Source organism: Apodemus sylvaticus, chromosome 11 (assembly GCF_947179515.1).
Source record: "Apodemus sylvaticus chromosome 11, mApoSyl1.1, whole genome shotgun sequence".
NCBI lineage: Eukaryota > Metazoa > Chordata > Mammalia > Rodentia > Muridae > Apodemus > Apodemus sylvaticus.
This window is the reverse complement of record NC_067482.1, coordinates 1302369-1424264: the sequence shown is the minus strand read 5'-3', so window position 1 is coordinate 1424264 and position 121896 is coordinate 1302369. Positions and strand designations below refer to the sequence as shown.

At 44.6% G+C, this 121896-nt stretch overlaps 4 protein-coding genes across 12 annotated transcripts; 2 read left to right on the top strand and 2 right to left on the bottom strand.

Moving 5' to 3' along the window:
* The first annotated feature begins 387 nt into the window (after window positions 1-387).
* On the top strand, window positions 388-45715 carry Pde6b (phosphodiesterase 6B). Its single transcript, XM_052198708.1, has 22 exons — window positions 388-855; window positions 15944-16096; window positions 16594-16683; window positions 33709-33849; window positions 33937-34011; window positions 34535-34599; window positions 35438-35504; window positions 35709-35756; window positions 37211-37360; window positions 37636-37779; window positions 38473-38538; window positions 39411-39557; window positions 40653-40760; window positions 40997-41106; window positions 41306-41393; window positions 41806-41906; window positions 42008-42115; window positions 42439-42502; window positions 42715-42789; window positions 43339-43422; window positions 44721-44877; window positions 45654-45715. The coding sequence occupies exons 1-22, from the start codon at window positions 388-390 to the stop codon at window positions 45713-45715; spliced, it is 2571 nt and encodes an 856-aa protein (XP_052054668.1).
* A 1692-nt stretch (window positions 45716-47407) lies between these two features.
* On the bottom strand, window positions 47408-48611 carry Atp5me (ATP synthase membrane subunit e). The gene is made up of 4 exons (XM_052198713.1): window positions 48494-48611; window positions 48208-48262; window positions 47905-48003; window positions 47408-47500 (listed from the first exon to the last, which is right to left on the bottom strand). Exons 1-4 carry the CDS (start codon window positions 48527-48529, stop codon window positions 47475-47477), a joined length of 216 nt encoding a protein of 71 aa, XP_052054673.1. The 5' UTR covers window positions 48530-48611; the 3' UTR covers window positions 47408-47474.
* Window positions 48612-54776: 6165 nt separating this feature from the next.
* On the bottom strand, window positions 54777-62310 carry Slc49a3 (solute carrier family 49 member 3). 3 transcript variants are annotated; one of them, XM_052198710.1, is made up of 10 exons: window positions 62084-62307; window positions 59378-59536; window positions 58941-59154; window positions 58687-58763; window positions 58118-58255; window positions 57916-58032; window positions 57370-57522; window positions 56928-57085; window positions 56513-56622; window positions 54777-55773 (listed from the first exon to the last, which is right to left on the bottom strand). In XM_052198710.1, exons 1-10 carry the CDS (start codon window positions 62228-62230, stop codon window positions 55496-55498), a joined length of 1551 nt encoding a protein of 516 aa, XP_052054670.1. In that variant the 5' UTR covers window positions 62231-62307; the 3' UTR covers window positions 54777-55495. The 3 variants fall into 3 exon arrangements, with proteins under 3 accessions (XP_052054670.1, XP_052054672.1, XP_052054671.1); XM_052198712.1 differs by having other exon boundaries at window positions 59378-59415; window positions 62084-62168; XM_052198711.1 differs by having other exon boundaries at window positions 55675-55773; window positions 56513-56644; window positions 62084-62310.
* Window positions 62311-79326: 17016 nt separating this feature from the next.
* Window positions 79327-120696, top strand: Pcgf3 (polycomb group ring finger 3). Of its 7 annotated transcripts, none has more exons than XM_052198307.1 (11): window positions 79485-79541; window positions 90634-90673; window positions 90930-91070; window positions 92371-92488; window positions 93686-93782; window positions 96858-96913; window positions 103630-103737; window positions 105018-105106; window positions 113104-113265; window positions 116484-116564; window positions 117204-120696. In XM_052198307.1, exons 4-11 carry the CDS (start codon window positions 92380-92382, stop codon window positions 117249-117251), a joined length of 750 nt encoding a protein of 249 aa, XP_052054267.1. In that variant the 5' UTR covers window positions 79485-79541; window positions 90634-90673; window positions 90930-91070; window positions 92371-92379; the 3' UTR covers window positions 117252-120696. The 7 variants fall into 7 exon arrangements, with proteins under 7 accessions (XP_052054271.1, XP_052054272.1, XP_052054267.1 ...); XM_052198305.1 differs by lacking the exon at window positions 79485-79541 and adding an exon at window positions 88160-88330; XM_052198309.1 differs by lacking the exon at window positions 79485-79541 and adding an exon at window positions 88164-88330 and having other exon boundaries at window positions 113104-113241.
* The last annotated feature ends 1200 nt before the right edge of the window (window positions 120697-121896 follow it).

Sequence of the window (121896 nt, the reverse complement as noted above, 5' to 3'; positions counted from 1 at the left end):
GGGACTTTTTATTGGACCAATCCAAATCCTTCGGCAGCTCTCCAAGCAAAGAGGGTCATAGTATGTGCTTGTGGAATTACCTAGTCTCAGGGCCTGTTTCACTAGAAATGACATTCTGTCCCTTAATTGTCCATAACTCCTGTAACAGGCAGGAAGCCCACCTAGCTTTACCTCCACACTCCAATTCTAAACACGCAATTTTTCCAGAGGAGCAGGGTCTGCCGGGTCTCTGAGAAGACAGAGGTTGGGCCACTCGTGCGGTATGAGTCAGCGGCCTCCCCTGGGCTCCCTAATCATCACTAAGAAAGACTTTGCTGACAACAGAGTTTGCAGAATCAATGTGTACCTGGGGGTGGAGAAAGCCCTGGGCACAGCAGCAGGAACACCATGAGCCTCAGTGAGGAACAGGTACGCAGCTTCCTGGATGGGAACCCCACCTTTGCCCACCAATACTTTGGGAAGAAGTTGAGCCCCGAAAATGTGGCAGGGGCCTGTGAAGATGGTCGGCTGGCGGACTGTGGCAGCCTACGAGAGCTGTGCCAGGTGGAAGAGAGTGCAGCACTGTTTGAACTGGTGCAGGACATGCAGGAGAGTGTCAATATGGAACGTGTGGTCTTCAAGGTCCTGCGGCGTCTCTGCACCATTCTGCACGCCGACCGCTGCAGCCTCTTTATGTACCGCCAGCGCAACGGCATAGCTGAACTTGCTACGCGGCTCTTCAGCGTGCAGCCTGACAGCGTCCTGGAGGATTGCCTGGTGCCCCCTGACTCTGAGATTGTCTTCCCACTGGACATTGGGATTGTGGGCCATGTGGCTCAGACCAAGAAGATGATAAACGTGCAGGATGTGTCAGAGGTGGGTGTCCTACGGTGCAGAGGTGTGTTCTGCCTCAGCATCCAGAGATTTCACAAGGACTTTTGGTCCAGGGCCAAGGTCTTTGCAGCTTACCTTTCCCTGTTCCATCTCCTTACAGTTCTTAGCCTCCTGTCTTTCCCTTCCAGGACTAGACTTTCACATTTCTAGTTTAAAAGGGGGAGCGTGTTCCAAGGGAGCTTGAAAGGGTCCCTCCTTTTCTCCCCCATGCTGCCTAATTGCCACAGAAACACTCTTTAAGATACATTCTTGTGGAGGCTTTTCAGATTCAGCCCGAGGCCTTGCCAAAGTCAGGCCTCCTTTAAGCATGATAAGCCCCGTGAGGACCCAAGGCAGCTTCCGCCATCATCAGGCATGACGAGTGTTCCATGGATGACTATGGTTATCTGCGTAGAGGTCTGAAGTGATCAGGCCAGGGCTGGGATAGGGAGGCCAGATGCTCCAAACACCCAGCCCTGGCAGAAGCAGCTTTACCCACAATGGGAGCCACACTGGCCCTGGAAGCAGAGAACCTGGGGTCTAGGAGAGGGTGGGAATGGGGTCACAAGCGATTCGGGGTCCAGGATGGGAATGGACTTATTGACACAAACTTCATGGAAGCTGCTGGTTTGTGGCAGGTTTAAGCAGGACGCAGTTCCTATGGGTGGGAAGCGGTATGGGGTACAGGGAGTGAGGTACACCTAGATATGGGTGTGATGACAGCCAGGGAGGCTCAGAAAGGGGTGGAAAATGTATCCCAATGGACGAGGGAGTGCCACAGAGCAGCTGGAGGACAGGCTTCCTCCTCCCCACCCCCTGCCTATTCTGCTCCTCTTCCTCTTTCTTCGCCAAGCTACCCAGGTAGCCTCAGCACCTGCTACACAGGTCAAGCACATGCAGTAGGGGACTCCCAGCACGGGAGAGCGTCCTCTCCTGGACAGCTTCCCTAGAGGCAGTCTGCTAGCTTCACTCCTGGCCAAGTGGGAGGGTTGGGCATGAGGGTGCTGCAATCCTCTTACACTTATCTGTTATAAACAGGCACCTGCACAGCGACCTGAATAGAATAATCTGCAGGATTATCTTGGCCTTCACTTTGCTTCCTTTTTAAGAAATGGGTCATCCATGAGCCAAATGGAGCATAAATTACCAACAAAGCCAGAAATTTGGTTTATAGGAGAGGCTGTGACAGGGCATTAATATTCTAAGGCTCATAGTCTACCCACCCTTCCTCACTTTCTCATGATTCCTCCTGCCTTCTTTCATTCTTTCCCACCCTACCCTTTTCTTCCTCCCTCCCACACACCCTCAGGGAATCCTCAAAGCAGTGCCTGCACATAGACCTGAGCCTGGGGCAGGTTCTTTCCTTCCTATTGCCCTGATCCACACCAAAGTAATGGTGTTGCTCTGAGGTAAGATCAAGTTGTAGAGTTGCCTTTAATCCTATTCCCAGGACTACCCATGTCCTACAGCCCCTCTCCAAGGATTCTGGTCACTCTGTAGCCTAAAAGATACATCCTTGGTGGCAGCGATACCATGTCTACTATTATGAGGTTTCTGTAAACTGCAGGTTGTGTTTGTTTGTATTGATCCCAGACTGAGGGTAAAGAAGTGACTGTCAAAGTCAGCAACATTCAAATTTCCACCAGCCGGCATCAGGACACTCTGCATTCCCAAGGATAGGACTCTGGGTTCACATGCAAGTTTTCAGCAAAGAAACTGAGACAGTTAACACTCAATCTCCCAACGGGCTTGGTGCCCTCCTTGCATATGGCGAGCCACATGGTGGGCCTGTGTGGATTGCAGTGTTGTTTCACAGTGTGGTAGCTACAACAACAAAGGACTGATACAAAGTTCTAGTTCACACAGATACTCACTGCACCTGGACATGCTGGTATTCAATTTTTGCTGGGGAAACAATGTCTGCCTCACCATGTAGCTGCAGTAGTTACACCAGACTGCTACTAAGTATAAAGAAACCCTAAGCAAAAGTAGATACTGAACACATTTAAACCATGAATGTGGTATATAGGTATACCATGAGAACAGGAAGACCTTGAGGTCATGAGCACAGGCAGAATATTGGCACCAGTAGGACATGCACACAGGTAGGATGTGATCATAAAACAGAATACAGATAAACTCTGCCTAAAGCAAACGTTAGCAAGTATGGGAGACTGGCTCCCCCGAGCCCTGAGTGTCTATGTTCTTGGCATATCAGACTGCTAACATTTCTGAAGTGATGTCTATTTCTGATATGCTCCCTCCTAAGCAGAAGCATGCCCCAGGATGTGGCTTTGTGTAGGGAAAGTCTGCTTGAGGCTATGCTCACATATCCAGCCTGTAGGGAATGTGGTAGTATTGGAAAATACCTCTAAGCAGAGGACCTGAAACCATGGCCTGAGACTATCTGTCTCAGGACCCTATAACTTCATATATGAGTACCACAGCTTTGCTCTAAGAACAGAAACTAAAACCTGAATGATAGATATCTCACTAGGTCTCAAGGTTATTGCAATCTCTCTGGCAACCAGTTCAGAACAGAATAAGCTCTCATATTTCAAAAACCATACATCCAAAAGCCCAGAAAACCTGGGAGATAGAATCTGGGCTCTCTGTCTTGCTCTCAGTATGTCATAATTCAACAAAACAGCATAACCACCTGCCCTGCCTGTCTTCTGGAGAGGTCTGTTAGCATTAAGGAGGACTGCACACATGATGTCAATCCAAAATACACGTGGAGATTCACCAAAGAATAATGATATTTATTTGACAACAGCAACAAGAATCCTTATGTTCTGACAAACTATTAACATATTTAAGGAAGTTAGGGCAAGGGGTAGATTTCAAAGTCAAAAGAGAAAAAAAAAATTATAAGTTGCTTCCATAAAAGTTCATTGGTTTCTAGGGATCAAAGGCGGGAACTAGCAGCAACTCATGGGTAGAGACACCCATGCTGGATAGGGATTCTCTTCAGAGTGTGTTAAATGAATTGTTTTCATCTTAGGGACCATTAGAAATAAACTTTGGGTAGGTGTGGTGGTGCATGTCTTTACTCCTATAACTGTAGGTATGGTGGTACACACCTTTAATCCCAGAACTTTGGTTCCAGGCTAACAAAGGTTATATGGTAATAGCTTGGCTCAAAAAAAAGAGAGAGATAGATTTTGCTATTGAAATTTTTGCATATGTTGGAAAGCATGGCAGAAGAAATATCTCTGGGCACTTTGGAAAGTCCTTAAGAAAATATTTATCAGTTGGATGGTGGTGGCGCACATCTTTAATCACAGCATGCAGGAGGCAAAGGCAGGTGGATCTCTATGAGTTTGAGGTCAGCCTAGCCTAGTGAGCAAGTTTCAGGACAGCCATGGCAGTTATACAGAGAATAAAATATTTTTCAAAACAATTTATTTCAGAGAAGCAAATGTAAGTGTGCCCCCCACCTCCACACCCTTTCATTCCATCTTAGATCCGATTATGTCATGGATCTAACAAGAATCGTTTCATCCTTTAATCATTAATCTTAAAATTTTTTCCTCTAATCAAGAACATTCTTCAAAGCATTGATCAAGTAACATTGTATAACATGCTGAGAGGGACCTGTTCTGATTGGCCAGCTGACATTTTGTTAGAAGCTGGACTTCTATCCACTCTTGACAGACAGCAGGTACAATTTTAAAATAAGCAATACAAAATTTTGGGCTTTTATCTTTTTTAGTGTTTTAGATTTATTTATTTGTTTGTTTGTTTGTTTATTTATATGAGTACACTGTCACTGTCTTCAGACACACACCAGGAGAGGGTATCAGATCCTGTTTCAGATGGTTGTGAGCCACCATGTGCTTGCTGAGAATTGAACTCAGGACCTCTGGGAGAGCAGTTAGTGCTCTTAACTGCTGAGCCATTGTTTCTGCAAAGTATCATTAACAATAATATGACAACTTCTGTTTCTGGGTTTGTTTGCTTGTTTGTTTTGTTTTTGCTTTTTCTTTTTTTGTTTTTTTGTTTTTGTTGTTTTTGAGACAGGGTTTCTCTGTGTAGCCCTGGCTGTCCTGGAATTCACTCTGTAGACCAGGCTGACCTTGAATTCAGAAATCTGCCTGCCTCTTTGCCTTCCCAATGCTGGGATTAAAGGCGTGTGCTACCGCTGCCTGGCCTCATGTTTTTTTAATGGAGAAAAGTTTGGTATTTTACTTTTAATAAAATACAGTAAAACAAATATGAATAGGACAAAACAACCAAAGAAAAAGAGCCAAAGAAAAAACATAGGAAATGCATGTAGATACAGAGACACACACGTTTGCACACACAGGAATTCCATAAAACACAAAATTGTAAGTTATAATATATAAGCAAATGACATGCAAGGTTAAAAAAAATATATCCTGACTTAACATTATGAAATGAAGACCCTCCAAAGAGCTGTGGAGGTCATTTTCTGTTGGCATCTACTGCTGGGCATGGGGCTTACCCTCAAGAATGGTTTGTTTCCTCAGTGAGACTCCCTTGGAGAAAACTAAAAATAATTCTTCATTTCCAAGTGGCTATCGATTGGAGATAGCTTCTGGGTTAGGAATAAAGGCCTGGGCCCTCTTCTCCTTTTAGGTCTAGGACCCCCCTCAAGAACAGACCCACACAGGCCCTGAGCATGCTGACACAGTCTCGTTGGGTTCATATGTGTGCCACCCTGTTATGTCTAGAAGGCCTTAATTGCTTGGTGCCCACCATCCTTTCTGGGTCTTTCCTCCTCTTCTGAAGAGTTTTCTGAGCCCTGGGGGGAGGGATTTGAGTGAGTGTTCCAATCTCCCTTTCTCCCTCTCTCCCTTTCTCCCTCTCTCCCTGCATACTGTCTGTGAGTCTCTATTTATTTCCATCTGCTGTAGGGTGAGGCTTCTCTTATAACCACTGAGCAAAGTACAGGTCTATGAATAAAGCAGAATGTTATTTGGCATCTATTATGCAAACCTAAGCTTGAAAGGTAACCAATGGCACAAGTCAGGTGGTCACAGAAGAGTTTGTGGGACTTACTGCAGCAACTGAGCCTTTCCCTTCTTTCATGTAGCTGGATTTTAACTCTCCTGAGGAGAAACCTGGAAACAGCACAGTCTTGTCAACAACACAGACTTTTCCTCATCTGACCAATAGCTGATCTAGAGCAAATTTACCATTTAGCATCCTATAATTAAGGAGGTCTCATTTAAAAGGGTCACTTGTGTAATTTTGAGCAAAAACTTGTCTTGGTGATGTTGCCAAAGTAACTCACTGGATAAGCAAAAAGTTTTCTTAGGTCAAATCTGTCAAATTATCCAAACCGGCTCTTGGCTATATGCATATTTTAACAATATCATTGTCCTTCTCACAAACAAAGAAAACTAAGGGTTGGAGTCTCATGATGTAGTCTTGTTCTGACTAGCTTTCATCCTCTTTGCCGTTTCTGCCTTTGCCTGTGTCATCAGACCAGTTTAAAGAGTCCATATTTAAAGTTTGTATCAAGTTGTTCTGCTCTAGCTCCATAGAGCTTTAGAAAAGAGTAACTATTAAAGTCAGTAATTGAAAGCTGTATTGAGACATTAGAGGAAAAAAAGAATTTAGAATCTAGTCTAATCTACAGGTAGACAAAAAAATAGAAGGCAGTGAGCAGTTATAGTATAATAACATATTTTGTTTTTCTTTAGATATAATTCTTTTAGTTACACTGCTACTTTTTTTTAAAAGACTTGTTAGCTGAGTTTCATTTTTATCAAATTTGAATTACACAAATACAATTAGAGAAGTGATTTCTCATATAAATAACCTCAGACACAGGAACCTTGAAGCAATAAAACCAAACAGAGACAGAAACTAGACATAGCTGTGTTCCCCAGTGCCCTAGTCCCCAGACCTATTGTAATTTGTTAATTGTAAAGGCAGGGCACTCACAGCCAGAATTCTGTGTGCAATTTAAAACTCGTCATTCGGTTTAAAGACGACTTCTATGAGAACACATTTTACTGACCTCATGCAAAACAATCACAGGATCAGAAGAAAATGGAAACACCTACAAAATTCTTAAATTTTTGAGGTTCCAAATAAGGAAAAAGGAAATGCTTCCACCATTACTTATAAAAATGTATTCTATTAAATTTCTATAAGCTTAAGAAGGGTTTCTTAAATCTAGGAAAATATCTAAGAGCCAGCAATGTTTCAAATAAGACATAAAATCCACTGGAAATGTTGGCACACACCTTTAGTTCCAGCATTTGGGAGGCAGAGGGAGGCAGATCTCTGAGTTCAAGGCCAGTCTGGTCTACGAAGTGAGTTCCAGGACAGATAGCTCTAAGTAGATCGAGAGAGACCCTGTCTCAAAACAACAACAAATCTTGTTAAAAGCTATTTTCCTATGTAATAGAAAACTAAAATGATAAACACACACACACACACACACACACACACACACACACGCACACGCACACGCACACACACAGACTGACAAATTGTCTTCACAAAATATAAAACTTCTGTTTCCTAGAGAAGTTATGAAAAGAGAGAAAGATCCTACAAAGTTGGTTATGTCTTGAAGGGAAGCAATTGAGAACAGCATGGAAGATGCCTGGTAGAATGGTATGAGAACTAACAGATACTGGCAGAGTACATACAAACTACATTTGTGCAGCATGTGTGCACATCATGCTACCAAGGATGCAAAGCAAGATCAGCTACCTTGAACAGAGAACTGGTGGAACTGTCTGGTTATACAGGGTTCAAACATATTAGGGAAAGCCCAAAGAAAACCTTTCATTCTGGATCTCTAAACAATTTTAGCACCCTCTACAATAGCAGTCAGAATTAAGGCAGTGGTGGGGACTATCAGAGCTGATGGGAAAAGGGAGTCAGTCGCCATGTTAGTTAGAAACTTAAACAGAAGTTTCAGGGCAGGGAAAGCTGCAGGTAGAAAATGGCTGAAAATTTAAGAAACAATTCAGAGCCAAAAATAGTAACCTCTTGAAAATCTGTACCAATCAAATCAATTGTTCTTGAAATTTGTTTGTTTTAACACTGTGGGTTAGTGTACTGGCTGGTTTTGTGTGTCAACTTGATATTGGCTGGAGTTATAGAGAAAGGAGCTTCAGGTGAGGAAATGCCTCCATGAGATCCAGCTGTGGGGCATTTTCTTAATTAGTGATCAAGGGGGCAGGACTCATTGTGGGCAGTGTCATCCCTGGGCTGTAGTCTTGGGTTTTATAAGAAAGCAAGCTGAGCAAGCCACAAGCCAGTAAGTAACATCCCTCCATGGCCTCTGCATCAGCTCCTGCTTCCTGACCTGCTTGAGTTCCAGTCCTGACCTTCTTTAGCGATGAATAGCAATGTGGACATGTAAGCTGAATAAATCCTTTCCTCCCCAACTTGCTTCTTGGTCATGATGTTTGTGCAGGAACAGAAACCCTGACTAAGACAGTTAGACTCTGGCTTTATGTTTTCATAACAATCATATATTTTAGGGAAATCTATCGATGTTTTAATGACAGCCCACCTGTTGACACAAAGTTCATTTGTAAGATTAGTCTATCAGAAACCTATGGCCTACTTTAATCCTTAGTCCTCCTACAAAATTCTTTCTCATACAAAAAGCTCTTTCTTTTGGTATCCTTTGTGGATAGAGCTACATATAGCCAAAATATCTTACTCTTACTTTAATTTCTACTGAACTAAAGAGCTAACCTATGAAGTAAAATATTTTAGCTGTCTACCGTATACTCATACTTTGTGAGACTTTTAAAAACATTTATTGTGTGTGTGCATCTGCATGCAAGCAGGAGCACATGTTCACACACACACACACATGTGATGCAGGGGTGCATATTCATAAATGGTGAAAATCAGATAACAACTTGTGGGTGTTAGTGACTCCTCCACCATGTGGGTTCCAAGGGTCAAACTCTGATGGTCAGGCTTGAGAGCAAGCACCTGTACCCACTGAACCATCTCACCAGCCAAGGAAGTATTTTAGAGTATCCAGAAATATGTTTCCTCACAGAGCATTTGATGTATGTGGATTTTAAGTTACCCAGAATTGGACATCACATAAGTTTTAATTAATTCTCTATAGCATAATGTAATTTTGTAATTACATTGAAAGTTCAAAATTAATTATTTACTTTTATCTAATTTATTTATTTTTAGATCTTAGATCTAACTTGCTTGCGACAACTGAGATATCGGTCTAGTGTAAGGCTCATCTTTTGTTGTTGTTTTGTTGATTTTCAATACATCCCAACTGCAGTTTCCCCTCCCTCCCCATCTTCCAGTCCTCTCCCTCCTCCTCTCTCCCCCAAATCTACTCCTCCTCTGTTTTTGAGGGACATCTTATCTTTCTGTTAAAGAAATGCCCTGTGAATGTGCTATGCTTTGATACTCAAGAGTAGTGGATATATTTGCATATTATGTGCACATATTCTTGGGACACAATTCCACAACTTGAGATCTTAATCATCTAACAGAGGAAAAGTCAGATCTGTATTCTACTTAATGCTGACAAAAAAGATATGTTAGCTTTACTTAGGCCAATTGTATTATGTTAGCTTCACTTATCAAAGACCTACCTTTATAGTTTAAGGCTTCCTTCTCTATCAAACCTGCATAAAGTAGTAAACCCAGATGAAAACATGCTGACCACTCTGAAGAATTCAATTATGGCTTATCAACAAGTTTTAAATCAGCTTATTTATCAAAGATTTATTTAAATCATGTGAATGAAAAAGCTTCTGGATTAACATATTTTTAGCAAGCTTAGGTGTACTCAATTTATGAGGATTCATTTATCTCTAAGCCAATTAAAAATTCAGCTCTTTTAAATCCAAGGTAGATTTAAGTCTGGTGGTTCCTCAGAAAACTGGGCATGTCACTTCCTGAGGACCCTGTTATACCACTACTGGGCATATATCCAGAGGATTCTTCAGCATGCAATAAGGACACATGCTCCACTATGTTCATAGCAGCCCTATTTGTAGTAGCCAGAAGCTGGAAAGAACCTAGGTGTCCTTCAATGGAGGAATGGATACAAAAAATGTGGTATATTTACACAATGGAGTACTATTCAGCCATTAGAAACAATGAATTCATGAAATTCTTAGACAAATGGATGGAGCTGAAGAACATCATACTAAGTGAGGTAACCCAGTCTCAAAAGATCAATCATGGTATGCACTCACTGATAAGTGGATATTAGCCTAGAAACTTTGAATACCCAGGACATAATCCACAAATTAAATGATGTCCAAAAAGAATGGAGGAGTGGCCCCTGGTTCTGGAAAGACTCAGTGTAAGAGTATAGGGGAATTCCAGAACAGGGAAGTGGGAAGGGGTGGATGGAAGAACAGGGGGACAGAAGAGGGCTTATGGGACTTGCGGGGAGTGGGGACCCAGAAAAGGGAAAATCATTTGAAATGTAAATAAAAAATATATCAATAAAAGAAAAAAGAAAAAAAAGAAAAATCCCAGGTTCACACACACATAGTCACACAGACACACAGACACACACAGGGGGGAGGGGGCAGAGAGAGAGAGAGAGAGAGAGAGAGAGAAAGAGAGAGAGAGAGAGAGAGAGAGAGAGAGAGAGAGAGAGACTACATAACCACACATCACAGAGAGAAAGTCTCCCTTTAATTGAGAGCTGGGCTGATGCCCAATGAGATAAGATAAACATGGTACCCTTCAATCACATTTTTTAATCTGTAATCTTGGTGCTAGAGGATTATCTACAGTTTGGGTCCTGATTAGATGAAGTTAAAGTTTAAGCTGCGAAAGATCAAAAGAGAAATAGAGCACAGGTTCAGTGAGGGGTCATCACTCAGAAATGACAACCTCAACAGTAGGACCGGTGAACTGGAACTGATTAAAAAAAAATGGCTGTTTGATGCTGGGTGTGGTGGCACACAACTTTAATCCCAGCACTTAGGAGGCAGAGGCATACAGATTTCTGTAAATACACATCTGTTCTGCACCGGCTGTTTCGGTCAGTTTTTCCCCCCTAGCACCCATGGCCTCCACAGCAAACAACTAGATGCATATTTGGGAGGCTGGGTGAGTCAGTGACTGTAGGTAAATGGGTGAGGGGTGAACGCATGGGTGAGTGGGTAGAGGATGAGTGGATGGATGGGTAGGTGGAGGAGTGCTACTGAACAGCACTGGTACCTGTCTGGACAGGGAGAAGCAACAACATAACTTTATAGCCAGAACAACAGGGTACAAGGCTCTGCCAGGCTCAAGGAAGGATGAGACTAGGCCACAGCACAGCAAAAAGCTCAGAACAGAAATCAGACCAAAGCCTAGGATCTCCAGAAATGTCTGCCCTATCCTTACCAAAACATGAGAGCCTCTGGTTCTGCGCACATGGTCTCACCCACTCTCCTACTTCTCATCTCTTAAATGTCACAGAAGGCTTGACCCAGGACACTATCTATTTCTGGTCCCTCCCCTGCAGTAGCTTTACACTGGGAGTGGGGGGAGGCTCCATTCAGCCAGGGAGCCAGACCAGGACTCAATCCTGAGCACAAAACATGATGAAGTTAAAATGTAGCTGGACATGATGGGTGGATGTCCAAAAATAGAAGAGTAAAGGAAGGGGCTGGCATCAGTGATAAAGCACTTGTCTGACATGCAAAAGGTCTTGGAGTTCTGTCCCCAGCATAGCAAGAGTGCAGAGGGGCTTACTGTTCACGACAGACAAGGAGGGCAAGGGGATTACTGCTAAAACAGTGTCTCTAAAATGAGCTTTGTGGTTGATGTCACGTATATTTCTACTGAAAAGATTATATTGCCTGAAGATCTAGCATATCCATGTAGCTCAAGATCATGCCTCCTCATACACTGGATATTCAGGAAGGGTGGATGGGAATAGATTTGGGGTGGAGCATTATTAGGGAGTAATGAACATCATTCACTTTAGGTTATCCAGAAAGGGCTGGAAGGTTTGATTGTTTTAACCTTGTTCTGTGTGTCCTTCTCTAGAGGACTTCATCTGAAACCGTCTAGAGGAATACAGAAGGCATTTAAAGGGACAGCAATAAACAAAGCTGATTCACCCTATAAATTTCTCCCAGCTACCAAAGGAATTCTAGGCTGTCTGGGCCATGGCTTCAGGAGACCTAGAGATGTTTGAGGTAAAGGAGGGATGCAGATGCTTAGCAGTCAGTAGAATAGAAAGGATCTTGGCTTACACAATGGAAATGGATAAGTGGATCTTGGAGAAGTCTTCTAGGCAATAAGTGTCCCAGACGCTCACTATATTTGTGATACATATGCATTTATAACTTGGCAGTGAAGAGTTCAATTCAGAGTCTCCAGGGCCTGAGTCTCCTGCCACCTTTGCCCACTTTTAAGACTGTCAGATATTCTAAGCAGGAGACTATGGGAGCAAAGAATTCCTGGGAAGACAGTGCAATGGACAAGAAAGGCAGGAAGAAGCTTCCAGAAACTTCTGAAGCCACAGGATCACAAGGAGGGAGTCTGGTACATGTCATCTTCAATGTGGAATGCAAATTTATATCGCATACATAGAAAGGATTAGCCTCTAGAGGTCTAAAGGTGAAGCCAATGGGCTGAAGGGACACTATCTACATGGGGGGACTTCTAGGGCCAGGCTGAAGCTGAAGAGCTACTGGGGATAATTGAAAGCCCAACCAAAGACTTGGCATCCTTGACTTACTGAAACACATGCATGAATGGCAGGATGATGGAAAGTAAGGAAAGGTAGAAACTTGACTATGAGGAAGTGATATGATTAAGGCTGGTAGATTTGTCTAGGGGAACTCTATATCCTTGTTTCACTGGTTGATTCACAGAAGGAAGTTTGAAAGGGAAAATGCTAGCCAGACTTGGCATAGATATCCCCAGAACAATCTCACTCAAAACCAGATCTCTTCTCAGTGGGACACAGGTAGAGCCAGACCTGCCATGGTGACCAAGTCCAGGTTCTATCTGACCTCTGGCCCTGGATTCTAACACTCTTTACCCTTTTCCTAAGAGTCTTGCCTTGTGAGGATCATGAGGTATTCATAATGATACCAAGATCCTGTGGGCATTGTCTATAGGGTGAGGATACCAGAGCATCTGAGTGAGGAAAGTATTTGATATCCCAGGGATAAGCCAGGCTGCAGTATGTTACCTCAATATAAAGATAGTGACTGCACAGCTAGGATCAACAGTAGGCACCTGATAGGGAGACTGAGGACCTCACCAAGAAGGCAGGAAACCCAGGAAGTGAAGTCAGATGAAAGGGTGTGAGAACATTTTAAAACCGTAGCTTTGATCATAGTTAATTCCCAGCAGGGGAAGGAAATTTGGAAAGAGAGCAACAAATAGGTGAGTTTCCTGAGTGGAGAGCAGGCCAAGAGAGATAGATAGGGAGGTCCCAGGCTATTGTACAGTTTTATTTACAAAATGAGGCTTAGACAATGTATAGATAAAAATTGGCGATAAAATAAGGTGTCAAATGTGGGTTGAAATGTGGTTGAAATCAAGGCAATAAGAAAAGCAAAATGAGACAACTACCAAGCACAACTTGTGTGCCTTGCACATTCTCTGAAAGTCACATCTGTAGATTTGTGAGCCTCATTTGAGGATCAAGTGTACTTCATCTAAGAGCAGTGGTTCTCAACCTTCCAAATGTTGCAACCCTTTAATACAGTTCCTCACGTTGTGGTGACTCCACCCATAAGATTATGTTTGTGTCTCCTTCATAACTGCAACTTTGCTACTGTTATAAATTGTAATGTAGTGCTCGCTTCAGCAGCACATATAAATTGTAATGTGAATTCTAGTCTAAGAGGAGAAAGGCAAAAATTCTACTCTCTTTTTCATCTCTTTGTCCCCAGTACTTGTACATCCTTCAGAATAAATGATGACATGTTACAAAGTTCATCACAATTTCACACAAAAAATCAAATCATAAATTGAAATAGAAGTTTACAGCAGAGAATGTTTACATGCATATCCATTAGGAGTAAGTATCTGGCTAAACATCCATCACCTGTCACATCTCCACAGGTTCACTGAAGGTTTTAAACCATAACTAAGTTATTAGTGAAGTTTTGTATAGAAAAACCCAGTCAATATTTTATCTTCTGTCCTATGCCTAGATAAATTATTAATTACCTTTTTATGACCTTTGGTTAATCATTTTACAACCTCTTGGAATGTGCTCTGAGTAGGAGAAGTCTGGTTACTATCTAAGAGCAAATTACCGGTGACACTTGGGCAACTGGCAGAGTTCTCATTGCAGTTTTGACTGTCAGAAAAGGACCTAATAGCAGTCCCATTATAAAAGAGCTTAATAATCACAGATATAATTTTAGGAATTCTTATAGGATTATCATTAAGACTTAAATCATCTATTTGTCTATATAGCATCACTACAAGACAGTACATCATAGTGGATCTGCAGAGATCTGCTCCAAAAGGGTGTGCTGCTACATAGTGATTGTTATATATGTTTAATAATAACAAGAAAAGCATATTAATAGCAGGAATCTTTCCTCAAATGAATCCCCTACAGCCTTGCTTAATAAGGGTGCACCTGTCACAGATCATATAATCCGAAGCAGGCCATTTCAGGATGATCACCTGATAGTTATTAGCTTGTCCCATTACAGTTCCTAATAGGGAGCTCCCCAGAATGTACCCAGAGAAAATGATATCCAGGCAAATCCCTTCCTTGGGAGGCTTTATCACATGACCAAAGCCTCGTACCTGTGATTTAGCCAGAAAAAGTTTATGATCTTCCGTGACAAGATATTAATATTTATCCCAGTAATGTCCCCTCTGTCAGGCTTTGCTGCTCTCCTTCCTTCTCTGCTGTCATTCGTATGTTGATTTACCGCCAACTTAATGCCACATGGCAGTCAGGGGGTGGCTGCTTCTCCAAGATGTAGAAAGGGGAGGGGAAGAATCGACTTTAGCCACCTCCATCCCATTGGGAGGATAGCCCGATCTTTAGACTCCTAGTAGGCTCCTATAGCTAAAGCTGTGGCCTTACTGACCTGCTACCAAGGAGACAGAATGATGGCAGGGAAATTTTCAAGCTGCTCATAGGGCTGAGCTATGGAGAATTGTGACAAATCACAGGGCTGCAAGATACATGGTCCTCAGTACATATAAGAAAATCTCTTCTAACAGTGGGATGTGTCAAAGGTATTAATAGTTGTCCTCCATCCACTCAACAGGAGTGGGAAGGACATAAGGCTGTTCCAACTTTCTGAGACAGACACTGAAGAGAAGCTTTCACCCCAGTCATTATGCCAGGGTATAGTAGTCTTGTGTAATTAAAAGAATAGCCAGAGAATAAAGAGTAAGGCAAGGTCATGTCTGTTAGGAGCTATCTGGCTCTAACTTAGTATCCTGAGCCTAGCTCAAATAACCTGTTCCTTTCAGGGGTGGAACTAACTTCAGAATCAGGATTCCTTTCATATCTTGAGGTAGTAGATGTGGGAGTCCTTTTTGAGCCCTCCTTGAATCCTCCCTGAGACCAGAGATCGGCAAACTTACCATGTCACAAAGTTTCATGGTGGACAGTGGTCTGTGCAGCAGAGCTCAAGTATAGGGTTGGCAGATAAATCCCAAGAAACAGGAAATTCTCAACTCCAGTTCCCCAGCCAATTTGTCTTAGTGATAGTGTCCTATAACAAACCACCAATCACAACTGAGTCCATCCTTCATGCAGTCATAATTATCCAGGAAGAGCATATAGTAGGCTCAGAGGGGGCTGGAGGAAGGAGACAGTCACCTGGGCTAGAAGTTCTGAGAGTAGGAGCAGTCGGACAGACTGAACATACAGGAGGCCATCTTTGCCCAAAAGTAGACATAGCCTTGCTTGATAGCCATGTAGGGGCTATTTGGAAAACTTGGGAGACTTCTTAGGAATCAGAGTTAGGTGAGTTTAGTAGAACCCCAGGAACAGGGTGAACTCTCTCTGCTCAGAGATTGTGTCATGAATTTAGAGGTAGGGCTACTTGACATCACAGCTCTAGTCTAAATGGTGGCCACCTAAGCACAGCCCTTCTGTAAAACCCTGGGAGCACCAGACTGCCAACCACAACAAACTTCTCTCTTCCCACTGCAGTGTCCCCACTTCAGCTCATTCGCTGACGAGCTCACCGACTACGTGACAAAGAACATTCTGTCCACACCAATCATGAATGGCAAAGATGTCGTGGCTGTGATCATGGCAGTGAATAAACTGGATGGCCCATGCTTCACAAGTGAGGATGAGGATGTGAGTGTCCAGGAGTTCTTAAACACTCAGCTCTTCCCCTGGGATTGCCCCCTGTGTCTGTGTATGTACTACCCACAGCATGCCTTTGCCCATCTGCATGCCATTATCTCTCTCTAGTCATGTGGTTACGTGAGTCATGCCCCTTGACAAGTCTAAGTCTGAGCTGTATCCCTCTGCTAATCTGAGTGTGTGAGCTGTGCTTATCCAGAGGCATAAGCCATGTTCTTCAAACCTCTGTGTGTCTCTGCTTATCTGCGTGTGTGAGCTATGCCCCAGCAGTTCATCTTTGTCTATGTAAGTCATGTCCCTTTGTGTGTGATCCATGTTCCTGTCCCACAAGACTGAACTTTTGTGTGCATGAGCTCTGAGTATTGCTTACCAGTATGGTTGCCTGTGTATGGCATTTCCTCCAGGACCTTTGGAGTATGCCTTTCTTCTGTACATGGGTCCTCAAATATCTGGATTTCTGACTCATGCTGTTATAATTGCTGTTTCAGGTTTTCACAAAGTACCTGAATTTTGCTACATTAAACCTGAAGATCTATCACCTCAGCTACCTCCACAACTGTGAGACACGCAGAGGCCAGGTACCTGTATTCCCTGATATGCTTCCCCAGCCTTCCACCCTGATATGCTGTTTTGTCTTCATGAATGGCCAAGACACTGTGATGCCCAATCAAAGCATGACTCTGGCCTAAGAGGACCTGATGTTCCCATCCATGTGATCAGTATAAAACTGAGTACAGGCAGGGGTTCTGTGCTCACCTAGGCAGGCATGTTGTGAGGAAGAAACTGGAAAGACCCTCTGCTCATTAATACAACCTGACCTAGTAGGCACAGCTTCCTGCAGAGCCACACACTGACTCCAATCTCCTCAGATACTACCTCAAAACTTTGCAGGAATCAGAGTGAATTGTCAATTAACTAAGCACAGAATCTTGTGGGATTGGGTCTGTCAGAGAATCTAGAATCTGTTTACTTTGAATAAGATAGAAACTTGAGTGTCCAATTGGGTCAGTGTGCTATAGGTTTAGAACACAAGTGACTATAAAAATTTGAAAATGTCAGAGAAGAGAGACAGGGCCACTAAGACTGTCTTGACCATAAGCTATATCACAAGAGCTCAGAAGAGGATTCAAGGCAAAGTGGTTCTCTTATCTGAGTCTCAGCCTGTGGGAGACTTTGAGAAACTCCAAACAAGCTGGGTATGGCAGCGTATGTCGGTATCCCAGCTCTCAGGAGACAGAGAGGGAAAGGTGTCTTAGTCAGTGTTCTATCGCTGTGAAGAGACACCATGACCATGGTAACTCTTATATAGGAAAGTGTTACAATGGAGCTGGCTTAAAGTTTCAGAGGTTTAGTACATTGTTGTTAAGACAGGAAGCATGGTGGAATGCAGGTAGGCATGGTCCTGGAGAAACTGAGAGTTCTACATATGGATCCAAAGGCAGCAGGAAGAAAGTCATACTGGACCTGTCTTGGGCTTCGGAAAACTAAAAGCCCACCTTCAGTGACATACTTCTTCCAACAAGGCCACACCTCCTAATAGTTCCACTTCCTGGTGACCAGGCATTCAAATATATGAGTCTATGGGGGCCATTCTTTATAACAACAACAACAACAACAATAATAATAATAATTATTATTATTATTTTGGTTTTTTGGATTTGGTTTTTTCGAGACAGGGTTTCTCTGTATAGCCCTGGCTGTCCTGGAACTCACTCTGTAAACCAGGCTGGCCTCGAACTCAGAAATCCACCTGCCTCTGCCTCCCAGAGTACTGGGATTACAGGTGTGTGCCACCACCACCTGGCTATTATTATTATTAATTATTACTATTCCTATTGTTGTTGTTAACCTTATATCCTGATCACAGCACCCCTCCCTCCCTTCCTCCCTGTCCCATCCTTACAAATCTTTTCCCCCATTCTTATTCATACTACCACACAGGGCAATTACAAGTTTGAGGCTAACCTGGAATACACATCGAGGAGACAAGCAAATCTTGTCTCAAAGAAAGGGAACCAGAGAGGAAAAGAAGAATGGAGAGAGAGGAGAGAAAGAGAGAGAGAGAGAGAGAGAGAGAGAGAGAGAGAGAGAGAGAGAGAGAGAGAGAGAGAGAGAGAAGAAGAAGAAGAAGGAGGAGGAGGAGGAGGAGGAGGAGGAGGAAGAGAATGAGAGGAGAGGAGGAAGGAAAGGGGTAAAATGGAGGAAGGGAACTATCTTAAATGGGTGATAAGACATACTGTGCCTAAAGCTAGGAAATTCAGCCATACACAAGCTGGCTTTGGGAAAATGTTAGATGGCAAGTTACTCTGAGCTTTCCAAACTTCTTGTTCTGCCCGTGAGTGCTGCCATGCTTTGGCTTCCCACTGCAAAAAATATGAAAATGTCAGAGAGGAGAGGCAGGGCCAGGGTTGGTGGCCACCGAGCACATCTTGATAGCTTATATCCATGTGGTAATGGTCATTTGTCAAGAGATATCTAGTACAGATACTTCAAGTCCAAGGCAGAGCCTGCCTCCATTGATCAACCAAACTTATGGTCGACCATGGGAGTACATGACAAATACCAAATTCAGTTACAACTTGGACCTTGCATAAAGTGCATGACACTGAGGGGAAGGAGGAAGAGTGAGGCTGAGACAGATGAGTGAGGTAGGGAAGCAAGTCCTGAGAGAGAAGAACCACAAACAGGAGCTTCAGCTGGCAGGAGCAGCAGAATGGAGAGTCAGAACTAGTTAGGGCTGTGGGGATGGTGAGACCAGTAAGGTAGGCTGACTAGAGGAGTCAGGACTGCAGGCAAGAAGCTCAGACCATTCTGAGATGGGGGCACATGGGCTAGAGTAGTTCAGAGAGGGGAAATGATGATGGGCTGATTGGAGAGGAGAGGGAGGGAGCATGGGCTTGTTGGAGGGGGTCACAGAGGTAAGTGGTCATTTGTAGTTCTCAATCTTCATTATACTGTCAAAAGAAAAAGTAGAGAAAGGAGCGTCAGGAAACTCCAGTCCTCCACTAAACCCACTACATGCCCCTTAACCCATGACACACACACACACACACATACACACACACACACACCATAGCCCATGATAGACATACACACGCATGTGTGCATACATGCACACACATGCACATGCATTTACATACCCCATAGCCCATGACAGACATACACATGCACACACACAGACTCATGCACACATACATATACATACCCCAGACATAAGCCACCCACAATTTGCCACAACACACAGCACAGAACCATACCCCATGCACTATACTTATCGTCTGTTCCACACCATCAAAAACACTACACATAACCTCACCATTTGCATCTCAGATGCAAATCACACATATAAATCATACATATTTATCCCTGCATGGTTCTAACAGCTGCAGAGGCCTGCTCTCTCTCGTTCTCCAGCCTCAGAGGAGGTCTTTCTGTCTTCCCATCTCCCATCCCAGTGCCTTAGTCAGTTCTATTACTGTGAAGAGACACTATGACCACAGCAACTCGTAGAAAAGAAAGCACTGAATTGGGGCTTTCTTACCATTTCAGAGGTTCAGTCCAATACTACCATGGCAGGGAACATGGTGGCACACAGGCAGACATGGGGCTGGAAAAGTAGCTGAGAGTTTCACCTCTGGATTCTCAGGTATCAGGAGAAGACAGCCATACCGGGCCTGGCTTGGGCTTTTGAAAACTCAAAATCCAACCCCAGTGATACACTTCCTTTAAGAAGAACACACTTCCTAATCCTTCTCAAGTAGTGCCACTTCCTGATGATTAAGTACTCAAACACGTGAGCCTATGTGGGCCAACTCTTATTCAAACCACCACACCAGGTTGTTCCCAGGTGTCCTGCACTGCCCTTCGTGCCTGCACTCACAGTTATTCTTTTGATAGAAGTGGACACTGTCCCTATCTGCTGCCCAGCCTTCCTCTCCTATATACATAGGTCTATCTTCAGTTAAAGAAAGCCATTGTTCTCCCTGTCCTTCCTCCACCATCCTGATAGACTAAGTCAAAGCTCAGTGGCTTCTGGAGCCTCAGAATTAACCCATTGCCCTCACGATGTGGTTATTTGTGTCTATTTGAAATTGTGTGACCCTAATTCACAGCAGCAGTTGTTCCCACAGAACCTACCATGTTGCAGTCACCCTTCACCCATCACCCTTCACCCATCACCCTTCACCCTTCACCCCCTCACCCTTCACCCTTCACCCTTACCATCCACAGCCCCAGATAATACTGACAAATTTCTGTCACTATACTTTTGCTTGTTCTGGACATTTCACCCAATTTTTGCATGTTACTGTTTCCTGTTGTTGTTTTATGTTTGTGATTGGTGGGGTGGGCACATGCCATGGTGTGAGTACAGAGATCAAAGGACTACTTGCCAGAGTTGTCTTTCTCTTCCCACCATGTGACATCTGCAGATCAAACTCTGGCCATCAAACTCAGATCACTCCTACCCACTGAGTCATCTCACTAGCCCCATTCTATTAAATTATAGTCTCTTATCTGACTGGTTTAGATTGAGTTGAGCCAAACCCTTGCCAGCAAGAAGTTTCTCCATTTTGACATCTTTCACTGGTGTTATGATGCTACCACAACTGACTAGTGAACCAGCACTGACTAACAACATTGTTAAAGACTACACTGAATTGAAATTTCCTTAGTTTTTACTTTTTCCTTCTGTCCTAGAATACCACCCCAAATCCCACAGAATGTTCTGTTGTCACATCTCCTCAGACCCCTCCTGTCTGAGAAAGTTTGTCACATCGACTAGTTTGAGAAAGAAACCTGGCTAGCAATGTTCAGGGTTTTGGAATTGTTCTGATGTCATCCTTGTGATCAGACTTGGGTCACTGGGCTTTACAGACTAAAAGCCTTTCTATTGCATCACAGCGGGGTGCTGCCATAGAACACCAGGAGACAGTTTCCATCTCTACTGTAAAGTCACCTGACCTGTCCTTTGCTTTCTAAAGGAAGTCATTGCTCATACCAAATGGGAGGCACACCCGCCTTCAGAGTGGAGCATCTATAAAATTTGTACCCACTTATTAATTTACTTAATAATTGATTCATGTCTAGATTCATGGGTATTTACTTTCTGCCTTAGGTTAGAATCCAGTATCATTGTATTTATTTCATTGTACAAACTGTTATAGCCCTGGCCCTTCAGTTGACTCCTGTGTCTTTTTGCACATTGCAACACTGTCGGAGTCCCAGGCTTCTCCAGGATGCTTCCTGCCCTGGTCCTAAAACCCATCATTTCTCTAAGAAGTCCTGATCCATATATTAGAAAGCTCTATTGGAAGCTAAGATCTGAGTATTGTTATAGTCTTTGTCATTCCAATCTCCTCTCACCCAGCAAAGGAAGATCACATGTGCTAACATGTATGCATACACAGTAGGAATATCACATATAACACCAGACTGGTATAAAATTAAGCATAATTTCTGATCGATGTTCCTAGCCCTGATCTATTGCCATAAAGATCCTTTTTGTTATGTATTCTCAACAGAGATTCCTGGCTCCTCTCATCTACCACCCACTTGCTAAATGTGAGATTTTTTTATCAGGGATGCTAATCTCTACTATGAAAAAATAAGAGCACAGAGATTATGCCGCCCCCTTTGCCAGCTGTCCTAAAAATAAATAAGCACTTTTCCCATGCCCCTAAGGTGCAGAGTACAATTATGCTCTTGGTCGACATTCTTTCTTATTTAGTTTTAAGGATAGATATAGACAAGAATACACACACACACACACACACACACACACACACGATATGGTGCAAGCTTTGTTTGTTTATTTGTTTATTTATTTAAGTTTTTGGTTTTTCGAGACAGGGTTTCTCTGTATAGCTCTAGCTGTTCTGGAACTCACTCTGTAGACCAGGCTGGCCTCGAACTCAGAGATCTGCCTGCCTCTGCCTCCCAAGTGCTGGGATTAAAGGCGCGTGTCACCACTGCCTGGCATAGCAAGGTTTATAATCCCAACATTCAGATGGCAGAATCAAGAGGATCATCCTCTATTCTAGACCATGCTTGTCTACACAGTAAGCATAGTGAGCCCTGATTAGTCCAGGGCATTATAGAAATACCATGTCTCAAACAACAATAGCAAAAAGGAACATATTCATATGTATTTTGGATGTAAGTCCAGAAGTGCATTTTCTATGTATTTCCTCTCTGAATGTGGCTTGCCTTTTCATTCTCTTAATAATGCATATGGCAAAACAGAAGTTTGGCATTTTATAATCCCAATTTATTATAGTCTTCTTCATAGACTGTTATACCTAAAACCTCATCCTTAAACCCAAGATCAGGTCATGTTGTAGGAGTTTGAGTCTTGGATTCTTGTAAATGTAAATGTTGCTTTTATTTCCTCAGATGAAGGGAAGCTGTAAGAGCTGTACTCTTACAGCCGTGTGTGAATACACGGCTCTGGTTGAGGCCAGAGAGTTTCTTTCTCTACCCTAACTATCCCAAGCCTAGGCCTGGAAACTTCTAGTCGCTCTACCATCTAATCTTCCAAGCTAACTGATCCAATCTGGCTTCTCCTGGCTTCTGACTGAATTGCTCTGCTGGCCTCACACTGACTCTGGCTTTAATCTGCCGGCTCCTTCGCATTCTCTGGCTTGTTCTGTCGTTAGCTGTATCTAACCTGTGTCTGTAAACTGTCCTGCCCATACTGCTACACTGCCCACACACGCTACCACACCACATACTGCTACACTGCCCACACACACTACCACACCACATACTGCTACACTGCCCACACACACTACCACACCACATACTGCTACACTGCCCACACACGCTACCACACCACATACTGCTACACTGCCCACACACGCTACCACACCACATACTGCTACACTGCCCACACACGCTACCACACCACATACTGCTACACTGCCCACACACGCTACCACACCACATACTGCTACACTGCCCACACACACTACCACACCACATACTGCTACACTGCCCACACACACTACCACACCACATACTGCTACACTGCCCACACACGCTACCACACCACATACTGCTACACTGCCCACACACACTACCACACCACATACTGCTACACTGCCCACACACGCTACCACACCACATACTGCTACACTGCCCACACACGCTACCACACCACATACTGCTACACTGCCCACACACACTACCACACCACATACTGCTACACTGCCCACACATGCTACCACACCACATACTGCTACACTGCCCACACACGCTACCACACCACATACTGCTACACTGCCCACACACACTACCACACCACATACTGCTACACTGCCCACACACACTACCACACCACATACTGCTACACTGCCCACACACACTACCACACCACATACTGCTACACTGCCCACACACACTACCACACCACATACTGCTACACTGCCCACACACGCTACCACACCACATACTGCTACACTGCCCACACACACTACCACACCACATACTGCTACACTGCCCACACACGCTACCACACCACATACTGCTACACTGCCCACACACGCTACCACACCACATACTGCTACACTGCCCACACACACTACCACACCACATACTGCTACACTGCCCACACACGCTACCACACCACATACTGCTACACTGCCCACACACGCTACCACACCACATACTGCTACACTGCCCACACACACTACCACACCACATACTGCTACACTGCCCACACACGCTACCACACCACATACTGCTACACTGCCCACACACGCTACCACACCACATACTGCTACACTGCCCACACACACTACCACACCACATACTGCTACACTGCCCACACATGCTACCACACCACATACTGCTACACTGCCCACACACGCTACCACACCACATACTGCTACACTGCCCACACACACTACCACACCACATACTGCTACACTGCCCACACACACTACCACACCACATACTGCTACACTGCCCATACACGCTACCACACCACATACTGCTACACTGCCCACACACGCTACCACACCACATACTGCTACACTGCCCACACACACTACCACACCACATACTGCTACACTGCCCACACACACTACCACACCACATACTGCTACACTGCCCACACACGCTGCCACACCACTCCATCTTTTTTCTCTCTTGCTGCTCTTAAGCAGCCTCTCTTTCTCTGCTATTTTCGTGTTAGTTGGACTCATCCTATCTTTAACTCATTCTGTCAAATCTTTCTCTGATTCATCACTTCATCTGCCTGTCAATTAAACATCACTTTCAAACTTGGCTGCTTCCTTCTACAAACTAACCTTACTAAGGGTGTGTCTGAATTTCAGCCGGATTATACTGTAATTCAAGGTGTGTGTGCAGATCTTTGGATACGATCCCTTGCCAGAGCAGCCAGGCTGCTGGATTAAAATTCCATGAAAGATTCTGAGTTTAGGCTCATTATTAGTTTGATGAACACTATAAAGTCTGGGTCTAGATTCAGGTTGGTGTGTGAATGTTGAGCTTTTAGACATTTGTGAAAAGACAACATTTTTTTCTATGAATTGTCTTTCCTTGTTGTTGAGGGCTACTTGAGTACATTTATGGATCTAATTTTTAATATTCCAGGGGCTTTCACTGATCAGCCCCTGTAGTTCTAGAGAAAATCTTGAGGATGAAAATGTCAGTCTACCAATATTGTTTTCCTTCAGAATTGTGTTGGCTATTCTGGGTTTTCTGTCTTTCCACGCAGACTTTATAGTCACAATTTCAAGATTCATAGAATAGCTTGCTGGTATTACTTGGATTTTTCTAAATCTATATATCAAGTTGGAAAAAATATTATTTTAAAAATAGTGAGTCATCTAGGGTAAGGATTAACTCAGTTGGTAATAGTACTTCGCTACCATGCCTGAAAACTGGATTCAATTCCCACCACCACATGAAACCTGATATCATAATACATGTTTGCAATTCTAGTACTTGGGAGGTGGAGGCAGAAGGATCAGGAGTTCAAAATGCTCCTTGGCTATATAGCAAGTTCAAGGCTAGCCTTGCTTACATGAGACTGTCTCAAAAAATCTGCACTTAAAATCTTCTTATTAATTTTGATATTTTACTTCTTTTTTAAAGATTTATTTATTTAGTTTATGTATATGAGTACACCATTGCTCTCTTCAGAAACACCAGAAGAAGGCATCAGACCCCATTTGTAGATGGTTGTGAGCCACCATGTAGTCGTTGGGAATTGAACTTGAGACCTATGGAAGAGCAGTCAGTGCTCTTAACCACAGAGCCATCTCTCCAGCCTGGCAATTTCCTTCTTTATTCAAACTTTTGAAGTTTTCATGGACTGGGGAAACAGTTCAAAAGCATGAGAATTTGAGTTTGTTCTGTGGGACCCAAGTGAAAAGCCAAGCATGATAACTTACATTTGTAACCCAGCTCTGGGAAAGCAGAGACAGGTGAATCTCCTAGGGACTCACTGACCAGATGACTTCCAAGGTTTATCTCCACACATATGCACATACACACACACACACACACACACACACACACACACACACCTGCACATATATGCAAAAGATTGAAGTTTCTGCATATAAGTTCTATACATATTTCATTTGATTTATACCTAAGTACTTCAGTTTGGAATCCATTATATTGGAATATAATGTAAGTGGTATTGTGTTCTTTTTTTTAAAACATGTAAGTGTATTTGATTTTTTTAAAGATTTATTTATTTATGTATATAAGCACACTGTAGCTATACTGATGGTTGCGAGCCATCATGTGGTTGCTGGGAATTTGAATTCAGGACCTCTCTCTGCTCACTCTGGCCCCGCTCGCTTTGGCCTAAAGATTTATTTATTATTATATCTAAGTACACTGTAGCTGTCTTCAGACACACCAAAAGAGAGTGTCAGATCTCTTTAAGGATGGCTGTGAGCCACCATGTGGTTACTGGGATTTAAACTCAGGACCTTCCAAAGAGTAGTCAGTGCTCTTAACTTTTGAGCCACCTTTCCAGCCCCATGTATTGTGTTCTGATAGCTTTATCTTCCAATTGTTCATCACTGGTATCAAGGAAAGCAGTTATATTATCTTAACCCTATAGTCTGTAGCCTTGCTAAAAATCACTTACTAGTTTCAGGGTTTTCTTATTGATTCTCTGGTATTTTCATATAGATAATCATATCACCTGGAAACAAAGATAGCTTTATTTCATATATATATGAAATATATATATAATATACATATAGTGTTTTCTTTTCTGGTCTTATTAGACAAGTTAAGACTTTGTGTAGCAATGTATTATAAGAGAGAAGAATCTATTTTCAATAATAATTTTGAAAGATTTCAAGTGAACATTTTTTTCCTCATTCCAAATCTTAGAGAAAGACACGAAGTTTCTTTTTATTAAGAGTGATTTCACAAGCTGGAGATATGGCTCAGAGGTTAAGAGCACTGGCTACTTTTCTAGAGGTCTTGAGTTCAATTCCCAGTAATCACATGGTGGCTCATAATATATATAATGAGATCTTTTGGCCTGCAGGCAAAATGCTATATATATAATAAATAAATAGCAGTGGTGGTGCACGCCTGTATTCCTAGCACTCTGAGAGGCAGAGACAGGCAGGTTTCTGAGTTCCAGGCCAGCCTGGTCTACAGAGTGAGTTCCAGGACAGCCAGGGCTATACAGAGAAACCCTGTCTCGAAAAAAACCAAAAAAAAAAAAAAAAAAAAAAAGATTTCACAGCCCAGTGTGATAGTACACACCTTTAATCCCAGATCTCAGAAGGCAGAGGCAGGCAGATTTCTGTGAGATTGAGGCCAGTCTGGTCTACAGAGTGAGTTCCAGGTCAGCCAGGGCTACACAGAGAAATCCTGTCTCAAAAATCAAAACAAAACACAACAACAAAGTGCAGGGTTTCTACGTGGTGTAAGGAGATAGCACATTGGACTTCTAGAGGCTGAAAAATGATGTCATCTTGTCTTAGGGTTTTATTGCTGTGAACAGACACCATGACCAAGGTAACTCTTACAAGGACAACATTTGATTAGGGCTGGCTTACAGGTTCAGAGGTTCAGTCCATCATCGTCAAGGTGGGAGCATGGCGGCATCCAGGCAGGCATGGCGCAGGAGAAACTGAGAGTTCTACATCTTCACCTGAAGGCTACTAGTGGAGGACTGACTTCCAGGCAACTAGGATGAGAGTCTTAAGCCCACACCTACAGTGACACACCTACTCCAACAAGGCCACACCTCCTAATTGGGCCACTCCCTACGTACAAACCATCACACATATCTTGTGGTTTCATAAATTTAACTAAATTCCTCATCCCATTCCTTCTTCCCTGACTCCAAAGGATGTCCCCCAACCACAACCCTACTAGAACTTCCCACTCCCTAGGGCCTCAAGTCTCTTGAGGGTTAGGTGTGTCTTCTCTCACTAAGAAAAGACCAGGCAGTCCTCTGTTGTATGTATGTTGGGGGCCTCATATCAACTAGTGTCTGCTGCCTGGTTGCTGGCTCAGTGTCTGAGAGATTTCAGGGGTACAGGTTAGTTGAGACTGCTGGTCTTCCTATGGGGTCACCCTCTTCCTCAGCTTCTTCCAGCCTTTCCCTAATTCAACCACGGGGATCCCTGGCTTCTGTTCATCGTCTGGGTGAAAGTATCTGCATCTGACTCTTTCAGCTGCTTGTTGGGTCTCTTGGAGGGTAGCCATGCTAGGCTCTTTTCTGTAGTAATAGTGTCAGGCCTTGGAGCCTCCCCTTGAGTTGGATGTGGTGTAATGTGCTCACAAGTATGGTTGCCTGAAGAGGCCAAAAGTGTTAAGATCTCCTGAATCTGGAGCTACCTGATGTAGGTACTAGGAACAGAACTGGAGTCTTCTGCAGTAGTAGAACATGCTTCAACCCCTGAGTCATTTCTTCAATCTCAGCCTTGTGATATTTTCATCTGTCTTTGTTATCTGGTTAGTGCTGGCCTCGGAGAGGATTTTAGGCAGTATTCTCCATTCTGAGACCCAGAAGAATATCAAACTCAGTCTCTCTCAAAACAAACAATGGTTCTGTGAAGATTTTAGCCATACCTCAAATAGGCAATTACTTCTGCATCAGATATCAGCAGTTTCCTCTGATTCAGCACAATTCTAATCCTATCTATTCAGAGATAGTCAAACCCCACAAGTGTAGGGCTCAGTCTGAAGACTGACCTACTTCTAGTGCAAATGCCAAACTCTAGTCTGTTATCTGAATTTCTGACTGATAAGTTATAAGGCAAATGTTAGTTTGTTTTCTGTTGCTATAATAAATTACCCAAAGCTAGGAATTTAACAAAGAAAAAAGATTTAGCTCATCTATGAAGGTTCAAAGACATGGTGCCAGATTCTGCTTGAATATCATGAAGTCCTCCTAGTGCTGTTGGGCTCAACTTGGGGATTTGAGAGAACCATAGCATTTCTTTGGCTGTCATTACATTTTATTGTTGTTGTTGTTATCTAGGTTTTATTATGTTTTGTTTGTTTTTTTGGGGTGGTGTTTGGTTTTGCCCTTTGCCATACTGGCAAAACATACTGAGTAACATGACAGACATAGCCTACTAAGAATTTGTTGTCTGAACACAGGAATACCTGCAGGGCAATGCTACTTATCCAAGCTAGGAGAAACCACCCAGCAGAGACACAGTCTGAGGCAGGGGCAGTCCTATAACTGGTCCTCTGGACTCTCTTGAATCCAGAAGTCCAGGCACATTCTCTGCCTTCATGGAAAGTCATCCCAGCTCTTTCTCATGACAGCTATCTGAGAGGCTTTACCCTTGCCTGTTCATCCATTTTCTCCAAGGAATGAAGGAAGCTACAGAACTCTAGCCTTCCATTCAAAGTCAATTCAGGGGGCTTTCCTGGGATCACCATATTTTGTAATACCACTTTCTGTAAGTCTTACCAGGGCCATGAATCTCCAAGAAGTCAGACTTTAGGAAGAGAGGAAAAGCTGCCCCGAGACTCAGACTCTAACCAGCATTTGCAGAATCCTGCCACATATCTCTTCATGGGCTTTGTTTCATTTATTTTGGGGTGCTGGAAATAGAGTCTTATGCATGCTAGGTATGTTCTCCACCACAAAGCCACATCCCTTACATTGCTTTATAAGAAGAAACCTCCATACTTGGGTACAGACTGGCTCTGGAGGGCCTGTGGCCTAGCCCAAGACACATAGTCTTTTTTGACCCTATGTGGTAGGAGTGCTGGACACTAAGCATTAAAACATTTTCAAACTCTCCCTTGCCATATTTCCCAAATCCTGACGTTTCTGAGAATTAGTCAGAATTCTGAGAATTCTGAAAAGCACCTCAGCTATACTGACCAGAGCCAATAATAAATTACCCAAAATAAGAAAACTATAGGAGACCCCTGCAAGCTGATGTTCACTCTGACCTGGTACTTGGCTCCCTGTCAGGTGCAACAGAGCAATTCTTTCTGTTCATAGCACCAAAGAGCCTATAGCCTCTAACTATTGTTTGCATGGCAGAGGAGCACTGCTTATCCTAAAGACATGAGGGAGGACTTACTGACACAAGAGAAGGGGTAAAGTCAGGGCCTTCATTCTCGAGGTCTCACATTTCTAAGTTTTAAGCAGTGAGCAGTAATGAGGGAGTCAGCCTGGAGTACCCACCATGGTATCCCTAGACCCAGAATGGGAAGAAAAGAGCTATGGTTTCCACATTCTTCCCCAGATGTTCCTCAAAAGTAGAGGATAGAACAAAAAATAAGGCAGGACAAGAAAGCCGGGCAGTGGTGGCACACACCTTTAATCCCAGCACTTGGGAGGCAGAGGCAAGCGGATTTCTGAGTTTGAGGACAGCCTGGTTTACAGAGTGAGTTCAGAACAGCCAGGGTTATACAGAGAAACATTGTCTTGAAAAAACAAAACAAACAACAAACAAAACAAAACAAAACAAAAATGTAGGACAAGAAAGGTGGTGGTGGGGTTCTGAGTTTTTATTTCCTTTTTTCTTTCTTTTTCCTTTTGTTTTTTTTTCTTCTTCTTGAAACTGTCTTGTGATCTCACAGTGCTCTCAATCTCACTATGTAGTAGATGCTGGCCTCCATCTTCCTCCTTCCATTTCCAAAGTGCCAGGATTATAGGCATGAGCCACCATACTTGGCTTTATCTTGGTTCTTAGTATGATGTTTTACCAGAATTCCAGGATTCCTAGATATTTGATGAGTTCCTAGTTCACCATGAAGTAAAGGTCTCAATACTGATGCTAGAGAACAGAGGCATAGCAATAAGAACAGCTGAAAGTTTTTATCTTGATCCATAAGTAAGAGACAAAGACAGAGACAAAGAGAGACAGACAAACACAGAGAGAAAATAAGAACACAAAATCACACAAGTCTTTTGAAACCTCAAAGTTCTCCCCCAGTAACACACCTCCTCCAACAAGTCCATACATCTTAATCTTTCCCAAACAGTTCTACCAATTGGAGAGAATAAATATGTCCTACCAACTTAGATATTAAAATATATAAGACTATGTAGGCCATTCTCATTCTTAGGAGTTCAGTCCTATGAGATAACATTCTTGAATACAGGCCTCCTGTGGGTAAGTTTTTCTAGATACACAGATTATTCTTTGTTTGGGGTCATTCAAAATAATTGATATCACGGATATAGTGCTACTAAAGCCCAGAAACACCACTCCTAGACCCCTTGCTGCTCAGTCATGTGACTCATACAAATTATAAATTTCAAAATATTTACAAAGCTATAGTAATCAAAACAGTCCAGTACTGCTATAAAACCAGATAGCTCAATCAATAGAAAATGAGTCCAGAAATGGAGCCAATTCAATTATTTTTCTCCACAAAAGTACCAAGAACAGACAATAGGGTAGATGTCAGTGAATAGTGCTATCTACATACTGCAGAAAGAAAAAAAAAACTAATCTTAACTCTTGTGGAAGAACTACCTAAAGAGGGTTATAGAATTAAGACTTGGAACTAGAAAACATAGGGAAAAGTTTCTGATATTTTAGTCAAAAGTTTTATATGACTCTGGTCTTTTAATGTCCTTGAAAGTCCAAGTACTCCTATTGTTTTGCTTTGAATGCCTCTCCGCTGAGGCTCTGGTACTGACCTAGAACACACCTCTCTTGCTTGTTCTTTTTAGTATCTGAGTTGGGAAGAGCCTGAGATAGGCTACCCAAACGAGGTAAGTGTCTGGGTAGAAAGGAAGTAAAGGCTGGCAAGGGCTAAGGCCTAGGACCCATAAGGCATAGAGAGTAGCAGAGGCCTCAGCAGTAAGTGTCCACCAGTCAGGGATGGGGATACAAAATCTGAGTGCTGTTCCCACAGGAAGAGTCTCTGAGAGGAATGCTGTACCCCAACATGGCAAGCTGCTTCTGCCCCCAAAGCATGCTGTGTGAAGCCATAGTAACAATATTCAGAGGATGCTGACATGATACTCCAAAGCCCTGTGATCAGAGGCCAGGAGGGCTGTCAGCCACATCATGAATGTTGACTGCAGCAGAGCAACCCTGGGGTCCTTATCTGACTCAGGCAATGGCAAGTACTTGGTCATCATTGATTACTGTGTTTGAAAGAGACCATTGGAAAAATTTTAAAAATTAAAACAAGGAATAAAAAGCAGAAGGCTTGCAAGGATCTCAGACCAGCTTGGATAGGCTTTCTCTTCTCTGGCCTTCATTTCCTTAGGATCTCAGACCTAGTTTCCCCAACTGGGTGAGGAATGAAGGCATTTACAAAAGAGCCTGATTGCTAGAAGAACCAGACCACAGAGGGAAGGTGGTAGGAGACCTCTAAATGGGACAAGAAAAATAGAGGCTACCCTTGGACACTGTGTTGTGATTTTATTCTGTCATGTCCCTGAGAAAATAGTTCGAACAACCAACACTTGTATGACTCCAGAGTTAAATGTGTGGCTGAATCTACCTCTACTGTATCAGGATATTCAGAAGCTATGACAAACACTCTGAATACGAGTGAGGGGTTGGGCCTGGCTATATAAGAAATAAAGCTCAGGAGCTGGAGAGATGGCTCAGCAGTTAAGAGCAATGAGTGCTCTTCTGGAGGTCCTGAGTTCAATTCCCAGCAACCACATGGTGACTCAAAACCATCTGTAATGGTATGAAATGCTCTCTTCTGGTATGACTGAAGACAACTACAGTGTATTCATATAAATAATAAATAAATGAAAAAAGAAAAAAAAGGAAGAAAGGAAGCAAGAAAGCAAGCTCAAGGAATATCTATTGGACAGAGACATGAGTGACTCAAATACCTGCTCATTCAATCACACACTCAATGCTCACACTCAGCATGCATGGACTCACACAGCCACACATGCATACTTACAGGCTTACCTGTTCTTTCTCTTCACACACACACACACACACACACACACACAGAGAGAGAGAGAGAGAGAGAGAGAGAGAGAGAGAGAGAGAGAGAGATATTCACAAACACATACAATCAGCCTCTTCTGAGACATAACAAATGACACTGCTTTTCCTCTCCCCACATCCTATGAACAGAAGCCCATGTTCCTTTCTTTTTTATAGCCCCAAGACTATCTAAGCAGAGCAACCAAACTTCCAGGTTGTGGCCTTCAGTTTTGTCATGGGGAAGCATGAGGTGTCTAAGGGGTAACCAGAAATCACCCATGAGTGAGGCAGGGCCAGAGTGTTAGAGACAGAGGTGGCCCTGGGACGCTAGGACTGGGGATGAGTACTGGGGTTTAAGATGACCAGGACTGGGCTGCTGATGTGAAGGTGAAAATGCAGACCTGAGCCTGTCAAGATTCATGTCTCCTGGAAAATTACAAGTAGTGTGGAAAGTGTTGCGTATGAGCATGTGAACACGTGGGAGTCAGAAGCCAAGGTGCAAAGATTGATAGGGGTGCTTCCTTAGCCACAGAGACTGGGTCACCCCAGGAGGATAGAGACCTGGAAGGTTTACCTCCTACTAGGAGGGCTATAAACGAATGAGTTCATCAGGTCCAAGAAGATCTGAGGACTGACTAGGCTGGTAGTATACATTCCAGGGACTTGTGCTTGAGAACCATGGCTTAGGTGTGTGAAAGGAGATTCCTGAACCTGGTCTGGCCAAGGGCATGTGTAGGTATTAACAGAATAGTCACTTTCAAATTCACCCTGCTGAGACACATAAAGGGTCTGCTGCTTACAAGCCATGGTGCTCCCTGGGATAACTGCAGAGTGGGTGAGAATGGTTACTTGGATCTTTGACTTTTAAACTCACAGTGACTTCAGTTTCCACCCATTGGCTCATTCACTGAGCACGAGGCCAGCACTAGGTAGTAAGAGTCATGGTTATAGCCTAAGCAAGCCTGGAGAACTCTCCATCCAGTGAATTTTCAGGGTCCCTCTGGGTCAAGACACAGGTAAGACTGTGTTCACAGTAAAGCTGTGAATTGCACACCATCAGTCAGTGTCCTTCTAGGTTCAGGGCCAGTTGGGCACCCTGTAGGAATAAAACTTGAAGTGTTTGTGGTACCAAATCTGAGAGGATCCCAGAAGGTTCTGAGGCCAGATGGGTGGGGCCACCAGGCCAACATGTGTTCACCCCTCTAGGTGCTTCTCTGGTCTGCGAATAAGGTATTTGAAGAGCTGACAGACATCGAAAGACAGTTCCACAAGGCCTTCTACACTGTCCGGGCCTATCTAAACTGCGACCGGTACTCAGTGGGCCTCCTGGACATGACCAAGGAGAAGGTGAGGTCTTAAACGTTCAGGCACTTCCTTCCCAGTGTAACCCAGCTTGTAGGCTGAGTGTTCCCTTCTCTCTTCTTCCCTTTGCAGGAATTCTTTGATGTGTGGCCTGTGCTGATGGGAGAAGCCCAGCCATACTCAGGCCCACGAACACCCGATGGACGGGTAAGTCAGGCTGATAGGTGGCAACTACCCCACAATCTGGTTTCCCTGGATCCGACTCCATGAAGAGGATGGGGGATAGGGTAGCCCCAAGCACCTATCTCCTCTCATCAGGTTGCACTGCCCCAGTGAGGGTGGATTCTCTAGCTCTGCTTTAGCTTGCCAGAGCTCCTATAAATATTGTGAATATTGTGACATGCTTACACATGAATTTTGGTGTATGTGTGGAATATGGGCCCAGTTGGTGTGAAGTTAAATGGGATACAGGAAAGAGAGATCTAAAACATGGGTTTGCAATACACATCTATGAGTATGAGAGAGAGAGAGAGAGAGAGAGAGAGAGAGAGAGAGAACACATACACTGCACATATGTAATTACCAGATACTGTACATGTGTCACCTCTGGATGCGCATTTTTTGTGCATGGATATGTCTAGGTGGGTGCTGATATCTCTTTTCCCTTAAAGAAAGACTCCATTGAGAAGCTGACCAGGAGTCCCTACACTAATGTGTTTTGTTTTCTCAGGAAATTGTTTTCTACAAAGTCATCGATTATATCCTCCATGGCAAAGAAGACATCAAAGTCATTCCGTAAGTGCTGGGATTTAACAAGTGGCTCAGCCATCTTTGGGGCTTTTTGTGAAGATTTATTTTATTTATAGGAGTACACTGTAGCTGTTTTCATACATACCAGAAGGAAACATTAAAGCTCATTATAGATGGTTGTGAACCACCCTGTGGTTCCTGGGAATTGAACTCAGGATCTCTAGAAGAGCAGTCATTGCTCTTAACCACTGAGCTCTCTCTCCAGCCCATTTGTGGCTTTTATACAGAGCCACAGGACCTTCCCAGAACAGTGAGGAGGAACATGGGCAGATGAACAGGGAAGTGAACCGCCTAAGGCACTTAGATATATGAAACACATATCTAGGGAGTCAAGTAAGCTGCCCAGGTGGCCTCATCAGCAGAAACTCAACCATCCTAGCCTTGGCAAGTGAAACCTCCAGAAGGTAAGGCTATCATCATACTCCAAAGAAAAGTCTAGCACAGATCTCTGCCCTAGAGGGACAGTGGTCCTATGATTATGTGACCAATGAGCTCATGAACCTATAAACCTGTTAACATCCCAAACAGGCTCCAAGCAGGCAGTAGGATTTAGGTATCATGAATGAAGAACAGGTAGCCATCCCTGAGTCTCCAGAGGCCAACTGAAATCAGGAATCTCCAGTAGGGAAGGAGACCCTGCAAAATGAGGAGCTCCAACATGGCAGAATGGAAGGAAGCTAGCTCATCCTGACCTCCTCTGGCCTTCATCAACTTCCTAGCCTCATCCCTCCTGAGCTCAGAGAAGGGCATAAAGTGAACTTATACGATGTTTCACCTAACAATGTAAGAATCCATTCCTCTGACCTCTGTTCTTTTCCCACAGCACACCCCCAGCTGATCACTGGGCCCTGGCCAGTGGCCTTCCAACCTATGTGGCAGAAAGTGGCTTTGTGAGTGTCCCTCTCTAGGCCTTGGCCTGTACTTGCCAGTGCTACAATGTATGCTGGCCTGCTACCTGCCATTAGCGTCTCCTGCCAGCTGCTGCTCACTTTACCGAGCTAGAAGTTCCTCTGTTACAGGCAAGGCTAAGTAGATCAGTGCTTGTGTTCATGTGTTCAGTTGCTCAGAATGAAATTGCTTCTCTTCCTTTCCAGATCTGTAACATCATGAATGCTTCAGCTGATGAAATGTTCAACTTTCAGGTAATCTGTCTATTCATTTAATGAAACTGCATTTTACTAGAAAAGGATTTTTGTTTTAGAAATGATGGATTGAATTAGGTTTTCTCACTTAAAACAACTTTGGGGAACTAGAGAGATAGCTCAACAGGTAAATTGTTTTCTATGAAAGCATGAAGATCCAGTACCCACATAAATAAAACCCAGGAACATGTACCCGTAATCCAAGTGCTAGATTGGGGGGATGAAAAGCAGGAAAGGCAAGATGATTCTGGGGGCTTAGTGGCCAGCTAATCTAACCAGTGAGCTCCGGTATCAGTTAGACACCCTATCTCAGAAAATAAAGTGACAAGCAATAGAAGAAAACATCCAGCATGCACACACATAGGCACACAAATGTATTTAACATACAAACATAAAAGCCACACTTACACCTGTAATTCCAGCACTCAGAAGACTGAGGCAGAAGGATTGCTAAGGCCAACATGGGCTAAAAAGTGGGATTCTGTCTCAAAAAGAAAAAGAAAAATAGAAGAAACAATTTGTCTCAGTGAATAGGAAACCATACAAGGAACGTGTGTTTGTACTTAAGGTCTACATCAGGTAAAATCAGGTAGAGCTGATTTTATGTGGGGTCAGTTAGATTTAATTGATCTTGGCTGGACTCAGGTGAACTTGTCTTGTCTCAGCTGACCTTATCTGATCTCAACTGATCTTGGCTGGACTCAAGAGAGCTTATCTGAGCTAAATGGATCCTGTCTGGTCTCTGGTGATCTTGGCTGGTCTTAGTTGATCTTCACTGGGTTCACCTGGGTTCAGTTGGTCTTCACTGTGTTCAGCAGAAGTCCGCTAATCTTTGGGCCCAATCAATTTTGGTAGGACTCAGAGGAACTTTATTTGATATCACTTCATTGAACTTGGTATAGTTGAATTTTTCTGTGGTGGAACTATGAAAGTTTAGAATTTCTCTGTTCTACCTGTCTTTATCTGGGGTTTGGACAAACATGCCTATGGCCACATAGCACTTTCCTAAGTGAGGTTATGCTAGTAGGAACATCACTAACAGCCTCTTGGAGGAACTGGCCAAAAGAATACTTCATATTGGAAGTACATACAATATTTAGTATTGGAAGACAGAATGACCAACTACATAATATTCAAAGTCCAATTAGAAATAGATGTGGATCCATTTGTTGAGCAGTTAGAAAGTGCTTTCAGCAAGGGTTCTCAGGTCTTCTAATAAGTATTCTTGGGGACTGGGGCCCTCACATGCCCATGAAGTCTGCTATTCTAGGAAAATAGCTTTCTCCAGCCCACAAAATCAACACATAAAGCCCAAGAACATAAAGTTCAAAGACAAGTTAAAGTGAAGTCAGATGGCAACCTATTAGTGTGGCCTGAGGACAGAAAAAATGAGGTCTAACCCTGTCCCCAGTCACCACACCTGGAACAACCTAATCCTTCTCTACTCCCTGCAGGAGGGGCCCCTGGATGATTCAGGATGGATGATCAAGAATGTTCTCTCCATGCCCATTGTCAACAAGAAGGAGGAGATTGTAGGGGTGGCAACCTTCTACAACAGGAAAGATGGAAAGCCTTTTGATGACCAAGATGAAGTCCTTATGGAGGTAAATATCTAGGATCATATGTGGACAGAGGGGTCTGTCTATCGTGCCATGGAACCTCATCTCCACACACATTTGGACCCTGCTTAGCACTATATCAGGAAGGAGGGGACAAAGGTAGTTCCCAAAGTTCTATCTCAGGAGGCCTCATTCAGAGGCATCCATTGTACTGTAGCAGTCTGGGAATCTGGCCTCTGAGTCACAGGTATAAAATGTAATTAGCACTCACCAGAGTGCATAGCTAATGGAGTGTCATTATGTCTGATGTCTACTTCCAGTCTCTGACACAGTTCCTGGGATGGTCAGTGCTGAACACAGACACCTATGACAAGATGAACAAGCTGGAGAACCGTAAGGACATTGCCCAGGACATGGTTCTGTACCATGTGAGATGTGACAAAGATGAAATCCAGGAAATCTTGGTACTCTTCTTGGCATTTTATGGGGTCCTTCTGACTGGGGGAGGCAGAGAGCTCAGTGATAAGGACTTATGTCTGGGGCCCAATGGCTAGGTCTAACCCTAATACTACACACTGTGCAACTCAGACACTGTCCCTGTGCCCTTATCCTAAGCAGTGAGTAGGTGTGACCAGAGCCTTCCTAGCCCATCTCACTATTCCATCTGTAATACATATGTGTCACTAAGGGAATACAGGGAAAGGAATGAACATCAGGAACTTCCACTTATGTCTGGAATTGAGGATGTCTGAGCACAAGGGAGACTGCTTTTTCAGTGATTACCCTGTGTTGAACATGTTCTATGATGGTACACCATCATTCTGTTACATTCACAGGGTAAGGGTCACTGTCACAGGATAAAGGAGATACCACCACTGACACACTTATGGATGGACATAGATGGGCATGATACTGCCATTATGTCACACTAGTGTGAAGGTTAATAGTCACTCAGTCATAGTCATAGAGTTAAGGTGATCCTATCATCCTGTCCCTTGTGGGGGAAAGGTAATGAGGTCACTATGTTACTGTCATTTCTGGGATAAGAGTGATATTGCTGGCTACCATATGGGGTGTAGGTGATGCTGTTACTCTGTTATATAGGGTGAAGTGACACTATCATTCAGTCCCACAACTCACCTGTTGCTCTCTGTTAGCCAACAAGGGATCGCCTTGGGAAAGAGCCTGCTGACTGCGAGGAAGATGAGCTGGGGCAAATCTTGGTGAGAATCTTCTTCCACTGGACACATGCTGCTCATGAGTGTCAGGAGAGAGCCCTGGCACACACAGCATCCTCTCATGATGTTAGTGCTACCTGTGTAGGCATGTCAACACTCCCCCGCAGAGAGGACAATACTGGCTCCTAGAGTATCCAGCTGGAGTTTACTTGATATCTGCCCTATTGAGTGTCTCTGTCTGCTTTCCTGTCTCCTCTGTTTCCCAGAACTATCAATGTTTTAGTTTCTGCATGCACAGTTTAGGCCCAGTGTCCATCTATGCTGCTTCCCTATAAGAGTATCTAGGTGCGCCAATCCCTAGATTAGATATATCTATGTTCATGTGTGCATACTTCTATGTGCACACATGTGTGTGTGGGCACACAGAAACACATTTGTGTGTCTCCCAGAGAACACCCATACATCAACTTACAATTGTAGGACACCTACCTTTTTCTGTCACCTGTGTGATTTATCAGAGCTGTTTGTCTTACTGAACAAGTTTTGGAATTCATTAATACCAACAAGTTCTAAACACCAATGGCTCTGTGTGCTATGAGTGTGCACATATGTGTCCATATAGGTAGTTTTAAATCCATGGGTGTACCTTTGTAACTTTTCATTATATATTTTTATGTTTGCTTTTCCAACATCACTGCCACCGAGCCAGGCAAGCTTATTACTATCAGGTTACCTGGTGCAAGAAAACAGTAGGATAAGATAAACAGCGGCCTAGCTATAAACTTGAGTAATTGGAAAGCAGACATCACTAGATATTCCTAGGTGCCTGCCTGGACAATGGTTCAGAGAAAAGAAAGGTTAAGAACCAGCAAGATTGTGGTAGACCTGCCTCTCTCAGCCCACAATCTCTCTTACAGAAGGAAGAACTTCCAGGACCTACCAAGTTTGACATCTATGAGTTCCACTTCTCTGATCTGGAGTGTACAGAGCTGGAGCTCGTCAAATGTGGCATCCAGATGTACTATGAGCTGGGTGTAGTCCGAAAGTTTCAGATTCCCCAGGAGGTGAGGAGATATAGTTGGAGGTTCCAGAACAAAAGGAAGTGGAGGGGTGGTTAAAGGTAACAGGTCCCCTAAGAGGTGAAGTGTGTATGGGGAGGGTTTCCACAAGTCTCACAGAGAATCTTAGTGTCAAACATGTCCATCATAGTGAAATATACTCTGCAAATATATCTAAAATAAATGATTGGATGGATGGATGGATGGATGGATGGATGGATGGATGGATGGATGAAAAGTTTGTTAACTAGGTGTTCCAAACAACATTTTCATTAGGAAATCTCAAGGAAATAGGATCCTTAGGGAATTGTAGCAACTGCTCACTAGACTAGAAAACATATAGCATCTTCTAGGTTTGCACCTCAGGGATGATCAAACTGGAAGGAAGGGAAGAACTCAGAGCCCCACCATTCTGCTCTCTCTGTGGGGTTTTCACTCTGTCTTGCATACACCTCCATACCTGTGTTCCCACAGCCCACATGAAGAATGAATAATCTCTTATGCTCCTCAGAAAACAGAAGCGACAGGCTGGTATTTCTGAAAAAAATTTACAAAATGTTAAGGGAAACAGACAGAAAGAAAACCATTGGAATAAAAAATAGTTCCAAATAATTATTTGACCCTAAATGTCATAATGGAAGAAGTAAAGGGTTCCCTTAGCATCCTCTTGTTGAAAAAAAATGTTGAGGTGTCCCACCTTCCTGCTCACAGGCCACATGTGGCACACTCAAACATTCAAGCCTTAAACCTATGGTGTTTTCTGTTTGGTTGGTTGTTTAGTTGGTTTTGGTTTTGGTTTTCTCAAAGTATCTCACATGCCAGGGGTCCTCTTTCCATTGTAAGTCTGAACCATGGGAAGAGAGAAGCATCAAATTCCCAATGGCTGGAGCTATTCTTTGCTCTGCCGTGGAGAGCCCTTCCCAAACAGGAAGAGGCCAATTGGAACAAGGAATAAGGGCTCTGAGGCCAACAAGATAGAAGTAGGGAAATAGGTACAACAGACTCTAATGCAAGCAGTATGAGAGGCTTTGGTAGACTCTCACGTGGTGTTGTGTAGACTCATGTGTGGATCCCAGAGCCCACGTGTCCTCTGCTCCCCAGGTCCTGGTACGCTTTCTATTCTCTGTCAGCAAAGCCTATCGAAGAATCACCTACCACAACTGGAGACATGGCTTCAATGTAGCCCAGACCATGTTTACGCTACTCATGGTATGTATGTAAATTGGATGGGCAAGATGACTCAGGGGGCTGGGGCAAGGACCACAACTAAGTACCTTCTAGTCCAAGGATGCCCATTTTGAGTATCCAGTCCCAGCAATGGGTGGAAGGGACCTGGGTGGGCAAAGGGATGGGTTTGGGCCACCCCACATTCCCTTTAACCACTGCCTTCTGGAGCCAGAGAGCTGGGCCAGTGGCAGGACTCAGTACTGGACCTATCCCCACAGACAGGCAAACTGAAGAGCTATTACACAGACCTGGAGGCCTTCGCCATGGTTACAGCTGGCCTGTGCCACGACATCGACCACCGTGGCACCAACAACCTGTACCAGATGAAGTAGGCTATGGGGAGGGCAGGCTCATGGTGGGCATGGTAAACCATAAATCATGTGCCCTTAGGGTGAGTCTTTGCAGCCTGGCAATCAGTACTGAGCTGGACCATCCTGAAGACACAGTACCACATGGGTCAGACCTCATCCTGCTACCTTCTAACATTGCTTCTCTTGTGTTTTCCTGTTAAATGAAATATACAACAGATCCCAGAATCCTCTAGCCAAGTTACATGGCTCCTCAATTCTGGAAAGGCACCACTTGGAATTTGGGAAGTTTCTGTTGGCAGAGGAGGTTTGTTTCTGATTTGGTTCTGGGTTCTCCTCTGGGCTGTGGTAGACAGGCAGGAGGCCCTGGCAGCATGGATTTATCAGTGTGAAGTGCTAAAGGACAGGCTCACATCTAGAGATGTTCCCACATGGGGCAGAATTGCAGCCATGGAGGCAGTAGCTAGGAATGGCCACTAGAGGGTACAATGGATCATGGAAATGGGCAAAGGTATCTGACCCAGGACACTAAGGGTAGACACCAAGGGAAAACAGGGATAGCTATCTTTGCTTGGAGAAATAACCATAAGACTGATCTTCTTATAAGTGAAAGACAAATTAGAGTGAAGGGATCAGGTAGACCAGGGCCTGAGAGTCAAAAACAAGGGTACCTCAGACAACATCTGCCACAGCCCAACATCAACTGATGGTCCCCACAGAGCCTGAACATCTACCAGAACCTGAACCGGCGGCAGCATGAGCATGTGATCCACCTCATGGACATTGCCATCATTGCCACTGACCTGGCCCTCTACTTCAAGTAGGATACCTCAGAGGCAGGAGGTATGGGTAGAGCCCTCAGTAGCTATAGATGACCATGGCCAGTCTGTCACCCACTCCTCCCCTCCTTTTTGGGATTAGGAAGAGAACAATGTTCCAGAAGATTGTGGATGAGTCTAAGAACTACGAAGATAAGAAGAGTTGGGTTGAGTATTTATCCTTAGAGACCACACGAAAGGAGATAGTCATGTAAGTAGCAGGTCCACTGTTGGCCAATTAGCCCTGCAGACCTCCCAAACCCCAGGCACAGGAGACTTCTCAAGAGTCGTTCTCTCTAACTTGAACAAAAGCATTCTCCCAATCTGTCCCGAGGTTCATAGGCCTCCCCACAGAATCCAGAATCTTCCTTAGCACCCTTCATCACCACTTGCTTCAACCTCAGCTCTCCTTCTTCACCTACGAGATGGTGACTCAGGACCAGCACCTTCCCTAGGATTGTCACAGAGAGCTGCTGAGAAAATGTGTTAACTCTCTGCTCAGAAGGACAGGTAGTCTGCTCTGTCTGTCCACAGGGCCATGATGATGACCGCATGTGATCTGTCTGCTATCACCAAGCCCTGGGAAGTCCAGAGCAAGGTCAGGACTGATGACCATCTGGACCCAGAATAGCCATTCACAGGCCATCCTGGGTCTGTGCCCGGGGAGCTACAGGGAAATGTGTTGGTTTTTAAAGTAATACCTGGGTACAGCAGTGAGAGGCAGCATATGAACACTGCCTGCAGAGCCTCGAGGGGAGGGCCTGCTACTCCAGAACGTAGAGCCCCACTATAACTTTTGTGTGTGCTCAGGTTGCTCTTCTGGTGGCTGCTGAATTCTGGGAACAAGGAGACTTGGAGAGGACTGTCTTGGATCAACAGCCCATTGTGAGTGTTGCTCCCAGAATCTTCCATCTTGACATATGTATTAGAATGCTTGGTAGTGCTCCAGATCCCAGGAATTTAAGGTCCTAGAGTCATAGCCTTGATTTGTGGGTCCCTTTGGCATGACTATGGGCAATTTGGCATCTTGCAGAAGAATCATGAACAATTGTTAGATCAGGATTGTAGTTCACAAGCAAGAGCACCTAGAGTCTATGCAGCTGCAGAGTATATCCACTAGACAGGACAGTTCAGGGAGGTCAACTCAGAGAAGGGCAAAGCCAAGGAAAGACAGGGAATAGTGGTGGTAGTCCATGGCAAGATAGACAATGAGGTAGTTAGTTAGGGTTAGGACCCACTGCTAATGCCAGCGATAGTGTCTACATACATAGGAACTACGTAGGGTTGCTCTGACCACTTCACTTTCTTCCAAGTGAAGAACTGTTTGGAGCAGGCTTTAGGCAAGGTATAGACTAAGCAAGAGGTCCTTTGCCAGCAAAAAGTCTCATAGGAAGAGACAGCACCCATGTCATCTGCCTGTGTTTTCTTCACAAGCCCATGATGGACCGGAACAAAGCAGCTGAGCTCCCCAAGCTGCAAGTTGGCTTCATCGACTTTGTATGTACGTTTGTGTACAAGGTGCGCAGCAGAGGTATTCTATGTTGGCTGGGGTGGACTGGCTAAGAGTGGATCGGAAATGGGCTGGATCCAGCAGGGACCTAACAGAGACTGTGTAATCTCCACCCTTATCTGATAGATGAGGGAAACCACAACACCCATCTCAACTTGCCCAGCCAATGGTTTGTCCCAAAACTTATAACTGTCCCTTAGAAGTACTAAGTATATCCCCTAGAATGTCCTTACTCACCCTGAGGTCTCACCTTAAATATCCCTGCCTCAGAGTGCCCCTTTACCCACAATGGGCACACCATCTTCAGGAAAATGGCTGCAACTTGCCTACTAGGTATCTGTGAAAATGTGAAGGCAAGCATAAGTCTTATCTGTCTCCAATGGCATACCCCAGTACAACCTGAAGAACATGATAGCAGCCATGTTCCCACTAGCTGATCAGGCACCAATGAACTGCCAAGTCTTTGAGGTCTGCCATTTGATCGTAGAGTATAAGACAGGAACTTGAAGAGACTCACAAGATAGGCTTGACTGCAGTGTCCTCATGTGATGTACCCATGACACCCAAGCTCCACACCACTCTAGTTGTACTCAGTGGTGACAGACCCCACACTGTGAGGTAGATGCTGTGTAACTTCAAGTGAAGTCCATCGTAAGCAGCCAGGGAGGCAGGAAGAAGTGACCATTGTGGGCCCCACTGGTCCTCTGCCCACTGACATCACCTGAAAGCAGCTGTAGGGCTTGTTGGAACTTCCAATCCTCCTGCAGGTGACATTCTCTGCTCTATTCTTGGGATGTTCAACCTGCTAGTACTGTATCATAAATACTTACACCCAACAACTCCATCTTACAAAAGTTCCTATCCTGTCCTCCTCCTCCTCAGGGATTTTCTGGAAAGGGGACACCTCAGTGGTTCTCTCCTATGCTGGTTAACTATAGATGACATTGCCTGGGGTGAGCACCAAGTAAAATAAGCTAAGGGTCGGGAAACCAAGTTTATGCTGGGTCTGTGGTGTGGTGTGGAGCCACAGATCATGTGACCTGGGGATCAGTCTTTGCAGTCCAGAGTGATCATCTTACACACACAGTGCCAGGGAGTATGAAGCCTCATTTCACTGTCCTTATGACTTTTAAGATAAATATGCCACAGATACCAGAATCCTAAAACCAAGATATATAGCTCCATGATTTTAGAGCATTCTCAGTCCAATGAGTCTGGTGGTAGGGAAGCCCGAGGCCTTGCAAAGCTACCATTTGAGCCCTCCAGGGTCAGTGAAACAGCATGGTGACTTCTCAGTTCCCTCTAGGAATTTTCTCGATTTCATGAAGAGATTCTGCCCATGTTTGACCGACTACAAAATAATAGAAAGGAGTGGAAAGCACTAGCTGATGAATATGAGGCCAAAGTCAAGGCCCTGGAGGAAGAAAAGAAGAAAGAAGAAGAGAGAGTGGCAGCCAAGAAAGGTTTGGGCCCCTCAGAGAACTGGGTTGTGCTCATAGTTAACCCCTAAGTCAATGCTGTGTGATGGCAGAGAACCAAGCAGCAAGGCAGCTAATTCAGATAGCCCAACAGCTGAGATGGAGGCTCTGGAGCCAAGGAATGCCCTATCCATCTATTCTGTCCTCATGGAGCACGGCTGTTCATGCTATGTAGACAACAGACCAGACTGAAATGCCCTCTCAATGAGACAATACTAGAATATCCATTCCTATATGGGGGGGGGGGGGGCGGGTAAGCTCACTGAACTCCTATCAGCCCTTTCGCTCCACTAAGTAGTTCCTTGCCAGGTGTGGTAGCATATATCTGTAATCATGTACCCCTCCCCCAGCTATCCTCAGAAACAAGAGAGAACACCTGAATCAAACAACAAAAAGGCAAAAACTCAGTGAGCTAGGCAAGAGTTAAGTGGGCACAGTGCTTACCCTTAGTGCTGACGTGTGAATCAATTAGCACCCCGGCTCAGAAGCCCAGTGCACTAGCTTATCTTATTGTTTACCCTGGACCTGGGGTACTCCGGGGCCATTGTAAGATCACATCGAATAAGGCAGCTTCTGGGTCATGGGAGGTCAGGACTGAAAGTAATCAGGGCATAGTGACCAGAGGCTCAAGCAGTAAGCAAAGCTCAGTGTAATCGGCTTGGGTTGGCTATAGACCTAGTTCAGCCCCCGCAGGGAGAACCTACGGGGCAGAGGGCACTGGGTATAGAAGACAAAGCCTCACACTCTATCTTCTTTTGCAGTGGGCACAGAGATTTGCAATGGTGGTCCAGCACCCAAGTCCTCGACCTGCTGTATCCTATAAGCCCTATCTCATGGCTTTGTGTCCCTCTGCCACTCACCCACTGGATATGGACTCTGCCTATAGCAGTTTGGTATAAGACATTAGGAACAGGAAAAAAAAAAGTGATCGAGCGTAACTTTGGATATTTTGAAAATTTAAAAGTGTTTTTACAAATTAAAGCCAACTATGAATAAGTTAAATGGTGTAGCCCATAATATTCATCTGGTTTGATAAAAGTTCCCACAGAGATCTTTACAAAGGATCTGTGAATGTGTCTGGAATCAGAGCTCTACTATTGTATGTATGCATTCAGTTCCATCTGCTTCAATAAAAACATATATCCAGGAAGTCAGAACACAGACAAAGTAACTTGCCAGTACTACACATATTGATAGCATTGGAGAGCACATGTGTTTGGCTAGTTGAGAAACTCTGCTGGGCCAAGGCTGTGAGCAGAGCTGAGATCAAATGGGAGTGGCCTGGGTGGGACCCTAAAGAAGGAGGCAGCCAGCAGCTTTGTCTGCTGTTGAAGCTGCGGCTATCCAGAGGAGCCTGGAGGGTAAAGCAGAGGCAGTCCAATGCGACCTCACAAGACTAACCTCTGACATGGGCACTGTCTGGCAAAGAACAAACCTATGGGGATCCCAAAGAATTTGTCCTCCTGACAGGCCAACACTAACTGGATGGGGTCATTCCTGGGAAGAGTAGTTTGCCTTTAGCTCTATGGGGGATGGGGAGGGCAAATTTAACCCTCAGAGCCCCAGATAGTGGGATACCATTTGGGGGGAATAGAGAGGGAAAGTAGCTAGCTCCTCAGCCTCTAAAACCAAATATACAGCTTTGAAGTACACATATGCTAGTTCTCATTACATTTGTAGATCAACTCACTTTAAAAAGTCTCCAAACCTGGAAAAATTTTATTCAAAGCGCAAAACCGAGGAAGCAGTAACACTTCTAGTTTGCTTTTGATTATTGTGATAACCATGACCAACAATTTGGAGGGTTTGCTCTATTTGGTTTCCATATCTCCATCAGTCAAGGAGCAGAGCCAGGAATCATGGAAGAACACTGCTTACTGGCTTGCTCATTTTGCTTTCTTATAGGACCATCTGCCCAGTGGTGGTACCACCCACAGTGGGCTGGGCACTTCCTCAAATTAACCATAGAAAAGAAAATGCGCTACAGACATGTCCACAAGCCAGTCTGAAGGACAATTCCTCAACTGAGGTTCCCTTTTCCTAGGCGTCTAGTTTGTGTCAAGTTGACAAGAACTAACTAGCATTCCAGTTGGACACAGGAGCATAGTCCATCCAGGCCTCTTTGAATAGTTCAGCTTTAGGTCACTTTCTAAGACCCAGAGAAGAATTATGAGTTAGGGGCACAAGACCCATGTTACTGTGAAGGCATCGACACCTACCTGTTCTCCTGTGCAGGGCCCGAGCTGCTGACAGAAGCTGCCCAGAGCAGAGCAAGCGGCATCCAGGAGGCCAGGCCACTCTACTACTCTGGCATCCCTGGAGTCCCAATTTGGCCTTACCACTGCCCCCTTCAGTACTTTTCACATGCTTTTGAGCTTCACTTTGTTATGTGTGCTGGGTAATGATCATTAATTCCTCTGAAACTCCACGCCCCCCCCCCCCATGCCCTTACTGGAGGAAAGGCCAGGACACAACCACAGAGCTGTTGCCTAGAAACAAACAGTAAAGACAGGAAGCCAGAGCATCACACCATGAAACTTTATTCATCCTCAACGACTAGAGAAAGCAAGCTCACTGACGCCTCACTTGAGAATGCTGTCATCTTGAGCTGAAAAGTGAGAGGAGACCATGTCAAACATTATACAGACCTGAGCCACCTTACGGGGCCTTCAGTTTTTAAACAATCAAGACTCTAATTCCAAGAGAACCTAATTGCTTCACCATCCCTTGCATCCCCAACTGCCTTCTCCATCTGACTGGAATCTACAGGAAGTCAACAGAGAGGGGTCAGAGAACCTGCTCAGCAGTAGCTTCTCGAAAGGCAATTTGCAGATGCCACCCAAGAGAAGGGGTAGTATGCCCCCTCCCCCCCCCCCCCGCCCCGGGATCCACTGAGCTGCACGGAGGGCAGCACCGGACTAAAGTGCCATGGGCTGAGAGGCAGCCCTAGTCTGCTAAGCAGCAGCTACTTCCAGAACACTTGGGGATGTTGGGAGGGGCTAAAAGCCATACCTTCTGCCAGTTCTCTCTCAATCCGTTTCAACTCATCTAGTCTCTTCTTTTCCTCCGCTGCTATTCTCCTCTCCTCTTCTGCCCGGGGTTTCAGGTAACCTGGGGGAGTGGAAGCAATTAACTTCTTCCCTAAAAATGCTGCTTCGTGAAAAACCCGACTTCAGAATCTCCAGGTAGCTGTTCCCACCTGCTCCCCTCTAGGGCCTAGCATCATCTCCCTCCCAAGGAGCTGCAGGCTCGAGCAATGTCACACAGTCAGGCGTCTCTCACCCGGAATCCCGCTCTCCCGGTCCCCAAACTCACTGTAGCGCTTGGCGCCGTATGCCATGCCGAGGATCAGAGCGGAGTACCGGCCGAACTGCAGAACAAAACGTTATTGCGGAAGGCACACCGGGAGAACAAGGGGATCGCGGAGTACAGGAAGAGGGAGCACGGGGCGGGTGTGTGTTTGCAAGAGTTGCAGGCCCAGGATTGCTCGAGACCACAGCCCGCAGTCCCGAGGGTGGGCAATGCTAAGTCAGAAGAGGGGAAGGGAAAGGGAGCATGCAGGGGCTATGAGCACCGCGCAGCGACGGTGAGGCGTATTCACCTTGATGAGCGGAGAGACCTGAACCGGGGGCACCATTTTGTCCGTGACCTTCGCGCCGGAAGTTCAACTAGGGCGGACGACAGCGAGAATGCAAGACGTCTCCCGAAGCCAAAAAAAGGCGCATGCGCCGTAGCGGAAACACTGCCCCCTGGTGACTGGAGGATACCAGAGCGTTCCCACCGGGCTGGTTACCACTTTCCGGGTACGAAGTCTGTGGGCTCTTAGTGTAAGGTGGCTTCAGAAGGGTGGTGACTCAGAAGGGTGGTGAAGCAGAGCCTTGTTACTTCAGCACGGGCGTATAATGAACGACCAGCCCTGGAATCCGTCGCCCACCTGTTGTGGACTGGAGCACGCAAACAATGCCTTTGTCTCTAGGAACAGACGAGCACACCTGGCCGACTCTGGCGGCCCATTGGGTGCGGTGGGTTGGGCACGAGATTACAGTCCTTCCTGAGAGGTCAGCAACATTCCAGGGCTTTCCTACAACTTCCGGCCTTGTACGCATGCGTCCTTTGACCAGTGTTTTCTCCCCCAGAGCTCCTAACTTCCACCTCTGGATGTTTTGGGCATCCATGGGATGACTATGACAGGTAATGGTCATCCAAACGGGGTGAACCCCTGGATCTCCTTGCCCACACTCTCAGGAACATAGGTCCTGGGTACTAATGACCTCTTCTCCAGGCATAGTGGAGACTGATCATAGACTACCCTGATTGCCAAACTATCTTTTGGCAATCCATGTTCTCAGAGTGGGTGTCTCTCTAGCAGCCATATCTGTTCTCAACCTGTAGGTTGTAATCCCTTTGGCAAACCCTTATTTCCAAAAATATTTACAGTAGCAAGATTACAGTTATAAAGTAGCAATGAAAATAATGTTATGGTTGGGGTATTAAAGGGTCACAGCATTAGGAAAGTTGAGAATCCCTGGCCTAGATGGAAGTTGTCCAGGGATGGGGCAAGCAGGAGACAAGGTGATTATCAGCTGGGTTTATTGGCAAGCATCTCAATGCACATCTGTGATGGTGCCCACTGAATGGCTGGCTTTACCCCAATGCCCCATAGTGACTTGAAATCTCCCTAAGGCTGTCGATTGAACCAGCCTCCTCAGTTTTGCAGTGTACCAGGGCTTGGAAAGGGACACAGTCTGTAGGGACTCTTTAAAGTCCATCTTTATAAGGGGAACATAATGATGAATATAAAGTGGATAAAAAGCAGCAATGAAAACTGCAGGACTCATAATAGGTGCTCGGCTCTCCTGGGCCATCAGAAGAGGAGCCATTGCCCTAGGTCCTGGAACTATGCCTACATTTGGTCAAAGCCCTAGGTCTTCTCTGTTGGAATTCTAGAAAATGTCCTAAACGTAGAAGAGAACTCCCCAGGCCATGGGCCACAGATGCACCACATACTCTTATTTTGCCTTTGATACATCTGATCTTCACTTCCTCACTCCCTGAGCCACGGTGAGATTCCTGTCCTCCTTCTGACTCATTGCTCCCCGAGGAAGCTGCAAATGCATGCTGACCTACAAGTCACCAAATAAACTTCCTCAACCTTCATGGCCATCTGCACACTGAGCCCCCTCCCTTTCCTGATCTTGAGCATGGTTAGATAACCTTATGTGACCAAACAGGTTTCCCTCATTAAATCTTAAATCGGACTCCTTAGCAGCTCAAGCTCCAGAACTGGAAGTGTCTTTGGGGTCCAAGAGGAGTGTGGATTGAGGGGCAAGTACACAGAAGCTATATGGAGTAGAGGCAGAAGAGCCTTACAATACACACACTGGTACAAGCATACACACGAATGGCTTGGTGTTGCTGTGGCTTGGGATCATTGGTCAGGCAGTGCAAGTGGTTAAGGTTCCACATAGCTCAGGACACCACTAGGAGGATTCTGCACCTGCTGGAGACAGCTGTGTGCAGAATATAACTATTCCCAATGTGCTGCTATCTTTAGTGCTGTGCCCAGGCTCAGCCAAGATTCTTCCTGGGGTCTTGTCCTCTCAAATTCAGAGTTTACCACCCCTGTAGCTGGACTAACCCTTTACTCTCACCTATATTCCCACACATGGACAAATTCCCACCTCTGGTAATGTGGAAGATGTTGCAGTTTAGAAATGTACCAGGGTAGGAGTTACCGAGCTATCAGATGCACAAGCCATCCCCACCTGTCCCATCTGTGGCTGCCAAGGTCCTACTTCCTGCTGCTCTTATCTATGTTCCAAACTATGGGACCGTGGGGGATCTCACCTGCTCATTTCATTGTATTTCCCAGACTTCCTCATCCCATACAGCCCGAAGGCCCACTCCCATATTTCCTTACCCCAGAAATCCAGTGTCTGGCATTAGTGACAGAATACAAGTCATATTATTTCCCTGAACTCTGCCTGTCAGATGAGTAATGGGAAACCTGGGGTCCATGTCAAGACTGACCCCATTACAGGCAGTCTAACCTCCTCTAAGGCTCTTCTGCCTCAGAAATGTGATTGCCCATGACTCAGCTACAGAAGGGCCAGAAGTGGCATCAGAATGGCTCCCGTGTCTGCCACTGAATCAGTAAGTAAAAGTTAGTGCCATGAAAGGCTCGATATACACAGAACAAAACATAAATTCTTTACCAGAATAGTAAATTCTGGTGGTGGTTCAATCCTAGCACTAAGGAGGAAGAGGCAGGCAAATCTCTGAGTTTGAGGCCAGCTTGGTCTACAAAGTGAGTTCCAGGTGAGCCAGGGATACACAGAAAAGCCCTGTGTCAAAACCAACAAAACATACATTCTTGGGCCACGGCCATTCATCTTCTGGTTTTGAAAAGATAGCACTGTCTCCTTAGCACCTCCAGTTTCTGCCGCCCTAGCAGAGCCCAGTTGCCTAGGATGAATGAGATGCTCAGCCTTGGCCAGTAATGGGACACATGCCCTAGAGATGTAGCATCCTTGGCAGAGTAAAACCTCCTGGTGCCCGGGCTGAGAGAAGGGTTATCTGAGTTACCACTGGGCTACCTGGGCTCACTCTGCAGTTGTCCAGTCCTCTGGGGTGGCAGTCCTCAGCCTGTGCTTGTGGGGAGGGGCAACCAAAGTCTGGCTGTCTTACAGGACCAGGCACCATCTTAAGACAGGCAGGAACTGGATCCTAGACAGGCAAGACTCAGGCATGGTGGGCAGGTAATACGGGAGGTGCTGGGCAGGGGCATCCAATGTGTGTATGCATATACTTACACAAGGCTGTTTTTGTGTTTGCTCATGTGAACATAAAGAATGGTTGTGGCAGCCTGGTCTACAGAGTGAGTTCCAGGATGACCAGAGCTATACAGACAAACCCTGTTTCCAAAAAAACCAAAAAAACAAACAAAAAAGAATGGTTGTGGGTGTAGAGCCACATGCCCTGCAGCTGCCATGGTGACAAACTAGGAAAAATGAGGGAGGGCCTGGACCTTCAGAAAACTGGATGCCAGAAATGAGCTCATTCTTGGGGTTCATTTACCCTGAAGCCCTCTAGGATTGGACATAGTGGACTGCTTTGACCCTCCAGCACTACAGTTCCCTCATCCTGTGAGTGAAGTCTCCCAAAACATGGGGTGTCTCTGAGTGTTCCCCCAATTTCTCAAAGCACTCCTGTCTCTCAAGACAGCAGGAAGACCAATGGAGAACAGCACTACATATCCAGAGAGCACTCTCCAATGTCTTCTCTAATTCTGAGCAGACCCAGATCCGGAAGTTCTAGGAGTTGAGTTTGCCTTTGCTTCCTAGGAACCCCTCACACAGCTGGTACTTGTCATAGCAGGTGCCAGGGGTAAGGGTAGGAGCTGTGGCAGAGCTAGGCCACCAGCAGTGCAATAAGTCTGGCATTGACCCTCAGCTCTTCACACTCATGGATAAGGACAGATACAGTTTCATTGACAAAGAGAACCTGTAGGACACTTTATCACTTCCCTAAGTAGCTGTGATTTCTTCCTCAGGTAGAGCAAAGGCATTGCCCCTAAATGCAGGTACATCCTCTTATTTAGGAGGTGTTATGGCCAGTTCTGGGTTTGTTTAGCTTTCCCTTAGCTATTCCAAAGGACTTTCCTCTCATGGTCTTAGGGTAGCTATTCAAGGTCCTGGTTTGATTAGAGCTGGCAGACGGTATCCAGGATGGTTAGAAAATTTTGGGATGGGTTTGAGGCAGGGACTAGGGAGGCAACCCGGTGTATGACACAGCCAGCCCTGTTCCCCTCCCCAACACCTCCATCCTACCCTATACTCACCTTGTGGGTTTAGAAGAGGGTGTGTATGGGTAGGCTGACTCATCATCTCAGAAACAGATGCCAGCTCTTCTCCCACCCTCTTCAAGCCAGAGTCTTCTCTCTCAAAGTTGCCTACCATGAGACACTCCTGAGGTGGTAGTGGGAAGGGTCAGGGACGTTTGGGCCTACCTTAGAAGCTGGGAAAGACAGTTACTTTTTTATCTGGGATAGTGATTCCCTAGTGCTTACCTTCTCTATATTTAAGAACAAAAAACAGTTCTCAAATTTCTCCTCCCTTCCACAGCAGGTGATGTCCTTAGATTTGAACAAGCGCAGCCTACATTCCCCACACTTGGGGCAGGGGCTCCATCTTATGCCTCTCCTTTGTCTACAAGTGCTCAGCACTGTTCTGGAGTCACCCTGGGAATGGTAGATATAGGCTGTTCTGTACAGTCACTTTAGTGTCAAGGACAGAGAGAGCTGGGAATGACAACATGGGCCCACTGAACACCCTACCCCTGCCTGTGCTTGCTACAGGCAAAACTAACATCAAGGACATCAAGGTCAGTCCTCACCATGTTCCTGAGCATGTTTGGAGGGATGAACCTTGAGCTCTGCCCTGGGACACAGCTACCTGCCAGTGTTTAGTTTCTAGTACTTAAAATTCCAGATATTAAAAAAATAAGCTTCTAGATATTTTGTATAGGTGCCTAGGATAGCTCAGCCCCTCCAGAGCCTGTGGCCATTAATGTGGCACAAGGCCTTGGAAATGCAGTACCCTCAGCAGAGCAAAGTCTCCTGGTGCCTTGGCTAAGGGAAGGAGTATCTATGTCATTTCCAGGATACCTAGTCTCACTCTGCAGTTGTCAAGTCTCCTAGGATGGTAGCCCTCAGCCTGTCATTGTTCAAAGTCTCTGCTAGATGTCTGAGCTGTCCTAGGGGCCATCTTTTGAGACACCTCTCTCAGTAATTCTTAAGCCTTATGAGTCCCAACACATCTCCCATCGATATAGCTATATGTAGCCTCTATCACTCTCAAAGACCTGGCCTCCAAATGGAAGTCAAGGCTACCCATGGGTATCCGAGAATCTAAGGTTTCCTCTTAGAGCGAGCAACAGGGGTTCTTTAGATCCTGCAACAGGAAAGACTCCCCAGATGGTACAGCAAGACTAAGCACTTGATTCTCCAGAACAAGATAGAACTCTAAAAGCCTCTTTGTAGAGGCTGTAGGCACAACTACAGAAACCTAAATGTCTTCAAGATGTTCAACCTTAACAGCAATGGAATAGTGAGTGCTGGTTTGGAGTCTGCGGAACACCTGCGTGAGAAGAGACACAGTGCCTGGGCCCCAAGCCCACCTCACCAGCCCTTCCCGAGCTCTGACTCCAGGGCATTAAATAGCCACCCTAAGACCCTGAGAGCAGAGTCATTTGGAATAACTAAGGGGAAGGCCTTTCCTGCCAATTGGACCTTTATTACCCAGGGTGCCATGGTCTATCCTTCTATTGCTGTTTTAAACCCCCTTCATAGATGGATTACTTACACACAGCACTAGGGAAAAGGAACATTCTGGTATCCCAGGCGTTTGCCTCTTACCCCATCAGGTATCTGCTGTGAGTCATGACGGGCTCCAGGAACCATTAGGCACCTGGGCTTTGGTGGCAGGTGGGCAGGACATACATTCTAAAGGCCCAAGCATATCAGAGGGCAGCTAGAGGCAACATTCCTCCAAAGGATAAATCACCACCGTTCTGTTGGCTAGCTTGATAATAGAGGCAGAAGACTATGAGGAAGGAATAAGGTCTAGGTTTCTAGCATGTCTATACCACCTATTTACCACTACCACCACCCCTGCCACCACATTATTTCCAGTATCCCACCCGCTTCTTCCCTCTACCCCCTCCCTTTTACCTTCCCTTCCCCCACTCCTCTCTGCCCCACTTCCTCCAATCTCTCCTCTGACCTTACATTGCACACATCCCCAGTGCCTCCCCTTGCCTGGCCCTTGGCCCTCAGGCCCTCTATACCCCTGAACAGGTCAAAGAAGACTCATGAATCCACTGAATAAAGTTCAGAGCCTGTGCTTTACTGTGTCTGGGCTGCTGGAGCCCAGGAACCTTGTCTCTCCTCCTCCTACCACCACCATCAACATGAGTTCCCCTTGATACCCAACCTATATTGGGCTCACTCTCAGGAGAATCAGATGCTGGAGTTTGCCTTTATCATGTGGCTGGCAACCTGGATTACAAAGGTGCTGAGCTATATGCTTACCCATGCAGAGGAGGAAGAATCAGATGCTCCGCCATTCAGGCTGCAACCTGCAGCTAGTCCAAAGAAGTTGGACACAAAATTTCCTGTGAGTGTTCATTGAAGGGAATATGTTCCCTTCTCTACTCAGACCAGCTCACCGCCCTATGTGCTATTTTAGAATCAGGTTCAGTACCTGGTCATACAGTGGAGAGAAGTTCTTCCTACACCTCTCTACCTCAGACTGATCATGCCATAGCCTTTGGAACTCTCCCAGTCCTATGCCAGGAGCCCCTACCTCACTCCCTCTGACCCTGCACAAGCCCCCTTGCAGTAGCCACACATATGGCTTGCCCATGGTCCACCCTAACTGACCAGTATTCATGCAATACCAGTTATTTCCAATTCAGTCATCATCTTCCTGAGGACCAAAAGGCCATCCTGTCTTACCCTGGGTCTGCTAAGGACTTTGTGTCCCTGTCAAAGCCTTTAGCACGGCTGGCACAATCAAAGAGACCCTAGCAAGCCTATGCTTTACTAGATGTCTCTGGTCATAGTCTCTGCCCATTCTGAATGTCCTTTGGAGAGAGAAGCAGGGCCAGGAGCTTCCTCCAAGGCCCCATCTGGAGGTGTCAAGCCAGGAGTCTCAAGTGGTGGCACTTGGGTGGGGCTTATATTCCTTGGATCCCTGGCACACATCCTGGGTGAAGAGGATCCTTCAGACTCAGCCTCGAGGCGCCGATATGGGGTGTTGAAGAAGATCACCAAGACACAGGTGAAAAGAGTACACAGGCCAGCCAACAGCAGCATGGACACTAGGGACACAAGCACATGACTGTCCCTCAACTGTCCAGGCAGCCAGAGCTCCCCGTTCCCACCATAGGAAGCCTTGGTAGACCTGGCCAGCTGACCCCAGTGATGGTGACCACAGAGACAGTTGGAAACAGTACTGGTCTGAACCCTTAACAGTTCTCAGAGTGTTCCCAGACCCAGGCTCCAACAGCAAGGCATCATGGGTTATGGGACATTGGTGTACCACTACTGCTCTGCTCACTGTCTCCACATCTCCTGCTTCTGTCTGTCTGTCTGCCTGCCTGCCCACTGGTCACTCTCTCAATCTTCCTGTTTCTTTGTATCTCTGTCTCTATCCCTGTCTATCTCTAATCCACCCTCCACTGCTGTTTGTCCAGGTAGACTCTCTTTATCCCTATCTCCCTGTCTCTGTCTGTGTATTTCTATGTACATTTTTGTATTTCTCTGTATTTCTATTTCTGTCCTTGTCTCCTTTTCTCTCCAAGATCTCTACCTCTTTCTGTCTAAGATCTTAGTCTATTTTCCTGGATTTTTAAACACCTCACATGATGCGGGATTTGTGTCAGAGTCTTTGGGCTACACAAGCAGAGCCCAGGCATCTGACCACACTATTTCACACTTACACCAACTGGAGCTGCCCTGGGGGATTAAGATCCTCAACTGAGCCATGCCTCCTAATAACTTTATCTTCCTGGTCTTGTCTTAGCTCTCTAGGGCCAAAGCCTAGGCACAGACACTCACCTGTCCAGTCCAGAGGGTCCTCACCCTGCTGGCAGGTAGAAAAGGATGGACCTGTTCGCCGCACAGTCAGCGCCGTCAACAGCAGCATGATGAGCACACCTTCGACCTGCCTGGAGACACAGGCCCCTCAACCTGGATAGAACAACTCTCTGTCCACCACATTTAGTGCCATTGTGGGCAGGGAACAACAACTGTGCCAACCACTACAATACCTATTACTCCTGGGGCAGTCCCTATCCACCCACATCTGCCTTGTAGCTGGCCCAGACTTGCATACAGCAAGTACATGCTTATCCCTGGCCAGAGAAAGCAGGTTCCTAGCTTCATGGACCAGGAGCCTGGGACATGTGGCCCAAGCATGGTAAGGGATGGAGTCCATGCCTTAGAGAGGGGGTTAATGTGAAAGGATACTCACCCCAGGACAAAGATCAAGCCAGCAGAGGCGCCCTCACCCACAGGAAATGAACATTCAACTGCCAGTTCCATGACCACGGGTGCCACTGAGAAGCCAAAGAGCCCAAGGAGGGAGCAGATGGCAGCCAGTGCAAAGGTCTGTCCCTGCAGCTGGGATACCTGGTACCAGCAAAGCAGTAGAGAAGAATGGAACAGGGATGGCAGTGAGACATGCTACCCCCACCCCACTCCTACCCCCACCCATAAGCTCCTGGACTGGGTGACGTGGATGCGGGGCAGTGAAGCCAGTTCTACCCAGGGATACCCTTAGGCAGTGAACAGGTTTGACACTGAATCACTTGCTCTTGGCAAGCGGCCACCGTGCCTGCTGCCCCCTATCCTCCTGCCCGCCATAATATCCCTCCATCCTGGGTAGGTAGTCTCTGGGTAGGTAATAGTCTCACCAGAGCAAAGGCCACAAAGGTCAGGGAAGTCAGACAGAGGCCTATCTTGGTGGCTTCAGTGAAGTGCCTGGTCTGATCCACATACAGGCCTAGGAGCAGTGCCCCCAAAATTCCAAACACGATAAAGAGAGCCCCACAGAGGCCGGAGAACTCCTGGAAGTGTGAAGGGAAAGCAGAGAGCCATCAGTAGGCAGGGAGCCTCCAGAGCTCCTTCGGGCATAGATCATTACCAGGGCAGTTCCAAAGGACCAAGCTAGACAACCCTGTCAAGCTGCCTGCTAAGATGGATTTTCTGCATTGTCCACACCACTAAAGGGAAAGAGTATCACCACAGACAACACAGAACCTGAGTTCATGCTTGTAGCCCATGAAAGGTCTACACCCACCAGAGGTCCTGACCCAGGGATATATACGCAGCCACGACGGCCACTCCCATGTGAGGATACTGATCTAATCTCTTTTGGGGGGATGAACACTGAGTGTTCAGAAACAACAGGTAACCCTGGTAGAGGCAGAGTCCACTCTTTAGGCAGGGCTACTACTTACATTAGAGTAGCCATTGGCACAAAGGATCTGTTCCAGGAGGGCTGAGAAGCTAGAGAAGACACCAATGCCACCACCGAAGCATATGGCCAGGATAACATAGGCCTTATTCTGTATGAGCTAGAGGGGGAAACAGCCCTTAACTCAGAAGCTCTAGCAGGCTTCTGACCACAGCTTCCCTGCCCCCATTATCCACATGACCCACCAGTTTGAGCCCATGGAGGAAACTCTCTGAAGTAGAGTTGGCAGCCCCTGTGGATGGTGGGGTAGGAGGCACACTCTCCCAGAGGCAGACAGTGGCCAACAGACAGGCAAGGGCAGCAGGAACAATGTAGATGCCAAGCTGGGGAGAAGTTCTGAGTGTTACAAAGAAGTTACGCTGAGATGTGCCCCCATGTGTCTTGGTCTGCTTTGCCCACCTTACTAGCCACCTCCTGCCTTTATACGCAAGTAAGTCAGCAAACCTAAGCCCTTTGTGGGGCTGTATCACTCCACCCCCAGCTGCTCTTCACAGCTTCATGTAGAGCCTAGCTTTCAGAACACCACTCAAGGATGAGTCCCTCCATCATGACACCAGCCCAACTTCCCAAGGCTCCAAACTTATCTCCACATAAGGAGATGATGCTAACACACCCAGGTATGTCATACCAACAAATGTGAGTATATACCACACACAGGTACAACAACCTTATGTATGTGGACACAAGTGTATGTATATATGCTCAAGCTCACACAGAATACATGTCACATGCAAGATAATCATGAGACCCTCACCATCATAGGGATGTCTTCTGCTGTCTTAACTAGGGCAGGAGAAAGCACATTTGCTATAAGGAGGCCCAGAGGATTTGCTGGATAGAAAAACAGTTGTATCAGATCAGTTATGACAAGGCTCACCCCAGTCCTTGAGGTGAATCCTTCCTGGCTCAAGCACCTTGGCCTTGGCCCAAGCTGGGGAGCAAATTACAGACATCCAGCAGGGCCTATGAGCTGAGCCCAGGTTGCAGAGGTCCCATCCCTGGACTCACACATGGTGCCGATCATGTTAGCTGTAGCTCGCTGGTGCTCTGGAAACCACAAGGCAGCCAGCTTGGCTGGAGAAGAGATGACCAGGGTCTGGGCCAGGGCACAGAGGCTCTGACCACTCATGAAGAAGGCAAAGGGATTGGGGATCCTGGCAGCCAAGCATGGCACAGCACGTAGCAAACTTCCAGAAAAATTCAACCATGCACCCAGGATAGTCTGCAGAAATGGACAGTCAGAGACTATATGCTAGCCTAGAGTCTCAACATCCACATCTCCAGGGATACCCCAATGTCTACCTGCTCCCCCAAGCTGCTTCGCTGGGGAGCCTAACAGGTGGGGATGGTGGAGTCCAATCTGAAGGGATCAGGGTTTTGCATTCAGAGTCAAAGGGTCCCCAGCCCACACACCCCACACAGGAATCGAATGAAGTCCGACTTACCGCTCCACGGAGGCCAACAGAGTCCAGAACCCAGATGGCTGCCATGCCAAATGGAATGGATAACACAAGGTATATTAGTGACAGCCAGTTGACCTGATCCATGGACAGGAAGAAGTGCTGTGCTATGGTGTCTGCTACAGGTGCAAAGCTGAGCCAAAGCTATGGAATACACACAAGTCACCTGTAGGCCACAGACATCACCTAGCCAACTCTGCTCTGGCTGAAGCCTATATAATCCCCATTTGGCTAGCTCAGGATAGGAGCAGAGATGTATGGGTGTGCCTGTTAAGGTTATAAGGACACAGCCTGAAAGAAATTCCGGGTCACCCTGCTAGAGAACAACATTTACCCTGTTACAAACCAGGAAAGCAGACAGGCATGGACTAACCAGCCTGGTGGACCATGAACCAGCCTGGAGGCAGGTACAGAGGCCAAAACCCTGTCCAGGGACTGCAGAGCCATGAATCTAATTAGGGTTGACTTGATTCTCTGAGGAAGCTGAAGTCAATCAATAGGGTTAGTGTCCACTGCCTGGGAGGCACTGTGTTAAAGGTGACAGAAAGAGAAGAGTGAGCAGTTGGGAGTTGGCTGAGTAACGAGACAGAGTGGGTGGGACGTCGTGGACACTGAGTAAGTCATCACACTTAAGGATACAGTACTGGAGCACACAGGGTAAGAGAGGAAGAAATGGGAATCAGAGCAGATGGTAGCCATGGTTCCAAATTTCATGGTTGAGAAATGTGCTGAGACAAGATGGATAAGGAACACATTTTGGGGAGACGACGAGATCTGGTGTGTGATGGCGACTCCATGCCAGGCATCTAGATGGATATTGAAGCCTTTAGGGCTCAGGACATACACGAGGACCAAGGAGGGGGCAAATCAAGCCAAGGACAGAAGAGTTCAGAGCCCAGGACATCTTCAGAGATGGGATTGAATCAATGGCATCTCTCTCTGCACATACTCTCCCATCATAGGCATTGCAAAATATAGGGACTGTGACACCCAGCAAGCAGAAGAGTGCAGAGTGGAGGAAGTTTTTTCTGGAAGAAGTACAGGAAGCTGGGTGGAGTCATCAAGCTTAGACCTGTCAAGACAAGCGTGTGCCCCAAATCAAAGTCCCTACAGAGCATGACAGAGGGTCACACCCCCTGGAGCTGAACAGAGTCCCAGGCTTCCCCACCACAAAGCCTCAGGAAACACAAAGGTTGTGCAACAGCCGCATTTCCTTCCTTTTTTCTCAGGACAACACAGGGAACAGATCTCCCAGGCTTAGAGAGCAGCTGATACAGGCCTAGCTGCCCCTTGCCTGGCTTTATAGAGCAGACATGTTACAAAACATGTGTTGAACGAGGAAAACAGAGCCCATCTCACAATCCTCACAGGGTTGTCCTTGCTCCTTCCAGAGCTGTAGCCCCACATTAAAGCGGGCACAGAGATCTCTAGCATGTGTAAGACAAGAGATGGGTGGAGAAGAAAAATTCCATCCATTTAATTGTACAAGAATAAGAATGAGACTACCTTCAACCAGTTCTCAGTCTCACCCTGACTCAGCCCCTGATCTCCTTCTCATCCAAAACACTGGACCATCTCTTGGTCTCATGTAAGCTCTGTTGTGCCTGCCCCCTCAGGTTGCTCTCTCAGAATCCTGAACACTCAGTCGCTAGCTACAGACAAATGATCAGGGACTCCAGGAAGCATGATTAAAAATGAAGTCCGCTGATCACAATGGGACCATAGTATCCATCTCCGTAAGGCCAGCAGTACATCATCCAAGCATCCCAGAAACTTGCCTTATCTACAAAAGGTAAAACTCAAGTGGATTTCTACATGTGTCCTCAGACATCACCCCAAACCAGTGATGTTTTCCAATGTTAGAAAGGGGACCTGAAAGCCAGCCCACAGCAACAAGTCTCAGCAAAGGTAGCTGCTGCCAGGAGAGAAGTTTCTGATATTGCCACAGTTAGAATACTCCAGGCTCATGACTTGTATTCACGCCTTTACTCAAAGCTGTTTCTTCTCAACCAGCACAGCAGGGGAAAAAAAGAAAAGGCCATGAGAATCAACCTACTGCTGAGCTGGTTCACATGGAATTCCAGCTGGCAACTGACCAAACCAGATCAGATGGTGACTATATGGACCCCAGATATTGTCACCATCCTGGCTGGGTCTCCATTGTAACCAGTGGGCCTCATGGTCCCACATGCTTGACACAGTCTCAGCTATATTTGTTACAATTCATAGCTGTATGGCCCAAATGCTATCCAGCTGAGTGGCCACATGTGACCCAAAGTTCCTTCACAGGTACTAGGGAGATCCAGAACCAGAAAAGTGCAGGGTTGAACAGCTAGCTGTTTCTGAGCGGCAGATGGTAGTAGCTCCGTGCTCTCTCTCCACTCAAACTCGGGAGGGCCACTTGCAGTCCACCTGCGCCTGATGGGATGAGGAGGGAAGGACGGAGGGCCCCTGACATCAACATTTGGGGGCTAGAGACCATATGAGAAAGGAACTTGTTGCAGGGCTGAGACCCTGAGCCTAAGACACTGTTTCCCTGGCTGATCCATTCCAGGCAGGACAGGCATTTGCCCCTTCTTCTACACCTTCTTGAGCTTGAAGAAAGGTCGGTTTTCCGTAACAGAACGAAAACTAATCTGGCGCTGGGGCTGCTGGAAAGACCCTGCCCCACCCGCCCCAGCACCCTTGTACCATCGCGTTGGAGCAGCTCAGGAGGCTGACCACCAGCAGAAAGACCCAGCGACGCGCATATACTCGGGGACCAGGCAACGCGTCTCTGGCGGTCCCAGACGTTTCCGGGCTGTTGCAGGCTTCCAACCTATCCATAGTCCCTGCCATCCCAGTGTCTGAAGGCCGCCCACTCGCACACACAGCAATCAACAAGCTGCGGCTGTGGGAAGGCTGTGCCTGGAGCAGGGCGGGGCGGAATGGTCTGGTTAGTCTCCGCCCCAAAGGACAAGTTTGGTAAAAGAAGCTTGGATTACCGGCCAGGGTGGAAACCGGAGGGCGAAAATGCCTTTTAAGAGGTAACTTGGATACAAGTGTGTGTGCCCTGTAGTAGGAACACATTCGCGGTGGTAGGTGCGGGAAAATGGGTCTCTACTTAAGCAAAGTCTGCCTTTCCTTAAAGGTCCTCCAAATTCTTGAAGTCCTAAGAAACGGCCTGAGGCCAATCTGGAGGAGACCCGGAACAGTTCCAAAAGCCTCCAATCCAGGCCTGTCACTAGACTCCTCCTAGAGGAGAAAGAGGCGGGTGCAGGGCGAGGAAAGGCTGAGCCTCGGCACGCTATCCCTGCCCTCCATGTAGACAGCTTTCAGAGTAGGCAGCTTCCAGTGCCACTTAAGGCTGTCTAAAGCAGTTGGCAAGAATCATCTGACACTTGCCACTGTGTTTGGCCTGACTGGTTCAAGAGAAGGCCAGTGTACCAAAAGCCCAATTCAGACTAGTGTGACTAAGTGAAGAGCTGGTGGGGCAGAGAGCAGGCTGTTCTGTGGAGGAATCGGGGACTGGCCAAGCAGGGGCAGGAGGTGGCTTTATCTCCGTGAGGAGGCTTTTTCTCCTTCAAACACATCCCGGTGGTCTTGCCCTGAGGATTACTATTCCTTTTTGTTCATTTCTTGGACTTGGGGATTTGAGTTTTGAGCAGGAGTCTCACTGGTGTAGCCTCGGCTGGCCTCTACTTTCCAGTATTTCTGCTGTTTATCTTCAATATTGGATGGCACCACCTGTCAACCATATGGGTCTGAACAAGCTTATTGTGTGGTTCCGCCTTTGGTGTGTTCTTAGTGGGACTGTGTGCGGGTCAGATAGATTCCCCCATTTGTAGCTGAAGTCCTGCCCAGGAAGGAAAAAATGAGCAAAGCTTGGTGGTGCCCTGAAAGGGTCAGTCCACCTCCGAGACCCATGATAGGGCCTGTGGTCCTTGCCCTCTTTGATGCCCTTTCCTTTCATATCTGTCTAACCCCTCCTTATCCTCGGGCCATAGTTCACGCTCACTCTGAAGATCTTACCCCCTATGCCCTTTCCTATGGCCTGGCGCTGCCTTGGGCTGGGAACTTTGATATCCTGACATTCTACCCGAGAGACTGAGAGGACAGTTCAGGCTTCAGTGTTCAGGGCCCTAGCTTTAGGTGGGAGACCTGCCTGTCACCAGCTTCTGGTTTAGGTAGTATCCAAGCCTGTCACCGAATAGGGCCATCACCACAGTTGCCTCCTGTATTGCAACATTTCTAAATCTTTTGAATAGCCTCCACACTCTCTCTTAGGGTGCTCGTGCTCCATAGGTGAGTTCAACAAAGTTAGCAAGTGAAAGATCAGTACACAATCAATAGTTGCCTTCCTAAACACTCTACCAATGTGGAAGATGTGGAAATCAAAATGAAAAATAATACAGTCATGGCCGGGCAGTAGTGGCGCACGCCTGTAATCCCAGCACTCTGGGAGGCAGAGGCAGGTGGATTTCTGAGTTCGAGGCCAGACTGGTCTACAGAGTGAGTCCCAGGACAGCCAGGGCTATACAGACAAACCCTGTCTCGAAAAAATAAAATAAAATAAAATAAAATAAAATATAAAAAAAATAAAAAAATACAGTCATGATCTAAGTATGGTCAAAAATAATACTCAGCAGCCCAGATGTGGTGACTCACGCCTTTAATCCCAGCACTTGGGAGGCAGAAACAGGTAGATCTCTGTGAGTTTGAGGCCAGTCCAGGCTACAGCATGAGTCCCAGGACAGCCAGGGTTACCCAAAGAAACCCTGTCTTGAAAAACAAAAACAAACAAATAAGCAAGCAAACAAAATATATAAACTACTTAGCTATAAACAGGTATGGCACTTATATGCTAAAAACTGTACAATTCTTATGAAAGAAACCAACAAAAAACCTAGAGAAATGGACAAGTATACCTTTTTTTACATACTGAAAGACTCAGCCTGTTAGCTAATGTTAGTTTTCTCTGAATTGGCTTATAGGGTTAATGGGACTTCTATCAACAGGTTTTTATACACACAGATTGCAAGAAAATATTTGCAAACCACTTATCTAACAAAAGACTAGATGGTTTTTTTCAAATCCAATTAAGAATATGAGCAAAAGACTGAAGAGAGAGAGAGAGAGAGAGAGAGAGAGAGAGAGAGAGAGAGAGAGAAAACAGGTGGCAAATAAGGCTTAATGACCAACTTTATTAGCCACCAGAAAAATTTGAATTAAAACCACGATGAACTCTGGATGGTGTTGGAGCACACTTTTAATCTCAACACTCAGAGGTAAGTGAATTTGAGTTTGAGGTCAGCCTAGTCTACACAGGCTTACCCTGTCTCCAAAACAAAACAAAACAAACAAACAACCAAAACAAACAAACAAAAAAACCACAATGAGCAAATACCATGTTTCTTTTTAGAGTGTTAGATAAAAATACTGGCAATTCTAAATGCTGTCAAGGCTATAGAAAACAAGTTGGCAGTTTCTTGTAAAACTAAGAATGTAGCTATCATGTAACTCCGCCTTTGCAGTCACGAGTCTTTATCCACGAGACGTAAAAACCCGCAGCAGCTTTATTTGTGATCATCAAAAACCAGTGTAAACAGCCAGGTACCCAGATGTCCTCCTATCAGTGAACAGTCAAGCAAACGGCAGTGTAGGCACCACAGTGTTACTCAAGAACAAAGAGTTAACACAGCAACCTGCATAGGCAGAGTGAGGGGATAAAAACCATGCCTATGGGTTATATGCTGTGTGCTTCCATTTGTAACAGTTTTCTATGATCTGGGTGTGTTTCCCCAGTGTTAGTGTGCTAGAAGCTTTGCCCTCAAAGTGGTGATGTTGAGATGGGAGAGACTTTAAAAGGTGCAGCCTTGTGGGAATCTTCAGATCATATGAGCTGCTGCTTTTGGAAGACACATAGTTCTCCGATTCTCATGAGACCCCTTAGTTGGTTCTCAAGAATTATTATTTAAAAAGAGAAGCTTGGGTGCTAGGGACTTAGCTCAGTGGTGGGATGTTTGTTTAGAACAGGCAGGGTCCTGAGGTCACCATCCGACACTGGAAAAAAAAAGGTTAGGGAAGGGAAGAGAGGACCATCTTAGCCCATCCACTCACTCTGGCTTCCTGTCTGCCAGTGTGATCACTCCCTCTAGCAATGCTCCCTTCATTATTGAATTCACCAATAGGTACTCACCAGCGTTGAGATGGTGGCTGTGCCAAACACTAGAACTGAAAGGATAGAAAATAATATAGCCTAACTCTAATGACCCCAAGAAATCAGTAGTTTAAAATGTTATCTCGCTTTGTTAGAAACTAGGTAAAAGGTCACATTCCAGAGCCCGCCCTTTGTTTAGATCTAGCAGAAAGGCCTTGAATAGGTGATCCTGGCCCCATAGGGTAACTGGAAATGGGCTAAGCTTATCTTCTGTAAACTTACGCCTTTACCCCTAAGCAGGAGTTCACACAGCTGTAGACATTATAGGAAACTAATTGGTCCACTGAGCACAGGCTCCGATAATTTAAACTGATTGGCCTAAAAACTATGGAGTGGTACAAATCAATTGGCTCCCATTTCGTGGGCTCTCCATGCTAAGAAATGATTGGTTTGTGATTCGCGGGCTCTGTCATAAACTTATAAAAGCTGTCACAATTCGGCACTCGGGGTCCATAGTCCTCGGACCCTGTGTGGTGCATGGCTATGGAACCCAGAATTCTGGAATAAAGAAATCCTCATGCTATTGCATTGAGACCGTTTCTCGAGAGTGATTTGGGTGTCGCCTTCCAGGGTGTGGGGTGCTGGATCACCCTCAGTTTTTGGGGTCTTACAGAACCTCCAGCATCATCTACCAAACAAAAGCTCTTTTCTTGTAAGGGCACCCAGACTCAAGCATTTCATCACAGCAACCAAAAACAGAACAAGGCAATATTTTTATAACCTCTTTTATTTTTTTTTTTTGAAGACAGCAGTTTAGAACTGGAAAACAGATTAGTAGTGGCCCAGAGACTGGGTAGGGTGGAAGAGGGTGGATTGTGAAGGTGTAACAAGTAGGGGCTTTGTTATGTTGATGATATCTTTCATGTGGCCATGAAGGTGGATACACATGTGAACACGTAGGATTAAGTATGTAAAGCTAAGTTCAGAAACCTGTAAAAGAGCAGGAACAGAGCCAGAGAGGCTTAGGGAGATGAGTGGGTCACCAGGCCTACCAAGGCTGTGATGTTCAACCCTTGTGTCCTATGAGCTACCACCCTTAGGAAACAAGAGAAAGGTGCTCCCCCTGCCCCACCCTGTGTGTGTGTGTGTGTGTGTAATCTACAATTATTTCAACACAGCGAATTTAATTGTAAGACCCTGTGACATAGACCCTGTATTTGTTTGCAAATGATGACTTTTTATACTTTCCTATTCGATGTAACCATTTTGCTTAAATCTCAACTAGTTACCATCCTCACATCTTAGAGAGAACTACATGTGGGAGATGCCCTTGGCAATCACAAAAGGAAGCCTGGTGTAAGACCCCCAAACACCGAGGGTGCCCCAGCGCCCCACGCCTCAGGAGGCAACACCCAACTCACTCGCGAGAAATGGTCTCTGAAAGCAGAAAAACAAGTTACTCTGTGCTGGGCTAGTTGTTTAGAGGTCTAAAAACATTGAGTTGGGGGTGGGGTGTCTCTCACTGGCTTCTTCTTGGTAGTGATCTTCAGGGGCTTATCATTCAACTCCTAGTCCTGGTGAAATCTATGTACAGAATCTTTCCCTCCATTTGAAGCCAAATTCAGTTTTCTTCCTGTTGTGGATGGGCCTGGTGCTGTTTGTATTTTGATGCTAATTCTGCTCTCCTGGGAGGGGCTGCTGACAAAGGAGTGAGTCCTGTACTACAGATGACTTGTGAACCAATTCCCTAGTGAATAAAGGAGCCAATCATTGGGCGAGTAGGCGGGATTTTCGAGTTGGATGGAGGAAGAGAGGAAGAAGGAGTTAGGTCTTTTTGGATGTGGATAGTGTGAGGACAAGATGTAGCTATGAGAGTCTCCTGGTTTCAGTGGCGGATCAATCAGGATTCGCCACTGGAGGATATAGATTTAATAAATCTTACAAGATTAGGATTTTCGTTGCTGCTCACAGTGATTGAGTTACAGTCATCTCTGAACTAAGTTTGTTTTGTATTTTCTTTCGCTCAGCAGCTAGTCCAGGTTCAAGAGAAAAAGGTGCATCGGCAAAGCATGGGTTTGTCTGAGGTGCACCCCACAAAAAAATGGCCGTGGGGGATTTGAAGCATGGGATTAGCTTGGTAGTGACCCACCAGTGGGAACTTACAAAGCTGGGTGGAAATGTTTCAGGAGCTCCAGGCCAAAGAGTCTCCATGAGATAAAAACAGGTCGGCCATTGTCCTCTAGTGCATGGCCGGCTAGGCTGCCAGGGCAGAGGCACAGCGCAGGAATGTGCTGGTTAATTTTTTTTTAATATTTCCTGAAGCACTTCCAGCACCTCAAACCAACATTCTTAGTACAGTTTGTCTTCCCCAAATAGTGTCTTGTCAAAATTTAAGTAATTGCTGCTGTTGGAGCATGAGGCAAGGCCCCATTTTTCCTGGGATACTTTCAGGAGTAATACTCTCTGAGATGAGATGAAGCCAGGAGCCCTGCCTGGTTATTTAGTGTTCTTCTGCTCTTTCCAGAGAGTGTTGGGAATGTTGAGGGCAAGGGCCTCCATCTGTCAATTCCAAATATTTGGGTAATGACTGGCTGTATCTTGGAAAAACAAGGGTGGAGGAAAGACAAACCCTTGAGCTGTGGGACATTCCTCCACCCAGGCTGTCCTGCACCCACATACAGCTGTGTAGAGCCTCCCAGACCTATTTGGTTCCAGCAGCATGCCTCCCTCCTGTATCTATCCAGTGACTCACCTGTGCCTCACTAAACTTCAGGACTCACCTGCTTGAAAACCACATATGATACCCACCCTCAGCAGGGACCATGTCAGCATATCAGGATCTAGGCTCTCAGGTACCTCAAACTGATTAACTGACATCAACCTTATGGCCATGGAAGGGATCCATTGCTAGAATGTGAGCCTTTTTGTTTCCTTTTCAAGAGAGATCTCTGATCACTGTTATGTGAGCTCTATTTGGTTCCTACACTAAGACCCCCCAAATATTGAGAAACCCTCCCCAACTCAATGTTTTTAGACCTCTAAACTAGCCCAGCACTGAGTAACTTGTTTTTATGCTTTCAGCTTGAGAAAGATAGCCCACCCTGTTCTAGTTCCAAGGTTTAACTATACAATGCCCCAAGGACGTTTGCTTCAGATAATCTCTAGCCTTCCTTACTTCCTCATTCTGTACTTCCCCATTCCATGCATGTTTTGTCCTCCACCCCTTGCCTTGTGAATTGTGGCCTCCAACCCTTGTCTTGTGATTTTTTTCCCCTTTAAATACCCCTGACTTCAGTTGCATGGGGTCCTCAGTCCTCTACCCCTGCGTGGGGTATGGCTGTGGAACCCAGAATTTTGGAATAAAGAAATCCTCATGCTATTGCATCGAGACCATTTCTCGCGAGTGATTTGGGTGTCGCCTTCCGGGGTGTGGGGTGCTGGGGCACCCTCGGTTTTGGGGGGGGGGGTCTTACATTTTTTGGTGCATTGGCCGGGAAGTGCGATTTTCCTTCACACACAAGAACCAACTTGGAGGTAAAAGGGATCCCCTCTGGAATGTGTGTGTGCTGGCTGGTGTCTGTATCCTGAATGTCTGTACTGCTCTGTTTTCTGTATCTGAGGAGATGCGCGTTTTCGGTGTACAGCTGTCCTCTCGGGTTCGTGAGAACCAGAGGACTGTGGTGGGCAGACGTGCTCTGTACCACAGGCTGCGACCTGGGGAGACATTCCCGGGTATTTTGGGGGAACTCCACAGACCCTGGAAGATTCCCATCTGAATTTCTGAGAGGACACGGTAGTTCTACTGAATTGGAGAACTTATATGCCCTTCTGGCCATCTGGTTTTCTGATCTGGCTCTGTCCCTCTCAGTGGAGGCGAATACTTGTCAGTTTTGTGTGTCTCTGTCTATAGTTTGACCACTAGATGGGTGCGCGGTTTGTTTTCTGTCTGTCTCACTGTGTGTCAAAGTCTGAGTCTATAAGCCTTTCTGAAAATTTCGGTTTTGCTTGCAAGCTTCTGGGGTTCAGAGAGCCTGTCTGGTGTGGGGCTCCACTGGTGCGGGGCTCGACTGGCAGCTGCTAGAGTTGAGACCGTGAGGGTCTGGAGGAAGCTTTAAACCTAGGAGAAAGCTGAATAAGGCTCTCCTCCATCTGTAAACAGCAAGTCAGTAATGGTGGAAGCCATGCTTTGCTGAAATCTGTTTTATCTGATCCCTGCTATGTGTGCAGGGACGCCTGGTGTCTGAAACTGGGCCCCTCTAGGGGCAAATTGTGTAATTTTCCTTGCTCTCTGTTCTTGAATCTAGAGGCCTGATGGTGGCAGGGTCAGGCTGTCTATGTGGTGTTGTTTTGTATTGTGTTTTGTGTTCTTGGACTTAGACGGACGATATTATTTTAACTTTGACTGGAAAGCAACTCTGTGGCACCAAAATCAGGTCACATGACTCAAGCGTGCCTCAAGCACAAAACTTAGAACAAAAGGAGAGAAAAAATACTTGGGCTCTGATGCCCCCTGCAAAGGAAAACAAGTCTTAACAAGACAATCAATGTGGCAGGTGTGAGAATTTTTGGGTTTAAATTGGTACAAATGGTTTATTTCTTTTATTTTAACGTGTTTAAATTGTTATGTTCGATGTGATGTTAAACTTTGTGGTTATATTGTTCCTCTGGGAGAGAGGTCAAAATAAGGTAGAACTCCAGAAGACTAGATTCTAAAATATTAAGTAAAAAAAAAAAAATCTGTCTTTGTGATACTAAAATTTTTATAATTGTTATTAAGTTCAAGGCATAAGTTCTTATTTGATATAGGTTTTATTTTGATACAAAATCAAGGTTTTCATTGGTATAAATACTAAAAATTTGAAAGTACAGGATTCACACCCAGTTCTTTGTTATTATTACCGATTTAAGATGTTTAAGCCTATGAGTTTAGGGCTAAATAGAAATACAAGGCTCTGAGTTTATTGTTAGGGTGTTTTCTAGGTTTTAATCAGAAATAGCTGAAGATAGTTTAATAGACAACAGTCACATTATTTTACATAGATAGTTGGTTTTCAAAAACGTCAAAAATCCATGGTATATGATGTTTATGTCTTAAAAGCTATGTAAAGCTTTCTATATGTTTTCAGTTAATATTGGTCACTCTTAGATTTCTGATGGGTTTGAATACTGTTAGTCTCACAGACAGCCCAAGCTGTTTAATCTTGAGAAAGCTGATATAAATGTAAATAAATAATTTTCAGGTGACATAAAATTTAAAGCCAGGACATGAGTCAATCCTTACAATGTTAATTCTTAAGTGTTAATTCTGACAGTCTTTTAAGATAATACAGATGAAAAGGGTTCTGTTTAATTGACAGGGATGATAAACTAGGTGTTATGTCTATCTTATACTTTATGATTTACAAAATGGTAATAATTATGCTCAATTGATATTTAGAGAGGACCTGAGACCACCTATCCTGATACCATGGTAGCTCTCTCACTAAGGGTATATTTCCCAAGAGACTAATTAATCTCTTTGAGACTGTTTTATTTGTAATGCAGGAAGCCAAAAAGATTACCCCTCAGACAAAAGGTAAGAGGCATCTGACAGACCAACACCAGACTCCATTGGCAGGTCTTGAGGGCATGGCAGCCCACGAATTTGACCAAGGTATGTAAGGTTAAGCAGGGACCAGATGAGTCACCTGCAGCTTTTCTAGAGCAGCTCATAGAGGCATTCTGCCAATATACATGCTATGAATCCAGGGGCTTGGAATATAAAGCTACTATGACAATGGCTCTTATAGACAGGGCTGATAGAGATATCAGGAAAGAGCTTCAGAGGCTAGAGGGATTTGGTGCAGGTTGCTGAGAAGGTCTGTAGAAGGATTTAGTAGTGTAGGTTATTGAGAAAGTCTGTAGAGAGATTTAGTAGTTTGCTGAGACAAGGAGACAGAGAAGGAGGAGAAACGGAGAAAAAGAAAGAAAATGGCAGAGAAGCAAGGAAGCTACAGAGAATCCTGGCTATAATAGTTAGAAAAAAGCAGAAAAGGGAGACAGAAAAGGACTAATGTGCATACTATAAAGAACAGCCACTGAGCCAGAGTGTGCCCTAAGAAATAGAAGTCGGGAGCAGGAATTCCCAGGTCTTGGGAAAAGTGCCCCCAAATGGCAAACCCAGGTGTTAGCCCTGGGTGAAGACAGCGACTAGGGGAGATGGGTTTTCTGACCACCTCCCCCAACCCAGGATAACTGTGGGAGTGAAAGAGAAACCCACTGAGTTCTTGGTGGACACAGGGGCTCAACACTTGGTCTTCCAAGCCAATGGCGCTGTTTCCAAGAAAAGATCTTGGATCCAAGAAGCCCCGGCACCACACTGTATTCATGGACTACCCGAAGAACAGCAGACCTAGGGATGGGATGGGTAGCCCATTCATTTAGGGTCACCCCAGACTGTTCCTACTCTCTGTTGGAGTAAGACATATGCTCCAAAATTGGGAGGGGGGTAGATATGCTTCTTGCCCAACGGGCTGCAGCTTACTGGCCCAAAAAGAGAGACTGACCCCTGCTGAAAGTTGCTACAGACCAGAGTAATTTTCTCCTTGATGGAAGCAGGTGCTGCTATGGTGGACGGCACAAATGTCATCTGGGTAGAAGAATCTTTACCCCCTGGCATGTCAATGCAGAAAGTGGAGCTCGTTGCCCTCACCAAGACCTTGGAACTTGGAACCAGCAAGAAAATCAACAGCCACATGGATAACAGGTATGCCTTTGCCACAGCCCATGTCCACAGGGATATATGCCAAGAGGACTGCTCACATCAGAGGAAACCAACAGGAAATCTTGGACCTCTTAGATGTCCTAATGAAGTCAGCCACTGTGAGTATTCACTGCCCAGGACATGCAAAGGGAAAAGACTCAATAGGTAATAGCCAGACAGAGCAAGTGGCTCCAGGAATGGATATACAGGAGCCTATACTGATTATGGGTCTGTAAGAGACCCCATTGGGAAATGGGACAAAATTAAGGAACAGCCTCACTTAAAAAAGGACTGAGATTGCTAGCCACCCTACCATTACCAAGAGAGGGTGAACACAAGAAGGGAGAACTATATTCCCCAGAAATTAAGCCAAGGACTCACTAGGCTAAATGCACAGATGGACTCATTTAAGGGATTAAAAAAAAAAACTGTCCTGGCAGTTAAGGGACCAAACATATATATTTATGACTCAGGTTTTAGGCTAGAGAGATAATAGAACAGTGTAAGGTATGCCAGCAAGGAAATGTTTATGCAGTAAAGAGTAAACAGGGCAAAAAACCTAGAAGAGAACAGCCTGGAATATATTAAGAGATTTTATAAAAAGGCAGGAGAATATGGTTATAAATATCTTCCAGCATGTATAGATACTTTGCTCTAGATGGGTCGAAGCAGGAAATAGCTGCGAAGGTTAGAAGAAATTTTCCCAAGTTTCAGAGTGCCCAAGGTAATTGGATCAGATAATGGTTCTGTTTTTGTTTCTAAGCTAAGTCAGAAATTGACAGAGATATTGGGGACTAATTGGAAACATTATTGGACGTACTGTCCCCAGGGCTCAAGGCAGATAGAGAGAATAAACAAAACCCTATGAGAGACCTTAACTAAATTGACCTTGGAGACTGGTTCAGTGCCTCTTCCCTTGTTTCTGAAGAGCCCCTACCATTTTTAACCTGACCCCCCTAGAGATCTTCTTTGATACCCCCAACTCCTTTGGTGTTCACTGGGCCCTCCCAGGAGGTGTCCCACAATATGAGATTTGCCTTAAAAGCTCCAGGCATGCCAGAGACTCCTCACTGCTTCCAGATAGGTGACTGGATCTGTATAAGAAGGCTTCAGGAACTGTTGCTGGAACCCTGATGAAAGAAACCCTCACCAAAATGACCACAGAGACTGGTATTAATGATTAGATAGCTCTCCTACCCTTTTTGCTTCAGGCTTTTGTTCTCTAGGCTCAAGGCCCTCAAGTAGGTGAGACAGCAAGTGTGGAAGCAGCTCCGGGAGGCCTACTCAAGAAAAAGAGACTTGCAAGTTCCACATCGCTTCCAATTTGGAGATTGGGTCTATGTTAGACGCCACTGTGCAGAAAATCTTGAGTCTTGGTGGAAAAGCCCTTATCTTGTACTCTTGACCACCCTGCTTTCTGCTTTGATGAGACCCTTTGTAATTTTACTCCTTTTGCTTACAATTGGAACCTGTGTGACTAACTGGTTAATAGCTTTTATTAGGGAAACATATAAGTGCTGTGCAGATTCTTATGCTACACCAACAATATCAGAGATTAGGGCAGGACAATCCAGAATATATAGAGTCAGAGATTTAGTTCTATAGTTCTAAGATTAGAACTATTAACAAGAGAAGGAGTGGGGAATGAGAGACCCCCCCCCCCAACTCAATGTTTTTAGACCTCTAAACTATCCCAGCACAGAGTAACTTGTTTTTATGCTTTCAGCTTGAGAAAGATAGCCCACCCTGTTCTAGTTCCAAGGTTTAACTATACAATGCCCCAAGGACGTTTGCTCCAGATAATCTCTAGCCTTCCTTACTTCCTCATTCTGTACTTCCCCATTCCATGCATGTTTGTCCTCCACCCCTTGCCTTGTGAATTGTGGCCTCCAACCCTTGTCTTGTGATTTTTTTCCCCTTTAAATACCCCTGACTTCAGTTGCATGGGGTCCTCAGTCCTCTACCCCTGCGTGGGGTATGGATGTGAAACCCAGAATTCTGGAATAAAGAAATCCTCATGCTATTGCATCGAGACCATTTCTCGCAAGTGATTTGGGTGTCGCCTTCCAAGGCGTGGGGTGCTGGAGCACCCTTGGTTTTTGGGGTCTTACAATATCCACTTCTTCCCTTTTCCACCAAGCCCCAGAGCTCCTATAAGCCCTAAAATAGAAGCTAGAAAGTGTCTGTAGCCCAGTTTATAGTTACCCACCACAGGACTGCATGGTTCTAGACCTATTAGTCTCTTAAAGAAGTGAAATCTTGGGCTAGAGAGATGTGTCAGAGGTTAAGAGTACTGGCTGCTCTTCCTGAGGTCCTGAGTTCAATTTCCAGCAACAACATGGTGGCTCATAACCACCTATAATGAGATCTGGTGCCCTCTTCTGGTCTGCAGACATACATTCAGGCAGACTACTATATACATAATAAATAAATAAACCTTTTTGAAAAAAAATTTTTAAAGTGAAGTCTTTGGTTTTTTCATTTGTATGTATAGTATTAGGAATTTTCTGCTTGATTTGATGTTTACACTGTGCAGTTTATCTTAGACTGAAACTGGTATTTAGTTTGTGTTAATGTATCATATCCCTGCATAACATTTAGGTTTTTGTATGTAATGTGAGATGGGTCTGACCTTTGTGCACATAGAAATGACTATCTGCCTTTCTGTTTATATGTGTTCACATAATATGCAGATATAAAACGTGTCTCTTTAGGGACTGAAAAGACGACTCTACAGTTAAGAGCACATGTTGCTCTTGCATAGGACTCTAGTTTGGTATATATAGCACTTCCATGGTAGCTCACAATCATTTCAGTTTCGGGGTATACAGTGCTTCTTCTGACTTCTACTAACACCAGGCATGCATATGGTACACATATATACATACAGGCAAAACACCCTTTTAAAAAAAGATTTATTTATTTATTATATGCAAGTACACTGTAGTTGTCTTCAGACACTCCGGAAGAGGGAGCCAGATCTTGTTACAAATGGTTGTGAGTCACCATGTGGTTTCTGGGATTTGAACTCAGGACCTCTGAAAGAGCACTTGGTGCTCTTAACCACTGAGCCACTCTCCTGCCCCCAGGCAAAACACTCTTACACATAAAATAAATAAGATCATAAATTTTTATCATTTAAAAAGAGCATCTCTTTGATGTGTCGTGTCGAATGAGCACATGTAAAAATAAGAAACTTGGGTGGTCTGGGATTTAACTGTTCATAAGCCCAGCTAGCTGCCAGAGGTCCACACATGTAAATGACAGGGGACATAAGAGTCCTAGGTACAAACAAAAGCAACTGATTTTGTAATGGATCTTTGGCTGGTCTGATAATGCTTGCATATACATTGGGGTACATTTCAGGAGAATTCTGGTTAGGACAAGTCCGCCATTCCCCAACTAGGACTGCAGTGCCCTTTTTATCTTCCTTTTGAGGGAAACCTGATTTATACTGTGAAATCTATGCCCTCTCTCTCGGGAGGAATAGGGCAATCTCCCCTTAACCCTGGTAACTTCTCATCCTCTCTGTTCCAAAGTCTAGTAAACAAACATTCCTAACTTGGATCAGACTACCCTATTGTGAGCACAGGGATTGTACAGTAGCCTGAGGTGTTCATGGAATGTGACTTCCTAAAAGGATCTAATGTGAACTGGGTATTGAATTAATTGTGTAAGCATGGCTATGGCTGTATAAAGTAAGCTGTGTATATGGTGTGTGTCTGTGTGTCTGTGTGAGTGTGTGTGTGTATTAAATAACAGCTCTACTGAGATATATTGTTTAACAGTTCTACTGAGATATATTTCACATGAAAACCATTTAAAATACCTGGATAGAGTTGGCAAGATAAGTTAAAGCCCATGAAAACCTGAGTTTGGTCCCAGAACCCATGTTAAAAATCCAGACTTGGTGATGTATATCTGTAATCCCAGCACTTTTGGAGTGATATGGGAGGTAGACAGGAGAATTGCTCAGAAGTTTACATGCTAGCTAGCCTGAGGTATACATTGCAGCATAAACAAGAAAGACTCTTTCTCAGTCATATAGAAGCAGAGAATTATCTCCTGAAAGAAGTTGTCCTTTGGTCTACACACATACACACACACACACACACACACACACACACACACACACACACACACAAATGATAAAGAGAACAGATTGGTCTAAGCCTGGTGCCAGCACCTGGAATGTAGAGGTGAGAGAATCTTCAGTTTAAAAGGTCATCTTCCTCACTTAGAGGCCAGCCTGGACTACATAAATCCTATCCCCCAAAATTAAAAAATAAAAAATGAGATGCACAAGTTTTAGATTTTAATGCAGTATCACCCAAATACTTTTATATCACTTCTAAGAATGATAATTCTCATTCACATTTGCACAGTCACTCTTGACAATCGTGTATCTGTCTCTGTTTCTGTGGATTTGCCTGTTCTGAATGTTCAGTTTTAATAGAATCATGTAATATGTGGCCTTCTGTCATACTTCTGTGACTGGCTCCTGTTCGTCATAGCACTTTCAGGTTTATCTATATTGTGTTAGCCACTTTTCATTTTTTGCCAAATAATATTTTACTATAAGTATATGCCACATTGGATCCATTCATTCACATATTCTTCATTCATTCATTGAGTGATACATGGAATGTTCCCACTTTAAGAACACTGAAAATGTTGTCCCTCTGAGTACTTATATATAGGTTTTATGTTGACATTTGTCTCCATTTCCCCTAGTTCTGTATCTAAGAGAGGGATTGTGGAGTCTTACATTTATCTTTTTATTTTATTTTTAGAGACAGAGTTTCTTTGTGCATCATGTTCTGAACAACTACTGGACTCTTGGAAATACAGACAACTGTATTTCCCATTGAAAGACAGCCGTTGTTAGACTAGCTGGGCCACAGCCTCTAAACCACTATATATGTATAAATCACATATACATAGATTTATTCTATCAGTTCTGTTCCTCTAGAGAATCCTGACTAATACACTGTGTTTGGTTCCCAGTGCTCATACCATCTGTAACTCCAGTTTCCAAGTGTCCAACATGCTCTTCTTGGCTTCTGAGGGCACTGCATGCACACGGTGCACAGACATACATGTAGGCAAAATACCCATAATACATATAATAAAAAGCAATCTAAAAAAAAAACAAACCACTTTGTCAGTGAGTGTACTCTCCCTATATACTTGAAAATATGCATCCTATACATTTTCTATTTGTTTCATGTGGGATTCAACATTATCTATTAGATACAGCTTGTTGTTTTCTTTTTATACTATTTTTATTGATTATTTGGGAATTTCACATCATGAACCCCTAGTCCTTCCAGGTCTACTCCCAGCCTTGTGACCTCCTCCTAGAAGAAGAGGAGGAGGAAAAGAAGGAGGAATAGGAGGAAGAGAAAGAAGAGGAAAAAGAGGAAGAAGAGGGAGAGGGGAGGAAGAAGAAACAAGTCCAATTTGTGTTGTCTGTATTCCCACTGAAGTACGGTCAAACTCCCAGCGGCCAATCCTTCGAAGAAAACTGCATCCTTCCCCATCTGCATCCCCACCAGAAGCCATTAACTGTAGAAAGCTACACTTCAACATGCTTATCACAATCAAAAAATATTTATTTATTTAATGCATATAAATACACTGTAGCGGTCTTTAGACATACCAGAAGAAGGCATCAAATCCCATTACAGATGATTGTGAGCCACATGATTTCTGGGAATTGAACTCAAGACCTTTGGAAGAACAGTCAGTGCTTTTAACCACTGAGCCAACTCTCCAGCTTGCTTTATTCTTTTAAATTTATTTTATTTATATGAGTACACTGTTTCCAGACACACCAGAAGAGGGGATCAGATCCCTTTACATGGTTGTGAGACACCATGTGGCTGCTGGGGATTGAACTCAGGACCTTTGGAAGAGCAGTCAGTGATCTTAACCACTGAGCCATCTCTCCAGTCTTTTATCACAAGTTTTAAGAGTTCTCTCCAATGGTTTTCTGTCTAGGGTGCTACTTCTTTTGGGGGGTGTCTTAGTTAGGGTTTCATTACTGTGAAGAAACACCATGACCACAACAACTCTTTCAAAGGACAACATTCAACTGGGGCTGGCTTACAGGTTCAGAGGTTCAGTCCATTATCATCAAGACAGGGACATGGCAGCATCCAGGCAGGCATGGTGCAGGAGCTGCTGAGAATTTACATCTTCATCTGAAGGCTGCTAGTGGAAGATTGACTTCTAGGCCTTCCTGGGACCCCATTCTGTTTCCTAGGGAGTCTTAGCTCTGAGGGACCATCCACAGGACCCCAGCAAGACTTTTAAGTTGCCCCTTTTAACCTCATTGTACATATACCATTGTTGGATTCTTTGCATGCCCCTTCCCCAAACACCTGCTGGTCGGCCTCTAGCTGCTTCCTTGTCCACCCCCTGTCTAGCATACAGCTGCCACAACCATTTTGTTTCCTAAGAACAGATTTCCAGTCCAGCGTGGTAGGGCACTCCTTTAGTCCCAACACTTGGGGAGGCAGAGGCAAACAGATCTACATTACTTCGAGGCCGGCCAGGGCAACACAGAGAAACCCTTTCTAGAAAATACTAAATAGATATATAAGAACAGACTTCCTTTTTTCTCTTTATGCCCTCTGCCAGTGACAAACTGGTCACAACGCACAGTGGACAAATGAACGAACTGTGGGTTTCCACGGTCTGAAAGGCCAGCAGAAGGATCTCTCTCTGTGTCCACAGTGATTCCAAGAAAGGACAAGAATATAAGAAGACTTATGGGGGAGGAAACCCGTGTTCCAGTCGTTTCCAACCCAAGCAGTTGCCTGTCTACAGATTCTTGATCTCCAGCGGGGCGGAGTTTTTCCAGGGTGTGCTTCTGACCACGCCTCCTGACCCACCTCTCACCTTGTGACCACGCCCCCGATCTCCACCCTGTCTGTCTCGGCCGTGCCAGCTTCCTGAGTCAAATGCAGCCTGCACGCGCCTGCGCCCTCTGGCCCCTCCCGCACCCCACCCCTATAGGCTCCGCCTTCCAGAGGCCCCGCCTCTCTCGTTTGCGAGGTGGGAGCTGAGCCACACACTGCGCATGCTCTAGCCGCGGCGCCCCCGACTCCGCACTCGGCTGGATTCGGGCATTTCCGCCTCTTTGTTTTAAACTCTGCACGGCTTTTTCTCCTCCTCTTGGGGGGGACCCAGAGGGAGCGGCGCCCCCTCCCCCTCCCGGCGAGCCCCCGCGTGCGCCCGCTCGCCCGCCGCCCGAGACGCAGGTCAGTGAGCCCGCCCCGCCCGGCCTGGCCCGCGCGCCCGCTCCTCAGGCCGCGGCCTCGGCCCGTGGTCGGCAGAAGGCTGCGAGCCCAGCGCCCCCGGCAGGCCCGGGAGGCGGGACCCTAAAAGCCTGCGAGAAGGCCAGGACTTGGGAGGTCTGGACCCCGGGAGGGCAGAACCCTGGGCCATGCTGGATCCCGGAACAATCCGGACCCCGGGAGGACAGGAGCCTGGACTAGACAGAACCAGGGGAAGAGCCTGCACCAGGCTGGACCCTGGACCAGGGGTGGGCAGAATCCTAGACCAGGCAGAACACGAACCGAGGTGGATTCCGAGCAGTCTGGACCCCGAGAAAGCAGGACCTAGGGAAGACAAGGAGCTCAGTCCGACTAGACCTGGCACCAGGCACGATTACAGAGAACAGGACCCCGGAAGAACAGAAGTCTGGGCCAGGCTGGATCCAGGGAGATCAGGACCGCAGACCAGGCAGGACCCAGACCAGGCCAGAATTACTGAGTGCTAGTCACTGAACAGTCGTTAGGACTGGGCAGATCTCTCATAGTTTTGGGATCCCAGGACAGGTGGAGCCCCGACTCTTGGAATGGACACTTGGGGGAGAGTCAGTATTAGAGACCTGACAAGATTCTAGGAAAGGTCATTGAGGAAGAATGGCTCTCAGGACCTGGCAGTACCTAGAAAATGGCAGAATCACTGAGATGGGCCAACTACAGAGAGATTACAGAGGAGGGTTAAGACCCTGAGACCACCCCACAGAGAGCCAGGGTGCTCGGACAAGGCCATCGGAAGGTCAGGACTCTGGGACAAATCTGTAGAGAGCTAGGAAATCAAAGCTGGCTCAAAGGTATCTGGACCACTATGGCAGTCCTTTGAGCAGTTTGGGACCCTGAGGGTGAACTGTTAGGAGAGTTCAGAATATAGACAGGCTTCTGGACAAACAGGACCAAAGGTGGGTCCCTTTAAAATGAAAGCCTTGGAGCTGAACCATGCGGATGGTCCTCAGAGATAATAGTTGGAACTTTAAGGCAGGGAGGGCCTGGGACTCTAGAAATCAACCCCCTAACTCTGCTGAAAAGATTACTGGGCATTGGGAAGTTTAGATCATCCTAGCCCACACAGGGCCTTTGTTATGAAGTGCTTACAAGGGGGTTCCTGAGCTATCTGAGCCCAAGGGTTCAAACCCTGCACTTCCCACAAGTCCCCTAGTTTCCTGATGTTACAGGGTGGATGAGAATCTTAGCATAGTTGCAAGGCAAAGTTGGAGCTCAGCCGGGCTCCAAGGACTCAGGTATCAAGGGCACGCCCTGTTCTTGCTGCTTCATGCCCCAGCCTCCAGCTTGTCTCTTGCTGCTCTCCTCAGCTCCTACAGCACTGCGCCTTTCCCTAGTCTTGGCCCCAGGTCAGTGGCTGTACTTCACTCTCCCTCTTCTTTCCCCAGCAGGTCCTGAGGGTGTGGTGTAAAGAGGCTAGAGGCTAGGTGTCCAGTGGGGAGGAGGCACTCCAGGAGTAGGTAGGAAAGTAGGTGAGGTCAGTGAGCAGAGGACTGAGGGGCTTTTGAATAGATGAACACCTAGCACTCCTGTTTCACCCCTAAAAAGGAAAGAGTTTTTATTTCTCTTACCAGTCAGTCTATCATGGAGAACCCAATATTTGTGGAAAAGTGAGATGTGTTTTTACTGTTGTGGGAGACAAAGTAAGATGTGTTTTTTCTGTTGTGGGAGACAGGAGGGCAGGTATGGAGATGTTCACTGAAAACCTGATATGTTTCAAGATGAGAAATCAAGGGGATTCTAGAGTGGCCTAGCTCGCACACAGATCTGGGGTGTTCAACCATGGCTCTGTTGTTCTTTGGAAGTTCTGCTCCGTCAGGCTGCTCTTAAAAGTGCAGGAGACAGGGTGAGAGTAAACTCTGGGCTGTTTGGATTCCTAAGAGATCTTGAGTTGGCCAGTTCCATGTTTCGTTTTGAGCCACTTCATGTTTGGTTTCTCAGGGAAAAGCAAGTCTAGATTTCTTAGCATGGGTGTCAGCTGAGTTGTGTTTAAAGTGAAAAGTCGTATTTGCCAAGTGTCTTTTACACTAGGTAACCTTGTACTGAGAGCTTACCTCTGATGTTTTTCTTTTGCTGTGCCCTTTATTGTATTTTGCTGTGTGAAATTTTAGCAAAGAACAGAGCATTTGTTTAGGTTTGATGGTGATCTTCATTTTTCTCTGCTTGGACTTTTAAACATAGAATAGTGTTGAAGGATTATATTATTTAAATGTTGCTTTACAACAAGCTACCTTAGAATGTAGTGCCCTGAGTCAGATATTGGTTCTGGTGATGATCCCAGACCTGATTTTCCAGGTTTCCTGGCCAGGTTTCCTAGTTAGGGTACTGGCTAGGCCAGTAGAAGGTGGATCAGGCTCTGCAGAATTGCTGTCAGCCAGACACTTATCAAGTTTTAAGTATCATGTGGCTCATACCCTAGAAAATTTCATAAACAAATTAAGAGTTATGTGTAGATCCAAACATGGTCACTCACACCTGTAATCCCAGCACAGGAGCTGAGACAGGAGGATTGCAGTGAGTTTGAGTTTGAGGCAAACCTGGCTATAGTAGTGAATTCCAGGCCAGTTTGGGCTATAGAGTTAGATCCTATCTCAGAAGATTGTTGTGTGTAGAATGGTGTGTTAGAATAAGGCCTCTAAATAAGGTATATCAGATTCCTTTGATGTTACTGTAAAAGTTTAGATTATTGTAATACATGCATGTATTCTATTAAGAGGCATCTGTCATAAAAGAAAATGTTTCTGGTAGTTAACTTCTAGCAAACAGACCCTGCCAATAAAGTGGTATATAGGGGCATAGCATCTAACCCCTGGGTGAGGGTTTTCCAGTATCTGAGAGCCTTGGCATGTTATTCTCGAAGAAATTATAAGCCAACCCTCTAGATTTTCTTAACCACCTTAAATAATATGGAGAAAGTGTCTTTCCTAGTACATTGGGCCTCATGCACTAGGTTATAAGTGAGTTTCAAAATAGTAAGATGTTTTGAGTTAGTAAGTAAGTAAGTAATAGTTAGTAAGATGTATGAGGTTCTGAAAAGGTTGGCGTATCTGTTCCTTGTGGGAATACGATGTTCAGAGACCTCCTGCAGACAGGAGCCCTTTCTTCCCAGCCCAGGTCTGGGATAGGAGTGGAAGATGAATCAGAGTACTTATCCAGGGTCATCTGGATTCTCTGGTCCCTGATGGCCACCTACCTCCCTGTCATGTCTGGATTTTGGGAGGTTCTACCTCAGGTTCACAAGGTCATTCACTAGAACCATTAGAGGTTATTTGTGTTTTAAAACAATGTTTGTTTGGGTCTTGTGTTATTCTTTAATGACCTTTTATGATTTGCTGTCTTGTTTATTTGATGTTCAAAATTGGATTTAAAGTTGTAGATGTAATTTTTTACTTATGAAATACATTGAGGTTGAAGGTCAGTTTCCTGTTGTCTGTTGTTATCCTCAAAGTCTTACTATTGTTCATAATGCAAGGATGCTGAACAGTATATTATGCTTCAGAAACTGGAACTATTCATTAGTTCTGTGAGTTGATTATCATGAAATTTAGCTAGACATAGTAATATATGCCCATAATCCTTGCTGGTGCTCATGAGACTGAAATAAGATCATTAGAGCTCAGAAATTGAAGACCAGCCTGGCTAACATAGTGTAACCCTGCTTCAAAAAAATAAACTAGTCAATCACAAAGATAGATGAACCCTTTAAAAATAAGGAAACATTCTTTTCTCTGCCACATACCTTCTCACATAGCCAAAAGGATAGAGGTTAGTAATAAGCTCAACCCACTTTTGTTGTTATAGACTATCCACTGAATTGAGCAAACTCCCACTTTCTGGAGGTGCTGTCTTTGGCAGCCTATTGTTGGTAGTGTGTTGTATTAAAGAGAAACTCTACAGTGTTTAACTGGACCTCAGGAATGGCGCTTAATTGGACTTCTTCTGAAAATTCATTGATCTTTGGTTGACTTTCCTCTTTTAGCAGTAAATTCTACAGTAAAAAACATATAGATGATGAGGCTATGTTTATAGACTTTCTCAAAGTGTCTGATCAGTCCCTGTGTCTTGTGTGGGTCTCATTGGGCTTCATGGGGTCCTCTAGCCTGTGGGTAGAAGGTCCGTGGGTGCTGTGTAGGTTTCTTGGCTCTTGTGGTACAATGGGACTTACTGGGTCCTGTGAGTTCTGTGTGGTTATCCTAAGGCCTTATGGAGGCCCATAGGTCACATGAGGAGTTGGGAAGTTTGAGTGACTTTGTCAACTGGTTCCAGGTAGGGCTTGGCCTGTGTTAGATTCTCAACAAACTTTAGCCTAAAGCAAATCATAAGCCGTGGCTTTTGTGACTTTATACTGAGAATATGTCAGCTTGATTGTTTAAGTCCTCAGGACATGCTCTACAAACCAGGAATGGGGGTCAAGCCACACATACCACAAGTGTCCTTACTTAAGGGCTTTTACTTTTTTTTTTTTTTTTATGTATTTATTTATATGCATGAATACACTGTTGCTCTCTTCAGACACACTAGAAGAGGACATCAGATCCCATTACAGATGGTTGTGAGCCACCATGTGGTTGCTGGGAATTGAACTCAGGACCTCTAGAAGAGCAATCAGTGCTCTTAACCTCTGAGCCATTTCTCCAGCCCCGGGCTTTTACTTTTTAAAAAATTTATAATTGTGTATTTCTGAATACAGAAACACTGAACATATCTGGGAGTTGGAAGATAACTTTGTGGAGTCTTGTTTTCTGCTGCCTTCTTTATATGGGTTCCAGGAGTTGAACTTGAAGGCAAGAACCTTTACACCCTGAGCCATTTTACCAGCCACCTCTTGATTTTTTTGGGGGGGAGGGGGGAGTTTCTCTATATAGTTTTGGCTGTTCTAGAACTCACTCTGTAGACCAGGCTGGCCTCGAACTCAGAAGTCCGCCTGCCTCTGCCTCCCAAAAGCTGGGATTAAAGGCGTGAGCCAACACGCCCGGCTTCACCTTTTGATTTTTTTATCTAAGTGCTTACCAAAGTAAACAACAACAAACTCAAACAAAAAATCCTAATGGAGCACAAATGCAGGAATTTATAATCAGTGGGCTTCTGCTATGGTTCCAATGTTGTTCATTGGAGGCCTTGTCCTCTAAGACTGAATGAGCGCCTTATCAAAAATCCTGAGAGCTCTTCCATCCTTTCTGCCCTAGAGGACTTAGCATGGGAGTTAGGTCTGAACAAGCCACACAGTCTGCTGTGACGCAGATCTCAGTCCTGAGGAGTAAACTTAGGTTGCTTTTAAGCCTTTTGTTGTGGGTGCTTTGTGACAGCAGCCTGCAATTTAGGACAGAGACCCCTGTGCCCACTTATAGGGCATTCTTCTATTGATAATATCTTTATCTTTCATACTACTTTTGTCATTGAAGTATCAAAGAGCAACTTCAGATGGTAGGTCACCTCTTGCAGGAAGTGAGGAGAAACACCAGTTTAAAGCAGAAGCAGACCTAGCTTCCATGCCCCCAACCCCGCAGGGTGGAGGGCTTAGCATACCCCACAAATAGTTACTTCCAGGATTTTACAGTTGTCATAAGGAAGGTCCTTATAGTTTTTTCTGAATAGATCCCTGGGGTCTGGTGTTAGGTTGGTTCCTGGGTTGATACAACCCAGGGAAGTCTGGGGCTGTGTTGTTATGCTTTGTCTTGACACTCAAAGAGGTCTAACATTACATTGATGCCTGTTCTTATACATTCATGGAATTCTGATGTTGAGTTTTCTGTCCTCTTGACATGCTCAGAGTGGTAGACTTTGGAGTAAAACATTTCAGGTTGGAGTATTTCTGCTTGGTGACATACATCAGCAACCCATGGCCACCATATTTGTGATGAGTTGCTGGTGACTTATTCTCCTGTTGGCTGGCTTTGTAAGGTGAACTGCCTTAACACAGTCAGCCAAAGACAAGGCATGTTGATGAGGTCATGGATCTGGACAGGCTTCCGTCCTCAGCATCTGTGTTTGGTGACACATTGGAGATTATGTTTACCCCCTAGGCCAATGGTTGTCAGAGACTGATAGTATAAGCACTTCTATCCAGGTGAAGTACCAGATCATAGGAAGTCAGAGTCTCAGCACAGACTGAATGGCATGTAACTGTGGGTGTCTCAGAGGGTATAGTGTTCAAGCTCACCATAAAGCTTCTGGGAAAGTTCTAATCAGTGTAGGAAACTGTCTACCTGCCAAGGGCTAGCTACACCCTATTGAATGAAGGATAATGAATGCTCCATCTGTTGACTATGGGAGGGACCTCTGCAAGGCGGCCACAGATATCAGGAAGTTCTGGAAGAAACTGGAGTGGCAAGGAAGGCAGGCAAGAAGACAGTAGAAGTTACTTGGATGTAGGAACTATACCGTTAATAACAATCAGCTACCACAGAAAGGTCAGCACAGAAGGAAAGAGGTCTGGCAACATGGAGCATACTGAACAGCATGTTGTGGACAGGTCATAGAAAGAGCTCCCCGACAGTTGTCAGCAGCTGAATGCTGGCAACTGCCTTATTTGCAAAAGACTTGTTTTTTATGTTTTTTAATTGTTCGTATTGATAAAGTTACCATCTTCATTAATATGTATTATGCCTGGACTGTTTAGGAGACCAGTTTGGAATCTGATCAGATTAGTGGTGCCTAAGACACAGATCTGGTGGTGACTTCATCTAGATCTTATCTGTAGGAGAGTCAGCTTGTGTTACTGATTTTAATGAGGACACCTTCTTTCCTCCCTCCTACCCTTTCTCCCTTCCTTCCTTCTTTTTTTTTTTTTAGCCAGGGTCTAAAAACAAAACAACAACAACAAAAAAAAAAAAACAAAACTTTTTTAGACAGGTTTTTTGTAACCCAGGGTGGTATCAAACACATATAGCTAAGGATGACCTTGAGCCTATATTCTTCCTGCCTACACCTCCCAAGTACTGGGATTAAAGATGTGTACCACCATGCCTCCAGGGCTCTATGGGGTGCTTTTACCACCTGAGGTATCTCTAGCCAGTTTTTCTAGTTTTAAAAAACTTGAAAAATGTTTTTTTAACTCATTTTTTGGTACATGTATTTATGTGGGTTATGGTGGCCACAGGCATGCTAAAGCACATGTGGGGGGGTTGGAAAACAGCTTTTGAGAATTGGTTTTCTCCTGCAATGTAGGTCCCAAAGATCAAGTTCATGCCATTCAGGCTTGGCAGCAGGCATATGCAGTTCTTCATGTGTAGGACTGTCTTATGGCCTGTATTTTTCAGCTTTAACTATAATCCAAATTTCTGCATGTCCCAAAGCTGAGATAAATTGAGATTCTATGACAACTAGGTCTTAACTAAAGTTAGGGCATATGAACCCTAGCCCTGGGGAGGCTGTTGGGTGGAAGCTACAAGCTAGGCCATGTGCAGAGTGGGCAGAAGTGTCTGGGCCCAGGCCTGCCTACTTATAGAAATATGAGCCCCCTGTACTCCGATCCCCTATTCATAAGTGTGTATAGGGCATGTCAGTCTTTGGGAATACAGCACACATTCCCACTCTGCCGTAGATGAAGACTAGTGGCCAACCTCATTGCCAGCCTGCCTGCCTGCATAGTAGTTTCTAACCCATGGTTGTTATGGTTGGCCATGTCCACATGCTTGTCTGCTCTGGTAACCACAGATGTGATGATGTGCAGTGTAATCAGCAATAGAAATAGGCGATTCCTAGAAGACTCAGAGAGGACACCAGGCTGGCCATTTAGCCACATGAATATGGGAGGGCTTCTGAGACTTAGCTGGGTTCTGAATGCTGGACCCTCCAGAGAAGCGTTTGGCAGGATGTATATGTTGCCTTTACCACAGAATGTCAACCTCTCCCCTTAATGCTGCACATTCGTGGCACTTGGTACATGGCCCATTGCTCACCAGCATACTCCATTTTCTCCAAGTAAGTCTCACTGGGTTTTTAATTTATATTTCCTGTTTAGTAATAAAGTTGATCAGCTGAAATTCACTTAATTTGGATTTTCTCCTTAGTGAATCTCTTTTCATCACTTAGAGCAGAAGTGGGCAAAGTTTTTTCCTAAAATCCCAAGTAGTATTTTAGGTATGGCTGGCCCTGTGGCAGACAGTAAGTAGAACAGCAACACCACACCATCTTGAGAACTTGAGTTGCCAAGCCCTGGTCCCATTATAATCCTAATGTGTTGTAGATATGTGCTTCTCAGTTCATAACAGAGTCACATAACTCAGTGATACAGTTAATTAGAAAAAGGAATGAATACCCCTGACCTAGTCAGCATGTGAATATGGCATCACATGCACTGTTGAATATTAGCTGCCTTGAGGGATTATGAGTGTGATCTAGTGCCACCCTACCACTAGGAGCACGTCTGTCATTTGTTTTAAAATTTAAGATGCTTTTTTCATCATTGTGTTGTATAGTGGGGAGAACTCGAGGCCTCTTCCTGAGACCCATGAGCTGCTCTTGCTGGCCAGCCCATAGCAGGCAGTTCACCCTTCTGGACTTTTATGTCCCATGAGATGACACTGTTATGTTCCTTGTGGGCAGGTTTCTTCTACAAAGAGCCCTGCACAGCTGGGAGCACCGTTTTCCTAACTGCTAAGGAACAGCTGTTGTGTGAGAGCCTATCTTCTCATGGACTGCCTGCTGATGCCATCCTAGTCACCTCCATCTGAGACTGTGCGTGGAGCTGAGAACTCACTTCTGAGTTCTTGAGCAGTCGTGTTAGTGTCTCCTTCAATAGGGTTATTTCCTTACAGTTGTTTAGAATTTCTGAAAATAACATTGGGTGATTTATCAAATCATTTTTATATGTCTTTGGGAAGAGTATATGTTGTACTTTTACCTTTTGGTATAAGGGGTGTTTTTCCTATACTGTTGCCTACCTGTATTCCTGGGATATACCTAACTTGGTCCTGAGTGATTGACTCTCCCTTTGTGTACTGATTGATAAGGGTGGCTGATGCTCAGCTTAAGGCAGGCAGGTTTGTTAGTTTCCTTCCAGATCTCATCTTGTTAGAATTTGGTGTATGGCTAGTAGTTAGTTTCATAAAGGGAGTTAGAGATCCTTTCTTTAGCTGTGTGTGATGGTACTGGGAATCTGCACTCAGGACCTGGTACAGGATAGACAAAGCATACTCTAGCTCTAAATACTTTACCAGCTGGAAGGGTAATTTGCTCTCAGATATGGTAGGAATAGAGAGCCAGAGTTTTAATTGAAGATTTTTTTTTTTTTTGACTATTCAATTCCCATAGTAGAGAATATATTGGGTTTTCCTTATTAGTCTCAATTTAGTTTTTCCCTCCTAGAAATTTATCATTTCATTCAAATGTCATTAAAAAAAATTACAAGTAAACCAGGTATGGTGGCACACAACTTCAGTCCCAGCACTAGAATTAAATACTATTAGAAAGCCAGGTGCAGTGGCTTATGCTATAAGCCCAACACTTGAGAGGCTAGAGCAAGCGATTTGGGGTCCACAGGGAGTTTTAAGACTGCCCAGCACTTGGGAGGCAGAGGCAGGTGGATTTCTGAGTTTGAGGCTGGCCTGGTCTACAGAGTGAGTTTTAGGACAGCCAGAGCTACACAGAGAAACCGTGTTTTGAACAAACAAACAAACAAAAAAACAACAACGACAAGACTGCATAGTGAACCCTATTTCAAAACGATGAATGATACATTCTGGTTATTCTGTCATAGGAGCCACCAAGTTTCAAGGGACAGCAATTTCAAGTGGTTGGTGGCCTCCATACTAAGCAGGGACTAGTTTAATACAGACCTGGCCTTTTAATACTAGTTTAATACAGACCTCCTCTTCCTCTAAATGTTTCTGACATGTCTGTCAGTCCTCCCTTGGTTTATCTGATAGGACATATTCCCTCTTTTCTACCTTCTCATTTCCCTTCTTCATTTTGTACAAGGCTCCTGGATTAGTCAATAAACAAATGCAGTTCTGAGGCTGCAGAGAAGGCCCAGTGGTTAAGAGTGCACACTTGTTCTTCCAGGGATCCAAGTGCCTTTCTTAGCACCTCATCAGGTAGTTCATAGCTGCCTATAACTTCAACTTTAGGGAATCCAAGTTCCTCTTCTGGCCTCTGTAGGCACAGAAATACACAAATTACATACATTTCTACAGACAGACAGACAGACAGACAGACAGATATAAATTTATTTTTAAATGAAGTTTTGGAAAGTTTTTTAAAGGTGAAATTATCTTAGTTGCATTTAAGAGTAAGGTTATTTAAGCACATGTTAGGGTACACTGCCTCCAGGTTGTATGTTATTAGTCCTTAAATTACAAATACCTACAGTCTTGGTATTCTAGTTAAGACTAGAAGCACCTTACCAAGCTCTTTGGCAACAATGCCTCCTGTTCGCACATGGAAAAACCCCTGAACTCAAGGGCAGTACCAAGGAATCCACAGCAAGGATCCTAGGAACCCTCAGAGCACCTTAATCAAGAAGCAGAGTGCCTGCAGAGTTGTTCTTGGGAGGTCCCAGATCACTATATCAGGATTTCTCTAGCTGCCGCCCAGCTCCATATCCTAGCTTGGATACCTGGCTCATTTGCCTTAGCTCACTCCTGGATGGTAAGTGCACACAGGGCCCAGGGCATATTCACTGAGTGGGCGGCAAGTCTGTGACTAGGAGAGATAATTACTTAGTCTGGTGTGAGGATGTAGATATTGCAGGTATCAAATTAAGTGAGTGACAAAGTGCTCTCATCATCCTTGTGAGAGGTTTCTCAGGTCACCCGAGGCCCACTGTTACCTGGAGCTTCTGCAGATACCCATCCTGCCTCTCAGGCTCTAAGCAAGTAGTGGAGTCACCTGCTCTGGATTAGGCCAGGGCTCAGGAAATTTGGGAGGTGTCTCCACTGAAGTGTCTTTACTATCATTCTCACTTGATGACTTAAAGCAGGTAAATAAGCAGGCATGTTTAACCAAACAGTCTTTGAGAGTTGCTAGAGGATAGAGGTTGGAACAAGATCTTCCCATGGTGACACCTGTCTCTGTTTCTCCACAGACTTCACAATGTAGCCCAGATTCCAGACTGTCATTCACAGGTAAGTGCAGCTGAAACTTATCTTCCTTTCTGGCTACCTGTGACTCAGTATGGTGGCCACCTAATATTTCCTTGAAATTTGTTCTCTAGCAACTATCATTGGAATTATTTGTGCTTCTTGATCAGCATTTCTGGTGGGTTCTGTCCCATGATTTAATATGTAGACCTTATCTAAGATGTAGTAAGGGTTTAATGTGGGACTGTGTGTAGGACTGGTATCAGTGTGCTTTGAAGTAACAGTGCTATCTTTGTGCTAGAAAATGGAAAAGGAACAAGGGTCAGAAGGAAGGTACAGAAGCCAGCCAGAACTCAGAGTAAGGAGGGATCATCGCATCCACTTGGTGGCCTGAAGCCTCCATGCCACCGAGTGAGGAAGGACACGCAGACATCCAGAGGAGGTGAGGTCTGGGATTCCCTCAAGGAGCCCTGCTATCTAGAGGAGGGAGGTCTGGGCTATGTCTCGTGAGTGAGGAATTTGGCCCTCTGTATACTCTGTACATACTCTCTAGAGTACCATTAATTCAGGGTGGGGTAGGTGTCTAGTATTGATCGTTCAGTTGTCTAGGAGAGGTGCATGGTTAGAAGTGGTATTATGATCAGGATGGACTTCGTTGGGGCCATATATGCTCAGTGTCTAAAAGGCAGTTGGTGAGCCTGGAGCAAAGCAAGATCTAGGTGGTAACTTGATGATGGATGTCTCATAAATTAGTTTTGTCAGGCATTGAGTGGACATTTAACTGTTCCCTCTTACAAAAAGTATAAAGATGAGGATGGCTAAATTCCTGAAGTGGAACTGGACCCAGATATCACCTATAATATTCAGAGGTCATATGGTAGATTCAGGTCAAAGTAGCTGGTGATTAGGTTAGATCTACAGGACCTTATCTAACCTTCTTTGGAGCTCTATATCTTCTTGGTAGACAATGTAGTAGCTAGTGGCAGTCCCCTGAATTGAGGTTCGAACTTTACTTATCATTGAAATCTGAGGTGGGTCACTCTTCAATGATAGGATAAGATGAGATGGGATGGCCGTTTGTCCAACAAAAAGGCTGGGATATAGCAGTATACCTACTATATCTATGGGTAGAGAAAAGGGAAGCTAGGAATGAAACATACCTGGTGTATTAGAGTTCTAGAAAAACAGAGCGGGGGGGGGGGGGGGGAAGGGAGAGAGAAAGATGAAGAGGAGGAGGAGAGAGAGGGAGGGAGAGAGAGAAGGAGGAGGAAAGAGGAAGAGGAAAGAATGGAATTCATTACAGGCTATAGTCCAGCTAGTTCAACAATGGCTGTCTCCCAACAGAAAGTCCAAGAATCCAGTAGTTGTTTATAGCCCATGGGGCTGGATGGCTCTGCTGGACTTCGGTATACACTGACATCCCAAAGAAATAGCCTCCAATGCCAGTGGAGAGACAAACTTGCCAGTGAGAGCAAGCTGGCAAGGAGCAAGCTTCCTTCTTCCACGCCTTTTTGTGGCCCAGAATAATCTTCCTGTCTCGAAAGATATAGATTAAAGGTGTATCTTCCCACCTCAAAAGAGCCAGATTAAAACTGTGTCTTCCCACTTTAAATAATTTAATTAAGAAAAAAAAATTACTCACAGGTATATCTCAGCCCCATGGGTTTTATTAAATTCTAGATGTAGATAGTTTGACAACCCAGATTAGTCATCACAGTTACCTCAGTGTATTTCTCTTGCAGAAGCCAAAGATGTTGACCAGGAAGATTAAACTCTGGGATATAAATGCCCATATCACCTGCCGCCTGTGCAGCGGTTACCTCATTGACGCAACCACGGTTACTGAGTGTCTGCACACATGTGAGTACTGCCAGTTCTGCCCTGATCTGAGTGGGTGGGGGCGGCTCTTGCACATGGCTTAGGGCTTTAGCAGAGCACAAAGGCAGCAGGGCCAGGAGAAGAATGAAGACCTTGAGTGGGGATTGGAAAGCTTTCCTTAAACTAGGGATGTTGTAGGTAACTTTCTGGAGGGTGGTTTCTCCTCTCAGGAAAGCTGAACAAAGGAAAATTACTCTTTTGTTGTTGGTCTGTCAAGCCAAGTTGGCCACTGGTGGTGATTGTGCTCTGAGATTTCAAGTGAAGTCAGTTTCTTTTTAGCAGTCTAACATTGGTGGGTCAGTGCCCGGTCAGTGTGGTGCCCGTTGCACGTTACTTATTCTGCCTATCAGGCCTGGACCTATGCAGGGTATTGTTGTTGTTTTAGGTTTTTGTTTTGTTTTTTTAATCTTTGAGTGTTTAGCCTTCGTGTATGTATATGCTCCATTTACTTGCAGTGCTTGCAGAAGTCAGACGGCATTGGATCCTGTGGAACTAGAGTTGCACACAGTTGTGAGCCATCATGTGGGTGCTAGAAACCAAACCTAGGTCCTCCATAATAGCACCTAAGTGCTCTTAACCACAGAGCCCTTTCTCCAGCTCCCTAAGATTTTTTTTTCTTAGTTTTTCTCTCTGACTGGAAGACAGATGTTATGTGTGGATCACCTGGAGGCATAAGTGCTGTAAAAAGAGCATCTAGTGACCACTGAGTTCATGAAGTTAGAAACTCACAACACATAATTTCCATCCTATACATTTTGCATTTTTAAAAATGTTTTCCACTTTTGAAGAATTTTTTTAGTCTGAGATTGTGTTAGAAATTGGTGGTACAGTTTTATATTAGTCAGTTGCACTGAATGTTACCTAATTTTGCTGTGGAAGACAGTGTTGTCATCTTTTAGGCCAAAATACAGAATTTTAAAATATTAGTTATATTCTCATGCTCTTGCCACGTAGTGACTTAAGCACTCTTTGATGTTTCTTCCCCATTAGTTCCTAGACTAGGGCTGTGTAGATGGTAATGGTACAGTGCAGTCCAAGGGCACTCCCTTTTCAGAGGTCAGCAACTATGTAGAGGAGGTTGGTTATGAAAGTGTCCTCTTAGTCATCTTGGAGTTGGCTGGACATGGTACCAGCCAGAACTTTCCTTCTGGGTTGCTATCATCCTCTCCCTTTGGATAGTCTGCAGGAGCTGCCTGGTGAAGTACCTGGAGGAGAATAATACCTGCCCCACCTGCAGGATCGTGATCCATCAGAGCCACCCATTACAGTATATCGGGTGAGTAAGGACATGGGCTGGTGCTCCCTGACCATGCTCCATACATCTGCATGGTAGTGGCCACCTTCTTCTCAGTCCCCAGATGCTACACTGTAAGTGACCAGGGCCATGGCAGGAGCTATCCAGCAGCACTTGCCCTGGGGGACCATGAGAACAAGTGGAATCTTGTAAGTTTTCTTAAACTGAAAGTTTGAAGTGAATGAGACCCCAGACCTACCTTTCTTTAGAGTAGTAACTTGCCTCTAGGCAGGAACTTCAGTCAAAAAAGCAAGGGCCTATAAGTGGAATTTTTGACTTCAAGAGCCACTCAGAAGGAAATGAAATCACAGATACATATGGTATGAGGGCATCAGAGAGAAGATAAACTAAAAGAAAGAGATGGACAGCTTGAAGTCACATGTCCAACTGGGAGCAGTAGCAGTTCAAGTTGACTGCTCGGACCTTGGAAGCCCCTCCAGGCTTCCAGACAACACTACCAATGCCACTCTTTCTGTTTCCTGTGTGAGATGAGAGTGTACTTTCTGTGTTCCTAGCTTTATTGCCAAGTCATCTCTTCACATACGCTTTGCATAAGGCCTGTGTGGTGGACATACGGAAATGTCTAGGAGCTCTTGGTGTTTAGTTCTGTCCCGAGTCCTTACCAGTGTCCTGTCTGTGGAGTAGGTGGATGACATTTGACTTAGGGAACTTCTGTCCACATTCCTAGTTCCCAAGTTCCTGTGCTCTGTGTCCTGGCCAGTGCTGAATGGTGGTGGGATTTTAATTCTGTTACCGTGGTGTCTCTAGGCACACCTCAGCCCACTACCGTAGTTTGTGCCTTCCTATACATCACCTCTCTGTTCCTGTGATACCACCTGTCTTAGGGCTCTGTTCTTCTCTTTTGTCCTCATGTGCCTCATGACAGCACAAGCTGTGTCACCCTCTTTCTTTCTGATATGCACTTCTGTAGAGCTCAGGAGCAGGTTCCCCCTTTGAACCACTGACTGACGGGGATGGTGAGCGGCCTTCCTTGGGCCTGGGGATGGGAGGCAGAACACAAAGGAGCTGTCTTGTGGGCAGACCCTCTCGTGGAAGCTCCGATTGCCATGCAAACACAGAAGAAAACTGGGGGAGGAGCACAGCAATGGATCAGGTGTTGGATAAATAAAGGAAGCAGGGTGGCATCTTGGCCTGAGCGTTGTGACTTACATTATGCGCTGGTTAGCAGCTATTACCTGCCATCTCTTTGACCTAAGAGAGGCTCTTAGCCTCTCTGGTTTAATTGATACAGGATTTTGTGTAACCGTGAACTTCTCATCTGCCTGCTTTTATGCACATGCTGAGATTATAAGTGTGTTCTATTACACCCACTTATGGAATGCTGGGGATCACACTAGGAGCTCTGAATGCAGGGAGGCACTCTGCCGATTGAGCTATAGCTCCAACTTCCTTAGCTCCTCTCACTGGCAGTATTTGAGTTCTATCTGAAATAGTCTGGGGTCGTACCTTTGCTGGTGCCATTCTCTGCTCCTGACTTGGCTTCACCTGCCCCCACCTCTTGCCTGATTCTCTACTTATGGGGCAAGCTGAGAACACCTGTGGGCACTTTGGTATTATGTAAAAGGAGTTTATTGGCTTCAGTTTACTTTCAGGATTTAGGGTGGAAAGATGGGCAACCAGGACTAGCAGAGATGCTCTGGGCCTGTGGTAGACCTAGCAGAGAGTGCTGAAACACCACTCTCAGCCTGGAGCGGGAGCAGGCTCATTGTGAAGAAACAGCTCCACTTTGAGAACCTTTCACTCAAAAAGTACCCTGTGTTATGTGTCCTACTTACCCATTTCCTAGCCCTCTTACCGGGCTCCCAAGGTAGACAGAGCCCAATGTCATTGCCTGGTACCCAAGTGTTGGGGAGTTCCAGCCAAAGCTAGGTAAGTGTGGTAGATGTCAAGGTCATCAAGTGCATGGAGGGTCGTCCTGCTCTAGTTTGCTTTTCTGTTGCTGTGGTAAAACACTAACCAGAACCAGTCTGGGGAGGAGAGGGTTTATTTGGCTTATACTTCCAGGTATCAGTTCATCACTGTAAGAATCAGAGCAGAAATTGAAGTAGAACTCTAGAGAAAAGGCACTTACTGGCTTAATCTCCATGGCCTGCTCACCCTGGTTTCTCATACAATTTTTGATCACCTGCTCAGGGGTGACACTGCACACAGTAGGTTGGGCTCTCCAATATCAATCGCTAATTAAGACCCCACTCCACTCCCACCCCTACCCCCACCCCCACCCATGGCCACAGACCCAGTCTGATGGGGGCAGTTCCTCAATTGAGGTTCCCTCTTCCCAGGTAATCCTAGTTTGTGCCAAGTTGGCAAAAGCAGTCAGCACAGGCTCCAGTCTACAAAGTCCAAATTCATACCTGAGTGTGTGCATCCTGGTCTAGGTGTGGACCGCGTTCCACACCACTAGGTGTGGATAGTGACAAGGAGGATTGGAGCTCTATATGACTCTGATACAATGTGTAGCTGGCCTCGTAGCCAAGAGCTTCCAGAAGTTGGTGCATGCAGTGAGTGATGTTAGATGGCTGCAGTTACACTAGGACATGGCCACGACTGAGTCCAGGTTGGCTAGATTCCTGTGCATTTGTTGAAGTGTAATCATTGGTTAGTTACTGGATTCATATAGGCTTATAGAGTAAGGATTAGAAGTTAAAAATCTTTTGAAAATTAAGAAATTCTCTAACACTTTAATCAAGAATATTATTGTATAATTGACATAATTATACCGAATGCTTAAAAGTAGCAAACTATAATAGGACCAGATGTAGATAAAGTAGTTCTGCACTTTTGTGTTTGACTGTGTCCCAACAAGTTGAGCCTAACCCTTTGTCCAACAGACTGGGGATCAGGGTTCCCAGAGTGACCTTCTCGTCCCAAATAGCTGGAACTTAATTTAAAAGATGCATCAGTTCAAGTTCTAGATATATTTTAGCACATGTTTTTTTATTGCAAACTAGAAGGAAAATCCAACCTTGAGTTGTTAAATATGTAAATAATTATAGCATTTACATTGGTTGATGACCCCCCTCTTCTCTTTTGCAGTCATGACAGAACCATGCAGGACATTGTTTACAAGCTGGTGCCAGGCCTCCAGGAAGGTGAGTTGAAATGCTGTTCAGCTTGAGCGCATAGCTGGGGTTTTGGCCCTGGGACCCAGACTTTTTCCTCAGCAGCATCCTCTCGTTTGCCACATATCTTAGTTCTAGATTCTGCATTGTCTTCCTGTTAGTCTCAGGAAACAACAAAGAATATCTCGAGATAAAATACTGAGATCTTCAGAAGCTTTTGCAATAGAATTTTATAAGCATATAGCCAAGTATATGAAGATTTCTGTATGCTGGGATCAGTGATTTTGTTAATTTTGTATCCTGCTACTTTGCTGAAAGTGTCAGCTGTAGGAGTTTCTGGGCAGAACTTTTAAGGTCAGTTATGTATATTATCATATCATCTGCAAATACAAATACTTTGACTTCTTTTCTTCCTGATTGCATCCCCTTGATCTTCAGTTGTCTAAATGCTTTAGCTAAGACTTCATGCACAATATTGAATAGGTACGTAGAGTGGACAGCCTTGTCTTGTTCCTGATTTTAACAGAAATGTTTTGAGTTTCTCTCCATTTAGGTTGACATTGGCTGTGAGCTTGCTATAAATCACCTCTATGTTGAGGTATGTCCCTTGAATCCCTAGACTCTCTAGGACTTTTATCATGAAAGGGTTTGGATTTTGTCAAAAGCCTTTTCTGCATCTAACGAGATGATCATGTGGTTTTGTGTTGAACCAGTCCTGTACCCCTTTGAGATGAAGCCTACTTGATCATGGTAGATAGTCGTTTTGATAGGCTTTTGAATTTGGTTTGCAGGTATTTTATTGAGAAACTTTGCGTGTTCATAAGGGAAGCTGATCTGTAATATTCTTTGTTGGGTCGTTATGCAGCTTACTTATCTGGATAATTGTAGCCTAATAAATTTGGAGAGAGTATTGATGTTAACTCTTCCTTGAAAGTCTGGTATAATTTTGTGCTAAAACCATTTGGCCCTGGGATGGTTTTTTTTGGGGGGGGGGGAGTGGATTTTAATGACCGCATCTATTACACTATGGTTTATGTTTGTTTAAAGTATCTGATCTTGATTTGACTTTGACAGATGGTATATATCAAGGAAATTATCCCATTAAATTTTTTTTCCAATTTGGTAGAGTATAGGTTTTTAAAGTATGTCTTATGATTCTTTGCATTTCCTTAGTATTTGTTACGTCCCACTTTTCATATCTAATTTTGTTAATTTGAATCATCTCTCTGCCTTTTAGTTAATTTAAGGGTTTGTCAAAGAACCAAGTCCTTGTTTAATTTTTTGTACTATGTATATGTTTTTTTAAAGATTTATTTATTGATTACAAGTAAGTACACTGTAGCTGTCTTCAGACACACCAGGAGAGGGTGTCAGATCTCATTATGGATGTTTGTGAGCCACCATATGGTTGCTGGGATTTAAACTCAGGACCTTTGGAAGAGCAGTCAATACTCTTAACCACTAAGCTACCTCTCCAGCCCCTGTCCAGTATTTTTATTTGTTTTTATTTTATTAATTTCAGCCCTTAGTTTGATTATTTGTTGCCATCTACTCCTTTTGGATATTCCTTCTTGTTATAGAACTTCTGGGTATGCTAGCCACTTAGTGCTATAGACTAGTACTATAGACTGGTCTCTTAAGATTGCCTTCACTTTATCCCATACATTTGGGTATGCTGTATTTTCATTTTCATTCAATGCTAAAGGGTTTTTAATTTCTGTTTTGGCCCATTTTTCATTCAGTAGTGAGTTGTTGAGTTTCCATGAGTTTGTAAACTGCTGTTTCTGTTGTTGATACCCAGCTTTAATCCATAGACTCATCAAAGGAGTCCATGAGTGCTCAGATAGGATGGGGGGGGGGGGATTTCAGTTTTCTTGTATCTGTTGAAACTTGTTTTGTGTCCAAATACATGGTCAGTTTTAGAGGTACTGAGAAGGTATATCCATTTATGCTTGGGTGAAATGTTCTGTAAATATCTGTTAGATCTGTTTGATTTATAGTTTGTTAGCTCGAGCATATCTGTTTAGTTTTTCTCTGGATGACCTCTCTGTTGGTGAGATTAGGGTATTGAAATTACTCATTCTCACTGTGAGGGTTAGTATGTGATTTTACCTTTAGTCATGTTTCTTTTATGAACGTTGGTCCCTTGTATTTATCACATAGATGTTAAGAATTGTAAAATCCTCTTGGTGGACTTTTCCTTGGATGAGTCTATATTATTTTTCCCTGTCTCTTTGGATTAGTTTCGGTTTGAAGTCTATTTTATTGACTACATTGGCTTGTTCTCTTGGATCCATTTGCTTGGAATATCTTCTCAACCTTTTACCCTGTCTGTCTTTGATGTTAAGGATTATTTCTTGGATGCAGCAAAAGGAATGGTCCTGTTTTGTTTTTGTTTTTTTTTTTTAATCTGGTCTGTTCATCTGTGTCTTTATTGGGGGAATTGGAACTATTGATGTTGAGAGTTATTAATGAGCAGTGTTTGTTGATTACTGTTATTTTATTGTGGTGTGGGTTGGGTCCCCCAACCCCCTCATTTGCTGGTCTGAGATTTTATATTTTTATACTTTCTGCAGTGTGATTAACTTCTTCAGGTTGAAAGTTTTTCTAGTGTCTTCTGAAGAGCTGGATTTATAGATAATACATGTTGCTTAAGTTTGGTTTTATTGTGGAATGTCTTTCTTGCGATTGAATTATTTCTTGTGATTTAAAGTTTTGCTGGGTATTGTAGTCTGTCTAGTCTCTTAAGAGTTTGTAGAACATCTGTCCGAGTCCTTCTGGCTTTTAGATTCTCTATTGAATAGTCAGGTGTTATTCTAATGGCTCTGTCTTTATATGTTATTTGGTCACTTTTCCCTTGTAACTTTTTATATTCTTTCTTTGTTCTGTATGTTTAGTATTTTGATTATTGTGTGTCATGGAGAATTTCTTTTCTCATCCAGTCTATTTGGTGTTCTGTATGCTTCTTTTACCTTGGATAGGCACCTCCTTCTTTAGGTTAAGAAGAATTTCTTCTATGATTTTGTTGAAAATATTTTCTGTGCCTTTGACCTGGGTTTCTTCTCCTTCTTCTATTCTTATTATATGTAGATTTTGTCTTTTCATGGTATCCCAGATTTCCTGGTTGTTTTATGCCTGGAGTTTTTTTCAGTTTAAATTTTCTTTGACCAAGGTATCCATTTCTTCTATCTTGTTTTCAGTGCCTGAGGTTCTCTCTTCTATTTCTTATATTCTTTTTGTTTTGTTTTGTTTTTTGGATTTGGTTTTTTCGAGACAAGGTTTCTCTGTATAGCCCTGGCTGTCCTGGAACTCACTCTGTAGACCAGGCTGGCCTCAAACTCAGAAATCTGCCTGCTTCTGCCTCCCAGAGTACTGGGATTACAGGCGTGCACCACCACCACCCGGCCCGTTTCTTATATTCTGTTGGTGAGGCTTGCCTTTGAGGTTCCTGTTTCAAAATTTTTCATTCCCAGCTCCCTTAGTTTGGGTTTTCTTTTTTTCTGCTCTCATGTCTTGAACAATTTTCTTCTCTTCATTCTACCATTTGTTTGTATTGTAATGGATTTATTAATATCTTTAAGATTGTTAAGCATATTCATAAAAGCTATTTTGAAATCCCTGTGTGTGCATTAGCATTTCTCAAGGCCCACTATAGTAGGGTTGTTGGGCTTGAGTGGAGATACATTATCCTGTTTGACCACTATGAATTAAAGCTGGACATCAGTAGAAACAACAGAGAGTTTACAACCTCGTGGAAACTGTATAACTCACTACTGAGTGAAAAAATAAGTCAAGATAGGAATTATTGTTTTTATGCTTATGTCTAAGTGTATCTGCATTCGGAATAATTGTAATTTTAGGTGTTGACATCTAGTCTTTGTTGAGTAAGTTTTCCATTTTCATTCATTCATTCATTCATTCATTCATTCATTCAATTACTGTTTCTCTCTGTAGCACTTAAGGATATGTCATGGCTGTGGGTTTCCTGGTAGGGAGTTCTTCTGAGTCCCTGTCAGGTGTGACCACTTGGGATCCCTGGATAGAGCTTGTGAGTGGGGGTGGGCTAGAAGGGATGGGGCTGAGAGGGTTCACAGGAGGAAGACTGGGTCTGATATGAGGATCTGTAGAATCTGCAGTGAATGGGAGAAGAGAAGAAGACAGGCCCCTGCAGATGTTCTGCTGCAGGGTTAGGGATGAGACTGAAGAATTGGAATTGGAGGATGGCAGGGAGAGTGAAAATTGCCTGCCTGTTGGGGTTTCCAGGGGGAAACTGCCTCGAATGTTGGCTGGTGAGACAAAGCAATGGGGTGAGAAACTGAAGCAGTAACTTTTAACCACAGTTGAATAAGTGTTCCCCCCAAAAAAGATTTCATTTTTCTTATAGTAGGCTTTCATTACAAAGAACATACTTCATCGTCACTACTCTATTTTGATTGACGAGTGTTCTGTGACTGAACTGCAGAGCCCTAGTCTATCTCCAGTCCCTTGTTACTGAATTTGAATTTCATCTACAGTAAGCTATGGAAATTTGCTTCTCTCTTGTTACTGAGGGAAACATCAGCATCCCATTTTTACCCTCTGGTCACAGAGCTTTAGGTTTGCTTTGCTTCTTTACATAGAAAACCTGTAGACAGCTGGAGCTTGACGCTGAGTGGGGCTGGTGTGCATAGAATCTGGTTTGCTGTTGGTGTGGGCCCAGCAGACACACCTAACTCAGGTCGACTCATTGGCAGAATGTTGTCACTAGGAATGTTTGTACAGTCTCAGATGATGTTCTGCATCTAAATCCCAAGAGAATCCTGCGTTTCTTTTCTTTTTTTGAGTGTGTGGGCATTACGCTAGTAGATCCTGAGCCAGTTGTGTTTTATAGTCTGTCTCTTCCATAACTGCATCGTGACACATGCGCCTTGTCACCTGCACCATTTACAGTGGCTGCTTGAAATTCCTTGGGATAAGTGACCCTACCCTGGTTCCAGGATGCACCTGTTGGATTTACTCTGCCTGTTGATTCTGGACAATGCTGAAATATTTACAGCCTCTGTAGGAATATCTGCTGGACAGAGGAGACCTATATACTATAGACCAAATTTAAATGGCTCAGCTCCAAATGTTGGTCATGCAGCATTTAAGTTGTGTGTGATTCTTTAGTTTACAAGTAAGACATCCTTACACACTGACATGCTTGCCTTTAGGATAGATTACTAACATTGGTAACATTACTAACTAACTAAATTCTAATGTATTTTAGATATAATTAGATATGTAATGCCAAAACAATTCCAATTAATGTTTCTGTATCTGTTTGTTTCTTTGTTTTAGTGGGGGTTTTTGTTTGTTTGTTGATAGGATCTAACTATCCAGCTTTGACTGGCCTTGAACTCATTGAGATCCACCTGCATCTTCCTTCCAAGTGCTGGGATTAATAGGCCTGTGCCAACAATCTTGGTGGTATTTCTGTATCTGTATATACCTGATATTGGGCATATTAGACTTTTTTTCTGTGACAAACCACTTAGAGAAGTGATTTTGTCATATAGTTTTGGGATTTTTAAGTCCAAAATGCCATGGTCATCTGGTTCCATTATTTGTATGTCATGGTAAAGCAGAAGAAGATTGTGGTGGAAGGTTATGGCAGAACAAAGTTGCTTACATCATGGTGACCAGGAAACACAGGAGTAAAAACAGACAATTACTCTCCAGAAGCATTCAGGGACCTACTTCCTATAGCTAGGCCCTGCCTTCTGCACCTTCCAGGAATGTTATCAGACCATCCTTGGAAGTGAGGACTCTCCTAATCCAGTCACCTCCCAAGAGCCCCATAGTTGGCAACCTTAAACATGAGTCTTCAGAAGACATTTGATTCAACCATACACTGGTGTTTCTTTTTCTTATCCTTTTTAATTATGAAGTTATGATAAGTGAAAATTAAGGAAGTAGGCAATAATCATGGTGTCAGAAGCTGAGTTATTTCTGCCTTTGCTGAGTTCCTTATCATTGATTTCTGGGCTTTTGGTGTTCAGGTCACAGCTGTTTTTGAGGCCACTTTGGGTGGCTTCCCTTTGTCAGAAACTGTTCCGTGCTCCGGTTTTAGGACTGTCTTTCATACGATTATATATGGGAACCTCTCTTTCTTCATTTATTTTGTATATGTATGTGTACATGTGGGATGCATGTGTGTGTGTCCTGGTATATGGTGCTGTGGCTGGATATATAAGTCAGGGGACAGCTTGCAGGAATCAGTTCTCCCCTTCCACTTGTTGGTCACAACTTGTGGGTCACAGTATCAAACTTAGACTGTCAGGCTTGGTGGCAGGCATCTTTAACCACTGAATCATCTCTCTGGCCCAAGGACATCCCAAGCTGTTACTTTCGCCATCTTTTTGCTTGAGCCCTTGCTTCCCTCCACTGTAGAAGGGCTCTTTTTTTGACCAGATACACAGCTTATAGATCTTCATACTTGTACAGTCAGGGTTTGCAAAGCATCTATTCATGCTAGATGCTAGGGTTCTGTGGGTTCCGGTCTATAGGGAAAGACAGCTCTTCCCACCTGAGTCCTATCTCAGTGTTCTTGAATACCTGCAGCTTGGTCATTAAGGTTCCCATCCTGACCTGTGCTTATTTTCTTACTAGTAGCATCCTTTAGACTCATCATCTAATCTGCAAGTTTCTTCATGTGATGTTAGTGAACAGTTTTACTATTTAAGTCCTTTCCTACTGAATATTAAAATTGTCTCCATTCTTAATAGCGGAAATGAGGAAACAGAGGGAATTCTATCACAAACTGGGCATGGAGGTACCAGGTGACATCAAGGGGGAGGCGTGCTCAGCAAAACAGCACTTAGACCCCCGCAATGGTGAGTAGCTTCCTCAGGCCATGCAGCTCAGAGCTCAGTTATCAAGCTTTCCCTCACAGAGCACTTTGCCTTAGGTGGTTTTTCCAGAAAATGACCTTTTCTGATGGTTGCCGAAAAGGTTCTTCATCAACCCTGGTAGCTGGACCTGTTAAGAGTACAAGAGATACTAGAAAGTGCCTAGGGTCATGTGGTAGGGAACAGGATTGGACAGAGAGCCTAAGGAGAAAACGTGGTGGATAGTATTAAGATAAAATTCTAACTTTGTGCCGGCCCAGTGGTGGCACACGCCTGTAATCCCAGCACTCTGGGAGGCAGAGGCAGGCAGATTTCTGAGTTCGAGGCCAGCCTGGTCTACAGAGTGAGTTCCAGGACAGCCAGGGCTACAGAGAAACCCTGTCTCGAAAAAAAAAAAAAAAGAAAGAAAGAAAAAAAGAAAAGAAAAAGAAAAGAAAATTCTAACTTTGTTTGCTCTATAATAAAAATAACAAATGCCAGTTGGATTTGAGCTGAAAGTTAATTGCTGCTTTTAAGTCAGTATTTAATAAATTATTCAAATCTTTAAGTACTGGCACTTTGCTAGTAGAACCATATAAATTCCTGAGAAATACTAAGATCACCCTGTATATGCTTAACAGCCTAAGGAAAGTTGGTACCTAGGCCCCAGTGAGAGCCAGACTAGGCTGGGTAGGCGTGGGTAAGGAGGGTGACGTGGGAATCCGGTCCTGAGTATATGTCCAAAAGTCAGGTTCCGTGAGCCAGGCTTCTTAGAGGAGTAGGTTGCTATGGTAAGTGCTGAGTGGTCCTGGGGGATTGTCACTGAAGTCCTTATCAATTGTGTCACTTTCTCCATTTTCTCAGCCCCTTAAATAATCTAAAATCTACTGAGTGCCCTAAGACACATAATCCAAAACCTGCCTCATCCAGCTATACCCCAGAGTTCTTTAGTTCCTCAGCAAACATGCAGAATGGTTTTAATTGCTGTCACTGAGCTCCTTGTATGTATGCTTTCAGTAGAGTAAATGTCAATATCATTTTTAGTATACTGCCAGGTTTTATAAATATTATAATATGGTGTTTTCATATGGGCTTTGCTTGTCCAAAATGCTTGAAGCCAGAAGTGTTTCTAAATTGGATTTTTCCCCCATTTTGGAAAAGTTGTATATAATATTTTAATTCTTATGACAGTTTCCACTTACACCTCAAAAGGTTTTATATACTAGAACTTTTGAATTTTGGATAAGAGATATTTCAACCTGTACATTTTCTGTTTGTGCTAAAAGGTGAAACCAAAGCAGACGACAATTCAAATAAAGAGACAGCAGAAGAGAAGCAGGAGGAGGACAACGATTACCACAGGAGTGATGAGCAGGTGAAAACGCCCCCTCTGTGAATTTTCTGGCATCAGTTTATCCCATGTTCACATACTGCAGTGGCTCATGAAAATGTAACAGGATCAAACAACATAAAGTTTTCCTCCTATTGATTCCTTAACTTTTCTTTATATTCCTTTCATTTATTTGTTTTAATTATCAAAGCAACACGTGCTGACTATAAAGTATTTCAAACATGCAGAATTACAGTCCACAATCAGATTATGTTTTTTACAGCTCACTGCAAATACTCACTATTAGTGGTTTCGTATCTTCTCTGCTGTGCCCCCAAGGGAAGCGACCCATCAGCAAAGTGAAGGGAAATAAGCATGCAATGTTGAGGGCTAGCCATGTTTCATTTGCCACATTATCAGGTTAAAAAAATCATATATATATATATATATATATACACACACATACACACACACACACACACACACACACACACACACACACACACACACGCACATATATATCGCCACAGAAGTGCCGTAGAAGGATCTGATAAAATTCCGTATCCCTGTCTGTAGAACTTCCTAATGTACTGTCTGAGTTGTCAGTTCTAATAGTTGTGATGCTTTTGATGAAACTGAGTAATGAAATGCCATGACTGTTGGCTGTCACGGTGCTTAGTTGTCCTCTCCCAGCAGCAGGGAAACAAGAGTGAGACATGTAACGAGGAACAGAGATGCTGTCATTCCTAGGTAATGCTGTTTTACACACAGCCTCAGCCAGTCCACTGAAAACAGCTTACTCTGTTCCATGGGTGATTGTGTCAGCATGTGATAATCAGTGTATGCTGGGAATATGTAAAAAACCAGTGCACGCCTCCACCAAGAAAACTTAGCATGATGTCCTTGGAAGAGACAGGTCCTTCCCCCAATCTGACTTTAGTCATGATGCCAAAGTCGACCAGAAATAGTCACTCTGCAGCTTCCTGGGAGATAAAAGTGCAAATAGTGGGGTGGTCTCAGCCCAGACAGACAGACAGACAGTCAGTCAGTCAGTAAGTATATTCGGGGCTGGAATGATGGAATTCCTCTGGTGAGAAGACAACTTTGTCTGCCTTTGTGGGCAGCAAGCACTGCAGTCCCCTTGCAGTGGCCCCAGGTCTCATGTGTTGTGCTGATTCTGAGCCTCAGTAACAGAGGTTACTGTTTGTAGGTGCTTGCAACAATTCTTGAGCAGTACCCCCCACCCCATCCCCGGTTACACAGACCCACCTTGTAGGCCACATACCAGCCAGCCTTTCTGGAGAATCATGTTCCTTGCCACAACTCAGCCCTATGCTTTTGGAAGCCACTGGATCTCTGGGCCTTGCCCAGCCCCCGCCCCGGCATTGCTTATGACAGTTTTCTGTCGGTTGCCATAGAATTGTTCAAGGCGTTTTCTTTGTTTTGCCGTTAAAAAAAAAAATCCCTGTTGTTGACTGTTGTGATTGTTTGCCTTTTCCTTTTTTGCTTACATGCTAAATTCTGCTGCTAGCTTAACGTGTAGCCTTCATACCTCGCAATGGACTGTGGCTTCTGCAAGTTATCCTGAGGAAGTACTTTGTGGAAGATTTTGCCTCCATGTTGCTGGGTCTATTACTAATCACAGCTGATGTTCTCAGTCCCAGCTGACCAGCATCAATTGTCCCAGTAAAGCAAAGGTTTCAGTTTAGTGGTGCTGTTCTTGTAAATCACATCTGATTCTTCAGCTCCAACTAATCAGAAATCACAGGGTTCTTTTCTTCTCTCTCCCTCTCCCTCCTTTCCCTCCCTCTCCCCTTCCCCCTCCCCTCCTCCCTCTCCCTGTCCTTTTCCTTCTTTCTCCTCTCCATCTCTCTCTCTATCTCACTCTCTCACTCTCTCTTTTCTTGAATATTTTTCCTCCATTAATATATTTATTTACTTTATATCCCAGTAGTAACTGCCCCTTTTCTCCCAGCATCCCTCTTGCAAGCCCTTCCCCCTATACCTCCTTCTCCAATTAGGGGGAGTCCCCTCCCCAGGTACTAACTCTCCCTAGCACATTAAGTCACTGCAAGACCCACACATCCTCTCCCTCTGAGGCCGGACAAGGCAGCCCAGTTAGGGAAACAGAAACCACAAGCTGGCAACAGATTCAGGGACAGCCTCTGCTCCAGTTGGTCCAGCTCATGAATGTTCTTTGCTTGGTTGTTCAGTCTGTGGGGGCTCCCAAGGGTACAAGTTAGTTGACTCTGTTGGTCTTCCTGTGGAGTTCCTGTCCCCTTCGGGTCCCTCAATCCTTCCCCCAACTCTTCCATAAGACTCCCCAAGCTCTGTACAATGTTTGGCTGGGCCTCTGCCCTGTGGATCTTCTCAGAGGACAGTTATGGTAGACTCCTGTCTGCAAGTATAACAGTATCATTACTAGTGTCAGGTTCTTGCCCACAGGATGGTTCTCAAGTTAGGCCAGTCATTGGTTGGTTATTCCCTCAGTCTTTGTCCCTGCAATTCTTGTAGGAAGGACAAATTTTGGGTCAAGGTTTTGTGGGTGAGTTAGTGTCCTTATCCCTCCACTGGGAGTCCTGTCTGGCCATAGGAAGTGGCCACTTCAGGCTCCATATCCCCTACTGCTAATGAAAAATATCACATAAACATTAAAAGCTGGGGGGGGGGGGCATGGTGGCTCATGCTTGTACTCCCTGCAATCAGGAGGCAGAGGCAGGTGGTTAAGCCAGCCGGTCTACATAGTGCAGTTCCAGGACAGTCGGAGCTATATACATATTAAGACTCTCTCTCTCTCTCTCTCTCTCTCTCTCTCTCTCTCTCTCTCTCTCTCTCTCTCTCTCTCTCTCTCTCTCTCTCCCCTCCCTCCCCCTCCCCCCCCATGCGCTTTTTCTAGCCCAAAGCTCCAAAATTTTGTACCTTCATTGCATGAAACAGTCTAAGGCATGAAGCCACAGAAACAGGTCCATCATAGTAACACCCTATTGTATGTACCTGACATCAGTTTCTGTCTTAGTTTGCTCTCCGTTGCTGAGATAAAGCACTGATCAAATGTAATTTGAGAAGACAAGGATTTATTGGTTTACATATTACAAGTCTATCATAGAGGGAAGCCAAAGTGGAGATCGTAGCAGAATATTGCCAGCTGACTCCCTTTCCTTGGTTTGCTCACCAAGCTTTCTTACACAATACAGGATTACCTGTTTGGGGTAGTCTGGGCACACCTCCATCAATAAGCAATAAAGAAAATTTCCCGACAGGCAGTGGTGCTGCATGACTTTAATCCCAGCACTTGGGAGGCAGAGGCAGGCAGATTTCTGAGTTCGGGGCCTGCCTAGTCTACAGAGTGAGTTCCAGGACAGCCAGGGCTACACAAAGAAACCCTGTCTCGAAAAACTAAAAACAAACAAACAAACAAACAAAAAGAAAGAAAATTCCCCACAGGCATGCCCATAGAGCAGTAGGCAGTTCCTGAGCTGAGGTTCCTTCTTTCCAGGTGTTTCGAGTTGACAAGATAAGCCATCGCAGTCCAGTTGTTCAGAGTCTGGGGGATCTATTTTTCAAGTCACTGATTTGCCTCTACACATGGTGGTTAAGCACATGGAACCTACAGGCCCATCTTCTCATATCCTCACACTATCCTTAAGCTGCAATTTCCTTCAACAAGCTGTCATTCTGCCTTTCCCTCAGTTTCCTTGCCTGTGAAATGGTGATAATGTCTACCTAAGGCTTCTGTGAAGTTTCAATTAAAGCCTATGGTAAGTTGGATGGATGGACAATAAAGTACCAACCAGCCAAGGAAGAGGCAGTATTGATTTCAGTTTCCTTTTATTGTTCCCTGAATCACCATTGCTTTCAGAGAATCACAGTTTCTCTCTGTGGTCCTTGTGGCTGTATTTGTCCTAGAGAACAGGCTTGTTGCTGGCCCTCATTCTTGAAGAGTATGCTGTCTTCCAGTCAAGTTCTCCTTTTCTGTTCCATTTCTTTGTTTTAGTTCCCAAGTAATCAGGTTTTGGTGTTGTGACTTTTCTTGCCAGACCTTTCCATGTTCTGATGCTTTAGATATGCAATGTAGGGTTTTATGTTGTATTTTATACCCTGTCTTGAAGATCCTATTTAACAATTTTGTTCATTGGAATAGATGTTTCTTCCCTTTCCCATTGATCCATGCTCAAGTTGGTTTCTTCTCTCCTAATAATTTGGAAATACTATATCTTTTTATTCTTGTAGTGGGTACTCTTAAATTTTTGAACATGCTTAAGTATACAGTAAGTTTTAAGTAATCTAATGCTTTGTTTCAGAAGATTTTTTTATTGAAGCAAAATTGGGCTTCATGAAGCTAATTTAGTTTTAGTATATATAGGCTTAGGCATAAAGGATTAGAGAAAGATGCTCAGAAGAAAGTAAGACACATCCAGAAGCATGGGAATAGCCTTCTCAGAAAAGAGTTGTGAGCATTGTAAATTTTAATTTATTTCCCACTACTATTATTTCACAAATCGTTGCTTATTTTTACTAAAATTTTGGCATAGCCTGGTAATCCCAGCCCTTGGGGAGCTGAGGTGTAAAGATTTTCCCAACTTTGAGGCAAATTTAAATGAAATCTTATGAGAAAAATAAAACTTTAAGGGCTGGAGAAAGCTTAGTGGTTAAGAGCACTGACTGCTCTTTCAAAGAGGTTCAGGTCCAATTCCCAGCACCCGCATGGCAGCTTACAACTCCGGCTTTGTGGGATCCAGTGCTGTCTCCTACCCTCAGCAGGTACCAGGCATGCACATGCACTGGTGTGCACACAGCAAAACACCAGAACAACATAAAATCTTTTTTTTTTTTTTTTTTTTTTTTTTTGGTTTTTCTTTTTTGTTGTTGTTGTTTTCTTTTTTTGGTTTGGTTTGGTTTGGTTTGGTTTGGTTTGGTTTGGTTTTTTTTCCGAGACAGGGTTTCTCTGTATATCCCTGGCTGTCCTGGAACTCACTCTTTAGACCAGGCTGGCCTCAAACTCAGAAATCCACCTGCCTCTGCCTGCCAAGTGCTGGGATTATGGGCGTGCGCCACCAATGCCGGGCTAAAATAATTTTTTGATGATCAAAATACATTATATGAAATTCTCAGAGAATTGATGACTTATTTTTAAAAAATAAAAACGTAACCAAACCAAAATAAAGTTGGTTTGGTTTGTGGGAAGTTATTTGTGACAGGGTTTCTCACAAAACATTCTGTCCTTTGAGCTCACTGTATAACCAAGGGTGATCTTCATGCCTTCACTCCTTAAGTGCTAAGATTATAGGCATGTACTACCTGTACCCGGTGTGTTGACCAAGTAAGCTACATCCCAAACCTTTCCCCAACAGTAAAACTGTGATGCAAAACTAATATTTGTATGGAGTTAGCTAAGAGTCACGCATTTGTGGAGTTTGGGGTTACGTTCTGTTTGTGATGTAAGAGTAACTCTGAGACTTATAGCAGGTGCTCTTCTGCTGAGTTAGTCTCCTGCCCTCTTTTCACTTTTCAGTCTGTGACAGGTTCTCACTCCGTTCCTCAGGCTGGCCTTGATTCACTTTGTAGCCAAGGGATAGTCTTACCTCAGCCTCCAGAGTAGCTGAGGCTAAGGGCCTGTGCCATATCCAGCTCTTTGGTGTTTATTTTCCCTCAGTGTTGGATTTATCTTTAGTCTTTCTCTTTTGTGGGTTCTGGTTTATGTCATTTCAGAACAAGTGTGTGGATAGTAAACATGTTGAGTTCTTTTGTGCTGGTGTGTTTATTACTGTCTCCTCACATTTGAATAATTTAGTGGACATAGAATTCTAAATTCACAATAATTTTATCTTGTAACTTGTAAGACATAACTTTCAACTAGATTTTTATGTGCTTTAGACATTAAATATTAAGAACAAAATGAGCCGGGCAATGGTGGCACACGCCTGTAATCCCAGCACTCTGGGAGGCAGAGGCAAGCGGATTTCTGAGTTTGAGGACAGCCTGGTCTACAGAGTGAGTTCCAGGACAGCCATGGCTATACAGAGAAACCCTGTCTCAAAAAAAACCAAAATCCAAAAAACCAAAAAAAAAAAAAAAAAAAGAACAAAATGGGTGAGGCATAGTGACACACGGCTTTAATTGCATCACCAGGGCAGAGAAGGCAGGCAGGCGGGCCTCTGTGAGTTCAAGTCCTGGTTGTACATAGTTCAAGAGCTACATAATGAGACTATCTCAAGAAGGAAGGAAGGAAGGATGGTGGCGCACGCCTGTAATCCCAGTACTCTGGGAGGCAGAGACAGGCGGATTTCGAGGCCAGCCTGGTCTACAGAGTAAGTTCCAGGACAACCAGGGCTATACAGAGAAACCCTGTCTCGAAAAAACCAAATCCAAAAAACCAAAAAAAAAAAAAAAAAAAAAAAAAGGAAAGAGAGAGGACTGAAAACTAAGAAAGCTGAGGATATAGTTCAGTGGTAGAACACTTGCTTGGCATGCACAAGGCCCTAAATTTCACACATATTCTCTCTGGTCTCTCTTCTCTCTTCTCTCTTCCCTCTTCCCTCTTCCCATTTCTCTCTTCTTTCTTCTCTTTCTCTCTCTGTACAAGGAAAGAATGAAAAGACAAGCTGCCTAGCCTCCTGTGTGCTCCTGGTCTGTGCCCTCTGAATTCCCTGCTAGTTTAGGTAGGAGCATCTACTGGCATTCAATGACAGAAAGGTCTTTACCTCTCTGGGACCACAGCTAGGCAAAGCAGAACACTGATCACTCTGGGCCATGGGTTGACTCTAGCTCTGAGCAATTACTAGGGGGATTGCCCTAATCTATATCTCTAATGCAAGTCTGGCTACTGCATCTACTGTGTTCCCCAAATACTTTGCTGTTTGAAGTTCTTTGGGTTATTTCTGCTTCAGCAATCTAGCATCCTGGGGAGGCATTTCCCTCTGGAACATAACTGCTGGTCCATCAGACCAATGGATCCTTCCTATTCTCTCCATTTGCACCCCTTTTCTCTGCCCTCCCCTCCACTCCTGGTCCCTACCTTCAGCCCCCAGCCTGGTAACTCAAACTTCACCTCTCTTTGTTCCCCCAGTAATTGGCTGTCACCAGTTTTATTTACCCAATAGTTTAAAATTGAGGGGCAAGGGTTGCACAATAAAGACTGGTATATGTAAGGATCTGCTAGTCTTGGAGCAATCAGATCTTGGGGTACATAATTTAGTAATTGAATACAAGCATCACCAGACCAACCCCTACAGTAATTTCCTCAAATGATATTGGAGAAAGTTTTTTTGTCTTGAGCTGAGACTAATCTTCAGTTTCAAGCACCCATGGTGTTTTTAGCTTCAGAGAATGTGTTTGCTATTTTTTAGAAGTTATGCTGTGTTTTTATGCCTGTATAATGTTCTTTACTCACTATCTTATGTTTAATTTTTACTTTTGTATCTGCTTGGCTCTTATGGTGCACATTTTGGTTAATTTCCTTTTTAATTCTTGTACCTGAATTTTGAGATGCTTGAATGAACCTGTGTTAGAGGAGGGGCTTTCTCTACAGTCCTAGGATAAAGCTTTGTCTCTCTGAAGCAGATTTCCATTTGCATTGTCCTTGTCTTCTGTGATCCAACACTTAACGCCATGTGTAGGTTTGCATCCCACGCCATTACTCTGACCCTGAGCACTGGCACACGCAGAGCACCCTCCTTGGTGTCAGGCCTTCTTCTGGGTCAAGAGCACTCCTCTATTTCCTTAAACACCTTGCTCAGTACAGGACTTGTCTGGACAAGGACAGCCATTTGAGAACGTGAGGAGACTCAGAGCCCTTGGCAAATATAGTTGCACAACTCTCAGAGTGACTATAAGTTAAGAAGACGAAAATTGACAGTCTAGAGTGTTCTGAAGCATTACAAAGACTAAGGAGATCTTAAAGGAGGTATAAAATAATTGTGGTAAAACTTTTTCTACATGTTGATCTGATTGCAAAAGACCAGTACTCATAGACATAGGAGCTAGTGCTCATCCAGGGGCAGTCTGCGAGTGGCGATCCTGACCTCTCATCTTTTCTCTTCTAGGTAAGCATCTGTCTGGAATGCAATAGCAGCAAACTACGTGGCCTCAAGCGGAAGTGGATCAGATGCTCAGCCCAAGCAACTGTGTTGCACCTGAAAAAATTTATCGCCAAGAAGCTTAACCTCTCCTCCTTCAATGAGGTAGCCATCAGCCAAAGAACTGGGGTAGATCATTCTTGCCTGTCTTGTTTGTTAAAATGACAATAGCAAAAGATACATACACACATACACACCTTCTAACAGCCTTGTTCAGAAGGTTTTTTTAAATTTTTAAGTGTGTGTGTGTGTGTGTGTGTGTGTGTGTGTGTGTGTGTGTATAAATGTGCAGTGGCACTTGCATGGAGATCAGAAGACAGCTTACAAAAGTCAGTTGTCTCCCTCCCCTGTGAGGATCCTGGTGATTAAGCTCAAAGGTTGGCAGGCTTGGTAACAAAGTACCCTTATCCACTGAGCCATCTTGCTGGCCCCTTATTTGGAAATTTGTTTTTATAAAAGATTTATTTTTTTATATATATGAATGTGTTACCCACACGTATGTATACTATGTGCATGCCAGGTATCCATAGAGATCAAGAGAGAGCATCAGATCCCCTGGAACTGAAGTTACAGATATTTGTTAGGCACCATGGGGTGTAGGGTAAGGTGCACCTAATCACTGAGCCATCCTTCTAGTCCCAGAAAAGTGTTTTTAAATTTAATGATGAGTGGGTGGATGAGTGAATGAGAGATGGATATGACTTTTAGAGGTTAAATTAATAACTGAAAATAAAGTAAACCAGAGACCCATAGCTTATTGTTGGGGCTTGTGGCACAGACTTATGAGTACATGTGTTCAGAAATCCAGGCTGTGTAGCATTTGGACAAAAACATAAGCTGGAGCTGGTCCTACTAAATCAAAGAAGGCTCAGTGATTTAAAGTTTTGCCTCAAAGGAGTTCTGAGGCTGTCTGGAGAAGGACTTACAGTGCTCATAGACCCTTGTCAAAACAAGACAAGTTCCGGCATGTTGCAGCAGGCACATGTGAGTGAAGATTAATATGGTTTGGAGAGTAGTATATAAAGCTATGTTAGCCATTGAACCAGTGTCCCAGCTGGAGTCTGGGGTATGACCTACTGGAAGAGGCTCTTGGCAGATTGTAACATCTTAAAGACTTTGAGATGAAACAACTCAGATTGTATGCTAAACCTAAGCCAGTATGCTAAGCTAAACCAGTGAGAAGAATCTTGTATTAGTATACAGTAGAGGAACATTTTAGATACAGATTTGGGGGAAGCTAGATAAGAAATAACAAAAGCAGAGATTGGAGTGGCCTGGTCACAAGCCCCAAGAAATCATGGGGCAAGAGGATCTTCTTATAGTCAGTATTCCCCAGATCCATGTGCTGAAAACTCCATTTCAACCTAGTATTACTGGGAGAATATTAGAACGGTGGAGAAATGCTTAAATCATGACCTGTACCTGGGGAATCTCTCTTCTGCTCTTATAGCTTGCAATGACACTAAATACCTACACTATGACCAGAATTCTAGCCTATAGCACATATTAACTGTTAGATCAGTTATATTAACTATTAATTCATTTATACTAATAAATGTTAATGTTTTATATTAACTGTTTATCAGTCACCCAATCTATGCTATTCAATTATAGCCACACTGCAGGACATTCCTGGCAGTCCTGCCACAGTGCTCTCAGAGCTGTGTATCTGACCAGGAACCAGGGTTTTGGACTGTCAAGGGGCCCATGCTGAGCCCTGAGCCAACTGCACGAGTGTCTGGGGAGGAGGTGGAAGACAAGAATGAAGACATGACTTTATACTAGCTACCAAGAGCCCACAGGGAAAACAAGTCTGGACTTTGTTTGTTTGGGAAATAAGGTAGAGGGGGAAATGAGGGTATGGGCATATCACTGGAGCCCTGGATTATGTGAAGGTATCCATCTTGACTTGATGTGACTTTTGTGTATTGTGCAGAGCTAGAGACATCAGGAAGTTCAAGGGGAGACTGCCTTCCACACGCAGGAACATTTCTCAGTGGGGACCAATAAGAAATGTGGCATTTTCACTGCAAATGGCCATTGGCACATGAGTATCCCAGGTGGATCTCACACTGCTTTCAGAGCTCTGCAGTCCCTAATGTGTGTGTGTCATGTGGGGAGCATTGTCATAGACATTGAACCCTAAGGGCCAGTCCTAAGAGCTACTGTACGGTGAGGACATCATGCCTTGATGAGGACAGTAGCTTATTAGCAGCCTGTGTATCACAAAATAAATACCACTCGGTGAAGATGACAGCAGACAGTTGGACTTTCTTGGACCCAAAGGTTGGCTTCCTGCTCATCACTCGCTCAACAAGAAACACAGTCTTATGTGGCTATGAGAACAACATTTGTCCCCTGCCTAGGGGGACACTAGAGTAATAAGACAACTGGAGTCACTGAGTCACACACTCATGGAAATACATATTTAAAATAACAGTGAGACATCATCATGCACCTCCTCATGCACCATGTGCACACTGTGTAATGGCCAGTGCTGCTCAGAGGAGCCCATAAGTTCTAGGCTTCAGACAAGGAGGCACCGAACCTCGACTCGGTGCAATTAGGAATAGGTCATTGTCAGGAAGATGACAGCCAGACCCCTCAGAGACTTAGGCACAGGAGACATAATTTACATGCTCTAACAGTCTAGTCTCTGGAATGTGTGCTGTGTACGATGAGGGTGAGGGAACCTTAAACTGCTAAGTAGTAAAGTCTATTAAATAAGTGAGAAAACGTCTAAGGGCACATTTTTCCTCACTACATTAAGAACAGGATGGTCAGGGGTAAGAGATAGTGGGCAGGGCTGCACTGTGAAACCCAGGATGGTGAAGGCCAGTAAGTAAGTGTGCACAGTCCCTGCAACTGTAGGTAAAGAAAGCCCTGTGTGCCGATAAGGTCCTGTGTGCTCTGTTGGACCAAGATGTGATCTATGTGTTAAGAGAAACGGTCTTGTGACTTCTTTGTTGTGCCATCCCACATTCTTCTGGATAACCTGGAGTAACTGCTGTGACTTGCCAAATTGTTGATGACGGTTGGCTCTTCAAGGGTCAATGGATGGACATACAGACTTACATTTCACTACCACCTAGAGTGAAGACAGTGACTTAGAGTACAGGAAGTGGGGATCCAGGGAGGGGTCCACACATAATGTCTTCAGAACTTCATCAGAGAAGCCCAGAGCTGGGGTAGGGACAGGGCAGGTATCATTGATGCTCTGAGCAGACAACCTATGCTCCTCCATGACTGGGGAGGGGCTTGTTTCAGAGTATTGTTTGTATTACTACTATTAACCTCAGTTTGAAGGTAGGTTGATGTGCACCTAACTGGAGATCTTCTCCCACCAGCTGGACATTTTATGCAACGAGGAGATCCTGGGCAAGGACCACACTCTCAAGTTCGTGGTTGTCACAAGGTGGAGATTCAAGGTGAGACTGGGTGGTTCTTTTGAATACCAGATTTTTAGATAGACTCTTGATCCTTACTTGCTGTGCATGTCTTTTATTTGCAGACATTGCTGTGGAACAGCTGTCTTTCTGGATCCATCCACCCAGCCAGGGTCTTTATCACCACTCCACTCAGTCCCCAGAATCCAGGGGGATCAGATGTGGTAGTTCCCACAGTTGGAACAAACTCTCAAACTTTTGGGTACCTTTCTGTGTCAGGAAACTGGTGTTGCAGTTCCTGTCCAAGACTGGAAGGCAGCTCTTCTACCTCCAGCCGTATTGTTACCCAGAAAGAAAGGGACAGAAACAAACAACGTGGCCAGCCAAAGACTAGGATGGCTAGTAGTTGGGGCTGATCAGGGCAAGGGTTGGAAGTGTAAGAGACTGCACAGGAGAGGCTAGGATTAGTGTGATAGGCAGGAGGAACAAGTTCAGGTTCTGGTTGCATAGGCCTTGTCATGAGCCCCAAATACCACAGAGGCAGCCACTGGGTCGGTCACCTGGGATCAATGACAAGTATTCTTTGTCATCCAGAACTAAATCCAGTTGTGCGCGTGTGGTTTGAGTGCACAGTCCTGGCCCCTTGCACGTCCCTCAGCCGCCTTTGTTTTTGTCTTGCAGAAGGCACCCCTCCTGCTACACTACAGACCCAAGATGGACTTGCTGTAAGCCCAGTCAGACTCAGCCTCACCCGGGACTCTACATGGCCAAATGTGCTGTGGAATGTTGCCTCTGGGTGCCATGCGGACCAGGTTTCTGAATAGAGATTATTTATAACTTTTGTATGAGAGAATCCACTCCCAACAAGACACTACCAGCACGCGTTTACAGAGGATGAAAACACTTCGCAGTTCGCTCGTCTCTGCTTCAGGTCCACAGGCCAGAGAAGAAGTGAAACATCAGCACGTTCCTACACCATGTCTGACACACAGCACCTCTGCTTGCTTTCCAGGTCTTGAGAATCTTGAGTACGTTTCAGTTTAGTTTATGGATTAGGTTTCATAAGCCTCAGAAATACTTGTACTTTTATTAAGTCCTTTGTAAGTTATTGAAAGTTTTTTCATGGTAAATATTTATGTTGCTTTTAGCTTCCTGAAGACTTAAGAGATATATAAAATTTTAATTTAAAGTATACCCAAAGAGGCTTGCAGCAGTGCTATGATTTAGCCATGCAGTTTAATTTCCCACCTTCTAGGGTACAACAGAAGCCCATTCCCAAGGTTGTGTCTTGTACTGTGCATCCTGGGATGATCTGTGATGGCCGGGCAAGGCAAGAACCCTTCCATCATTCCCCAATGTCATGTGGCTGTAATCTGGCACCCCCGGTGAGGCAAACTAGAGGTTGCATGGCCAGTGCAGCACTGGCTTGTTGAAAAGTTCTTGGAAAGGCCATCACTGACGCTCCTGCCTTTTCCATTCTCTTTCCTTCTGCTGGAAAAATGTAGTGGTGGCTGTGTTTGTCACTTATCAACCAGCACATGCCATCCAGTGGGGAGACTTTGTAAAGACACTTAGGAGGTAGCCTCTAGCCTCCATGCTCTTGGTAGTTGGTATTTCCAGGCTTGCTTTCCTGATCATGGGGTTAACATGCATTCTCTGGGTCTTTTTCATGAAAGGTAACTGAGCAACCTGCTCACTTTAGGAAACAACTTGCTTCAGCAGAAGTTGCTTTTTCAGTCATAGAGAGGATATTATTTGTTAACACAAACACCTTTCTCACATACAGTTTATTGCTTTGTTAGGTTAGTGAATGAATAAGACACTAGCATAACCAACTTCAGTCCCTCTTCAGGGGTATGAAGGCAAGAGTAAGGTCCTGTCCTGGGGTCCCAGGGACCTCTCAGTCTGGGTGCCCTCTTAGCTCTCCCACCTCCTGCCCTTCCAGGGCCAGTGAGAATTATAGGACCCTATAATCCCAGCAGTACCTCTGCTCTTGGCGAGCATGTGAGGATCTTGGTGTATCCCTGAGGGTCAAGCTTTCTGAGTCTTCACCTTAGCAACTGGAATATTTTTCTTGTATTTGCTTTGATAGTTGGGATGGGTTTATCAACACCCAGTTTTTCTTCTACTTCCTCTTTCACATATATAGTGTCAGAAGCAGTGATTAGTGAGATTTAATGTGGGCAAGTATGAAAAAACATCCAAATTAACTCAGTGATTAATGTCTGACCTTCTAAAACAAAGCAAGCTCTTTTTGTTTTGAATTAATCAAAATTCACCTCTCTATGTAAGCCAGTTTGGATTATTCAGTTTCCTGAGTTTGCTGTTCATTCAAATCATTTATAGAGTTACTATACAAGGGTTTATGCATAAATATTACCTTTCTACCTCAGAACACACGTGCTGCTGAAGCATTCTGCAAGACCGTGTTCTCACAATGCAGTTACATTAGAATTTAGGTATTTTCCCATGTGGTGAAATTAAACAGTTACAAGCCTCCAAATTCAAGTAAAGTTAATTTACAGTTCAGATCAAACTTAACATGGCAGTATAATCTCATGATATATATTTGTAACTTTGTAGCTACTTTTAGAATCACTTGACTTTGCTATGGTGCTAAGCTGATAGATCTAAGTATTAGCGAGGTGGACATTGCAACCGATGTCCTGGCTGGGCGCCACCGCCGCCATCGCCCCAACAGCCCTGCTTCTGTCACCACGTTAACCTGTTAAACCTCAGCAGCAAAATACCTATTTTTCTAAGATTCCATCATCCACCTGTGTGCACTGCAGACGGCTTCCTGATGCCCTTCTGCCCTTTGGTCTGACCTGTAGCCTTACCTCGCTCAGAGATGAAGCAGAGTGAGCTTGAGTCAGATGGAAGCTTCCGGGCGCCTTATTTCACTCCTGCCAAGCTCCACGTGACATCCAAGGCCGAATCTTGTTTTTCCAGCATGAACATTAGGATCAGTTAGCAATTGGTCCTGTCAAGCTTTCTCAGCAGGCGGAGCTCCTGCGAAGTTGTTTTCATAGCTGCCGATGCTAGAAATCTGATGCGGCCGGCCGGCAGCTCTGGGACCAGCCTCCCAGCACGTGGTCTCGCTCAACAACATTTTGACAAAAATAGAAAACTCAGATAGAATATATAATATTGAATTTAAGATTTGGGGGGGTTAAAAAAAGAAAACTTAACTTTATAAAATTATTTATTCTATTTTAAGCCTTCTATCATATTTTCCCATCCAATTGTTTGGTTTCCGTGGTCCAGCTTTATTTACAGGCATATAAGATAAAATTGTGAGATGTTTTGCAAGCTTCTTTTACTTTTTGTAGCCTTTGGTTTGTATGTTTTTATAGGGATGAAGAGGCATTTTTATGCTTTTGTGCAATAGGTTCCAACATGCGTTTATTAGTGTTTAAATTGTGATCTAGCGTCTACTAAATTGAAAGGGAATATAGGTGGAATTTCAAAATCTGTGCATTCAGCTATTTGGTTTTGCCTTTTTCACTGTTATTATAAGAATGCTGTTACTGGGATTATGTGCGTTCAAAAGCGAGTGTGTGTGTGTGTGTGTGTGTGTGTGTGTGTACACTTTTTATCAATATTAAAAGAAAAAGCAGCGAGGCAGGAAGGGATGAGGTTAGCACCGTCTTAGGCCTGCATTTCTGTGGGTGCACCCAAGTCCTTGAGCTAAGTCTGTGACTGAGCCACCCTGGGGGTTAGGGTTTCACTGTCCCCATAGGTAGTGCTGCCTTCCACTGGCCTGCAGCTCCTGATACCTGCCCTGGCCATCAGAGTCTTGGTGGCTGGTGTGTTTTGTTTCTAAGGGCATACAGGGTGGTGTATCACAGTGCTCTGAAATGTATCATTAGATTAAATGTTCCAGTAATGAGCCAGCTGAGTTCTTCTTTGTATATGGATATGTTCCTAAAACATTGAAAGTAAATTGAGTGCAGTTAGAGAAATCTCTCTCTCTCTCTCTCTCTCTCTCTCTCTCTCTCTCTCTCTCTCTCTCTCTCACACACACACACACACACACACACACACACACGTGTCTGTTTCCTCAGGAAATCATTTAACACCCCAACACATCACATGTGACCTTAACATGAAAACAATAGTTTTCTCTGCCTTGATATTAAATACACCAAGTAAATAAACTGAGATTCGTAGATTAGGAAATCACTTAATTGTACCACAGTCTGCATATCTTGCATTCCTGCAGGCAGGGATTAGACCATCAGGAACGGCTGTGCGGGCTGTGGTCTCACACCCAGTGTTCCTGTTGTCATTTCCTCCCACCCAGCGCACATTTGGAGAAAGAACTGAGATGTGCCTGTGAGATGTAGGAGTCACGTTAGCCAGTGGCTCACATTCACTGTTTAGTTCCAGCTCTCAACTTGTGCCAGACACATTTTTCCCAAGTGAAGGTAACATCAGGTTACGGACAGCAGTACCACCCAGGCTCTCAGGTTGGAGTGCAGCCGCAGCTAGCAACTGTCAAACGGTGTATGGAATGGTGCAGATACAGAGTTTTTGACTGTTTAATTTGAAAGTTTACATTTTTTATGATTGCGTTAGTGTGTAATTTTTGTACCATCAGTGGCTAGTTTTTGTCTAAAATCTTTTTTGGAATATTGCTTAATGTTTTGATTTTATGATAGTGAAGCTTGTATTCAGTGTTTTGCCAATTAATATTATATGCTTGTAATAAAAGCAGAAGAAAAACTTAACTAAAATCTCCCAGCCTGGCAATGTTTTACCTGAAGTATTTATAAGAGTTTGACAAATAATGTGTTACAGAACATAATCAGCCTTCTCCATCTTTCAGACTCAGCTATCCAGGGATAGAAAATCAGGAATATCCAGGAAAACCAACCAACCAAACAAACAACCAACCAACCAAACAAACAAACAAAAATCCCCCAAACAGATTTTTTTTCCTGTTCTTATTCCTAACCATAGTATAACAATTGCTTATGTAGCACTTGCTTTGTTTTGTTTGGTTTTGGTTTTTGAGATTGGGTCTCTGTGTAGTCCTGGCTGTCCTGGAACTCACTTTGTAGACCAGACAAGCCTCAAACTCTAGATCTGCCTGACACCGCCTCCCAAGTGCTGGGATTAAAGGTGTGTGCCACCCTGCTTAGCCATAGTATGTAATTTATTATAAGCCATCTGGAGATGATCACAAGGATTCAGGAACGGTGTACTATAGGAAAAAAATTGCTGTTTTATCAGAAGGACTTGAGCATCCTCAGATTCTGGTGTCTACAGGAGATCTGACCTTGTGGACGCCAAGGAGCCTTTGTGGGTGTCGAGAACTGCTCTAGGTGCTCTCCGTTGAGTCAGACCTCACTTGCTCAAGAACACTTGC

Excerpts from the sequence above, each read along its gene's own strand:
- Pde6b (XM_052198708.1), top strand. The coding sequence starts at position 388 with ATGAGCCTCAGTGAGGAACAGGTACGCAGCTTCCTGGATGGGAACCCC. Across the intron at positions 16,097-16,593 it reads TCACAAGTGAGGATGAGGAT|GTTTTCACAAAGTACCTGAA; the intron begins GTGAGTGTCCAG and ends TTGCTGTTTCAG. Across the intron at positions 37,780-38,472 it reads ATGAAATCCAGGAAATCTTG|CCAACAAGGGATCGCCTTGG; the intron begins GTACTCTTCTTG and ends GCTCTCTGTTAG.
- Atp5me (XM_052198713.1), bottom strand. The coding sequence starts at position 48,529 with ATGGTGCCCCCGGTTCAGGTCTCTCCGCTCATCAAG. Across the intron at positions 48,004-48,207 it reads ATACGGCGCCAAGCGCTACA|GTTACCTGAAACCCCGGGCA; the intron begins GTGAGTTTGGGG and ends CCACTCCCCCAG. Across the intron at positions 47,501-47,904 it reads TGAGAGAGAACTGGCAGAAG|CTCAAGATGACAGCATTCTC; the intron begins GTATGGCTTTTA and ends CTCACTTTTCAG.
- Slc49a3 (XM_052198710.1), bottom strand. The coding sequence starts at position 62,230 with ATGGCAGGGACTATGGATAGGTTGGAAGCCTGCAACAGCCCGGAAACG. Across the intron at positions 58,764-58,940 it reads TAACATGATCGGCACCATGT|CAAATCCTCTGGGCCTCCTT; the intron begins GTGAGTCCAGGG and ends TTTTCTATCCAG. Across the intron at positions 56,623-56,927 it reads GGCTTGATCTTTGTCCTGGG|GCAGGTCGAAGGTGTGCTCA; the intron begins GTGAGTATCCTT and ends CTGTGTCTCCAG.
- Pcgf3 (XM_052198311.1), top strand. The coding sequence starts at position 92,380 with ATGTTGACCAGGAAGATTAAACTCTGGGATATAAATGCCCATATCACC. Across the intron at positions 92,489-93,685 it reads TACTGAGTGTCTGCACACAT|TCTGCAGGAGCTGCCTGGTG; the intron begins GTGAGTACTGCC and ends CCCTTTGGATAG. Across the intron at positions 96,914-103,629 it reads GGTGCCAGGCCTCCAGGAAG|CGGAAATGAGGAAACAGAGG; the intron begins GTGAGTTGAAAT and ends CATTCTTAATAG.